At 30.8% G+C, this 138,492-nt stretch overlaps 5 protein-coding genes and 2 pseudogenes across 5 annotated transcripts; 3 read left to right on the top strand and 4 right to left on the bottom strand.

Annotated features, from left to right (window-relative positions):
• Positions 1-11,533: 11,533 nt before the first annotated feature.
• On the top strand, positions 11,534-13,506 carry LOC107167378 (uncharacterized). The gene is made up of 2 exons (XM_015516400.2): positions 11,534-11,899; positions 11,965-13,506. The coding sequence occupies exons 1-2, from the start codon at positions 11,534-11,536 to the stop codon at positions 13,504-13,506; spliced, it is 1,908 nt and encodes a 635-aa protein (XP_015371886.2).
• A 7,006-nt stretch (positions 13,507-20,512) lies between these two features.
• Positions 20,513-22,550, top strand: LOC149062094 (uncharacterized; annotated as a pseudogene).
• Positions 22,551-32,746: 10,196 nt separating this feature from the next.
• Positions 32,747-33,665, bottom strand: LOC149062093 (uncharacterized). Its single transcript, XM_089216879.1, has 2 exons — positions 33,355-33,665; positions 32,747-32,786 (listed from the first exon to the last, which is right to left on the bottom strand). The coding sequence occupies exons 1-2, from the start codon at positions 33,663-33,665 to the stop codon at positions 32,747-32,749; spliced, it is 351 nt and encodes a 116-aa protein (XP_089073005.1).
• A 26,047-nt stretch (positions 33,666-59,712) lies between these two features.
• On the top strand, positions 59,713-106,475 carry LOC107170480 (uncharacterized). The gene is made up of 2 exons (XM_015520609.2): positions 59,713-61,697; positions 103,957-106,475. Exons 1-2 carry the CDS (start codon positions 59,993-59,995, stop codon positions 104,292-104,294), a joined length of 2,043 nt encoding a protein of 680 aa, XP_015376095.2. The 5' UTR covers positions 59,713-59,992; the 3' UTR covers positions 104,295-106,475.
• LOC149062092 (uncharacterized) lies at positions 90,409-99,058 on the bottom strand. The gene is made up of 7 exons (XM_089219387.1): positions 97,441-99,058; positions 92,303-92,484; positions 92,042-92,212; positions 91,495-91,773; positions 91,133-91,380; positions 90,895-91,054; positions 90,409-90,809 (listed from the first exon to the last, which is right to left on the bottom strand). Exons 2-7 carry the CDS (start codon positions 92,478-92,480, stop codon positions 90,673-90,675), a joined length of 1,173 nt encoding a protein of 390 aa, XP_089075513.1. The 5' UTR covers positions 92,481-92,484; positions 97,441-99,058; the 3' UTR covers positions 90,409-90,672.
• Positions 106,476-111,018: 4,543 nt separating the features above from the next.
• Positions 111,019-111,493, bottom strand: LOC107170479 (uncharacterized; annotated as a pseudogene).
• An 8,376-nt stretch (positions 111,494-119,869) lies between these two features.
• On the bottom strand, positions 119,870-121,394 carry LOC107170477 (protein ZBED8-like). Its single transcript, XM_015520608.1, has 2 exons — positions 120,459-121,394; positions 119,870-119,971 (listed from the first exon to the last, which is right to left on the bottom strand). Exons 1-2 carry the CDS (start codon positions 121,392-121,394, stop codon positions 119,870-119,872), a joined length of 1,038 nt encoding a protein of 345 aa, XP_015376094.1.
• Between the last annotated feature and the right edge of the window lie 17,098 nt (positions 121,395-138,492).

Genomic DNA, 138,492 nt, shown 5'->3' with positions numbered 1-138,492 from the left:
ACTGAGGATTTTTAGACATATAAATAGGGATTTTTTAATTTTTTGTCTGGCAACACTGTAGATCGTTCACTTGGCCGGCTACGCTGTTTGTGCGAGGTGAGCCGAAGCGAACTGTGAAGTGCGCACTTGTTCTACTGTCGTTATATTTATAATTTAAATAAATTGTCTTTAAAAGGAATCTGTTCTTGGCTTATTACGTCCAGAAGATAACAAATGCGTCACGGCGTTGACGATAATATAATATATTATTATGCTGAAATATAAACATGGGACGAGCTGGTGACGATTGTCGTGGGTTATATTAATATTATTGTTGTATATTGTGTACAGAGTAGAAAAAAGTGATCTAGTCACTCGATTTCCTCGAAGGCCGCTCTCTAACGCCGTCACCGGCTCATCAATATATGTATAACGGCGACATACAGTAATAATAAATTAATACAGAACACGATACGTTTGTGTAAACTAGAAGGATTTATATGCGGAGAGGTTGCTATAAAACATAAAACAAATGTATTATGATGTGTGTCTGTTTCACTGTTCACGACTATAATCTATTATTATTAAGTTTTCAACATCGATTAAATTGTACTTAGGAACAATACCCTATAGTCTATACTACATATTATATACATTATACATGTATCATTAATCGCGCTGATGGCAGCATTTTCAATAATAATAAATTATATTATTTATTCTAAGATTTTATACAAATCGCGACCCGCGGACATACATATATTTATAATTTATCTTATATTTTCCTGATGATATCCGACGTCTGCTTCACTGTTGTCTGTTATTATATTACAATATAATAATCGTACGAACCACCTCCCGTACATCGATGTACAGGAGTCGTATTGCACGGGTGGGACGGGTATATAGGTATATAATAATATTATCACGTTGTTGTGTAAACCATAAACCATAAACGTCCATGGCATGGACTCTATGCCCTATGGGAATCGACGTACCTACACAACTAACGTTTTTGTTGTCGTGTCGAGAAATGCCATTTTTGATTTTTCCCATGGTCGTAATAATATTATATTCATGTATATTTTTGTTAATAGTGGATTAATTTTTTTGCATCGTCAATCTTTGGTGCGATGAAAATAAATTATATGGCTGTTGTGAAAAAAAACACGTCGAGTAAAATATTTTAATTTTACTTGTGTTAATATTTCTGTTTTCTGTTTTTATTTAAAAAAAAAATGTATTCACTATTAATACAGTTTTACAAGGTACAGTGAAACCTCTAAATACCGGACACTCGATCGCTTAAACGTCGTCCGCTATTTGGAGGTGTCCGTTAAAGGAGGTTTCGCTGTACCTATAATAAGTTAGTTTTATAACATTAACTATACATAACAAAGCAAAGAAATATTCACAAAGAGATACTTAAAATTAATTTTGATTGAATTATTGCATTATTTTGTACAAATCAAAGATCTAAAATTCTAAACTATAATTGTATTCTAAACACTTCACGATGCTTATCTACGTCGTATTAGATGTGAATTTTGTAGAATATTTTTATTGTTTTTATAGTTTATACACCCGTTTCTCATAGACCATGTTCAATAAGTTCATGGATACCTAAACATTATGTAATTATTTATTTCGGTGAAATTAATTGCTAATACTTTTTATTTGTTGGATAGTAGATAGATTTATAGATTGTATAGTACATTGTGTAGTGGTATCTATACTTATTGTTATGACCAAAAAAATTAGAAATTTAATGTTAAGAACAGTGTTTTATTGAAACATAGGATTGACTAAATTAGGTAATATTATAACACCGGCCCAACAGAAACCCATTAAATCCGCGGATAGGTATAGCATGTTATAATGATGTGAATGGATATCGAGCGATAACCACGTGGGAATATAATATTATTGTGTACATTATGATATCGTTATGTTTGGGCTACAGCATCGTCATTATAATATAAAATAACAACTCGACAAACGATCCAAATTAAACATAAATAAATTTCAGAGCTACGTAAATTGCATGAAATAATTTATTCACTGCACGTTATCATCATCGTCGCAAAACGCATGTTTCGGAATATTGGCTCCGGATAATAGGTTTTGTCATCTTTTTTGCACGACGTTCTGTTATCTATTTAAATATATATATATATATATATATATATATATATATATATATATATATATATATTATATATATGTAAATAAAAAAAAATATGATAATTATTGTAAGAAGTCATCAAACTACTATTCCAGAAATATTTCATGTACATACATACTGTGTTTTATATATTTTAAATATTTTATTCAAAAATATACCACCTATATTATTGCTCTGAGTAAAAATTTGAGTGAACGATATTGTACATGTTGTACATTTTTATCTAAATATTGTGGTTGTTGCAAGTTAACGGTGTATACATTTTGAAAAATGTAGTTTTTAGACAATGATGTGTTTTCGTTGTCATATTCACAACGAAAGTTATTTAAAAGATGCGGCAAGGGTCAACAGAGAAGATTCGTAATGCTAGCGAAGGAGATCGCAAATAATGTCGTCGAACACGTTTAAATTAACCATTATATGTACCTATCTACAGCAAATAGAAAAAAAATTATCTCTGTCGTCTGCATTTAGTGATGGTAAGAAATAGCAGTAGCAGCTATTATAGCACTGCTATTTTACCATAGCAATCGCAGACTGCTATCTACACATTATTTACTTTTAGCGTGCAGGCTACACTGACGTCTGACATAATGGCTAAACAAATTATTACAGTAAAATAGCAGCTACTAAGTACTGCTATCACAGAATAACAGAATTCTGTTTGTTATCCTGTTATCAATAATAGAATTAATAAGTGTATATGTATTAATAAGTGTATAAGTGTATTAATAATACCTAACCTAACTTTGTCGATGACGACAATCGTTACAATAATTATAAAATTATAAATAAAATGATAATTGATTTTAAAATTCAAAGTAGCAGTTGTTTATAGATTCATACTTTGTTAATGATAATTTTTAATTTTTAATAATATAATAATTAATAAGTTAAATTAGGTATTTTGGTTAAGAAACATGAACAGCTCTACTTTATTACTGCTTAATCTAGTACGCCGACAAATAATCAATAACCCAGATTTTGAAAACATACGTTCACAAGGCCACTGATGTGCCAAGACAACAGAGTGTTTTCCTAGCTAACTGGCTCAAATATCGGTAATTATGATTATTTTCTTGCCACCATTTCAAAGGATCTGCATTTCTTTGTTGCAGTGAATCTTCCAAATACCGCAGTACTTCTATTATTGCCCTAGATGTATTTGTGCCAACAGGTTTCTTTTGAGTCACTTTAGTATCTACGGTACTCCAAATTGAAAAACTATTTTTAGGTTCGGTTGAATCATTTGGAATTGATTGCTCCTCGGATAACCTCGGTGTTTGTAATTTAAAAAATTGTATGAAATACCTCTTTTGATGAATTAATTTGTATCCAATGATTGGTTTTGATATGAGATTTTAAATTTGTAACAATTGTTTTAAAAGAGTACTTCCTTTTGCAAATATTACACATTGCATAATGTAGTATTTTCAACTACTGTAAAATGTGCCCAAATATTACTTGTTTTTGGTTTCATAATGTATATTTTAATTACAACTCAAAAAAAACTCAATAAACAAAACAAAATCATAAAATCAAACAGCAGTTCAATGCTGTGCAAATTGAAAACAGAATATCTTTTTGGAAATTTATTTGGAAAATATACAATACCTACCAGTTTTGCAACAATTATTTATATTTTTCATTTACTATATAGTATAGTTAGTACTATAGTACTAGAGTAGTAGAGTACTATAATATAATATACCTAGTTACATATTATTTTGAACTCTAATTATGTCATATATTCTCTGGTCTTATCTTAATAGCATCAATAACAATATAATCTTTGATTCAATGTTAGGATGCACCCAAAGGCCACAATAGATACCTACAATATCTTACTGAAACTACATTGTATGTATTTACAATTTTCACATAACTAAATAATATTAATCTAAGTAAATAATAAATATATATTCTCTTCTCTTTGTTAATATAATATTATATTATAATGTAATATTATTTTCCAATCTAAACGCTATTATTAGTCCTCTTATCTCCCTGCTAACCACAGTCCTCAATTCACTTCTAACTAAAGTTGCTTAGTTGTTATTATTTATCATTGTTAACAATAATCACCTCATTATGTTTTTATCTTATCTTTTTTCTCTCTATTATTTTATATATGCTAAAACTATTATTAACATTATATTCATACCAATGTTATCGTTTAAATTGTACACACAAATTCTATTTATCGTTTTAATCTAATTGTCGAACTATAATAGCTTTATTGCTGATGGTTCTAAAATAAAAAAAAAAAAATGTAATATTATGTATAAAACTGTATCTAAATAATGCAATTTAATATGGTAATATAAAACAATAAAATAAAATTGTTCTTGTAATAGCCAAAGTGTAATTTTAATTATAAAAATATATATATTACAAATAGGTAATAGCCGCTAATATGTGATAATAACGAATCAGTAATAGTGTGTATAGAAAAATACAAAATAGCAATAGCAATTGCTATTATAGCTATATAGCAATAGCTATAGCTATTTAAATAAATAGCATTTTACCATCACTATCTGCATTTAAGTACGACACTTTGATTGATTTTTAGTACGATACTTATGTTATGATATGACTGTTAGGGTTATCAATAGGGTCCGGATTTGAAGGCAAATGCCTTTCTTTTATTAATCATAATAGAAAAATAATTTTTATACAAAAATGTGTTTCATTTAATTTCTTAAACGAGAGATTTTTTTTTTTTGCCTTTTTACTTATAAATGCCTTTTTGCTTTTTTTTTTACCTTTTGTACTTATAAATGCCTATTTTGTGTTTAATTTTCAGTTGATTTTATAATTTTATACCCAGCTAGAGTATTATCACTTTAAATGGGTTTTATTATTCGCAATATTTATCGATATCGTCTTATCGAGTATTTGGTATGGCCATAAAATTACCCGTACACCTATTTAAAGATTAAGATATGTTCGTAATGCGTAGATTCAAGATTGTTCGTCAGTCCATCATAATTTAGATAATTATTTAAGTATGAAATACGCCCCGATAACTTCGGTGGACGTAGAAAGATCGTTTTCGATGTACAAAAATATTTTAACCCCTAACCGTAGCCGTTTTTCTGAAGACAGCTTATCAAAATACATTGTAGTCAAATTTTTTTTTAATACCAACTAGTTTATTTTGCAATCAATTAACTGGTATAACTCAAGTAAGTTAATATTTAAAATTGTTTTTAACTAATTTTCAGGACAAACCTGGTTAAAGAAAAAGGTACCAAATTTATTTATACAAAATAGCATAAACTTAATATAGTTTAGCATTCATGCTCATTTTTAATTTGTAATTTTCTCAAAATGTGTGCATTTGAAAGTGTTTAAAAAATGTTCACTATTTTATTTTGTATTATATTTATGAATTGCCTTTTTTTGCCTTTTTTTTACATTTTAAATGCTTTTTTTTATTGATTATATTGCCTTCAAATCCGAACCCTAAATATTGATAACTATTGACAGTCAATAAAACGGCCCCTTAAGAGGACGCGACACCCGCATGTGTTGTCTCCGTCATACAAGTGAGTAGCATAGCAAATTTTACGCTCAGCAGAACACGTTTATCTCCGTTAATTTAAGAGTGAATTGACCTATTATAAAACAAGATTATTACCGAGGACATCTCATAGGATTTTTATTATATTTTAATTTTAAAGCGAGTAATAAGTATTTTAAAATTTAAAATTATTTTTATATCTAAAAATACTCATAATCTCTACCTAAGACCTAGGACCATTTTTTGGATGGTATTATGGACATTTGTCAATAATAAATTAAAAACATTTCTGTTAATTACATTTTAATGTAACTTAAATGTGACTATAATTAACCATTTAAAAACAAAATGTCAAGTTTTGGTTAGTTTGCTATAATGTCATAGGTATGAAAACGCGGAATATGTCCATTCATATGTATGGCAGTTGATCCATTAAGTCTAGGCGACTGCCTCGAATTAGAGAAGAAAAAAATTTCTTGTGAACAATTAAATTGAGTTAAGAGGACGTCGCACTCGCATACGTTTTCTCCATCTTACACGCGTACGATATAGCAAATTGTACGCTCAGAAGAACACATGTAACTCCGTTAGTTTAAAAATTAGAGTGAATTTAGGTACCTCTTATAAAATCTATAGGTAAGATTAGTATCTAGACAACCTTATAAGCTTTTTGTTATATTTTAATTTTAAAGCAAGTAATGGCTATTTCAAGATGTACAAACAATTTACAATGTTAAAATGCTCATAACTCACTTTAAAATAAAAATATAATAAAAAGCCTATGAGGTTGTCTAGATAACAATCTTACCTTTAGATTTTATAAGAGGTAAATTTAAACTAACGGAGCTACACGTGTTCTGCTGAGCGTACAATTTGATATGTTGTACTCGTGTAAGACGGAGACAACATATGCGGGTGAGATGCCATCTTAAGAACTACAACTCACGGATTACATAGGTGCCTACTATTAGGCATAAAAAATGTAAATTTTAATCCGCTTTAAGCTCGAAAATGTTCGTTCGTCGTTCTGGTGTATAACTTTCGATTTAGGAAGTGTTCACTGTTCAGGGTAATTTAAAATGAATTTTATATTCCGATATGAATACTTTTTATTGAACAAACATCCGTCATCGCCGTCTTAAGATTATTTGTTTTTCATATCATCAAATTTAATGGTACAGTCGACTCGATAATTCAAACCTTCGGTAATTTGAAGTAAATACTCGGTTCCTTGAAAATCATGCGGTAATTCGAAAAAAAAAACAATGTATTTAAGTACACTCGGTAATTCGAAATTTTTCGCCCCAGTCAAAAGTCACTAGCTGTTGAGGTTTTTGATGCTTTATTTACAATAGAAAATACTATTGAAAAAATGAAACTAAATTCAATGAAGCAGAAAACCATTGCAGATTTCTTCGAAAAATAATAATCTTTTATAATAATAATAAATAATTAAAAATGTTAAAATTAATAATAAATAACTCTATCATGTATCACCTAATTTACTAAAATAATTAATATGTATGTACCTATGTACAATAATAAAAAACAAAATTTTTTTCTCAACTCTCTATAATTCGAATTTTTTTTTGCCCTCTCGTTATTTCGAACTACTCGACAATTCGAATTCTCGGTAATTTGAAGTTTTTCAACAATCACGTCAATTTCGAATTATCGAGTCGACTGTACTACAATCCACTCAATCTCAAATAAGCAAAACTGATGATGGCTTAATATTCGCTGATTGTGAAACACTTACTGTAAAGTACGTTTTGCACCAACAATAAATGGTCTAAGGAGTGATACTACGTATATATCGCAGGGATGATCGCAGGGGTTGATGACCCCGCATAGGTAGGTAAGCAATCGTTATGAATATACGGTAAAGCAATATCGCAGTCCCGGCGCGTGTGCCTAGCCGTGCCATAGCCGACCGAGTCCCAATGTCGTCTCCCAGCTCAATCGTCGACGACTTGAACCGGACGCGTTGAATTTAATATATACGGCGGCTGCGGATACTTATCTCTGCGCGCGACTTGTATAATACATACGCGTGATCTCGCCCTCTCCTCGTTCTCTCGCATAGACACACACCGTCGGCGCGGTCCACTTTCAACATAAATTTGTGTTTTGTTCGCCGCCACTTGGGTGGTCTCATTTGTGTGTGTGTGTTAGTGTGACGACGAGATCTGCACGGCCGCGGCGCAATGTTACCGTTGAATATTGCAAAATGCGTCGCCGCTAATAATAACATTCGATTGCCGCCGGGGAGTGCATTCGATTTTTTATGATGATTCGGCGTCGTATAGAATATTATCATTGTTATTTATATTACAATTTCATTACAAATATCTCTAAAATTTTATTGTTTATTATGTAGGTACAAAATAATATAATATTATATAATAATAATATAAATATAAATATTACATAGTTTAGGGTGTGGATTTTTATGAATGTTTTTTTCATTGAAAAAAAACAATCTAATTAAGTTAAAATATATAGGTTATTTCCATTGTTAAACATTTCCAATCTCAATGAAACTAATTGTCACTAACTGTTTAAGTTGATTTTAATTTAGCTACCTAGGTCCGAAAATTATATTTCAAATAACAAAAAAATATATCACCAAATAAATGATAATATTTAGAATAAATAATTTCATTAAATAATCACGGAAAAAAAACAGTAGTTGCTACAACCACATAAATGATTAACCCAACCATAATCTCAGGTTAATATAGTGACACAATAAATGTATAGTTTGGAGTACTAAAATGAATTAGTTGAAATAACTATAAAATAATAGTTAAAAATGCAACTATAAAATTATAGTTAAAAATGAATCTATAATAAATAGTAAAACTAACTAGTTATTATAGTTAAAATTACTATTTTTTTTAGAACGAATAGTTAAAACACTGAATTTTTTTATTCAATATATCTAATGAAAAGTGTTTAAACTAACACCTTCCAGAACATCATGCATAATATCTACAGAATAATTTTGGGTTACATGAAAAGAAGGTATTTGGTTCCAAACACAAATTTCTTTGATACCACTTAACAAATTATTATTCATTGTCAGATCTGATTTATATAATTGTCTTCATTTCTAAATTTATTATTATTATGCATAGTTTCATAATTACATTCAATTTTAGAACATTTGCAAAATTTGCATGGATAATTCGCCAAAAATGATTCCGTAAATCCTAAAATTGAATGTAAGCCTAAATTGTCTCCAATTATTAAAGCCAAACTAAAATAAATAAGTTGATTTTTATTATCTATCATTAAATTTATACCTTCATTTTCTAAAGAAGTATTTTCTAAAATTAATTGCATAAACGTCATATTATTTCTAAATTGTTTTCGATCTAATTAATTAAATAATAATGCCAGACAAATATTATTTAATGATGAACTCTGGTGGAAAACATGGGGTGAAAGACATATATATATAAATAGCTCTTGACTTTTTAGACCTTCAAGTGTCCCCAAAGGGTTATTAGTTTCATAGTCATCAAAATACAATGACATTTATATTCTGTTACATTATTAAACGAATGAAATAGTTTAAAATGTTTTGTAAAATCTAAAAATGTATAAAATTGAACTTTACAAATAAAGCATCTCATTTTGTTAACGCTTATATATATTACTTGAATAATGTAGTAATAATAATGATTTAAATATTAAAAAATAAATAAATATGTCACATATTATGTATGAACAATTTATCTACTTAGGTCTTATTGTTCTAGGGTCTTATTGTCTAATTATCTTCTCTTTTTTTGCTTATTGCTTATTTTAAATTATTATCAGATTAGATATAAATTGATAATTTTTATCCAACTTGGTATTAATTTTGAAGAAAAATTGTTGAACGAATTGCCAAATTTGTTCACTTTCAGTTAGATAGTTGAGGTATAGTGAAAAAAACGACTTAAAACAAATGTCTACTGCTTTTAGAGCACTCTCCAATTTAAAAGAATTGTGGTTGATGACAAAATAAAATGACGAAACTTCAAACCTGTTTTGTGTTCCAAGTTCTAGCCCAACAAACACCATGTTGAGTTGTAGGTACTGTAAGTTTCAACAATTTAATTTTTGCACACTTCGCATCATCTATTTCACGTAGTTGTGAAATATCCTGAAAAAAATAATAGGCATTGGATGACTTATAATAAGTTATTTCAATTCATAAAAATACACATTTAATATGTCAATTAATAATTATTTCAACTTTGTTTTTCTTAAATTTATGTAATAGATGAATCCTTGTCTAATTTTAAGTTTTGTTGGACGCTAGTTTTTTGGTTAAATTATCAATTACCCGTTTACAACACTAGTTCACTGGATTAAATAGCTCAAAAAACAGTTTTAAAGTGGCAGTTGTATCATTTTCTTTAATTAATTAATTTACCATCAAATGGGGTACATTGGCCCACTTTTCATAATTTTTTTACATTCAGGTAAATGTTAATGAAATCTTTGTAAAAATTGATACTTTATAAGTTTTTTTAGTAAAATATAGATCAACTATTTAATATTATAAATCACATTGATATTTTTCAAGGCTGGGCAAGTTAATGATTTTTTTTAACTCGATTAAGTTAAATTAAATATATTTTGTTAAATTAAATTAAAAGTTACCTAAGTTAATATATATTTTTAACACATCAATTAAATTTAAAGTTAATTTAAAAAAAGTTCACCGAAAAGGTTTTAAAATAAGTATTTCAATTTCACTAGAAAACATAAAACTTCAGCTTTACACATTGTCAACATCAATTTTAAATGATGACATACCTTCTAGCCATCACTGTACGGAACCGATTACAATTAAATAATACATTGCGTTATATCTCAATCTCGTTGGCATCTAAGTGTTATAATAATAGTGTGATTCACAGAAAAATAAAGCAAGTTTTGTTTGATGATATACAACAATTTAATCATTCATTTTTATCTATTTTGAAAAAAAAATCTTGAAATTATAAGTCTTTACAATTTTGAAATTAATTTATTTGATGATATGTTACTTATGTTTGATTCCCTTGAAAATTCTTTTTCTAATATAAATTTTGAACATTTGCGTTTTAAAGCTTTAGATGAAATGGGTGTTCTTGTTAGAAGTGTAGGAAATAACATAATGGACAAGTGCTTAACATTAAATTGGACATAATACTAGTAAATAGTGTGGTATAAGTGATTCTTACCTTGAATGGTCTTTTGGAAATTTAAAAAATGAAATCCGTAATTTTTCATTGTTGTTTGACCAAAGACTGGTACAATTTGCCAAAGAGCATCTACTACCCGAGGCGTTTTTTTACAACAAAAGTCATATTTTGGTAAATAATGTATAAAATACCAAAATAAAGATAAAATGTCTACAGATATAGGTACAAATAATAAAAAGCTTAAAGATCATAAAAGTCGGGACGTAAGACGTAACCGTGTAATACGAAAATCGAAACTCGACAGACGCATCGTGTCATATTATGTTGTTGTTATTGTGGTCTGGTAAAATTTAAAAATTGCAGATTAACAGTGTATCCACAAACAAAAGAAAACTTAAAAAAAAGAGAAATATCTGTTTCCAGACATCTCTGTTCAATTTTAGACACAACTGGTTGATTTTAAATTAAATAAAAAATATTGGTTGGCCTAATTATAATTTATTACATATAATCAGTATCTAAAGCAAATACCAACAAAATAAATATTAATTATATAATTAATTATATTAAATGTGTAATCATTAATAAATTATTTAAATTTTACAATCTATGTAGAATATATCAGTAATAATTAATTAATTTTAATAAATATAAATGTGGTTAAGTAATTTATTTACTATAACAAAAGACAATGGTCATGAGGACAGTAATAACAAAGATAAAGTTAAAGAAGAATCAATTAATATTTCATCAAAACACGAAAATGAATCAATAATTAATGATTTAAAGGCTAGAGTTGAAAAGGTAAAAAAGATACACACAAAATTACAAGCATTACAAAATAAACAAGACTTAAATTTAAACAATAACACAACAAATACCCTTCAACGAGAAAAAGACAAACAATGCATGTCTACTAAAAAAAATGAAAAAAAATTAGAAATAAATAGTTGTGAAATAGAGGATGTCTTGAGGATTATACCAATTATAGAAAATTATCTACAATCACTTACCAAGAAGGTAATTAATTAATAATTCGATTTGTTTGTAAAATGTTTTTATGATTTTTTTTTTGATTTTTGTAGGTGTCTTGTTTATCTAGCTCACTTGATACGAAACAACTCAATGCCAAAATAGTATCAGAACAAAATGTTATTCCAAACAATTCTAATATAAATAGTGCTTCGAACTCTGTAAACCAATTGAACGGTATGGTAAATAAAACAATGCCAACATATAAAGATACTACATCGAAATTAGTTTCTAAAGAAAATAACAAAATGCATAAACACAAACGAAGTGTTATAAAAAAAAAATATTCTTATCAAAAAGTTAACCTTAGAACAAGTTCTGCTGAAATAATTAATAAAGATGATCAAAAACATCAAGAAAAAAACGAAGGAAATGCACCCAAGTACAGTGTTACATCGATCAACCAGTTCACCAATTTAGATGGACAGTTAGAATCCTTTTTTACAAAAATACAGTCAACTTTAACTCAATATAAAATTAATCAAGTTAAAGAAAAATCAGAAATTATGTTTAATCTATCCAGACTGGAGGATAAAATTAACACAAACTATACGAAAATTGATAAATTAATGTCCAGTATCGAACAATTAAGTAAAATAAACGATCCTGCCAATCACGTTATTTTTAAAAACCATTCAAATCTTGAAATAGAAAATAAACCTGAACTTAAAAAAAGTATTGATGATATTAAATTCTGTGTTGATTACCTTTTAAAACCAAATCCTGTTGATATACTAAAAACTCAACAGTCTGTGACTACCAATACTCCAATCATACAAACAAATATTAATGGCAGGTGTACCTGGGATCGGTGTGTTTGCAAATTAATAGACAATAATAATACAACCAGTTCACAGGTTATAAATTCACGTGATGTTAAAAATCAAATTAAGTACGGTGATATTTTTTTATACGAGTTTTTAAATGCAAAGCTAACTTCAGAAAGAATAAAAAGAGACGAGCATCATCAAATAGCACAGGTAAATAATCTTTCAAATCAAATCGGCGCTAATAAAAATAGTAATTTATCGATTTGTCCAAAACAATCAAACCTTTTTTCAAACAATTATGATGGAAATCAAATAGACAAACAAAAATCTAGCCAATCACCATTATGTTCAAAAGAATCAAATTATCTAAAAAATAATGGTAGACAACCTGGAAAACCAAAAATTAACCATTTAACCGTATGTCCCAAGCAATCTGTCCATAATTTTTCTAATAATGGTGTTGAAAATCACACTACATCAAACCAACTGAATGCAAGTAAATCAGTTCGTGAAAAAAACAAAATTTGTAATTTTCTTATATCTCAGCCAATTCCTGAATGGATAATACTTGACGATAATCTCGTTAAATCAGATAATCTATGCTGTAAGGAAGTTACCAATACGTCACCATCAAATAGCACCTTAAATGTTAGCAAATCTTATAATATTGAGCGAATAATAAACGAAAGCTATGACAAAAATGATATAGTTTATGAGATTACACAGAAACCCGATGTTCGAAAAGAAATGAAAAACGACTGTACTTTCAAAGAACAAATAACACCATGTAATAGACTTAACAATGAACCGTGGAACACGAAATAAACCTGTTAGAATTTACAGTTCTTGGAAAAAAAAAAATGTTGATAACACGAATACTGATAACTGTTGTTCTGATAATTTTTTTTTAAATATTGCCAGTTACCACTTCGTTTTCAGTTTTGTAAATTACCAAATTTTATTTGTGCTTGTGAATTTGTGAGTTATGTTTTCCGTTATTTCTTTACATTCTCATTTTATTAAATATGGAACTAAGCAAAGAACTAAAAAGAAAAAGAAACGTTAATTTTAATAAAAGAGAGGAGGAATTTAAAAAAACCGATTCCGTAATTTGGAAAGATAAAGAGGCATGTTGGGTAAAACTCACTGCAGAGTTCAACAGCTTAGGGCTATTAGTTCCAAGGACTGTTGTCCAGTTGCAGCTCAAGTACAAAAACTTAAAAAAAAGTTGTACGAAAAAAAAGTGCGACAATAAGGGTAAGAACAATTGAGATTTATGTCATGACAATTCACATTTATTTTCATTTTTGTAAATTGTCTTCTCCAATATTCAAGATTGGAAGATCTAATGGTAGAAGGTGGAAAAAACCAGGCTGAATCCCTCGACGATGTTGAACAAAAAGTAAAAGACATTATACAACTGTCTGTTGATTGCCTCCCTTCGGTTTTTGATAGTGATGCAGATTTTGGTGACAACAATGACATGATAGGTAATATTATATTATGTTGTTAGGGTGAGCGTATGTCTGCATTTAAAAAAAAAGAATGCAATATTAAATTAATTATAATTATATAGTTTTGATGATTTTGACTGATATTTCAGACGCTGAAACTTTTGAAGACATTGAAGTTGATTTTTAAGATAACTGCTACATGACTGGTAAGTTTAAATTTTATAATATTACAGTTACAATTTAGAATTGTTTTCTAAAATATAATATGGGTTATATTTTCTTTTAGTTATGCCTGATGACAATGAAAATCTCATTTCTCTCATCCCTGAACAAGGTATGTTTCTAGTTTGAATAATATACACAAGTACAGGGGTTTAACAAGTTGAATTAAATGTGTAAATTAATCTGATATAACTTTTTAAAATCAATAGTAACTAGTTGCTTTTTATAGTAATTAATATTTTATGAAATACTCTACATATTTTGAAGAAATTGGTTTTCTTCTTTCTTCTTGGTAATCTTTTTTATTTTAATAGTTTTGTTCTGTTAACTTAAAGTAGACCCAAAACCTTGCACATAGTCAACTTCAGTTACAACTGATACACCTTTTGATAAACAACCGATATGCTTGACAAATCTACTTGATAAAGGCATGTTTGACTTAAATATTTTTACAATAATACAGTATTATAAAAGTACCTAATATAAATCTTGAAATGTTCTTTCTGTAAGGTGCAAGTACCAGTCGAAAACTGAAGTGGTATGTTATAAATTTAAAACAGCGTATAAGCACTCCACTTAGAAGCAATTGTGAGTTACAATATTATATAAGCAAGTTTAGATTCTAAAAACATACTGTACAAACACACTTTTTTAAGTTTTTAGACAAACGTTCCAAGATCAGGTCTTCAGAGGCAACAAACTTATTACAGCATAGGGATAGACTTGTAGAATTACAAATTAAATGCCTAGAACAGGAATATGAAATGAACGAAGTAAAAAAAAGGAATGCTGCCTTAGAAGAAGAAAAATTGTTGTTAGAAATTAAACTACTGAAAAAAAAAATTAATAACTAACATTAATAATAATTGTTTATTTTTAATTAGCCTAAATGTTTTTATCTAATTATATTAATATTAGATTATAAGAGTATTAGAATAAAAGAGTACTTATTTAAAATTAATGGTTAGCCTAACTTAACCAACCTATCAAATTTTTATTGTTTAAAAAATATTTATTTAATAGAATTTGTAGTATTTAGGATACCTCTGGTATTATACTATTATCTTCACAAAATAACACAATATGTACATTTAACTTAAATATATTCAAAGTACTACAATTATAATTATCAATAGAAAACATCAGATTTTTTTTTAGAAACTGTTGATTTATGATTGCTTTCAATTTCAAAATATAATATACATTTTCTGTTAGTTAATGTTAAAATAATAGTAATAATTTCACACTAAATTGGCAAAATGATCGCTGATCAGAATATCTCTTTCTTGTCTACCTCTCACAACTCCTATAACATTTTGATTTTGATAGTTGTCTTCTGCAATATCCACATTATTATCATAGCCCTCGTGCTGAAATGCGTCATTTGGAATGTCATCGTGCATATTAATACAAATATTATGGATCACAGCACACGCTACAATTAATGCTTGTGTATTAACTAAGCTTGCTGTTATGCCTTTGCTGAGCACAGAAAACCTTTGTTTCAGAACACAAAAACATCTGAAAAATTAAAACAAATAACATTATAAAAAAGTAATTGAGACAATGTGTATTCTCATTTCATCGCCATCATGACAAAAGTGACCAAGTGCAAAACCATGTTTATGGGACCTAATTTTTAGTGTGCACTCCTGGAACCAAAAGCCTGTGTGTACCTATTTACATTTATAATGAATATTATACAAAGAAATATTTACCTTTCAATAGCATTTCTTTTCCTGATTTGGCTTTCATTATATAGGTAACTGCTGGCTTAGTGTAGTAGGGTTCAGCAGAGGTGTCATAAGATAAGGCTTAACTTCATAACCACCGTCTCCTAACAGGTATCCTTTAATGACCCCTGTTTCAAATTGATGTTTTATTGAAGAGTTATCAAAAATAATCTGATCATGACATGACCCCGGCCATCGCGCCACTATGTCCATTATTTTAAGCGATGGATTACAAATACATTGTGTATTGATGGAAAAATATCCTTTCCTGTTTCGGAATGTTTCCGCATTATCTCCACCTGAAACATTCATGATCATGATAAATAATAGTTTAATCATACAGGCATACAGGACACCTCAAATGATAATAGAACCTATTTGTGACAGCCTAATTGTTAATTTTTTTTTGCCTACCGGGAGATTGAATTTTTATGTGAGTACAATCCACTGCTCCCACCACTCTAGGAAATCTACTATGGCTGTAAAATCCACAGACTACGTTCCTCATGTCAACTTCATTTTTTGGAAAATAAACGAATTTTGACCTATGCCTTGCTAAGGCTCTACAAACTTGATGGATGTATCTACAAGCTGAGGATTCACTGACACCAGTGAAGTCCGCGACAGTTAGCAAAAATGAGCCTGTTGCAAGGTACCTAAGCATTATGTATAATTTATATGGTGCTAATATTGCTGTGTTCCTGAAAAAAAATCAGAAAATGTAGCAATAAAGATGATTGTCTTTTTTATAGCAACTGCATACCTTTGAGAAGGTGGAGTTATATCTGCTCCTATCATTCTCAATACAGTGTGAAACATTTCTTATGAAAGGCGAAATCTGTTTATGAAATCATGGTTGTTGTAGACTTCCAAGTAATTAACTCGTTCGTTAAAAATTCGAGGTCGTCGTTGCATTGCAATAACCACTTCGTCGAGCTCGTTATCCTCATCATAGTTAAATAATATTCGGTTTCGATGATCCATATTTCAGTACTTTACAACAGTTTTATTATTTCAATTAAATTGTAAAGTGTAAACAAAATCAGAATTATTTCACGACGATAAGATAAAAAAAAAAAATATAAATGATAACCTAGAGTTAGCTCGTTATTCCCTAGTAATATCTGGAGTTAAAATCCGATAGTTAAGATTTCTACTAACTAGGAGTTACCACCAAACTGGTCGTGAAATCTATTTTTTTTGGTAACTCCGAGTTAATGGTTACTCACACTAGAATCTAGACTAGAATCGGTTGGACATTTGCAACAAAGTTGATCTACGTTTAGCTTTGACCAATATCAAACCAGACATCGTTAAATTAGCAGCTACTCATCAGGCTCAGGGCAGTCATTGATAGGTATAATTTGTATATTTTATAATTTTTTTTTTATAGTTCAGTAAATCTTTTTGTATAGTAAAGTATTAAATTGTTTTGTTAAGTGGTGTAAAATATAACCATAACTATCTAAAAATAAGAGTTTTTACTTTAATAGTTTAATTAATAATGTTATAATATACTGATGAATAAATAAATATACAAATATATATATATTTATAAGAAGAAAATTTGATTTTTCTTGAGGGGGGGGGGGCGTTAGCAATTAGTTATTACGATAAAGGGGGCGCTGAACTAAAAAAGGTTAAGAACCACTGCTCTAGATGGTGAAACCGGATAAGATTATACTATAATATCTCCAGCCATAAAATCCAATTAGTAGTATAGTTTACACTATTAATAATGGTATCGAAATAAAGATAAAATCAAGTCGATAGGTATTCAATACAATACAAAAATAATTTGTGAAATGTGACTGTTTAACTGCATAATCTGTTCTTCAGTCACTCCATGAATTTTGAACGGTTGTGTTGTTACAGTGTTAAAAATGCCGAAAATTAAATGATAAATATTACAATTATATTATAATAATATTTTATTATAATATATAAAATGTTTAGTATTTATATCTAATTGTTAGAAAATATTTTTTGTATTAGTGGTAGTGATGAGGGATACATATTAAATATATGATATATGGACATATTATTAGATACATGTGAATTTTAATTATACTTATTCAAATTAACTTCTGAATGATTCATCAATAAATTGAATAAACTTTTTTGTGAGGTATGAATCACTAGTAGATTAAGAGTTATAGGTATGTAATTAATCAAATATTCAGCATCAAAACCAGAGTAAGAGTTCAGATTATTTCTAACATTACAATTTATTAAAAATTGTCATTAAGGGTTCCACACAATCTATTTGAAGCACGGAGTCAAATTGAAGACTTCAGAAAAATAAAAATAAAAATGTTTATTCATTCATAGGCTATGAATGTTATGTTATTGAGTTTTTCATAATATGTATAACTCAATAATTGAAATATTTTAATGTATCCATTGATATATTGTAATATTATTATTATTCAAACTAATACCCTAAGCTGTTGATTCTGTAACAATATGATGCTATACCCGTTTATTATACATAAATAAATAAACAAAAAAATATGAAAAAAGCTATACATATTTCATGATCACCAAAAACACATTTTGAATAATAAAATCATGATTAAATAAAATATGATGTAGTGATTGCTATATTTTCAACATAATATTAAGTGTAATTAAACAAGTTTCTAAGAAAAGAAAAAAATAAACATTCTATTCTATGATAATTACCATAAAAACTAAAGTACCACATTTTGCTATTTAATAAAAAACATAAGACATTTTAATAAGCAATTTTGGCCTACGATTTTCGATATTTTGAATTTATTTAATATGGTCGCTTTTATTAGATGTAAAATAATATTGTGAAAATTCTAAATATATTAATTAATTTACTTACTCTGACGTTTTCTGAGAATATTATTTCTCGTCTATAATACTTTTTATAATTAATAATCAGCAAGCATTCCTTTTCACCAAACGAGTGGTTAGAAACAGAACTAAACGTAAATTAAACCACAATTTATATTCTAAACAAAACCAAACATTTGAAACTTAGAATTTTTTAATTACATGTCTTCACGTTTTACTTGGGTTATACAGTTTAAGACCACAATAAACTAATTTAATATGTATGTTAATATATTATAAAATACAACGAATTATATATTATAAATTGTGTAATGAAACTACCGCCAAAAACACATAATCCACGGCACTACGATCATTTTACGCTAAAATTTAACAATAGAGCGCGCGTACCGGCAATGCTTTTTGTAAAGTAGTCGATTAATTAATTCCTTGCCAGTAATTACGATGATTTAACTAACCTAAACAATAAATAAAAGGTATTAGACAATATATTATTCATCCTAATGTCGCTTTCCGTCCGGTTAGAAATATTATATTGATAGACAACAAAAAATTAAGTAGTACACCCTTACACATCTACTACGGATGTACTCCTTCGAACATCCATAAAACACCCACCATGATCCATGGTGTCAAAAATGTCCACTAGAGTGAATCACGTCTAGTATAATCCCTATCATCTTATCAGTAATCGTTGATAAAAATCACGATTCATGATAATATATAACAGTTTTGGGTCTGTAGAATATAGATACATGTTCCTTTTTTTACACTCGTCGATTTGAATAAATAAAAATAAAATTGACTATAACTGAAAGTACATTGCATCCAAATTGTCAGCACTATCATAATTTCTGATAATCTACGGCGTCGGACTCGTTTGAGTCACTGATGCGGCATGCCATAGTGAAACGACTGAGACGAAGATGATGTTGTTATGTCTTCATCGATTTGTTCCAACTGTAGTGATCAACGTCGCCTTGTAGGCATCAGTAGTCAAGGATGATGTTGAAAGGTGACTCTTGAGTTAATTTAAACAACGTGGAATTCTTCTTAGTTAGATTATTTGATTATTTATTTTGACAAAACATATATTTATTTATAAACATGAAAGCTGAATTTATTTAACAAGTTAAGTATTCTGAATGACTAGAATAAATTCGGTTTGACTCGAATATTTTCTAAGTTCAGAATATTATTTTATGAGATTTTTTCTAACTCCAATTTAACAAATTAAAGAACAGACTGGCGTGAAGGTGCTCTGGCTAGTCTGGTCAAGTCGCGTCTGAATGCAGGCCGTTTCGGGGTCTCTTATATAGTACTACCCTCTACTCCCCATAGTCTGCTTGCTCTTGTCGCTGTTCTCACGGATGTGGTATAATTATCTAGACTGACGGAAATGTTACTCGCCCACATACAAGCCAAATGTGCATCGCTGCAGACCTCGATAATTTATATTATTATTAATATTATTATTATGTAAAAATATATTTTATGATATTACATTATAACATTGGTTCTTGGAACTTTTGTATTGATGTATAACCCCACACCTTGTGTACCCCTATCAATGATCTTTTATAGCCGTATGACCATATGATTTCGTGTTTCCCTAATGAAATGTTTTCTCTCCTACAATTACAAAGTTCGTCGCACCCTACCCTAGCTTGGTTCGGCTGGTACCTAGTCGATCGTGAACTACACAATGCGGGACGCTAGTCCATAGCACATCTCTAGTTCCCCGATCAATTTAGCTATTTTGTTTTTAGCTATTGCTTGCCGTCTAGCTGAAAAAGTTTTTATAGTTTTTGCGTGGCCCATCATTACCTAACAGTTTAATCCCATCCATAGCATTATGTGAGGTGTTGCTTTTGTTTTGAAAGTGCTCTAATACTTAGTCAATATTGAAACATTGTGAATCATTTCCAATATTTTTTTGCGTTATGAATTAATTTGAGTTATGTAGATAACTCATAGTTGGGAATTTACAACTGATTATCGTAGCGGTAAGCGAAAAATATAGTGTCTACAGCGAAAAATAAAAATATCGCGCTCAATCATGTGGTAACATTTTTGCCGCGGTATTAATTTCGCAATAGTGAGTGCGTTCGTATTAAAACGTATGGACATTAAATTTCGGTGCCACTACCGCCACCGCTACCGCTTCGGTTTGAGCGGACCTTAAACCAACTATTTCTACCGTTGATAAAAATTACGTTTTAGAATTTGGGGAAGATGTGTTATCATGTGATGAATCCGTACTTTTTTGTAAATTGTGTGAAACAAAAGTAAGTGCTGAACGGAGGTAACTACACACCATATTGAAACTGCAAATCATAAACGGACAGTTAATCGAACAAATACCACCAAAACGTCTACATTGCAACTTCAGGTAACGTCATTTTCCAAAAAACATAATTTAATAAAGATTTGTATAAGGCAATGTTATCCGCCAAAATTCCATTATATAAAACCAATAACCCAGATTTTCGTTTATTTTTGGAAACATATGAAGAGAGACATTCCGAATGAATCTACATTACGAAAAAATTACGTGAACGAAGTGTACTCAGATACTTTAAATAAAATAAGAAACAATATAAAGGGAAATAAAATTTGTATCTTAATAGATGAGACCACAGATGTTAATGAAAGATATGTGGCTAACGTTGTGATCGGAACACTCCAAACTGACCATCCAGAAAAAGTGTATTTATTAAAATATACAGAAGTTCTCGATAAAGCAAATTATTCAACAATAACCAAACTATTTGATAAATCAATGTTCCTTCTTTGGCCGGTCGGTATTTGTCATGATGACTTTATCCTGTTTCTTAGTGACGTAGCTCACATATGATAAAAGCAGGGACTACAGTTAAAGCACTCTATTCAAAAATGGTGCAAAAACATGCATTGAGTTGCAGAAGATATACGCGGAAAATTTCCTGAAATAGACAAACTCATCGCTAAAATTAAACAAATATTTTTAAAAGCACCAAGCCCAACTATTCTTTTTTAAAATAAAGTACCAGATACACTATTACCACCACAACCTATTATCGCGCGCTGAGGTACGTGTCTTGAGGTTGCATAATACTACTGTAAATATTTTAATGAAGTGAAAAGTATAGTGCAAGAACTGATAACCTGATGAAGCCGTTTCAATAAAAATATCATAAGAAATTTTTAACCATAATTCAATTTCAGTTGATTTAGTATTTATTCACTCGAATCACGGATTTATGCCGGACGCGATTTTAAAATTAGAAAATCAAGGACTATTGATAGTTAAAGCCATTAGTATGATTAAAAATGTTAAAAATAAATCAGAAAATGTATTTTGTGAAATAGGGATTTCAATCCATAGAAGATTTAAGAAAGTTATTAAAAAGAATACCGGATTTGAAACCATTATTAAAATCAACGATATACTCACTGGACAAGGAAAATCGTTCGATGGTTTACCCGAAGACTTAACAGTAAGCGATTTAGCTTATTTTAAATACGCTCCGCTTACATAAACCGACGTAGAACGAAGTTGTTCGAGGTATAAGAATTTACTAGCTCCAAATCGAAGAGGTTTTATTTCGAAAATTTAAAACAAACACTTATAGTACAGTGCAATGATGTATAATATAATAAATTAATGATGGCATGATTATAATAATATAATGTATAATTTATTATATATATGTTTATATTTTTTTGAATTATTTAGAAATTATAATTATAATTTTTAACAGTACACTTCAAACATTTATAATAAGACGTTGTTATTTTTTAGTGCAATACTGCAATCAATTTTATTTGTGACATCCGTGCTCTATTAATAACACTTGTTCTTGGAAAATTTATAAAAATATCGTAATATTAGATATTAATAACAACCTATGCTGACTAAGCAACCTGTGTTTTATTTATTTTTTTAACATATTCAAGATTTTCTACGGCAACGCGTTTTTAGTTAATAATAGTTATAATACCTTGAACTTAATTTGTTATTTGTGAACTGTCTTTTGTCGAATTACATATTCCAATCATCCGATATGTTGACTAAAAAGGTTACCATTACCATAAAAACCCATGGAAATTTTGAATTGCCGTACCCAAAGCCGAAATCTGTTAGCAGTCCCTCAGTCGAACCGTTGGTGGATAAGGCGTTCGAGAGGACAATGGAAGCAGTCATCGACCAGGTGGCGGTTTTACACGGTGAGTTGTCCAAGCGTGACCCTACTATAACAATAGTTCAGCAAAGCGGCGCACCGATACGAAGCCCCATGCCCTCCTTGCCAATGCCGCCAAGATTCAAGATCAATAACGCTTGGAAGAAGGTACCACCGATGCCCAAGCTGACGGTTTCCACTAGACCGGGAACTGCTCAACTGATGTGGAGTAACAGGATAGGCTCAAAGTCCTATCATCTCTACGAGACTATTGCTGAGTATGAATTGTATGCATGCGAATTAGATAGTGGTGCCGACGAAGCCAAGTGGAAAATTTTGACCTCCATTCCGGCATTTCCGTCGAGACACAACCTGTACGAAATCACTGGTTTAAAAAGAGGAATCGAATATTATTTCGCGGTACGCTCGATGGACGTACATGAGAGACGTGGGCCCTTTGGCTTCGTATATGTTAAACAATGATATGTGCACCAAAAACGAGACATACGTAACTTATGTTGTAACTTTTATTTTGATATTTATCAAGAACGACGACAGTAATTACATATACAAGGTGTCCCGTGAGGATTTACCCATTGCGATATCTCCCGAAATAATGGTGATATCGAAATTCTAGTTTTGTAATAAGACTCACAGGGATAAGAACTACAATTATTTCATATTTTAATGTTTTGATAAAAAAGTTAAAAAATATAATTTTTTATTTAATCATTTAAAAAAAATTTAAGTTATCCATTTTGTTGAGTTTATTTTTCTGAAAATATTGACGTTTCAAAATTTTATTTTCATTAATTTCCTGATTTTTAATATTTTTTTTAGTTTCGAGAAAAATTGCGAATTATTTAACACCGTAATGTTATCAAACATGTGACCCGCCGCTCCGCGAGCATTCCCATACGGCCGGCCGAATACTTTCCGTGAACCTAATAGTTATACGTCATATTAAATCATATTTTATTTCTTCAAAACTAGAAAAAATATGAAAAATCAGGAAATTAATGAAAACAAAATTTTGAAACGTCAATATTTTCAGAAAAATAAACTCTACAAAATGGCTATCTTTATTTTTTTTTTGGAAATAATTAAATAAAAAAAATATATTTTTTAAGATTTTTACCCAAACATTAAAATAAATTTAAAAATGAAATAATTGTAGTTTTTATCTCTGTAAATCTTATTATAAAACCAGCATTTTGATATCTCCATTATTTCGTTAGATATCGCAATGTGTAATTCCTCGCGGGACACTCTGTATATGTTGTGCGATAGCGGTGACTAAAAAGGTTACCATTACCATTAAAATCTATGGAAATTTTGAATTGCCGTACCCAAAGCCGAAATCTGTTAGCAGTCCCTCAGTCGAACCGTTGGTGGATAAGGCGTTCGAGAGGACAATGGAAGCAGTCATCGACCAGGTGGCGGTTTTACACGGTGAGTTGTCCAAGCGTGTCCCTACTATAACAATAGTTCAGCCAAGCGGGGCACCGATACAAAGCCCCATGCCTTCCTTGCCAATGCCGCCAAGATTCAAGATCAATAACGCTTGGAAGAAGGTACCACCGATGCCCAAGCTGACGGTTTCCACTAGACCGGGAACTGCTTAACTGATGTGGAGTAACAGGATAGGCTCAAAGTCCTATCATCTCTACGAGACTATTGCTGAGGATGAATTGTATGTGTGCGAATTAGATAGTGGTGCCGACGAAGCCAAGTGGAATAATCTGACCTTCATTCCTTTGACCTTGAGCTGGAGGCTCGGCAATGATGTTGGCAGCGTATGACCTATGATGTTGTAACCGTATCGCAATGCTTAATGTGTTTCCTTATTTTTAAAATTTTGATATTGTAATGAACTTTTTATTATTTTATAAAAACAACTCATCCGCATTCACGCAATGCTTTTAGGATGAGTTTGCAACCGTACTGATTACTTGTGTAAAATTTTAAATTCTTGTGGTTGCATTAATATTATTATTAAATAATAAAAAGGTCTGTTTTTATTCAATAAATGAATATTTTATAAAATAATAAACTACCTATATTTTTTTTAATTACCTAATTATTAATGTTTGCTGTTTTGTATTGTTTATTTAAATCATTTGTATCATTGTAACATGACTTCAATCAAAATACTTGGATTTAAATTATAAATAATATATGGAGACTTAATCAAGATGGGAAAAATTCAATGGTGCAAGACGAAGACATGTGTGATATTTGTAAACAAGTTCCTGAAGTAAAATGGGAAGTATTATTAAAATTAATCATTAAAAGTTCTAAATTAATCTAAGTACAAATAACGGCCGTCCGGCAGGTAAGTTCGGATTTACAGGGTTAACATTAGCGATCTAGCGTTAAGTCATATGTACTCGTCTTCAGACGGTCGTAGTAAGTCGAGTTTTGTACTTAAAGCTATGCAAGTGGTATGGTTGGATTTGGGAGGACCTAAGCTATTAGATCATTGCATTGAAAAAAATTCTTAGTCTCTAAGACGGCCGTGCGGCAGGTAAGTATGTGATTACGATTCCCCTGCGCCCGCTAAACTTCCCCGCCCAAATACTTCCAAAGTATTAATATCCACTGAAATTTGAAAGCGGCAAACTACTCACCGAATCGTGCTCTATAGGATTAAAGTGTTAAATTCCAACATATCACAAAGTAAACGACCCTTGTATTCCGGGGGTATATAGAAAAAGAGCAGAACCGTATAGTAATATATTAGTATACGCTAGAGCACGATTCGCTGAGTAGTTTGCCGCTTTCAAATTTCAGAGGAAATTAATACCCAGTGCTCAATCCCCCCCCCCACCCCATGTTCAGAATATATGAGTCAAAAAAAATTTTTTTCTCCGTAAATATCGATTTCTCGACACCCTACCTGAGGATCAAAAATGCTCCCTGAGTCATGTTCTATAAGATTAGTTGATAAAAAACGTAGGTCACGAGGGGCTAAAATTTCACTTAATGATTAAATTTATTTTTACATAATTTTTACGTAAATCTGTTTAAAAAATCGATGTAATTCGAATTTTTGGACTTTAGAGTTGAGTACTTATCTGCCGCACGGCCGTCTTAAAGACATAGGATTTTTTTCAATGCAGTATTTGGGCGGGGAAGTATAGCGAGCCCGAGGGTGTCGGAAACGGCCAGATATGCCTCAATTCAAAAGTTCGTGGAAATTCGATGGACGCCAGTATCTAATTCGGTGAAAGCCGCTATCGTCATCGATGCATGTTTCCACGGAGTTTCCATATCCTCATATTTTCACCAATTTATATTAGTCATCGATGCATCCTTTGTGTCACATTCAAAGGTGTATTAACGGATATTTACCTGTGATCCATATTTTTTTTAACGGTCATTTGACTTTCGCTCATCGAACTTTTCGTCATGATTTTTTCAAAGCGCACAAAACTTATTTTATGTATGGCTGTATCGACCAGATATACAGCCGTATATAATCCTTTAAAGAAAATAATAGAAATGGATGAGGACAACGATATTGGGTACGTGCGGTAGTCTCAGCCAAATGATATTAATGTCTTACGACTAACAGGTGAGTATAAAAAGTATATTTTTTATAAGTACTCCCAATACAATTTTACAATAGCTTTTTTTTTACAAGGCAAAATCTGTTTTTGAGCGTTCTTTAATTACTAGACAAACTGTCTCCGCTGAGAATCATGGAACAATCATACAATTTCTTAAAAAATAAAAAATTCATAACTAATTATAAAAAGAAATTGAAAATTTTTTAAAGTTTAAACAATTAAAATCTAAAATGGAATTTGAAAAAATTAAGTGAGTGAAAACATACATAAACACAATAAACACAAAATAAAACAAACTTGTACATTTCAATTCAATTTATTTGCAGGAATTTGAAATATGGCTACAATGAATCTCATAATAACTACCCTTTAATTAATCTGAAAATGTTAGACTATTGGCACTCAACATTAATAAATCCATCATCAGTATTGTGGAAGCTGAGACTAATAGATGAGGATATTAATTTAATAGAGACGATCCATAATCATATTATTGATAAACTTTTTATATTTCCATTTGGTCCTGATGTTGATGTCAATTTGTAAGCCTTAATATTTTACTTCATACAGTACTTTATTTTATAATGTATATTCATCCATTTTAGCCACCGCTATCGCACAACATATACAGAGTGTCCCGCGAGGAATTACACATTGCGATATCTAACGAAATAATGGAGATATCAAAATGCTGGTTTTATAATAAGATTTACAGAGATAAAAACTACAATTATTTCATTTTTAAATTTATTTTAATGTTTGGGTAAAAATCTTAAAAAATATATTTTTTTTATTTAATTATTTCCAAAAAAAAAATAAAGATAGCCATTTTGTAGAGTTTATTTTTCTGAAAATATTGACGTTTCAAAATTTTGTTTTCATTAATTTCCTGATTTTTCATATTTTTTCTAGTTTTGAAGAAATAAAATATGATTTAATATGACGTATAACTATTAGGTTCACGGAAAGTATTCGGCCGGCCGTATGGGAATGCTCGCGGAGCGGCGGGTCACATGTTTGATAACATTACGGTGTTAAATAATTCGCAATTTTTCTCGAAACTAAAAAAAATATTAAAAATCAGGAAATTAATGAAAATAAAATTTTGAAACGTCAATATTTTCAGAAAAATAAACTCAACAAAATGGATAACTTAAATTTTTTTTAAATGATTAAATAAAAAATTATATTTTTTAACTTTTTTATCAAAACATTAAAATATGAAATAATTGTAGTTCTTATCCCTGTGAGTCTTATTACAAAACTAGAATTTCGATATCACCATTATTTCGGGAGATATCGCAATGGGTAAATCCTCACGGGACACCTTGTATATGTAATTACTGTCGTCGTTCTTGATAAATATCAAAATAAAAGTTACAACATAAGTTACGTATGTCTCGTTTTTGGTGCACATATCATTGTTTAACATATACGAAGCCAAAGGGCCCACGTCTCTCATGTACGTCCATCGAGCGTACCGCGAAATAATATTCGATTCCTCTTTTTAAACCAGTGATTTCGTACAGGTTGTGTCTCGACGGAAATGCCGGAATGGAGGTCAAAATTTTCCACTTGGCTTCGTCGGCACCACTATCTAATTCGCATGCATACAATTCATACTCAGCAATAGTCTCGTAGAGATGATAGGACTTTGAGCCTATCCTGTTACTCCACATCAGTTGAGCAGTTCCCGGTCTAGTGGAAACCGTCAGCTTGGGCATCGGTGGTACCTTCTTCCAAGCGTTATTGATCTTGAATCTTGGCGGCATTGGCAAGGAGGGCATGGGGCTTCGTATCGGTGCGCCGCTTTGCTGAACTATTGTTATAGTAGGGTCACGCTTGGACAACTCACCGTGTAAAACCGCCACCTGGTCGATGACTGCTTCCATTGTCCTCTCGAACGCCTTATCCACCAACGGTTCGACTGAGGGACTGCTAACAGATTTCGGCTTTGGGTACGGCAATTCAAAATTTCCATGGGTTTTTATGGTAATGGTAACCTTTTTAGTCAACATATCGGATGATTGGAATATGTAATTCGACAAAAGACAGTTCACAAATAACAAATTAAGTTCAAGGTATTATAACTATTATTAACTAAAAACGCGTTGCCGTAGAAAATCTTGAATATGTTAAAAAAATAAATAAAACACAGGTTGCTTAGTCAGCATAGGTTGTTATTAATATCTAATATTACGATATTTTTATAAATTTTCCAAGAACAAGTGTTATTAATAGAGCACGGATGTCACAAATAAAATTGATTGCAGTATTGCACTAAAAAATAACAACGTCTTATTATAAATGTTTGAAGTGTACTGTTAAAAATTATAATTATAATTTCTAAATAATTCAAAAAAATATAAACATATATATAATAAATTATACATTATATTATTATAATCATGCCATCATTAATTTATTATATTATACATCATTGCACTGTACTATAAGTGTTTGTTTTAAATTTTCGAAATAAAACCTCTTCGATTTGGAGCTAGTAAATTCTTATACCTCGAACAACTTCGTTCTACGTCGGTTTATGTAAGCGGAGCGTATTTAAAATAAGCTAAATCGCTTACTGTTAAGTCTTCGGGTAAACCATCGAACGATTTTCCTTGTCCAGTGAGTATATCGTTGATTTTAATAATGGTTTCAAATCCGGTATTCTTTTTAATAACTTTCTTAAATCTTCTATGGATTGAAATCCCTATTTCACAAAATACATTTTCTGATTTATTTTTAACATTTTTAATCATACTAATGGCTTCAACTATCAATAGTCCTTGATTTTCTAATTTTAAAATCGCGTCCGGCAAAAATCCGTGATTCGAGTGAATAAATACTAAATCAACTGAAATTGAATTATGGTTAAAAATTTCTTATGATATTGGAAGGAACATGTATCTATATTCTACAGACCCAAAACTGTTATATATTATCATGAATCGTGATTTTTATCAACGATTACTGATAAGATGATAGGGATTATACTAGACGTGATTCACTCTGGTGGACATTTTTGACACCATGGATCATGGTGGGTGTTTTATGGATGTTCGAAGGAGTACATCCGTAGTAGATGTGTAAGGGTGTACTACTTAATTTTTTGTTGTCTACCAATATAATATTTCTAACCGGACGGAAAGCGACATTAGGATGAATAATATATTGTCTAATACCTTTTATTTATTGTTTAGGTTAGTTAAATCATCGTAATTACTGGCAAGGAATTAATTAATCGACTACTTTACAAAAAGCATTGCCGGTACGCGCGCTCTATTGTTAAATTTTAGCGTAAAATGATCGTAGTGCCGTGGATTATGTGTTTTTGGCGGTAGTTTCATTACACAATTTATAATATATAATTCGTTGTATTTTATAATATATTAACATACATATTAAATTAGTTTATTGTGGTCTTAAACTGTATAACCCAAGTAAAACACGTGAATACATGTAATTAAAAAATTCTAAGTTTCAAATGTTTGGTTTTGTTTAGAATATAAATTGTGGTTTAATTTACGTTTAGTTCTGTTTCTAACCACTCGTTTGGTGAAAAGGAATGCTTGCTGGTTATTAATTATAAAAAGTATTATAGATGAGAAATAATATTCTCAGAAAACATCAGAGTAAGTAAATTAATTAATATATTTAGAATTTTCACAATATTATTTTACATCTAATAAAAGCGACCATATTAAATAAATTCAAAATATCGAAAATCGTAGGCCAAAATTGCTTATTAAAATGTTTAATAAAAACGAACAAAATGAGACATGATCGGTCTTGTTCGGTCTGGTTCTATTTTTTCTCCGTGCAAAATATGAAAATGTTATGTAATCGTAAAAATTTGTTTATTTATACGAATAGCTTTCAACTGAACACCCGTTATTTTCGTGTCACTCGCAGATTTTTATGATTTTATACTTTAATACTATACTTCATAAATATTTCATAATTATTTTAAAATGGTATGCGATCCAGAGAAATTGATTAATCTTGTTTTTTAAGAAAATCTTTTTACGATTTTACCGATAAAGAGCATAGCAATAGAATCATCCAAGACAGATTATGGAGTGAAATCAGCACAGAAATGGAAACATCGGGTTAGTTAAAAAATAATTTTGAATAATTTTACTTTTTACATGATGAGTACGTAGTGTATTTCTGTATTTATGTATCTGTAATATAAATCGAAATTAAATCAATAGTCAATCTACTTTGAAATCTATCTTTAAAATTACCTATAGTATTATAATATTACAATATTTTTGTTGATTAATTTTAAAATTTAAAGAAATGTTATATTAAAACTTATAAATTGTACATATTTTGCCATGGAACTGAACCAATGTCTAAATTGAAATATTGCTGCAATAGATGCCCTATTAATTGGTCTTGATGTAATTTGGCTTTGGGCAACCGTTTGGGTTGTTTGAAGTTGAAGTTCATCTTGGATTTCAGATGGAGCCCCTTCTTTATCCATTATTATGTTATGTAAAATACAACATGCCTTTGTGATAATAGTACCTTTTTCAGGAAAAACTAACATTTTATTTTCTAGAACATTAAATCGTTTCACAAGAACCACAAATACACATTCTACTATTCTTCTAGCTCTCGATAAACGATAATTAAAAATTATTTTTCCATTTGTTAAATTTCTTCTTGAAAAAGTTCTCATTAAGTTTAATAAGTTTGTTTGCAAAGGATATGCTTCGTCCCCAACAAATATAAAACGGAAACTCATCGTTAATTCGAGTCAATTTTTTTTTATTGTGGAATATTTAATTTATTGTTTTTTAATAATTTTCCAAAATTGGATTCTTTAAAAATACCACTATCACTATTTCGTCCATAATCACCGATATATACTGCTAGAAATTTAGCATTAGCATCAACGACAGCTTGAAGTACAATAGAATAAAATCCCTTATACTTATAATATTCTGAACCGGAATTAGGAGGGCATTGTATTGATATAATATGTTTTCCATCAATCGCGCCAAGGCAATTAGGAAAGTTCCACAGTTCTTCAAAAGCTTTTGCTGCTTTTATCCAATGTTCAGTTCACAGTTGTAGGTGGTGGCATATAAGTAGGACATGAAATATCGCATATGGCACAACATACGTCACTTATAATTTTTCCAATAGTTGAAGCGCCAAGACGAAAATGTTAATGTAAGCGTTTAAAGTGTCCTCCAGAAGCTAAATAGCTGAAAATAATTATTTATTCTATTATACCTATTTATTATACTAATTTTATTTCACATTTTTGGGCATTTTCAGCCATAAATACATATTTTATTTTTTACGTCATATTTAAATTCTGAACGAAGTGATGAATATTTTGATTTTACAGAGATGTTTGTTTTTTATATGTACACGATTACTAATGAAAATAATGCTTCGATTTAAAATTTTAAATACTTTGTTACCTACTTGAAATGTTCATCAAATGTTTATTCAGTTTATTGGCATCATCTGTACATACTACATAGTATAACTAAATTATATTATTTTATCTAACGATGAATAAAAAATCTTAATTGGTTAAAAAGTGAAGTTGATGACAAGAATTTATATTTTAATAAAAATATTAAATGAAAAAAAAATCTTAATACAATAAAAAGTTAGATTTAAAATTGGATATTTAAATTTATATATTATTTTTAAACCAATACATTCATCTGAGCCTATCAGCCTAAAATATCTATACATTAACCGTTTTTTGAGATTTAGATGAGGTCTATAAAAACTTTAAATGCATAAAACAATAATTAATTAATTATAAATTTTCTAGTGGCAGTGTAAAAGTAATTGGGCGTGTCTTCGTAATAGTTTTGCAAGAGCATTACGTGAAGAAAAATCAAAAATATCTGGTTCTGATGCTTCTAGAAAAAAAGTGGTATTTATTCAATGAAATTTCATTTTTGTCAAGTTTCATGTTGCAGCACAATCAAACGTCAAGTAATCTGGAAGCATTAGATTATGAAAATGAGGCAACTGATACTGAGAAAAGTACAGAAAATCCAAATCTCAATGAGAGCGTAAATGAAATTGAAAATGAAGGTACGAATACTACATGTTTAATTGACAGACAAGAACTGACAAGAGTATCTTCTGAACCTGTATTTAAAAAACAAAAAAAAAACTCAAGTCAAAAATTCGACTGCAAAACAAGTGGCAGGGCCTATGATCGATTTTTTACGTTCAAAAACAAATAAGTCAGCTGGAGAAGATGTTGATTTATTATTTTTTTAAAGTCTTTTGCCCGATTTCAAAAAATGAAATGGAAAAAACCAGCGCCAGTTTAAATAGTTTGTGTTAATAACTTTAAATACATACATCGACAGTCAAGAAGATATCGACATCAAGATGATACTACATCAAATGTACCAGTACAGGAATTTCAAACTTACAACTATACTTTCAGTCCACACGGATATTCATCATCAAATAGCTCAACATACTGAATACTTATTTTAAATAATTACTAAATTATTAATACTTATCGTATAAATTTAAAAATAAATAATAAATACATTTTAAGTAAATAAATAAAAGAATAAAATTTTTAAATTAAAAAAAATTATAAATTGTATTGTATAAATTTGTTTTTCACTTCACTTACTTACTAAAGTTTGATTAGTACATATTTCTAGTATATAATTATAGTATTATTATTTGAACTCACTTCAAGGTTACTAACAATTTTTCAGCAGGAGCTATACTTTGACGAAAATTTGTGTCTTGTGATCGTATTGCCTCACTAATTTCATTTAATATGAAGTCAAAAGTAGTTGAACTCATGCGAGTGAATTTTTTAAATTTTAACTCATCTTTACGCAATTCAGCCAAAAAGTTAAAAATTGTATTATTTTCTGTACGTTTTTTATTTATTTCGTGCACCCAAATTTTACGTTTACGATTATTTTTATTTATTTCACTATTTAACAAAAATTGCCACAAAAGCGGTATAACAACATCATCTTCATCAGAACTCATCTTGACGACTGGTGTATAAAACAAAAAACGAATCGGAAATTATTTTGTCTTGCTCGGTTTTGTTTTGTCAGTATGAATGAAATTTGTTCGGAACCGATTGGAACAAAATGTTTCGCCTAGCTCGAAACAGTTTTGCTCTATCTGTGTGCGCCCGGCCTAACGAATGGGCTATCGAGTATCGTGTGTTTCGCCGTGTCCGACTCGTAACCGCAGAGCACGCAAGACGGCCACTCAGGCCTGCCCATCCGGTGGAGATACTATTGGTAACACCTGTGTCTGAGTTATATGGAATGTCAGTGTCATTATGGGCACCGTCCTTGCCAGATACCTGCCCACCTCATGTAAAGCTTGGCGTGTCCACGACGCTTTTGTTGTAGACGTCCATCTTGCCATAAGCTTATCTCTCTTGAATGCCGCTTTCAGCGAAGGTCTCCTTCGCCGGGAGCTACTGCTACGAACGATACTACTGACACGTGCCGACAGTAGCATGACACAGTTGTTCTTGCCGCCACTCGGGACCCAACAGATTGGCAGATATTAGATATGTTTTTTTTTATCTAATATAATAAATTGATGATAATTATATAAAAATGTTTACTATACTTAATTTGTGTTCAATAAAACGTTAAGACACAAAAGTGGCGATGAAGATGAGATCAATTTTGGTGATGGCTTGTTAAATTTTCCTTATATAGAGCCCATTGCCAAGTGACATGTCTTTAGAATCTAACAGAGCCCCAATCTGTATTTTCCAGTAGAAATTTTGTCATGGCATATAATATGGTCCCTTTGTTAGTGGGCACTGCCTCCATTTCCAAAAACGGCCTGATGGACTTCTCTAGGTCAGGGACATTTTTAGACTTTCAAGAAAGAAATATATTTGATTTTGCGGAAGTGTCTGTTCATGAAAAAGTCATAGGAGAATGATATCTGGCGGTCTCTCAACACGAGGACTTGAATAACGAAACCCAAAACATCATTTGTGTCAGGTCCACTAACATTTTTTATAAAGGTTGGACAAATTCTCAAGAAACATTTGGTCAAAACCTTTATCAATTCTTGCATATGACAATAAATCGAATTAATTACATGGTTTGGGAAAAAAGAGAATACCCACACTTCATGAAAATACATCGGTACATGTCATGCGACTACTGATTTCATTTGACAACGATTAAAAAAATTAATAAAATTATAAATTATGAATTGTTATCGTTACCTTTAGAATCTAAAAAGCATGACGAGGTTGCTATTGTAACGTTGAACAATATAGTATAACAATATTTTACTTTTCTAGCCTCAACACGATGGCATAATGATAACGCTTACAGTGTCATACAAATGTATAGAATGATCGCAGCACATTAGACGTATTCATAACGTGACCATACGTCCCTCTTTGTGCGGGACAGTCCAGCTTTCGAGATAAGTGTCCCGCTGTCCCCAAAGAACCTAAAAATGTCTAGTTGTGGTAAGTATTTATGGATCACATATCACAATCATACATTTATACTCAGGGCCGTCCCTAGGCAAGGGCGAGCGGGGCCCACGCCCCGGGCTCCGCGCTTTGGGCTTCTAATTTAGGACCCACGCTCACACACATGAAAAATCCCAAGTTTTCTTTATTAAGTACAACAATTTACATAATATATTACATATTATTTAATTTGAAATTTTATTAATTAAATTAAATCAAAAACGAAAAAATTAAATAATATTAATAAAGTAAGCAAAACTGCAAAATGTAAAAATATCAATTGACTTTGCTGTAAACAATTTGAAAGGCCTGAAACGGTTTAAGTATCGTGAAAATGGATTTAATGAAGCAAAAGAAGAAGCTATTCATATTTGCCAACAAATTGATATAACACCAGAGTTTAAATCTAAATGAAGAAGTTAAAAGAAACGAATGTTTAGTTATGAAAGCTCTCCTGTATTATGCTCAACAAATGAAGAAGAATGTTTTGTCAATGCTTTTTTTTACCAATTTTAGATCAAGGAATTGTATCTATAAATTAACGATTCACCCAAGTAGATCATTTTAACAATTATTTTGGATTTCTGTTTGATATTGGTAATCTATCGACGGCTGATTCAAATATATTGTTAAAAAGTTGCCATGATTAGGTATGTTACAAATAGGGGAAAACCCGGACATTATTGGAGTGGAATTGTATGATGACCTTTGCCTTCTTTCAGAAATAATTGATAAAGGTACCTCACCTTTAAGAGTCTTATAAAAAATCCTTCGCAACAGTGTTGGTGATGTTTATCCTAATGTTGCTATAGCAATAAGGATTGTGCTCACATTACCAGTTACAACAGCAACAGCCGAAAGATCGTTTTCAAAATTAAAGTTGGTAAAAAATTAGGTACCTAAGAACACTAAGTCAAGAGAAAACTAAAAATTTAGCAATAATATCTATAGAACGTGAAATAGTACCTAAATGGATTGGACTTGGATGATGTTATTTGCACATTTGCTGATCTCAAATCAAGAAAAGTTAATTTTTAATTATTGTTATTTCTGTCGTTACCTATAATAAATAATGTTATCGATCTATTATAAAAATATACAGCAATTTAATCATAGATAATAATATAGATATACTTGTGTTTGGTGCTTTGGTGCAAAATAGTTATGTGAGGTACTGGTAAAGGTAATAGGTAAAAATACTTAACATACTGAATAAGGGTGCCCGCAAAAATGTAAATGAGAGTATGAATTTTTTTTTTTGTGCGCCCCGCTAAAAGAGTTTTGCTCCGAGCCTCGCAAATTGTAGGGACGGCCCTGTTTATACTACACCTATACAGTTGACAGTATATCTATACCTACATATTTTATACATAATGTAAAACACTAAAACCCATAGTCCATATATTGTTGGGAGTGAGTCTATTGTTATTAATATATTATTTGCCCTATTCTGTTATCATTTTCATATAAAGAACTAATGTTTTTTTTTCAATGAAAGAAATTATTATTTAACGTAAAATAAATGGTTTTCTTATTAAAAAGTACAGGTGTCCCGCTTTGAAGAAAACAAATTATGGTCACGTTACTTGTCAAATCTTTATGAGTACACATAATAAATGTCAACATAGTAATCGGCTGCAATTCGTTGATGTAACTACTAAATATGTGTACAGAAATTTTTATCTTCATTAAATTTTGAAATGGATCTTCGCTCATAAATTAAGTGGGTAGGTATACCTATATGAAATTTTACCGTGAGAGTTGTAAGTGTATTAACCTATATTATATTTGATCAAATAATTAATAATATAATAACCGCGGGCTGCAACTGTTGGGATGGTATAATACAGTACCTACCAAGTATTGTTTTTTTTTTTTTGTCTGTCTTCTTTGTGAATAGTTACAAACAAAGGATCATTTGGCATAATTTAAAACATGCATATAATTGCGTTATGTATTTAATAAGATATATAACAGAGAAAAAAACCGAATTTTAATTGGGTGTGTACGATTTTTTTTACCGTCTGGAAATTTAAACACACACGGACGCGCGAACCGGTCACATTAATGGTCGACCAATTTGTTTTTTTGGAACGATCCAATAAAAAAAAAAAAATCCGAGGATACTGATTAATCGATATGATTACCGATGCGTAGGCCTCGTCGTCGTCCGGTGTACGACAGTGTTTATATATATATATATACGTACCTAAATAGTAAATACTCAAGATCAGCCATACACATAATAGGCATAGGTATCTGGTATATAGGTATCCGCTGCACCTGTTGTCATTTCTATAATACGGCTGTACCTCTATAGCAGGTTATATAGGTGCACGCAAGATTAGGTAGATTCTTTGATCTTGGCATTTTATTTTTTTTTTTTTTTGTCCACTTGTCCATAATATACATAGCAGTAAGTATTACATACATATACCGCTAAATGATGGGTATTATACTACTATTATCTCTCCCGGTATCTAAGCTTCACGTGTAGCATAATATGCGATGACATTTAATATGAACAACTCACCGCCCACTGTTTCTTACCTATATACGATATATACTATACGCTGTAGTTCATGATTATATTATTATGATGTACTATGGTGAACTTACGTATATTTCAATGGTAAAATGTTTCTAAATAATTATACATTTTCAAGTAATATTATCTGTGTTCTATAAAAAATAAATAATAATATAATATATATGTTTATTTTTAAAAACATTTATGATTAATAATTATGCTGTTTTGTTTTCTCTAAGTCTACAAATAAAATTAACCTTTAATATGGGCACGTATTTAAATCGAGAAAATATCCAAATGGAACTGTAATTTTAAAAGAAATATTTCTTTTAAATATAAATCTATTTAGAAATGATAATTTAAAATAATTACAAAACGAATGACATTTTTACTGAACAATAGTTTTTTGATAAGGAAGTAACTTTCAGTACTTACTTAACAGTTTTGATAATTATTTTTTACTAATAAAATTAGAAGCTTTTAAATATGTATGAAACAACGTTTTTTTTGTAATTATATACTTGAAAATTATAACGCAGTTGAAAAGACCGCGGTGCGATTAACAATGTAGTATTCACTATATTGGTACACTCGGGCTAAATTATTCGATGATCTAATTTAGTTACTATTCCACACCACAAACTACAAATAATATCCATAGTATTGGTGTTGTAGTAGGTAATTACTAAAACAATCTCATACAATTTAGAAAATATAATTGGACGGCGTTCGTGAAAAAGGGTTTAAAAAGTTTTTTTTTAAATTTTACTTAATATAAAATATTTTCATACCTAGGTTGTGTACTTTATAAAACACTATATATACATAATATATACATTATAGAGATGTACACCGTACAATAACCATCGTACTTATAATTTTAATATATACAGATTATACAGAGTATGCACTTGTGTGTGTGTGAGAGAGAGAATTTATTGGTTTAAAGTGCCGGACGGCCGTCTTAGCTCGGTCATGTCATAAATCTTGCATTCAAACACTGATCTCTGCTGCAGTATTTTACATACATATAGAATATATATACCTACATCATATAATACATATTAATTTTACGACTGTAAACATTATCATTAAATGTTTGTGGCGTTAAACGAGGTTACGACGATATTTCTTTACCGGGCGCATTATCGTAAATCTGTAGATCAACTGCGCTCTGAGCCTTAAAAAAATAACAATAATATATAATATACATATACTGACCAATAAAAAAATACATACATAATAATATTGTGAGCCAAATACGATCATTATGTAAAATTCAATATATTTTGTTGTATCTATACCTACCTATACGTTTCATCCGAAATTCGTTGTTGTTCACGGATGTAACGAGTAACGACTAACGAGACAATATTATACGATCACTTAAAATGAAATGTTTCCAAAATATACATCGTTATTATTATTATTAACAATAATGACAACTACAGTGATGAGAATTTTTAAACGCGTTGTTCGACTCTGTACCTATGCAGTGAACAAGAAATGTCATCATAGTTTGAATAAAGTATTGTATGTAGAAATATTTTTATAATAGGTATAGGTACGATATTTTCTACTCATTATGGTTTTTATAATAATATAGAAAAGCGTGCTCAATAGTAGATTTTAAATTTTCATATGATTCACTAAATTCTGATTTTTGGCTTAAAAATGATCAAATACCCTTCGTAAAATACTTAGTAATTTTCTTTAATTTAATTTCTTCTCTATGCAGCTGTGGTTTTGGGTCACGTCATGGATCGCAAAAAATGTATGGTTAGAAAATTGGGTCAAGAGTCAAAAAGTTTAAAGACCACTGTTGTGGTCATTCCATCATCATGGTGATCGTATACAAGAATGGTAATACCTAACACCACTTTCATGTGAAACGGACTCGTCACTTGTTGACAACAACTTGACTGTGCTCACAATCAGGTGGTCATCAACCTTGTACAATAAATGCACTTTTGACAAAATCATCGTCTAGGCCAAGAGTGTCCAACCTTTTGTGAAGACTGGTCTACATAATTTGACTAGAAGTTTTTGTGGGACACATACCTACATTTTTTTAATAATAATAGATTTAAATTTAATGATTAAATTATAATATATTCTGTAATACAACAATACATTTATTTATAATTTTACAATAGTGAATAATAAGCAGAAATATTTTGACAAGTATTAATATTGGACGAAATTTCGCTATTTGATTATTAGTTTATTCTACAAATTATAAAATTGTTATTAAATAAATAATAATATTGTGCACTAACACTGTTCTGACCATCACTGCACGCGCACAACTGTATGTCTATACTCTATACTAGATTACATGTGCTTAGTAATAATTCTATATAGGTATTTTATTTTTATTTGTTAATAAATGACACAAATGAATCGGTATCGGAACCTATAAACATAAAACACTAATAAAGTTTATCTTTAGGCCCAATGCACAAGATAAGATGCCGCAACGGTAAAAACACGGACGTGTGCGTCGGCCTTTACAGTTTATTAGATGTTTTATATTATTTAGTTTTATATTCTTTAAATAAATTCGCTCTCGTAATATTAATATATTATATAAATTAATTAATGGTTTTTAAAATGAAGTGAGGGCCACATCAAAATCTACCGCGGACGACGGGCTGGACACCCCTGGTCTAGGCTGTCGAGCTGTATTTTCGATTGAAGTTATAACGGGAGAGGAGCAGTATTGTCATTTGTCGGCCGAGCGGACTTTTACAATAATAGTAGATACAAATTGCCCTGTGTAGTGTGTACGCGTGCAGGCGACATCGCAATGGCATCGACGGCAAATAAAACCAGCAAAAACTGCAGACAAACTTTGTGGTATCGGCTACTAGAATGTGAGGGTAACAGAAGGGAAAACGTATATTAGGCAGTGCTCGAATTGGGAGGGGGGGGCGCAGGGGGACGGAGCTCCCCTACTATTTTTATTTTTTTTTTTTTACTTAGACGGGGGGACGGTACAAACTAATGTCCGAAATGATTTTTTTTTTTAATATGGATTTTTAATTAATGTCAATTATATAAAACAATTACTATTTTTCATATCAAAATTATTTTTGATATAATAGTTTAATAATTTATTATATCTTTTCTACACGGTTTAAGATATATGGTTTAATATCTACAACCATGCTTTTCTACGGTCCACAAAATAGATATGGTGTACAGACAAGTGCATACAAGTGTGTGATGGTACCATCTAAAATCGTGTTCTGAACATAGGGTAAGAGCTTACTGAATGGTTCCGAACGAAATGTTATCAGTTTCAGTTATTTCTGTTATTGTTATCATTTATGGGTGTTTTGAATTTTTCGATTTTGCATTGTAATCGAATTTGACGTATTTTGACTTTTCGAGTCATTTTGTGTTGAATTGATTATTAAAATCATAATAATTGAAGACATTAAAAATATTATAATATGTTTTCTTTACAAGTTACACATTCACACAGACCAGAACAAGATTATAACAATCAGTATTTTTCATATAACTTAATGTGTAGTTGAAAAGTGGTAGGTATTCGAAATGTACGCAAGGTGGGTGGTGGGAAGTGGGGTGTGGGGGGCGTAGCCCCCCATGGGTCTGCTTTGATTAATTTTGCACTTGGAACGCAGTTTTTAAATCGTTGTATTGAGTTCCTCTACTTAATTTTTCCTAATTCGAGCACTGATATTAGGTACTGTTTCTTATAATTATATTATTGTAATTATTGCTTGTAATAAAAATTGGATAAAAATGTGTGTGCTAACGTGCAAAATTTTGGATGATATAATCGTGCAAAGGATGATTCCTTAATTCCGCGATGTTATAAAGTGTTGTAGATTTGTTTGATGTTCGGATTAGTCGGATTATAGTTTTACACATTATTTTAACTTTTAAGCAAATTAGACTTTTATACCTTCAAAAACTAATTATATAATAATGATATTTAATAAAAAAAAATCATATTTTCAATTTAAGTTGTAACTTAATTTTCATTTATTGAAATTAATTTTCTATAAGAAGAATATAATGTGTTATATATAGATGAATTATATATTATGGTAAATTTTGTACTTCAATTCCTAGTCTTTTACCCTGAACGATACGATTTTACTTGAAACTTAAGTTTTACGTTTTAATATTGCATACTTACATGTTTAGAAATTGTTATTCAAATTACTAAAATACGTTAAGAATTTATAAATAGTATGTGGTGTACAATTCACGAATATACAACAAATAAAATAGATACTTGGTACTTGATATAGAATTGGATTTTTCACCTATTTTTTTAAATTTATATGAATATCTCTTTTAAGTAATTACATGATTACATATTCCTAAAATAGGAAAGTAAATTGTTGTTATACACTAAAATAGTAAAATTAGATATTGATTTGTTCTTTTTATTTAATATACATATACAATAAAAATTGATCATCTTTGTGCTTTGTCTTCTTTTAAAAATTCCAACGCCATTTTATTATTGTTTAACATTAGGCGATGCATTTTAAAAATAAAAATACAAATACAAAAAGCATAGAAACACATTCGCGTATGATGACAGTTGAATTATGAATAATAATTCCGAATAGCTAAGTATTTTGTAGGAGTCAAGACACCTCGTTTGGGGTTGTATTCGACGACTCTTAAGAGAAAACGTATATTTAACTTTAACTTTCTTATTCATTAATGCTTAGACTCGCATGTTTATATACTTATAGTGAGAAGACGCGGTTGTGTTTTATTTATTTAAGAATTTAAAATTTTGTAAGGTGTACGTAAAGCATTTAAAAAATGAGTGTTTTTCATTACATTAACGTTCTCGTTATTTCGGTAAAATAATCTGACGTCATCATGCCCGTAAGTAATAATTAAGTGTGACCTTTTTGCTGTTGTTGTAGTACCTACAATTGTCTTTGTTGCGTTCGCGTGAAAAATTATAAAGGGTGTTGCCACGAATGGGGTGGCCCGCATACCAGTTTATGTATATATTTAGCCGTGCTACAGTGCCTATATATTTATACGCGTGAGTGTGTCTGTGTACTAAATAACGTTAAACAGCAATAAGTTTCACCCTTTTCCGCTGCCGACGGACTTTGGTGCGCAGTCCAAATTGAAAACAACATAACTAATAATAATAACAGAAAATTCGACACGGACCCTGACCGAAGATTATACATATTCGTGATACACGTTCATATATTACACATTTACGCTCCCGCGTTATACGTGCCCAACGGGCATATATGTATAATATTATATAATACGTAGGTACCAATACAATGAGTACCTAAAGTCTTTATTATATTATTGTGTCTTATAGGTAGGTATATGATGGGGACGCGCATTGTGATTTTTTTAACGTTCGGTCACGGCGGCGGAGAATGACCAAATTTAATTTCTGTCTCTTTTCGAAACTATATGCCCACTAAATATATTACCGTGATGCGGGCTTTAGTATTCTACATACCTATGTACTCATTTCCAATCTGTCTCTATGGTGGGCTTAATTGATTCTTTTTTCGTTTTAAAAGGTTCCCTATACAGAATATAAAATGGCGTTCCGTAAGACCGTTCCGGCCAATCGTTGTGGCGGTCGGTTGTTTTTATTATTATTCATATAGGTACGTTAAAACTATTTAGTATTCTATGACGCACTCACACACACACACACACCGGACCCCCAAGTCTTCGGAGGATGTGCTATAAAACCGGTCACCATCGTCGTAATAATATTATAATATTACATCCCATATAATACACACACGCGGCGTGCATATTATAATATCTGTCCGGTTCGGCAGTTTAACGTCTCTGTGTTTGTACGCAGCATCTTACCCCTACGACACACACGTACTCGATTCGTCGTGACGTAAAATGCTTTCGGTACAATAATAATCATAAAGGCATAGGTACCTGTACACTTGTGTGGCTATGTGTACACATTTCACACTCGTGTATATACGCGGTAGTATATGCTTATTATTATTTATGTTTATTTATATTATATATAAGTGTAGGTATAATATATATTTTTTACGCATTAAAATATTTAAAACCTCGACAAGTCCGTGTAGAACGATTCCCGTTGAAACGGCTGTCAATACATTTGAAGTATTATCCGTGTAATAAAACAACTCAGGCGCGTTAAACATCTACACGCATGTGTCCAGATACATTGAATATATGTGTCGGATATGTGTAATTTTCACATAATATGTTTAACGCTTGACTATTAAAATTTATACATACCCGAGAACGTATAATAATAATAATAATAAAAAACAGGTTCATATTTATGTTCCTATATCTATAGGAACCTATACCTACCTAAATATATATTAAATGTGTGCATATACAAATTCATTGAGACGTATAGCTAACTTAAACATATTTATATAATTCATTGCGGTAAATAATATTTATCTGCTTTTCCACGTGTCTTATTCGATATATACATTTATTAATTAACTAGTAGCTACTATACAGCGTTTGCCGTGACAAATTAAATGTCCGTGGAGAATGCCCTGCAATAAACTTGCATACAGATATCTATAATAATTAAATTAAAAAAGCTGATAAATTAAGCAAAGGCGCAAGTAATTGGGGTTCAGGCGCTAAGCCCCACCATTAAAAAAAATTTCAATAGACCCTAACACTCAACCAAAAACGTAGATCGGATTAAAAAAAAATGCGTTTGATCAATAAATTTAATCATCAAAATATCTCAAATTAAGATGATTATGAATACAAAAAACTGTCATTTATAATTAACATATTTTATGTAAGAGTATACGCCTAATTTATTAATATAATGGTTTATTGTTTTTATAATTACCTATAATTAATTTTTATGTGGATTCGGATGCGTTATCAAATACTCTTAATCCTTCTACATTTTCCCCTGCCTTAAACTCCGATTTAAACTTATTTTCTGTAATCTTTAATGTTACTGATGTTTTTAATGAACTTGAAACAATTAATTATAAATTTAACCCTGGCCCACATTTGATTCTAAGTATTTTTTTTAAACTGCAAATTCGTTTTAACTATTCCACTGTAATATTTATTTAACCTATGTTTATCTACAGGTACTTTTCCAACAGTATGGAATACAAGTTTTATGACGCCAATTTTAAAGGGTGGTGTTGTAACTAGAGTAACAAATTACCGTCCACTTTGCTTACTTTTTATTATTCCAAAAATCTTCGAATCATGAATTATATCAAAAAAAAAATAAAATACTCCATTGATACTCTCTCTCTCTATTAGTATGTGAAGACCAACATGTTTTTATTAATGGTAAATAAACTACTACAAATCATTTAATCTTTCAAAAATTCTTATGATATACTGGACGCTTTTGTTTCTAGATCCCAAGTTGATGTTATTTATAAAGACTTTTTAAGGCATTTGATAATGTAAACCATTTTATACTTATTTCTAAATTATATAACATTGTTATTCAAGATCTATTTCTTTCTTGGATTGATTCAAACGTATCAAAAAGGGAACAAATCGTAAAGTATAAAAATTTCAAATCTAATCCATTCAATGTAACTTTAGGTGTACCTCAAGGTTCTCATTTGGCTCCTTTATTGTTCTTATTACTTAATAATGATTTATGTTTCTACACTCAAGTATACTTCTTTTTGCGGATGATTTGAAATTGCTTCGAAATATAAATTCCTTAAACGATACATTATTATTACAATTGCATTTGAATGTTTTCTCAGATTGGTGTTCAATTAATAAACTATACCATTTAATATCGATAAATATAAAAATATGTCTTTCGCTAAAATTCATGATCTACTTATAGTGCCTTATCATAGTTATAAGTCTTCTTTATTACGTGATCATGAAATTAGTGATTTAGGTGTATTTTTTGATTCAACTTCACATTTAATAAACACTTATTACATACAGTAAATTAAACATGAAATCTTCAATGATTTTTGGCTGTATTACTAGAAATTGTAAAGACTTCACTAATCCTGTTGTCATTAAAACTTTTAATACTTCTCTAATCCGATCAAAATTGAAATACAACGCTGTGGTTTGGTCTTCATACTTAAATTATCAAACTAAACGCTTAGATAATATTCAAAACCATTTCCTTAGATTCATGGCCTTCAAATGTAATTTACTCGTGAGCAACATTCTTTTTTCACTATTACATTTTTTTGAAATCGCAAGTTTTTTTAATCTGAGGAAAATATATGATTTTTAATTTTTAATTAAGCTCGTTAATGGTTTCATCTCCTGCTCTGAAATTTTAGGTTCTCTCAATTTTTATGTCCCTCGACGTAGAATTAGATCATCGACTATGTTTTATATTTTTACATATAAAACAAATTATGCTTCATCAGCTTCGCTTATGAATAGAAATATAGGATAATATCAATAGCTAATGACATAAACATTGATTTACTTAACTTTAATTCTATTGAATTTTTTAATATTTATGTATACAGAATCTTTTATACTTAAATATTCTATTTTGTGTTATTTTGTAAAAATTGTTTTTGATTAATTTGTACCTATTTTTTTTCTTCTTGAACTATAATTAAATTAATTTTGTAATTTGATCATATGATCCGTTGAAATAATAATAAATAAATAAATAAAGTAGAACTAAATACATCGATAATATTCTTTTTTATGTTAATTGGGTGAAATATACTAATATTCAAGCATAATATGCTAGGCACGTGTCTATATGAAAGGATGCCTAACCTATTTCCCAACACAAACTTATTCCTGGAAATAATTCGTTTTAAATTTAATCAGTTTATCGTATTGCATAATATTAAAGCAATACATAGCTACTTTTTTCATTATTTTTTTTTCCAAAATAAAAAATTTTCAAAAAACAATAACCCACTTATTTGTTATGTAAATTTGAAATGTACCTAATCCATTTAGAATATAAAAAAAAAATAATTAAATACAATATAGTTGCTACCACACTATAAACACAAACCTTTTTTAGACCACCAAACTTGTTTTCGAAAGAAATGGACAAGTAGGTACCTACAGTTTCAAAATCGCGATATGTAATGATAACTATTAATTTTAAAATAAAGTAAATCAGTAAATAATAATAAGAATTATTATCATATTAATAGTAATGCTCTAATATTTTATAATTAAGTTAATTTTAATTCGCAATAATGAGTATTTAACTACTAATAACTACATGTAGACAGTCATACACTTACACAATATATGTAAATTGTGTTTTATACTTAAGTTATAAAGACTTTAATATGGCATATATCTACTGATATATTAAATTTTTTAAATTGTTCGTAACGACCACCCAATTTCGCATCAAAAATTTCAAAATTATTACCTCACCTGATCATCGATTATTTGATTTAGTTTCCATTTCTATTTAAATGTATCCGCTGGAGTAGTACAGACACTCGTGGAAGCAGTTGTAAAAAAGTGTGTTATTTTACTTTTATGCAACATTTTAATTGCATATGAACTAATATCAAAATAAGTGTTACAATTATATAACTCGAAATTTTTCTGTGATTATATAATAGTAACAACACTAATATCAAATATCACAGATTGATGATGATATAAATTATATCTAATCAATTGTAACAAAAAAAAAAAAAATCTGATTTTGAGAAATACAATAATTATAATTTTATACAAATACATAATATACATTTTTCGATCGCTATGGGGAGGATTGAATCTCCTCTCCTGAGCACGCCCCTGTATAAGAATGTTTTTCCGACTATAAGGGTATACTCCCGACGAAGCGATGTTAAGGTTAATAACTAGCACGGGGGCATAATTAAGGAGGATGAGGAGGATTACCCCCCCCCCCCCACTCAACAAATCTTTTATTTTACTGCTAATATTTTATATTTAGTGTGGTAGGTTACTGTATGAGGCTTACACGTTTTGATAAAAACATATAATTCCCCAAACCAAATTCCTAATTACGCCAATGAACCAACAGCTTGGATATTAATAAACAGAAGCGAGTGTACATTATTATTGTACAAATGTTATAATATTATATACGGCAACTTTTTCGGCCATCACTCCGATCGTGTTTTCGGTTGGAAAAACACCTATTTGTTGAGTCCAGAAGACGTTTTCGGTTGAGTGAATTTTTCAATATACGTAACGAAAACAAACAGCACCGTTCGTTTATTACATTCATCGCCTCGAAAACCGAATATTATAATGAAAAAGCGTAAAGTTATAGTAAGATAATTCTTAATAGTATGTCGGATGTCGGTATAATATTATAATGTAATACCGTCTTATACGGTCGAACGCGAGACTGGTAATGGAAATCATCGCGGCGGCCGTGACGCATATTATAACGCGAGTGGCTGACAAATTAATAACGAATACATTTACATAAATTGGAATGAGTTTAGAAGCTGAAAAGAGGGAGAGGTAGAAAAACAATAATAATAATAATAAACATCATTAAATTATTCCAAGTAATCATCCGTCATTCGTATTCAACATTATTGTGTGTGCTTATATGAATTTATACTTTGTATTGAATTACTCGTGTAGTCATGTATGTTATAATATAATGTATGTGGGAACGAACATCGACGACACCAACAGTGTTATATTCAGATTTACACTTAAACATAATGCATATAAAGTAATCATAATAAATTCATGACTAGACGTCCAGACTCAGAGTTGGCTACACAAAAATATCAATATCACACCTACTTAAATGACAAAATAAGTAAGACATTCCTATTTTTATGCACTACCTGACTAAAAAACTTTGAATTGTATAAAAATTAAATTATTGAAATACTGGCGATCAACACAATTATAAAATATACCATATTGTATATCGTTAAACTCAGTCAATATAATACCTAAATAAAATTATTTAATGAAAGAGATACAAAAAATTAAAAACAATTGTCTTATCATTATGGAAAGGAATTTTACCAGAGTACCTATTTAATTGAATCACCATGTATTTATTAATAAATAATAATAATAGGTATTAATTTTTTTTGAAAAACAAATATCAAATAATCAATACTATTTTTTAGTTTTTTTTAATAAAAACATATTTATTGGATAAATAAATGTAACTATATGAAATTATGATTTTCATTTATTTAAATAAACATAATTATTTTAAATTCCATTAATGTTTATAATTGTTTTGGATAACAATTTTAGTACTTAATTTAACATTTGACATTCAAGCCTGTAGCTAGGAATTTAAAAAGGGGGATGTCATTCAAAATTAATTGAAAAAATTATCACACCAAATTAATAACTTAATGCATATATGTATAATTGTATAATTTATTATACCAGTCACACAAATACATTACAATTGATTTATGAAATAAATAAATAAACTTTATGCGATGAGTTTTAAAGCTAATGCATTTACTATTTTGTTCGTGTTTACAACTACATCACGACGAATATTCATTACCACTAAAATATTTTTAAGACTATAAACCATTCGAGCGATTTTCCACAGTTGAGTTTCTTAAATAAGTTTTTAAGCGTCGTAATGAGAAAAAGGATCTACGAAAAAAACTAGGTACTTAGTGCCGTCGCTGTTAAAGTAATCAATATTAGTAAAAACCGAAGAACAGTAGAGAATATTTCTTTGTTACAAAGCGTTTGAAAGCTTCCGTAGCATTTTTAGGAGTTTTTTCAGCTACTCTGATGTCCTTTTTGGCTCTAACCACAAATTCTATTTTTTTCCACTCCAAGGCAAACGTTCTGAATATTTTATTTATAGCATACTACTTCAGTTATAATAATTGATAAATTCAGTAATGGGATATCTCCTTTATGATAGTCACTATCAAATTGTTTGAGAAAAGATTCATCATTTTCAATTTTGACTCTGTTACTAGAAAAGATATACCATCTCACAAAATAGGTGGCATGTCTTCTCCCACACTGGTGCGCACCTTAAATAACCTTTATGACTATTTACTGTTTACTATTTACATTTTGATATCTCTAGTATAGGTACTAAGAATAACAAAACTTCAATCAAATTTTTCGAATTGGTTTTTTTTTTATTATATTGAACTCTTGTTCACATACAATTATTTAAAATATACTTAATTAAATCAAAATAAGTATTTTAAATTTTACATTTTTTCTGTGACTTAACAGATTTAAATTTTAAAAAATATAATCGAACAAATTTTATTACAATTTTTGCTAGATATGATCAAATTCATTTATGAAAAGTTTAGCCAAAAATCTATTTAAGAGGATATCAGTGCACTATTTGTTTTCTCTTTAAGCAAAATAATTTTTTCTATGTTTTTAAGTAGTCTTAAATAAAATCACCCATTACTTAAAAGATAGAGAATAATATTTTTGAGGGAATGATATAATGATATAATATTTTATTGTTATTTGATTTTGTATTCGACTTTTAAAATAAACAAAAAAAATGATGTTTAAATTACTTTGAGACAATATTTAGACAAATTTATATAATATTATATTTAATTTGCTTCAATTCCTTCAATTTTTACCATCATCACAAGACTAAGCGTACGATTAGTAGAAAAATGTTCTCTGTATAGATAATGTAATAAGTTATAAATTAATAGTTTCTTCAGTCAATTTCTCATTGTTAATTTAACCAATTTATAGGTATAACACTGAAGTCCTCAGACTCAGGAAAAAATGCTAACACCCATTTTTCGGTGTTCCGTGTTTGTCAATTGCGCCGAATTTTGGACACTATACCTACCTGTATAGTAGACACAGTGGCACCAAACCCTATGTTAAGTTCAGCCCATGGGCCATGGCCCGACATATTTTGAAAATTTAGTATAGGGCCACTTCATTCTGACCATTTTCCCTCCACGGTATGCCATTTTTGCCGATATTAAGATGTGGGCCTCTTGAAATATTTTTCCCCCTACTAGATTTATAAGAATTCGGCGCCACTGAGTAGACATCTATTGCCCTGATATAAAAAAGGTATACTTACATCAATTTTACTGGAGTATTTTAACAATCGATGATACAAATCGATTAAGTTAAATTTAAGTTTTATAATTTTAGTTTATATGTAAATACAGTGTCTATGCCTATAAATAAGTAATATACCTACCTAAAATGTATCTTTTAATTTACAATTTTTTAATACTATAATGTGGCATTTCTTGAGTTTAGAGTGTCTTCATTTTGGTATAAATATTTACTTTTCTAAAAAAAGTAATTAAAATTATTAGAAAATGTAAATATAAAAATAGATTTTTATTTAATTACCTTATCAACATTTTATGCTGTGGTACTTGGTAGTTGGTAGCTTATCTGATGTACAAATTCAAATATATCTAAATTTCCATTTACTTATTTGGATATGTTTTCATTAACTATGTTTTTATGTTTTGTGTACTTATGATTTTCAAACTTATTTTCTTTCTCGATGCTATTTTTTTTTATGTACACGGAAAAAACAATGTGGTTATAGATATCATTTAAATAGTTATCTAGACTATTTCTAATGACAAGTATAGAGACTACCATATAATATAATAGTTTATAGTACCAAACACATTTTGATGTCATAATAAGTTGATTTAGCCTAAAATTATGGCTAGAATTCGCCGACTAACATAATTGCACCAACCATACACTTTTGTTGTCCCAACATAAATTTATTATTATAAATCTTATTTTTATATTATTAATCTATTATACATATTACATATATATATATATATATTTTAATATAAATTAATTTGAAAAATATATGCTAATTGCTAATATACTTGGCTAGAAATCTCAAAGTCTTCTAACCAATGAATATTTTCAATAACTTATGAAACAATAGAATATAGGTTATATTACATAAACACTTATTTGTTGTTTTACAAAATATAATTTAATAAAAATGATAACTCCATATACTATCCCATCACGTATTCAATTCATGTCAATATATCGTACCTATAGTTTGAATTTATTTCAGTGTAAACTGCATGGTTGTCGATTGTTTGGCCACCCCTGAATTGTATTTGTAGGGTGGAGTATGCATTATGTATACAGTATACGTTTATAGTAATTGGCAGTGTGCTTGCGTGCTGGCTGCATGATATACAGTTTAATATTATGAGGATGAGCGGAAATTGACTTGGGATAAAAGACGAGGACACTCTATGTAGTTATTACCCTCGAATTTATATAATGATCATGCATTATTATAATTCGGCACGATTCTTGCTGCAGCAGCGTGTATAAATATATATATATATATTTATGTATGCACTTTCCTATATTATATTATTTTACCACCATGGCATTATAAAATTAGTTACAAGTCATGAGCAACTTATGTTGATGATTGACATACTAATATTAAATTATAAACGCACTTTTTATCAACCCACCAACACCATTATAACGATAAAATAATTATAATTAAAAATTTTAGTACCTCTAAGTGATTTGTAAATCATTGCCACTCGCCGATATCGTATAAAATTGCTGAATAAAAATATTTTTATACGATCACTATTCACTTATTACCTATTTAACTAACTATATAGGCACAAATAAATAATATAATAGCTAAAGTTTCCAAACTTAAGGAAAACGATATAGAGATAAAAAAAATCAAAATTTCCCGTTTTATTTTAACAGTCTACTAGCTACTGCATAAGTGGCAGGCATTATTAAATTGATAGACGGTAATTCTTTATAAAAATTTCGATTAAAACTCGAATGGAATGACTCACAATTGTTGGTAGTTTGTCTTAAACTTGAACTGGCTTATTCCCAAAGTATTGAAGGATAATCGCAATTTTCGGCCAGATAGTTGTCAACCAAGTATAGTTTGAATATTTATTAGTTTGGTGATTCGTGGGGTGATCAGCCATAAAGTTGTCTATGAAACATTCAAAAACTTCAGTTGGATCTAAGAAAAATAAACCAAAAGTAAAACCTAACCGTTTCCCTACTTCTGAAGATTGGTCCTGGTAAGCAGTGGATAGCTCTAATTTTTTAATTCGAAGATACCACGTTTGGGTGAGGTGAAACCTAAAACTGATGATTTGAGTTTGTGACCAAATTTCATGTATGGCATTTATTATTGATTTTTTGAAATCTGTAGTTACCCACTGTGCAATATTTTGTTACAAACACATTTCAGAAAAGTTTCAAATCAATATGTAACGTTGCATTATTTGTTACTTTTGCGTTACCATTAACATCAGCGGTACTGCTAATGTCAAAATTTTATAGCGTCACATGGTTGTTTCATAAACGCAAATGTAACGCCCTATCGCCTACCCTAAATCATTGAAGAGTTGGTAAAATTGATGGCATTTAAAGAATACAATATTTATATTATATTGCATACCTACTTATTATAATTGTTTATGACTTTATGAATTTTGAATTTTTAACGTATATATTTTTATTTGTTGCAACAATTTTCAAAATTCATTAGTCATAACATAATAAATTCATGTACAATTCAATTTTAATTTTTAATATTGGGGGAAACTGACTCAACTGACTTCAAATTTTTCGTTTAAAAACCTTAAGTATTTACTATTTGTACTTATTATTAGAAAATTGTTATTTCTCGTTAGGTAACAATTGGCTATTTTTATTTTATTTAATACATAATATTTAACACCTAGACTTACCTGCTATAACATATACTAAACATGCCACATTCTCTGATTTCTTTTACTACGAGTATTATAGAATTTTTCAAATTTAAAGCATAAGAGCTATTAATTTGTGCATATGGCATGTCATACTGATGAAAGCCATAATCTTCCAGGTCTGTGGAACTTCCAGGATTCTATTAGTTTGGATACTTGGTATCTGACTGGAATTCTTTGGAATTATATAAAAAATAAAAATATACAAAATAAAGTATGGTTTAGGTATCAAGTTAAGGTTTGATATTATGAATTTATAATTTTAAATGGTTAAGATAAAAAAAATTAAACTTAATTAAATCATAATTAGGTATAAAAAATAAACCCTAAATTAAAATATAGAAACTGAGAGAAACCATCTGATTATTATATCTTAAACCAACTTAAAAAATTATGCGAGTATATAGCTTTTATAATTTACCATTTGCTGATTGGAGTTGGCAGTAGATAATGTTTTATGTGTATTCTTCTCTACACCCTGCAGCTCCGATATATTATATACTAAAAAAAATATATTTGTTAGTCTTTTTAAACCATCATTACAAATATTTTCACGTTATATACCCAATACCCCATAATATATGTATATATTTTACCTTCTTCTTCAGATTCTTCTGAATCTGAGTTCTTATTAAAATTAGATTTTTGAGCTTGGCTTCATAGCTTTTTATTTTGTAATTCATCGATTTCGGTCGCAGATGAGTCTGAGTTTAAAACAAATTTGTGATGTCATGCTTTCTTGAAATTAGCTATAATTGAGATTTGTAATCATTAAAGTTAGGAAGTTTTAGGTAGGTATAGCGAGTCAAAATAACATTTGGTATTATGTTATTATTATTATTATTATTATTATTATTATTATTATTATTATTATTATTATTATTATTATATATTTTACAACTTGGAGCTGTGTAAATTATATGGATAATAGTTATACTTACTAAATTCTTTACGGTTATTTGCCAACCGAATCTTATAGCTTGGCTAATCAATCTGAGGTTCATTTGCTATATTAATGATGTCACTAGTAACAGTATTCGGTGGTGGTGGCCATTTACAATAAATAATAGTCCGGCCATCATCTGGACTTGATGTCCTAATCAACCAATTTGTTGGTATAACGCTGAATTCATTTGTATCTTAAAAACTCCCTATAATCCATTTTTTGGTTTTTGGAACCTAAATTGTATTAATATATTAGAATAAATAATGCATTTTTTTTATTGGACTTCAAGATAGGTAATTAACTAATTATTTTACTTATTTTAGGACATTAGCATTTAGCAATACATAACTAAATGGGTAAACAATATGTAAATAGGTACCAGTACCTACTATACCTACAGTATACCTACTAACACGTGTTAATAACAGCACACCACCAAGTAATAATTATTAATATCATCCTATTTTGTATTTTATATAAATTAATGTAACTTACCGTTCTACTACCTAGTAGATTGGACATCCATCATGTATTATGTAGGTAATAAAGTTTTTGTACGTAAAAATATTAAATAATAAATACACACTAACGGTAAAATGTGAGCAATTATAAGGAATGTAAATAATTTAATACAAAAATGTTATGTGTGGTGACTGGTGGGTGGATATTAGTGTCTTAGCGAGCCGCGCAGCAGTCGCGTCGGGCGGGCGGGGTATGTTGACAAACAAATATATAAAAATAGCACTATATTTGTCTATTATTAGAAATAATAATTTGAAATATTTGTTATTATAATATAATATTTATAATGATTATTATTGAAAATAAAAATCGTTTTCCATCACATCACTACGCTGTTTCTACTATGTTAAAGATACTTGTTTCAGAGATGTTGAAACATATATTTACGTCAACGTTTCTGGGATGTTTATATACAAACTTAAATTATTGGTAAAACTAAACCTTTTAATATGATGTTTTGGTAACGTTGAAGTGCGATGCTAGCATTGAAACTTATATTAGACATCGCTACAACGTTCTGTAACCTAAAATGCACAGTGGGTATTGCGTTAATCACACCTATTATAGAACATTTGTCTAATCTAAGTAAAAACTATAAAAACACGTGCGTATAGTTCTGTACAAGCACTATTTTTATTTTTTTATTCATTATTTTTACGGATATGCGGGATCCAATTAAAAATGATCTATACAAAATAATAAAGTTTTGAAATCAAACTCAAAGGTGCCAAACATTAATTTTGACGTTATAACAATAACGTTGATGAATAAGACGTCTGAAGTGAAATAATTGAAATGTTGCATTGTTATTCAACCTGGACCCACCTATATTATAATTTCTAGTCTTATATTATTGCCTAAAGTTTAATTATCATTTTACAACTAAAAAAAAATAATAATGATAGATAACAATGAAAAATTATAAATAATTGATTTATCAGATTTTTTTCATCTTTGTTCGCCTACATCGATTATTATGCTTATTAGTCATTGAGTTTTATTTTTTGAATACCATACACGCACATATATAGATATTTTACATGCATTATATTATGGCGTGTACCTATTCAAATAATTTTTTTTTTTTATACTCGTTAAAAATATAATATTCTTGAAAAAACAGTTTCAATTTAAATTTTTATTTCTTTTTCTGCCCATAACCACAAATGCCTCTATATACTCGCACACGCACACACTTACATTATTATAGGTACGCTGTTTAATAATATATTCACTCATAATTAGCCATATTGAAGTACTTGATGAATATGTAATGTTTAATAATTACACTGTCAAAGTCTGCACCGTCGCAGGTCTAATACATATAGGTATATATTATGTTATGTGGCGGGTACGATATGCGATTGAAATGTGAGATATAAAATATTTAATCACGAACGTGTGCGTATACCTATATAATAATTTTTATATAGCATATTATATTTTACTACGTATAGATATACGCATAATAATAATACACACGTGTACTGGGTATACCTACGGTGTGAAAAAATAATGTTATTGCTCGTTAATAAAAAATAAACAAAAAAATATGTTATTTTATTTATGCATTTTTTAAATGATTTTTCGCCCAAGGTGGTTACGTCACGCACATCATGCGTCTCCGAAATGTATTATAATACCGTGCTGCAGGTATTATATTATATACCGGGTATAACAAAGTATTTTAAGTATAACCATCGTGCGGTAATGTCTATTTATGGATTTCGACGAGTTTATTAAAACGAGCCGGTGGTTGTGTTTCTACACGAATATTATTAAAATATAATATTATAATGGCGCGTTGGTACTATTATAATACGACTCGAGCAACAGGGCGAAAAAAAATTACTCAATTAATGTACATATTATACACAATAATGCTAGACCCACATGAATATAATATAGGTAGGTAGGTATACTATTACGTGTTGGATGTAATTATTAAGTGTGTAGTATAATGGGTTATAGTTATGTATTTAGGTATAGTTTCCTTTGTTACGATACAATTCTAAATACTATATTTTAGCCGAATAATATAATATTATAAGAGGACGTTTCACCAGCATGTGTTGTCATCTCCGTCTTATAAGTGCAAAAATTGTTTCGCGTGGGAAAGAACCGAGAAAGATACAGTTATAACTAAGAAACGAAATTTTCATCAGATAAAAAGGAGAATTTTGTCTGTGCAATATCGTTTTTATTTTTTCGATATCAGAACTACAAAAAAAGTTATTCATGCTTAAAAAACGTAAAATTAATGTATTATAAAACAATAAGAATTTTTTTTTTATAAGTGATATCGAAAAAATAAAAACGATATTGCACAGACCAAATTATCCTTTTTATGTGGTGAAAATTTGTTTCTTAGTTATAAATGTACCTTTCTCGGTTCTTTCCCGCGCAAAACAGTTTTTGCAATGTTACGCACTTGTAAGACGGAGACAACACATGCGGGTGAAACGTCCTCTTAAGCAGAGGGTAAAGATTAGATGAGACACTGCAGTATTGTACGTAGTTCTGGTGTACCTATTGCTGTTTGTACATTATTTGACGAGTTATACTAGATTTATATTTTGCTATATTTAATTTTTACTTTATTGATGAACCTAGGTCACAGCCTACTTCAATAAGCCAATAATGTGATAATATTATATTATACCTACATACAGAGGTGGAACAATAGGGGTTTTTACGACCGAGGAAAATGTTAAAATCACAGCCAATCTTAGATAGACCAATACTTAAATACCCATACCTACAATTGATTTCTAATAATAAAAATTAATAATATAATTCAATGTTTATATTAATATATTTATTAATCATTGACGAATATGTTGATACTGCAAGTGCAAGTATGAGAGTACTGGCCGGCGGTCTGTTCTATACAGCAGGTCGCAGGTGTCAAGTACCTATGTCATATTACATTTGAATTCAATGATATAAATCATTGCATACTATAGTAGGATAAAGAGCGATTATGAGTCGGGATGTTTTGTCATCCTAGCATAGATATATTTGTATAATTTTTTTTTTTTTTATTGTAAAGGGATACGTAATAAGGTATAGTAGTAATAGATACCTACCTATATATTATATATATAAGTTACCTTCTGAAATTTTCTAAATCCCAACTTATAGTTTGATGAAAATAGTATCTTGAGTAATAGTAATTAAGAAATTGATATTATTAAATAAACAGTCGTGACTATTAATATCATCAGGATTATGCGAAGTTTTAACTTTAAAGACAGGAATATATAGCACTCTAGCAGTCCAGCCGTAGTTTTATGGTTGGTAAGCGGTGTCCGGAGTGGGAAGTTGGTTGCGAAACCATAACAATAATCATAATTTTCTATAACCATTGCATGTCCCTAGTTTTTTCCACAAATATCTTCTTTATTTTAATAAACATTGTAATTCAGTTTCAATAAAATATCGCTTCTGTGTTATACAATCAATACCTATGTATTATGTTTGATTATGTATGATTATGTATAATTTTATAATTATGAAATTGTTATATTATAGAACATCGCACTGTTGTAAATTGGTGAGATTTGTAATCTATATTTAATGTCGCGCTGATATTAGTGATCTATTGGAATGTGCATTAGAGTCAATTGTCATATTATTGTAGTGCAGTGCTTAAAGATTGCACTTCGTGTTATATTTTATGTACCTATAGCCTATTATAGCATTATATAAATCATCATTAGTATTTTACACACGCGAAAGTAAATATTGTATTATCAAATACGATTCATAATTTATGGTTAAATTTTAACTAGTCGTATTATATATACCTACCTATATTTTAAACCATGCCTGACGTCTGCTTCAGTCTATTATATATTATATTATTGTGACGGGTGCTTAAATTATTTTTATAATATATATACATATATGAATATTATATCAACTTATATAAATGATAATACCTATACGTTATAATATTTGTAGACATATAGTTTTATGCGATCGCATCGCCGTGAGTTTTTATCATCATTATATATTGAACACACCGGTGTGTTAACTACCCATGGATGTACTATGTTATACGTTATAAATAACCGGCGTATATCAGGCATCGTTCGATTGGGTATCGTGCGTTCTCTCCGGAAATATGGTTAATTTATTTTCCTATGCCCAGATCCCTCTAAATTGCACGCACTGTAAATATATATGTATATATGTGTGTGTGTGTGTGTGTGTGTAATAATAATAATAATATGTTTATTTAGATTCTGTCGACGGCGGATCGATTTCTCCGAGTGTATAGTTAATATATCTATACTGAACGTGTATGTGTGTGTGTGTACCTATGTGTACGAGGTAGTTAGGTATGTATACATTTTTTACTGCACACTAGCAGTCATTAATTTACATTTCTCGTTTTGTCTTCTATACATATACATTCGTGACGTTGCGGATCCCTTATATATAATACTACCCACACACGTACCTATACAATACGTGTTTGAGAAAAGGAGACGGCTGTTCGGTGGCGGCGGCGGCGGCGGCGTTGAACGAGAGGTGTTGAGGTGAAGGAGCAGCAGAGAAGAGCATGAAAAGAATAATAATAATAATAATAATAATAATAATAAAAATAACAACAATATACAGCGAGTGCGCGCACGCGAGAGAGATGTATGTGTGGATAGAGGCGGTGGCGGGGCAAGCGAACAGCTCAATCGGCCGGCCAATAGCACTGGGCGGCGGGTCCGGTGGGCGTGGCCACACAGTCTCGCCAGTTGGCCCGTCGGCCCCGCGTAACCATGGCACGGTGGATGGGCGGAGCCCGCGCGGCGGTCGTGGAGGCCCGCGACCGGACGGCACGGTGACGCCGGTAGACTCGTTCCGACGACGACGATTACAACAGATCGATCCGCGGAGACGAGTCGCTCACCGCCTCCGTCGCCGCCGTTTTTCGGTTAATACGCGCGGCCGACCGCGAAACCACCGCCGCCGCGCACACGCGCCAAACAGACGCTATTTACAACGATTATATTATTATTATTATTATTACCACCGTACGCGTTGCCGACGACGTCATAATATTATTGTATTGTATACGCGGCCCCCGCGATTGTCGACTTTTATAATTTCGCGACGGATCCGAGCCTACAGGTCATGGCCCTGGAGACGGAACGTTGCAGCCCAAACAACGCTTCGAGCCCCGGCCCAACGGACAACAACCGGCGGCCCGGTCTAGACGACTGCAGCGATCAGACCAAAGAAATGGTGTCGTCGTCGTCGTTGTCGTCTTCTTCGCCGACGTCGTCTACGTCACCGCAGCAGCCGCAGCCAGACGTCACGATATCCGCATTCCGTCCGGTTCGTGACGGTACGGCCGCAGACGGTGATGACGATCTGACGCCGCCGAAGGCCCTGGCCGAGGAATCGTCACTGTTGGCCTGCAGCAAGCCGCTAAGCATATGTTCACCACTTCAAAACAAGACTGCCATGGCGGTCGATCCACTGTGTAATCGTCACACTTCGCCGCCGCCACTGCAGCAACCCGCGAGGAAAAAACTACTATCATCACACATTCAGAAGGCGCAGCAAGTGACCACCGACGTACCACGATGGGTCCAGCAGCAGCAACAGCAGCAACACGCCGCACACAACGGCGACCACGGATCGTTACAGCCACCGTCCACCGCAGCGGCCGCAGCCGCTGTCGAGTACACGATGGCCATGGCTGCGGCCGCCGCTGCTGCTGCCGGTGGTGGTGGTGGTCACGTGCCACCCGTATTTCCGTTCAATTCTTGGATGTACCGGTTCAACTTCCTGCCGATCGTGCCAGCCGCTGCTGAATATTTTCGGGAAATGCAACACCACAACCTTCACCACCAGGCAGACGGTGGATCGCCCGAAACGAGCGACGACCGATCACCAATCGCGCTCCACTTACAGCCGCAGCACGCCGAATTTGCTAGGCAACTGCAGTTGAACGGTACAGTTGCCACCTCACATCACCACCATAATCCGGTGGTGACATCACCACAAGTGGTGCAGTCTGCAGCACACCAGCCCTTGCAGCCGCCACCGCCGCCACCGCCGCCTCAACCTTCGCAGCAGCCACCGATGATGGCCACCGGTTACGTTTCCCGACCGGCCAGCACTTCTGGTTCGTCTGACGTGTCGTCGTCGTACGGCTGCGGTGGTGGTCTTCCGACGGCCGCCGGCACCGGAACCACGAAGAACTGCAGCAGTTACCGTTCGCCGTCACCCCGCTCGCCCAGCCCGTTCCGATTGGCGTTCTCCGTCGACAACATACTTCGACCGGAATTCGGCAATAAACTCCATCATCAACTACAGCAACACCACGATCACCTACATCACCATCACCACCAGCCTTTGCCGCAGTACAACCGCCACGGCAGACCGTTGTCCGCTTCACCGCCACCACCAACCGCCGCCAAACTGCACTTTAGCACAATGCTGCAGAACAAGCCACACACGCAACAGTCTACACTGTCGCTGCACCGTCCCGCTCCGACCCGGCCCAAAGTAACGGCTGTCGGTCCCAAACGGACCGCGCTCTCTATCACGTCAGACAAGGCCAACAAGCGAAAGCCTGTCCAGCAGCCGTTGCCGGCATGTTCGCCTGTCATTAACAACAACAACAACAACAACAACAATTGCTACGACAGTGACAACAGCAAGTCGGCAATCGGTGTTCCGAATAACCACCACAAACCAGACGACTCGGGGAACGAACAGGAATCGGCGGGATCGGACGCGACCGGAAGCGGTGACCAACAGTCCAACGACAAAGAAATGTGGCCGGCGTGGGTGTACTGCACTCGGTACTCGGACAGACCGTCTTCAGGTGAGTGCAAAAACGGTCTTTTCATTATTATAAATTAATTATCGTTCGTATAAGTTTTCTATTCGGTTTTCCACTCTGTTGTACGTGATGTATGAGGTAATAATCGAGTAATCGCGAGTATAATACATTGTCCACGCAGGGCTGTTCAAAAAGTCGTCTTCGGGTTAGAGCCTTTACGGCTATAATATATCACATAATAATACCAATGTACCTGAGGTCCTGAGATGATGTAAGTTGTATATAGGTACGAAATCTCTTTGTCGGTTGTAGCGATTTTTTTTTGTTTTGTTTATATTCGCCGTCTGTGTTTGCCTATAATCTCTGGCAGCCCGCAGATTACCGCCGTCGTTCTCAATAATTATGTAAATCATATTTTATGTAGGTATATTATTATGATATTATGTTATTTGTGCATGTGCGATTTATTCAACTCGATTTAATCGAGCGAACAAACCACACATCATAATATGATTATTATTTTATTATAATATTGTAGTATTATAATAATCACATTCTCACGCAGAACATATTAATGTGTTACATATATGTATATACCTACAAACGTCGCTAAACGTCGTACAGTAATCGTTTATGTTTACATATTCTATATGCGCGCACACACACACATAATATATATATATATATGTATAGTCATTAGCGTTAAATAATATATAAATTAACATACGAGAAATTAAGTCATTCGTCGCGTACGAGCGCAATGGGAAGAAAAAAAATAATTCGCGAGATTTTTCGATACCATTCTACGTACATACCTACTATACACGCATATTATACTACACAAGTTTATAGCAGATAATTTATGTTGATAAATACAGAAAAAATCAAAAAAAAAACCGTCTCTGTTCTCCGCGACCGTCGTAAATATTATACACGCTGATACGATCATATGATATATCATATTATATGTATTGTCGCACACGTTGAATACGATTAATGATTATGTGCGTATAATAATAATGTGCACAAGTAATAACAAATAATATTAAATACATATATAAGGTATATACATGTGTGTGTCTATACCTAATATATGATACTCGTAGGTGTGTTATTGTGTACACACGCGAATATAATGATATAATTATATACATTAATTCGTAAAATATATTTCGCATTCGTGCCAATTTTCGTAATGATATATTCGTTGCACTTGTCGTCGTTAAATGATTGACGACTACTTAACCATGTTAACACGACCTATACACCGTACGTGTGTACGCCGTTTCATTGTCTTTGGTCCGATTGTTCGCCTATTACAATATTGTTATGTATTATTATAAATCGGCCGTTTAACGGTATATGCGCACGCGCGAAACGTGCAGTGTTGCACAATGGTAGGCGAAAAGTAAAAGTCATAATATGCCTACTTATAAAGTTAGAATATCAGATACAAACATACCTATTTATAATATGCATGTCTACTGAACGTATTTAAAAAATTACGACCCCTCGAAGCAGTGGTGCTATGACATTGCACATGACAACTCGCGATATTATTTCGAAACGGCGTCCCGGCGTCCCGTGTGTTCTCTATACATACTTATAATAGAAACCGACAGCAATATATAAAAATTAAAATATTTACGAGTTTTTTCGTTTCTTTTTGACTTTTGTCAAACGTCATTATTGTTCTATATAGGCACTCTTCAATAATAGATTTTGCCCCGAGTTCATAGCAAGAGTATATTAGAATGACTATTAATCATTAGGTATTCTCATTACGTAGCATTTTATCTAATAAATAGTAAAACTAATGATAACTTCGAGTTATTTTCGGGATTAAAAAAATCGATTTTGACGTGGGCCCTAACTTAATATCGTCAAATCTCGGGCGTTTCGTGACCCATATAATGTGTGTCGCATTTTGGGCGTCTACGTGTCGGTATGACTTGTCGTTGATTTTCACACATTCCCGACGTTCGAGCATAATAAGCAATTCTTTTTACTGTAAACCTGCCGGCAATCAATATACCTCAATAGGAATTTTTTCATAATCAGGGTAAGTTATATGTGCGGAAAACTGGAAAACAATAAATAGTATTTATATAGGTATACTTACACTGAGTTCTTTAACGAAAAATAATTTAAATAATGGCATTGTATTGTATTATTATTAGTGGCTAAAATCAAGCGACATAATAGTCCATCACAAGTTTTGTTCGCAACTAGATTCAAATTTCTCGGGAAATCGACTGACAAGCTCAGGTCTATCACAGTATTAAGTAAACAGGAAGCGAACCAATCTAATAATCGATTATATTATTATATACGCATGCATCATCTAAAACATTATATCGACACCGCATATACATAAGCACATTTACATTTATAATATACGTACATTATAAGCTTAATTTTAGTTGGCTTCGACTTATCTTCAGTCGTTTGGCTTTCATATAAAATGTTTTCCTAATATAATATGTTTTGTTTAACGAATACGTCGATGCTAACACCGTGGATTACCGCATGGTTTGTTGTGATTGGCAAATGAGTATACCAGAATGTGTTGATGGATACACATAATAATATGTTAGGCATATACCTAATGTGTGCGGTTCGGGTACATTTCGAATAACGTGCAGATTACAATGATATACGCGCGTTTGGCCCTGCACAATATTCACAATGTTTATGTACTTGTACCTTTTTAATATATATAATATATATTTTTATACACGCAATAATCCACGGATGTGATAATTGATAAATAATATTTAATTTTGGTGTCGCATGACTTGAGTCATTATATGCGTATAGAGAGAATTCGTAAACGCGCCCTGCCACGAAATTTTATTTCTTCGTGACAAATTGTTTTTGAAACGGTTTGTCGCCAGAAAAAAAATAGATATTTATGATTATTCCTGCTGACGTGAGTATTCGAGTAGGAAAACTATTTATTAAATGGTGGTGATCAATAATGATGATAAAAAAAAAAAATTACAATAATTTAGAAGTATATAGACATTTCATTAAATCACTATACATACCGTGGTTATGGTGACCGTTGCGCACAATGTTAATAAATTAAAATGTTTCAATAGAGAATCGTGTATATAGATTGCCTATCCTAGCCCCTTACCCAATAGCCATTGGTACAAAATATTAAATATACCTACTAATATTCTAAGGCATTAAACTCGATTCGCCTGCATCGTAATCACCGTGTGATGACGCGGCAGTACATCATTTTTGTAATAAAAACTACAGCAGTGTGACCTACCAAATTGTTTTTCAACGTTATCGATTTGTTCAGTGTGTTGTCAATAAATTTATGGGTGTATACATGCTCGACGACACGTTTATATTTTTTTTTCAACAATCGTGGCGCAATATTTATTAAGCGATACGACTACACAATTAATCATCAACTTAGTACTGCGAACAAAATCTATTTGGTGTAATTAATTTTTAAAGTCATTCGAGGTCGAGATTATAATCGACCACCAACGAACTTGTATAATGAAGAACAGCGAGTGCCCTGATTTTGTTTAAAACAAAAATATTATCATTTTATAAATTAGCCCTTCTCCGCGTTTTGTATGATATATGTGTCCACTTAACTTTTGTATCAAAATAAAACTATTAAACAGTATTTAAAATAATGCACTAAAAAGTATTTAAGGCACTTACTAATTTTGTTTTTTCCGATGAAATTTGTTATATTATAACAGTTTTATACATACCTGCGTCTATAACCATATTACAGGTAAACGTTTATAAACATCACAAATGATGTAACGTTGGCTTATTAAATATTTTGGATTCCATTAAATAAGAATACATTTTGTATAAAAAATAATTACTATTAAAACAATAATATCTACTTATAAGCAAGGAAAAAATCATAAGAAAAAAATAGTTAAAAGAAATGTGTTTTTATTGTAAACGTTTTTGTAGATATAAATTAATCAAATTTATAGCTGACGTAGTTGTTTCTCCTTAGACCGATAAAAAAAATAAATAATGCATATGATGTTAGGACAATAACGTTTGATTTTACACGATATAATAATGCCTAATAATACGCAAATACGTATATACGATCGTTTATATAACATTTATGTGCTGTCGGATTGTGGTTTTGTATTATGCACGCTGTATATAATATGTTTATGTGTGCATAAAAACGACGGGGGTGGTTTATGCTCTCCGACTGCCGTTATATACATGCGACAATTCCCCAAACGTATTCACACTCTCGCACAAACACACAATATATGTTTATAAATAATATGCGAGTGTGTGCGTGTATACAAAACCACCCTAATCACGTAATAGTCTCTCGTGTGTGTGAGTGTTTTTTTTTTTTGACATTATCTCCGTCACAGCTTCTCACCACACCCCCTCGTTTCGGTTGGGTAGGGGTGGGCTTGTCGGCGGCAGTGTCACACAACGTCGTGTTTAACACATGTACGCACATCGCCGACAGTATATATAATGACATGATATAATATCGCGATAAATAAATGATTGTAATAATAACACAAACGACGTATAATATTGTTCCCGGGCGGCGAGGGACCACATCGGCGGCGACAAAAGACGATTTTATTACAAACTATATATATATTATTATATTTCACGACAATGGCGGATCTTTTTTTTATTTATCTTTTATTTTCCGTTTAGCATTCGCTTGTATGTTATAGTACACACGGGCCTTATGTCACCGAAACCGCAGCGGGGGCCGCGTGTACAAATTTCGAATCGAAGGCAGCGTATACACATACAGTATTTTTTTTTTATACTATTGTTGAAAAATAATGATATTTTCGATTTACTCCCTACTCCACCCCCCCCCCCACCCTCGCCAAGAATAGACTTTAAAATCCTCGTTGATCCACGGATTTATATAATTGGTGGATTAAGGCACTCGAAATCGATCAGGATTTTATGATCCTCGCGGTCAGTAACAGAGCTAAACCTCGTCCTTAGTATGTGTAACTGCAGATATATACCTATTGTATGAATACTACTGCATGCAATCCACCGAACACTTTTGGCATTGTGACATTTGGTCGAGATAATTTTATAGGAATGTAAATATATAGATTCACCTTTTCTACACAGACATATAAAAGATATACCTATATATTGTATATATTAAAATAATTATTCATGTATTTACTTATAAACATTGACGGTCACATTAAACAAATAATCCTTTGGGAAAAAACTTGCAATTTATATGCACATGTATAAGGTATTTTATACTTAAGAAAATTAAAGTATAATTTTTATGGTTGAAGTGATGTCAATAATTCTTTTTGCATTTTACGAATCACCACCAATCCTATATAGGTACGCATGTGGCATATTAGTATATTACATTTATTTATAAGCACAGATTAAATTCGCAATAACAATTTGGCGTGTCTTTTCACATCGGTTTTCGCAGGTCTCGTACGATTGTATTATTCGAGTTACGCCCGTTTATTATTTATATCTACTTATCCTGTTTACTCACTGTATAAACAGATCGGTTATATAGTCCACTTTATATAAGATCGTCGCAGAATCTACAACATTTTCACGTGCCACCGAGACAATATCACATTTATTGCAGTTGTTGAAAAAAAGTCAAAATAATTGTTTCTATACACATTGAGTCAATATAGGTGGATAAAATATAGTAGGTATATAGATATATACAATCATTCTTTTACTTGATAATACCTATATATATGACTTATTATCCACGGACCTTTTGGTTTTCGATCATCGATATTTTTATATATATTTTACTAGATATTACGTATGTAGTTATTGCACAACTGACTATTAATTAAATAATACAATACATTTCAGTGGTTATATTATTTTAAAAAATGTCCTTAGGTTATAGATGCAATTCGATAATTTTTTTTGAAATAGACATATCTCGATAACAGCAAATAAGAAAGAATGTATATAGGTACATATCTTTATTGTATAGTTTGTATGTTTAGTACGATTTTGTACTCTTTCATATTTTATAGTTAACATTTTAGATACTAGAGAATTTTTCAATAAGTTTAATATAAATAAAACAATTAGTACAATTTAGTAAAGGGTATACCTATATAATATATAAGTTTGAAATCCATTTCTTTTCTTTTTTAGTCTATTAAACAGTTAAATAAATATAATTTAAAATTAAAGCAGGTAAACCAATTTATCACGTATTTCATAGATAATTCTGTCGGTATAGGCAGGTCTGAATTTTTACTTATTCACAATAACCTTATTAAAGATGAACTGTATGATAAACACTTAACGTTTTGTTAAGAAGAGTCTCTTTAAAATTTAAAATATTTGTTTATATTTAGGTATTGTTTATTACTTACTTAACAATTAAGGAAGTAGAATATAAAAACACACATTTATATGAAGGTCCTGATAATAATATGTCAATAGACTAAATATGCATTACGGAATTTCTACATACATCGGAGAATTCTTTAAAAAGTACCTACTTTGGCGTTCTACAAGTATTTTTTACTCATCCATATACACAATACAAATACTTAGTAGCCTAGGAAATGTAATATATATACCTATATATATGACGGTGACTTTACTTATCACATATACTTCATACCTATATGCAAATTTAGTGATTTCGCAATTCACTGATTGTATATATTCTATTTTTGTACGCATCGCGAATTTTAAAAATCTATGTAGCTATTCAAAACGCGCGGGACCTGTTTTTCTCGGGTAACAATTTTTTTTTTGGATATCCGCTGGTCCCGAACTCGTTATTGCATTTGTCCATGATGTAGTTATACCCGGGGTATAATGAACCTGCTCAAGCACGTTTCAGAATTTGCGGCTTAAAACTCCATTAAAAAAAAATTATATTCTCATTGTGCCTGCAGTCATATAATATACGAGCAATTTAAAATTTCGCAAAATATGAATTCAAAAACGATTGTTGTCAATTCAATTAATGTTAAACATAAACATTTTGTTAAATTCATATTGTAGGTAAATAGTAAATACATATTATATCAAAAAATAACAACATAAATATTTATAAGTGTCGATTTTTTTCATTACATAAATATCCACGCGTTCTACTAATTATTGTTAAAAAAAAAAGATAACTGATAAAATTTGTTTTTATGATAAATTATTGGTTAATGTGTTTTCTTTAAAAATGTACCTCCATCGGCTCCATCGCATTATAGACAGTTATCATAATATTATTGTGATATAAAAGTCAAACTCCCACTGGAAATAAAAATTAAAAAGTCGAAAAAATTCAACATATATAGTGCAAATATGGTGATGTGAATCATTATCAAAAGCTTAGTTGCTGCAGCTTCTCAAAATAATCATGCGTTGTCATGTTATTGTATTACGTATAAGAGAATACAATAAAATTTGGTCGAGACCATTTTGATGTTAAACAGGCTATATACCTAACCGTAATATATTAATTTTTCAAAAGGTCATCCCTCGTTTGTGATAAAATTAATCAACACTTTAAGGTTTAACCAATATTATACCTTAAAGTAAATGATATAGTTTAACGCGTAAAAAATTCATCGAAATTGATACTGCAGTAATTAAATTGTTAGCGAGATTCCGTAGTCGGAGACGATCGATTTTGTTGTATTAAGTATTAAGCCCACATTACATATAGAACTTTGCATAATCGGTCTTATAATTTAATCTAGATGAGTTCCTGTCTCTTTAAATTCTTGGCATTTTTGCCACATACGTGTAATGTGTAACCATATAAATTATTCCTGACCCCGTTTTGTGATTTGACATAAAACCGCAACGAGATGGTATTTATGTCGTACCTATAAGTACAGGAAAACGATTTTCAAAACATTTTCAGCCTTTTTTCTGTCGGCAGGTCGTATTTCGTCGTCGTCGCTGGCATTTTTAAATATCTCATACTCACGTGGTTTCGAATTCATAGGATTAATAATAATAACATTATAAGTATCGTATAAAATTACCTATCATTTTTAGCCATCCTGTCTAGCCTTTTTCGTTTTTAATTTGAATCTAAGAAAACAATGCATTCTTCAAAATCAAATTTTTAATTTTCTACATCGTACATTCAAAAATCTTAGAATATCTTTTTAAAATATCTATAAATTAGTTTTTAATATATATATTTTTTATCTATATAATACCAAATAGATAATCATACCTATACCTATATCGACATTTTGTAGGATAACGGTGGGAGGGCTCAGTGTTGGTGGTTATTGAGATGTGAATTTTTCAGGTGTCAAAAGACAAAATAAAACGAAATCTGTATTTTTTAGTTTTCTACATATTTTTTTAGTTGTACCAACTCAATAATTAGGAAGGTATTGAAAAATTTACACAAATAATACACCTTCGGCGTTGGTAGACATTCTGTGGTCGTGGAGATATTGTTTCCGGCATGATGGTGGAAATTATATGCTCCACGCACAATATTATAGCGCTCGCCGCAGCGTTATAGTGTGTCACATGATGATAGAGATCTTGGAAATTAACATTGCGATTTGAACCGATTAATTTCAATTTTCAATTTTTATTCGTATTATATTCGAGTAAATATAAATTATACACATGGTTACGGTTTAGGTACAACCTCATTTACTATAATATTAATATGGTTATTGAATTTAGTATGATGTTGTACCTATATTAGGTATTGGTTCGTATTTTAGTACTCCATCATATCTTAGTTTCGTTTCGATACATTGCACGAGCAGCTGAGTCCAAAAACTCAAGCAGACAATTTCGTTTATATAATGTTAAACGAATTATACACATACACGAATGTTAGAAAAATTAAAGCTGAACTTAAAATGTTAAAAACAATAATCGAACAAGTTTATTTGTGAGCATTTCAGACTTCGAAATCCGCGATTTCATCGATACGCAGACGGCATACCTTTATGCCGCAGCACAAAACTTGTCTCGTGTGCATGTAGGTACGTGATTTAATTTCCTCGGAGCGAATAATCTCGATCATCATTCCGACACCCATTTTGCGGGGTTCACCGTGTCAAGACCTATAGGTATATACCATCCGTACGCAACCGAACGGCGTCGGCGTATAACGAAATAATAGAATAAATATATACGCATTTATTTGCGCGCGCGCACGTGGGTGGGTGAGACGAGCGCGATGATCGATAAAACGCGAACGATCTGTGGCGGCACCGCTGCCGTTTCACCGCCCAATTATTACCGTGAGCGCCTCACAGTGTTTGCGATTGTTTTATTCGCCTCGCGCGCACAACCCGACCATGGCCACGGGGTTCATGTTATATTTTATTAATACAGATAAACAGTGTGCACCGTATAAGAAAGATTATGTAGGTATAAAACAGCTAAATATTCGAAGAGTTTGAAATACAAATCGTTAAACGATAACACATTTAACAGTGGTAATACACACACACACACACACACACACACACATGTAGGTGACAAGTCATTTTGAACTTGACTAAATATTGTTGGTCAATGCATCCGCTAGAATGTCACGTCGTTTTTATTCACGAGTTTATATTGTTTTATACTCTGCAGGCAAGCAACAAAACAATACAATTAGATTTAGCTACATGTAATTTGAAAATTAAATAATAATATGCATTAGAATTCAATTCATTCCAATTTAGTAGGCAAATTTCAAATTTGAACCGACGTTCGGTTCTATTTTTTTTTTGTGATGTCGCAGTAGTAACTGATTACATAAAATCATTACTATTATTATTATATATTTTTTTTTAGATTTTGAGTGGTGTTGTATTTATCTTACAATGATGTGTTTTTTTTTATTATTATTTATTTTTGTATATAAAGATACTTTTTCTAGTAGAAAAAATGTTCTGATTATCAATTGTTCTTAATTTTATTCGTTTGTCTTGTGACCTGAGAAAATTAAATTAATTTTAGTGACAGGAATAAATTTAAACTTTTTTTAATTATTCCATACATTTGTTATTGAATTTCGAAATTAAACTCTGAATAACCATAGCCAAATCATAAATTATATTCAGGCATCTTATATTTTGAGTCTGATATCTAAAAGAAATACATTTTTTAATCGGCTGTAAGTTTATCAAAGCGATAGTCCCTCTGTTGGCCTTATCGATATAAAAGTTCCATTCTGATATCCCTGCAAGTTACGACTCCCTTTTCAATTACATTTTCTGTCATGAACCATTTATGACTCCACGATCAACCCCTGCACGTGCCTTGCAAATCCCTGCTTATGTCCCTCTCATCATTTTTACATAAACGATGTGTGTAAACATTTTATTTGGTTTTGTTTTACTGCACTTGTTGTGTTATACATTAACCATTTAATCATCTACGCTTATAGTCTTGCAGTAAATTATTCATAACTCTCATTGTACATTATTAGGTTCATATTATTCACACGAGACATAATTACACAATAAATAGATAATAATATCACGACGAAAGTGTGGGAAACCGTTAGGGTCTGTTGGGTGGTTTTATTTTGTTTACACACTAGCGGTGTCTTATTAGCTGCTGCATTATATTTTTGATCTTAATATAATAAATATTAAATATGTAAATATAAAATGTTATAAATACATAGTACACACATAAATAAGTACTGCAATGTAGAATATATTCAAGCGCCATATAATAAATTATGATGGGCCGTATAGTTAGGCCACCATAGGATTAGAGAATTATACGTTAATTACATTTGGTCATTCTCATTATATAGAATCGTTTTTAATGGTTTTAAAATATCACTTATGTACCTACCTAATGAAATAAGCTCCAAACATATCAAGCACACTCTGGATTTATTTTTTATAAACTTTTTTTCAATCATAAATTAAATATTACGATAGTTGATAGTAGGTAGGTATATACTTATTATAGGTCGTAGGTAAGCATATATATGATTTTATCATTTATTTTACTTAATATAATATACAATAATATATAGGTAGATACTTATAATATAAGTACGGGCAGTGCTGTAAGTACTTCAGATTTAAATTTCAGTGTCAAGAAATTTAACTCGTAGATTATAAAAATTGCAAATATAATGACGACTACTATAATATTATAAATTAATAAAATTTTTTCCTACCTGACTACCTATATTGTTATAATATTATTGTCTCTGAAACTCGTATCAGATAGAATGCATTTAATAACGTTAATAATTATTTATCCACGAGTAGGTACCTTAATAAGTATGTGTACACGCTGATCTGATGATATACAACCGGCTATTTACAGTGCGTATATATATAACTATATAAATATAATATGGGAATAAGAACCGGGAAATCTTCGAAGAGATCTTATTTTAATGTCAGTTTATAAAATAATTATAATACTCTATGGGTATATTGGTGTATGTGTGTGTGCATATTATGTTTATATTTATACCTACATTATCGTAATATACATCGTTGTAGTACTCGTCGTCGTCGTCTGTATGCATATATGTATATAGGTTTATTATAAAATAATGTATATAATTGTAGATAGGTAGGTAGAATTATATAATATAGTAGTATGCGTATATACATCTAGGTATCTATCTGTAATAATAATAATGGCAGTCGACTCTAAAAAGCGATCACGAGAAACAAAAGAAAATAATAATAAATTGAAAAAAAGTCTCGCATAATAATGTATTATTTATATTTTATGTACCAAGTAGGTACGCGTTTTATAAAGGGAGAATATTACAGTCTATATATTAATATATTATGTTGGTATACCGATATAACTTTATACGGGAATGGATATATGAGTAATATTAAACATGTATTATGTACATAAACATATTATATTATGAGCTCGTGTAATTTTTTATTTCAGTTCTTCTATAATGGCCTAATGGCGGTTTTTGCATTTCTATAGACCTATACAACCTCAGTCATTTAATAAACGGGCACTACCCCGCGGAGTTGGTATATATTATACCTACACGTTTTATGCGCAAGTACCTATAAACGCATGTACCTGCAGACTTATAAGTGAATAGGTATACTGTTTGTCGGCATATAGGTTAGGTACTGCAAGTAGCGATCGCGTTTGCTTGTTTCTTATTAGGTATAATATGTAACAAGCTGCTAAAAAGATATAAATATATAATACGAACATGTTCGGTGGGGCCCATTATTCTGTTGGAATGAATAAAAACAAAAACATAGGTACTTATTAATACAAAAATAAAGTGAAACAATGTTTTGTTTTAAACAAACAGAAATTTAATTATCTTGTGATAAAAATGGATCAAACGAAGCTATTCAGTTTTTTTTTTTGCTCAGAATTTACGCAGTGTAAATAGATTTCGGTGAATCTCCATTGCCAAACTCGAATCTCGACTTCACTTGTGACATAAACATCGGATGTTTATGAAGTTCTAGCGCCGCAAATATCGCTTTAACAAATAAAACCCTATCGTACTTTTTCCATCAGTACACTCGTAAAATAACTTATGTTGCAAATTAAAAAATGACATTTCGGAGTTGGTGATTTATAAATTGAAATGCATCGGAACATTCGGAACACCCTGACACGTGCAGTAGAATATACGATATTGTAATACAATCGTGATATCGGCTTTACGCAGGTCGATCATTAAAATACGTTATTGTCAATCCAGCTGGTGGAGCACATTGACCGTCCTACTAAGTTCAATGTGTGAGTACTAATAGTAGAAAATAACCAAAGTATCATATTAAATGTGCATTAACAAAATTACTTTTTGTTGTTTCGTGTAGTAGGTAGGTACCTACGACGTTTTTCCTCCAAAAAAACGAACGAGCACGCGATTATTTCGTTTTGAATCGATCGCGGTGTATAGGTACAACAACAGCGGTATAAACCTATAACGGCCGGGCCTGTCTAATAGGGAATATTATAACGAACGACGCGACCGCGGTATATACCTGCAATACATAATATTAAACGTGATGGCCGAAGAATTTTCGTGACGCGAAACGCTCCCTCTAAACGTATATAATATAACCATGTACACATACAATACGGGCGTGTGTATTATAATTTACAACACATATTATACACAGTTCATCGTCGTTATAAATTATCATATTATGTAGTTATTATATACGAGACGCGTCCTATACGAGTATATGACATTATGATGCCAATTTATAATACGCCCACCCGGTGCGTGTGTCTGCATACATACACCCCGCTTGCAATGGTTACTATTACAATGTGACTATCGTATACCTATGTAATAATTTAAGTAAAATTAAACATTTAAAATTGGCGACTAAATTCACCATAAGAAAAATATGACCTAAAAACGCTTTATTATTAAGTGACTCTCAAAATATAATATATATATAGAACCTGATCCATGCAATATAAAAATATTAAAACAACATTTGGCTTAATGCGTTATATCTGCAGTTATAGAACAGAGGAATCGTACACATATAATATTATATTCCTAGTCAAATCCAACATTATCGCCAATAGTTCCATTCTATAGTTGAATGTCAAAATTACAAAATGTAAGATTTGTTTGATGCTGTAAAAATTACCTAAAAGTATATTTTATCATCTGTCCCCTATCCTAGGTACAATATAAATTACGTTCAACAACGATTTTTATCATAATATACGATTGTACCTAATAATTATTTCGATACTGAAACTGCAGTTCCTGAATTTCCCCCAAATCGAATTCCGAAAATATTAATTTCTGAAAGAAAAAACCGTTTGACGTGGACCATAAATATAATATTATATCAACGAGTATACATTATATACAAAGGCGGACTACAGAAGTTTACCGAACGATGTACTTTGCATAATAATGTGTAATACGACATAATATATCGTTGTATGTGCAGACGACCGCAAAGGCTGCTTTTGGCGAATAAACTTTGTGCGTGCGCCGTAGATAAGCCTTTCCCGCATCCCCTTTTTTCCCGCCTACATGACCCTTTCACACCGCCACGCACATTATTATAACGGCCGATGCTTTTGCATCCCGCCCGTTTTTATAATATAATACAATGATATATGTGAGGTGTCCATTTAATGCATCCCACCCACATTCTCGGTAAATTGTTTCAATTTTCGACAACTAATCAACTCAGTCCGATGTTATCGTAATTTTGCAGCATACAAGCACAAATATTTTATTTTAATTCAAAAAAAGTTGACACTTTTATTTGGCGTATTTAATGGTCCAAAATAGTTTTATCTGTTTAAAAAACTGTAACTGTATTTCCCGGCTTTTTTATTTTCCTGTTCGCTTTAACTATATAACACTTTATAATTACATCATAATGTATAATATATTTATTTTGTACTAACTTTGGAGTCGTGATTTTTACAAGAAACGGGTCTGAGCTATAGTTTCGATACACTACCGGTTGACATGCCAATTAATAATTATCACTGAGTTAATTCCATGTATGTAAATATATTATCGTATACTGCAGGTGACATTCTTCCATGTATACTATCTTAATCTGTTCAATCACGTATTTTTTATTCAAGCAAGCAATACTTTCGCCTTCCATCACAAGTTCCTGTACAACGATTGCAAACTTTACCTTTATACGAGCTTAATTACTAAAATAATATTAATAATTTTTTGTATAGTTAAACATCGTGGTATGATTTTGATATAATTTTATATCAGTGGATGGTAATTGGTACAATACAATTGAACCGGACTCCTGCAGATCGATGGGTACGAAATCCAATCGGGTCATAAATAGTTCGTTTTAAACATAGATCATTGATCAATCATAATATAATCTTACGAAATCTTTACTTGTATGGTTGCAAATAGTTGAATGTGATATTGTTTAGTAATTAAATTGTTGAAATAAAACGATCAAAATTTTTTTATACCACTTGAAACTTTTTCAAAACATTATTATCTATTTCGAAATTAGCTTAGCATGACGACATTAATTGGTTCACACTGTATAATAATAGTATTATGATGACGTGCACGCCCGTCTTATTGTTAATAACGTACGCACGCACCCCGGGTCTTTGTCGATTTACATTTTAAAACATTTACATAAGCTGTATTATAGGACAACATGGTATAGGTACATACTAAAACCGTTTTAGACTTATAAACTTCAAAACTTGTGTGTACGACGTGTTCAGATAATTATATTTGGGAAGAAATATTTTCATACTGATACAGTATAATTATAATATAAAATGCAATACGTACAGTACAATTGTGGAAAAGCTCTGATTTAATCAAGATTTATGTCAATTTATTTTTAATTTATAAACAAAACTCGATCGAATCCTAATATATTTGATTTCAAACTTGTATGAATAAATATAACTTTTTTAGTTCAGCCGTTCGTTTATAATATTGTTTTTATTAGACTTTCTGGTATAGTTTGTTTTTATGTTTTCGGGAACAATCTATGCTCGATACTATTTCCGAAATTATATCTGTTGGGTTGAAATCTTAAACTCGATTTACAACATATTTTCGGACTTAAAACATAATCATACCACAAATGAACAATCGCATCTATAAAAGTCTGCAGACTGTTTATAACACCCTACCACGATATAATAAATAATAATAAATTATATGGCCTTCGGATTGGCTATGCCTGACTCAAATGTCTATAGTTTATTCAGTACACAAACAATGTAGACGTATTATTCGCGGTGAGCACACTCACTCGTTGCACCGAACGTTCGTATGCAGTTATCACAATCGCGTTCTTTAGATTTTATTTTACTTGTTGTGTGTAATAGAAAAAATAGTTAACATTATTATAGTATTTATATTGCATCAAAATAATCATAGTAGCTATAGTATGTACGGTATCATCGATGATCGAAAGGTCATTAGAGTGGAAGAAAAATAAAAGCTTGGTTTTATACTTTTGTCCTACCATTTATCATCATATACCATTCAACTACAACAATCATTTACTAAAACCTTTTATTTACAAGAAACAAAACATGTTTAATGTTACGAAATAATATAGCCTATATGAAACCAATTATCTTATTTTTTTTTTATTTAATCGGACACGAGGCCCTTAAGTAAAAAGGCCTATAGGGTTTGGAAGCTGACTTGTCGCCCAAGAACGTCCCTGTGCACATACCTACTTATTTTCGACTCTATATAGGTACGTGTTACGTGTACTGTGAAACAATTTCACACACCACGCGAATCACTTAATAATATTATTATTTTTACAATTTCTATTACACCTCACGTCTAACGTATAGGTTACCCACACGAAAACGATCACCGTCAAGGTCGTTGTATACCGCGGTCTACGATATTATGCAGTTATGCGTGTCGTTATCGGTGTCTGCCTGCCTAACAACATAGCAATAATAATAATATCTTAATTATACGAAATATGCACGTGCGTGCGCCGTTCTCCATTGACACTGTAATATTATAATATTATCGCGTACATAACACGCGTAGGTACACCGTCGTACCATGACGTGGCATGAATTTAGTTATTTAGTCGGATATCAGGGGCACTCGGACGAAATAAAAGCGTGAAAATAAAATTGGGTTGCGCCACGCGCACGTTCGTGCACAATGTATGTGTGTTGTGGGTTCGCGATTTATATTTATTTTTCTCAGCTAAGCCGGCGTATTTTTGTTTGCAGTAATGTATTTTCGGTACTGTTTGAAATGGACACAATATTTCTGTGCAAGTCTTGGTGTTTGCGCGATTGTCAGCGACAATTCACGATTTTCTTAACTATACCGACGGGGCACTATGTAAATATTATAATATCGATGCAATTCTGATATAACGCATTTTGACACTGCACACCTAGATATACACAAGTAAAACGACGAGCTTGGTGTTACTTGATTTTTTAATTACCTACTTGGCTACTTTCTATTGGAAAAAAATAGTACAAAAAATTATTATTGTCACATAGTTTTACTACAAATAAAACGAGTCCCATTTCGGTACAAAATTTAATTCGATTAATTAAAATACAACGTTATTTAATTTAGGATACATATTATAATATAATTGCATGTGAATTCAAATGTGATCAAATTTATCGTTTTACCTCACAAACTAGTCTTTTTTTTAAGAAGTCGGTTATCTTTATGCAACTCAACTAAAAAAAAAAACTTTGTAATGAATAATAACTATAATAATATATTGTTCTTATCATATATTAAAAACAAAAATTGGTTAGATTCAATATTCAAAATGATTCAGTAGTTATAATGTTCATATATTACGATTACAGTCTATATACGCATGGATGCCTAGCGATATTTGTATAGGTACAACGGTGTGTCGCCGCGAGGTCTCACGTGTTAATATTCTATAATTTTTTTTTTTATTATACAGAGCACGATATAGACGATATATCCTACCTAGATTGACGGTCGATCGCAATGAAAACGTCGTATAGATATTTTCTGGCCGCCATATTATTTTGTACACGCGTACACACAAAGTGTATGATGGTTACATTGCACGGTCGTCGCTTTATAAAATATTACACGTTTTACGATGCAGCAGATGCGAATATTGTTTTGTGCATCACACTGCGGTGGTCCCCCTCATAATAACATTCGCCGCGACGACAGAAGACGTGTACAATATAATAATAATATCGCAACAGTCGGAAACCACTACTATGCAGCGGGGTGGGGTTGCGGTAACAAAGTAACTGCTGCCGTGTACGCAATATTATCGGCTGCACAATTTTTTCATAGAATGGCGCCCTCCATTGTTGATTGGCAATTTAAATTGTTTTTTTTTCACCCGGTCGAAATCCTATCCCCGAACACGGAATATGTATGGACGCGGTCCCGCACGAAGCGTTCGTTTAGGTGTCGGTACAACGTGTCTCTTTAAACAGACGACAACGACGACGATTATCTATACGACACACGGAAACCCGCAGAGGTTGATGACGTTATATTATTAGGTTCTGTTATACCACGGCTGGTACTTACCTACGTTGTGTGTGACCGACGAGCACCGTGGTCGTATTCCCGGGACCGGTGCGTTTCGGAACCCTCGGGGCTATCTGAGCAGACGTGGGCCACGCCCCGTCGAGCCGGAGCAACGTCCAGGCCAGCTCTTTCCCCCTCCCCCCCTCGTGCTTCATGTGCTCGGTACGTGGTACACACCAGCGCGACCATACACGGTAATGATGATAATAATATTATTTTTACTATTGTGCGACGTACCCATAATTTATAACGTGTATTGGTATATTATAAAATATAATTCCATTCCGTCGTGTAAACAACCGCCGCGCACGAGTATTATATCATTATAGATGTAAGTACAAACACGTTATAGATGATCATCGTCGTATATGTATTATACATTGTACAGACGCTATGCCGATGTACGCAACGCTGCAAGACGCACAATTATAATGTAATAATTTATATAAATATAGACACTTACGCTGGATTGAAGAGGCTGACAATAAGTCGTCTAAGACTACTAGAAATGGAAAATTAAGTTTAACGTTCATCTAAACCAACTTCATAATAACAGTCGATTGAAAGTTAATATAGTATATAGGTATTAATATTTGAAAAAATATATTTATTATTTCTTCCGTTTGGCTTCTTATTTGAAAAATTGGACTATAATATTTGATTTATTTCAGTGTTATTTGACCTATCTCTCTCTCGCGATATTTGATATTGCTGCGATATAGTACTGCTTCAGATTCGAATTTCACTGTTGACTGATTGAATTTTTTAGAAAATTTTTAATAAGCTTGAGTTTTTTGTAAATACAACCCTCGTTGTTTGTAGATTAAAACGACACATGATTTTCTTCGAACACGAGGGAATATTGCTGATCATCATTTTTGATACTACTCAAACTAAATATATCTTATTTCATAAGTCAACGCGAAGTTATTTTCCACATACATATAATAGTATACAGGGCGATTTTTTTATCATGAACCACTCATTATTTCAAAAAGTATCAATGTTTTTGAAAATATTTTTTTACAAAGTTTCATGTTGTTAAAAAAACAACGTTTTTATAAAAAAATTATATTTTTTAATATTTTTTATCCTTATAATTTTTTAACTTTTTTACTTTTTTGAATGGCAACCTAGAGTTTTAATTTCATATTCCAAAGCAGAATATTTTTCTAAGTATTTTGATACGTAAAAGTCGAATTTTGGACGAGTAGTTTATGAGTTATAAGTATTTAAAGTTTAGATTGGCGGAGTGGAGTGGTACGGGGTTACCCCGCAAAATGTTTGTCCACTACTCCGCTTGTCAAAACTTTAAATACTTATAACTCATGAACTACTCGTCCAAAATTCGATTTTTACGTATCAAAATACTTAGAAAAATATTCTGCTTTGGAATATGAAATTAAAACTGTAGGTTGCCATTCAAAAAAGTAAAAAACTTAAAAAATTATAAGGATAAAAAATATTAAAAAATATAATTTTTTCATAAAATCGTTGTTTTTTTAACAATATGAAACTTTGTAAAAAAATATTTTAAAAAACATTGATACTTTTTGAAATAATGAGTGGTTCATGATTAAAAAATCACCCTGTATATTATGACGCGTATGTCGTATGCAGAAATACGAAACGAAAACTATCCATCCCCTACATGTTTTACACCTTGTAATTAATATTACTCTCAAAGGGATCAAGTATATCCTTAAATAATTGATGTAGGGTCATTGATGTTGGAACTTCAGCATACAAAACTTGAATAGGGTGCGTTTAGTGAATCACCCAGTTGTAATATCTATGTATAATATACACCATGCAATATTCTGAAATATATACCTTAATAATATTATTTTATTTCATTTAATTACCACGGCTGGAATGTATTAGAGTGGTAACGTAGGTTTCTGGTATATAACAGGTACCTAACGTTATATACCCGGCATAATAATATAGACGAGAACAGTGCTGCAGCTAACGTTGTGTAATGCATATACGACAAGACTTGACGATGTGTCGCACAAAACACACATTCCACGACTGTTTCACTGTTTCATGTGTATGACCATATATATATATATATATATATATATACATACATTGTATACCTATTATATATAGGTATAGTTATAGATTCCGTAGTTGCGCTCGTTCGGATCTCGTACAGGGCGATCACACAGGTCCATATATATATATACACACATATTGTAACTATAATATAATGATAAACGTGTTACGAGAACGGTTCAGATGGGATCTATATAGGTACATAATATTATATATATAGTACTCGCATATAAATACGGAGTAACGTTTCGGAATTCCGATCACCCTGTATCATGCTCAGCCATATACGCACAAAGTTGTCTCGTGTATGTATGTTTGAATTTTTAATCGGCGTCTGACACACGTCTCAGCGTGTGTGAATCGTGCGTGTGTGTCTTATCGATAGTCGGTTTTTCGTTGCATCGTGTCATGTTGTTATTATTTATTTTCTATTACGATGTAGCCCATACGACCGTGTACAAACCGGCAAAACGTACATTATTATACATTATATTTTATATTATTATATAAAGGTAGGTACTTACCTACACCTGGATATTGACGCATAAATAGACCTACACGTTGAACGACATATTGTACTCATATACATAGCAAATGCATTTGTGTGTGTGTGTGTGTGTGTGTCGTTTTATTGATTTTATCGCCCGAATAAAGAAGGTGGTACGCAGGTATTACGCTAATACACGGTCATACACGTAGCAACTACAGCAATACAGCAGACTTTAGTCCCCTAATTCACAATGACAAACCTATATTGTGTGTGTTTTTGTGTGTGTGTGTATGTGTGTGTGCATGATGTATCTATATACACACAAATAATATCATTTCTCACGTTAGACACTAAAAAGGGTTCGATAGTTAGCTCTTATAGCAGTATAGATACTTGCTTCCGAATAATTGTCGTATAGTATAATGTTATTTTTCCATTGATATTTTACAAATTATTATTATGAACCTACCTAATATATAGCACCTTCGGTTATACTAGAAATCAATATATATATAGTACAATTATAGTTGGCACATTGTACAAGGCCCGTATTGAATCGTAAAATCTGTATTGAGATTGAAGTTTGGAAAACTTTTATAGAAATCTTAAAAGTTAAAACAGTTTTAAATAGTAGTATAGTACATCATATTACGCTGAGGGAAAATTGTCATTAATATTGTTGCAACAAACCACAGGTCGTGTTTGCGAGAGGTTGAAAACATAAAAAACGCGTCTACTTCGACGACCACTAAACAGTGCACTATAGCAGACCGTTTCCCTAGAAATAGTGAGTCGCGCCATCGCACGTTTTAGAATTGTGAACCACCCTTTTTATATAATTCACCCCGACCCAAACCACGCACGCGCATTACGAGCAGCGATCCGATGACTTGCTGCATATTTTCCGAGTTTATTATCACTATATTTATGTATTTTATACTACACACGCACAAAATATTGCCTGCTACGGAAAAGCTTACAATTTTTGTTTAAAAAAAATTATATACAATACAATACCTACAATAAATTAGATGTTCTAAAACCAAATTGGTCAATGGTCTTCTAAGAAAAATTCCGCTTCAATACCACGTATCTCATATTCGTTTTGATATGAAAATCCCTGGAATAAAACTATAATATGTATGAAAAGCATTTATATATTAATGTTCTAAATAATATTATACATTTATACAGTATATAGGTACTAACTGAACAACCCGACATCAGACGTCGACAAAAATGAAAATCGTGAAATTATTAATTATATGCTTCACCGAAAAACTAGTAGATACGCGTGGTTCGCCGCAGCTGAATCGAGATATTAATTATTATTATGACGTAGACACCAAGGTGTTCATCGTATTTTCGGTCTTCATACAATACGTGTCAAAACTATAGTCGAATTACCTGCGGGCAATTGTACAACTATAGAAACTTGATAATGATAATTAAATTCTATCTACTCAGCTAGTATATGAAGAATTAATAATCTATTTTGTAATACGCCGATCGTTTTCTCGTTTCTTAGTTGGAAGCAATTATTGCGATTTTCAACATACTTTATATAATATGCATCGATTTGAGTGTTTTCTTCAAATAAAAAAGTTAGATGCATATTATAGTCATTTTAATTGCATGTTTTAAGAATTTTTTAGTATAATACGCATCACAGAACTATTTTTATTACATTCGATCTTTTTAAACATTAAGATTATAATGTTGACATGTGTTATTATTATTTTGTTCGTATAGTCCATCAAGCAAGTTTAACAACGTCCGCCCCCCGCTACATTTATGATATTGTAGGCAAACATCTATATGACGAGCACATTAACTACACATTTGTTTCGCTCACTAAATATTTAAAAAAAATAAAACAACCCTCTATAACCCAACCATCTCCCATCTTGATCAGTGGCCCGATGCGTGTGGGGGAGTTAACGTGTGTGTGTATGTGTGCGTGCGTGTACAAAGAATTTAATCGATACAATATATTAATGAATATGTCGGAGCAACGATGAAAAGCGTGATAAATTAATATCCTTGCGTCACGGGATTTTAATTAAAACTATATCGCTTCGGTCGATCGCCGTCCAGGTATATTATAGGGGTAATAACTGCAGTATATGATATATATATATATATACTGCGTCATCAACGGATGGTTTTATTCTCGTCGCGTTTTACTGTTTCGACGTCGTCCTAGACCTACCCACCCACAAAACCAGGAGTAGGGTGATAAAATACGATGGCGCAGGGGTGTTTAAAAATATCGCCCCACTATATCTATTTTTTTTTTTTCATTTGAGGTTCTTCACTTATTATAAAATTATTTCGTTAACGGCAATTTTAACGTCTGTCGTGTTTGTAGGTAAACGCATATATAATTCTTAAATATATTAAGGGCTTCGTGGGCATACGATGTATGTTTATCTCTGAATATTCAGAAAATCAAACGATAAGAATAATCCATCTCTTTTCGTTGTCGTCCGGGTAAAATGTATCCACGCATTTCTTATTGTCTTCTATAGGTTGACTTATTTATTTACATTTACTTAGGTATTGATTTGATTGTCGAATAAAAACAAACACTTTCACCACCGTCGAAAATCCCGACATTATCATATGAACGTGTATACAAGATTTTCATAGTTGAGTTGGCCTGAAATCACTACCTATACGATGGACTTACACGGCGAGCTGCGATGAAGGCCGTATAATCGGACATCTTACGAGTCGTCGCGTCGGTTGTGTCCGGTAATAGTCGGTATAGATATTATATTACACTGGTACGATAGTGTTTTTCCGTCGTGCACACACACCCGCAGACGCGCTTTTATTATTACTTTTTCCGTATCATTACGTAAACGCGTATATAATAGCCGCCATGGTTGTACCCGTAGTACAATATAATAATATTATGAAAGTATATAGGACGGAGCCCGATCGTCCTTTTTTCTTCAGTTTATTATTTATTTTTTATTTTTTGATTATAATCGGTTTGGACGGAACGGACTAGTATTTTTTTTTTCATTTTTCATCGGTCCTCGTCCCACTACACCGCTCGCCATGACAGCGACGCGCGTTTAATGGTCTAAAAACGTGTAAGCACAACGGAAAACCAGAACCGCGCGCGCGTCTGTCCGTATACCGTCACCTCGGGAACGTATTTACGCCGTCACCGGTCAACGATATATTACTACCGTTGCTGTATATTACATATATCAATACATTTTAGTGTGTATAACATGGTAATAATATCGTCATAACATTTTGTATATTATAATACCTATTACATAGTACCCATTATTATATCATACCATCATCATATCGTCGTTGGGACATTAAAAAACAACGTTGTAGGTAGGTAGTAGGTACGCGTTGAACAATACAAATACAATTTACCTGTGTGGTTTGACAGTCCCGCACGGCGCTCTGAAATGAAAAAATACATTTTTAATGAAGATATTTAGATTCACAGATGTATTAAAAATGTTAATACCCCCCTCCCTTTAACCACTCCACACAGGTAAATATGTTTGTCTGGCAACTGGATACAAAAAGTTTGCTGTATCTTACAAACACAAAACATAAATACAAATCTTTGTTGTCATAAAATAGTTGTTTAATTTAAGAATTGTATTGCTTTTATCATATTCAGAAATTATCAAATATACAGTTAGACAATATACAGCCTGCAGTCTGAGATAATTAATGATATAATCACAATTATATTAATTATAAGCCACAAAAAAAAAATGAAAACGAAGTTTAGAAACGATATTAAAATAATTTACTTAGACTATTATAATACCTATACTCACTGATATTAGGAAAAAAATCCGAATATACGGAAAAAATTATTTGAAAAATATATTTGTAAATATAATATATACCAGATACCTACTTTCCATAAATATTATTATAAAATTATAGTTAGTTTCGTAGTTTGGGAAAATATTAAACAAATTATCATTATTTAGGTATTATACAACATTTTCTGTAAACCTAAAGTATTGTATTTTCGACATTAGTAATAAAACATTTTATTATTCATAAATAAAATTCAATTATTTTACAAGCAGTCTGGATAGTCACTTGACAGTTGTTCAAAATCAATGTATAATATTTTTGGATCCGATAAAAAATTACGCTCGTATAAAATACTTAACATTTTTTTGTTCTTATTTGAAGTATACCCATAAACAATACACAGCTGTCATGAATACATCTCTTTTTTGGCTAAGAACATATTCTGTATTTATCATTTGATATATTTATACTAACAAAATGAATAAATGAATAGGACCAATACAATTTAAAATAACGCAGTTTAGGCAATATGAATCTAGTAAAATTAATACATATATAATTATGTTAATTTTATATTTATAAAAAAAATATATAACCACCTAAATATAAAGAGGTAAACAGCGGATAGACCAATACTTTTTTTCGTTTCCTCCCTCGCATATCTCTCGGCGAAGTATACACATAGTTAGGAAAAAAATAATTATTTCTATTTCAAGAGTGCTCTTGTTAATTATTTGATGCATGTGTATAATTTTTTTTTGTTATTGTTAATTTTTACTATTACTTCCGATGCATTTAAAAAGCCATCTACTATGATAATATACGTGACGATGGATGTTGTCTCGATTTTTAACACACATGCACTACTTGTCGGTACGGGAAGTTGAACGAAAAAATATTGTATATATGTACACAAGACGACGCGCGACGTCGTCGTGCTTCTTTTGGATTTCGACGGGAAACGTTGAAAAGGCAAACAGATGACGATAGACACCGACGAAAAATCGCGTTAACACATCGTGGCATAAACGCCCCGGAAAACCTCCACTTCGGCCACCGTCGACACGTCGTCGTTGTGTTATTTATGTATACCCGTGTTTTCATTTGTCAAACATCGTGATTTACCCGTTTACATAATAGCGAACACATCAGTCGGATTCGCACCACACACACGCGCATTATGCGCGTGTACGATATTTTATTATTTTTCATCACTCGAGTGATAGGTAAGGTACCATATGAGTTGTAAAATGATCGCATTAGTCTGTATCACTGATGTGTGTGTGTGAGTGTTTATAACGTACACGACCACTTCCGGACGATCACACGCTAATGGCATCTGCCTTTCAGACGTCCGGAAACGTTATTCGTTATTAATGAAACGCGCATATTATTATTATTGTACGATAGAACGTTCGTATATACATATACACTTCCGAAACTGTGGTTCTATGTGGTTTGTGCGTTCGCAAACGTCATTCGAGCCTTCGAGGCGGTCTTACATGCGTCTCAAAAGCGTACCGTACCGGAAACGCATTAGCACGACGACTGTATAGTTCTGTATATTGTAACGTTATATTCTCCGAAGTTCGGTCTAATCGATATCATCACACCTCACACGCCTATATGAATGTTTGATTTTTGAGATGCCTTGGAAATAATATTTGTTTGTATATACATCACTGCAGTAGCACATCACCTCACACTTAACCTACATTATGGCTACACACATCTTACTGTATAATAGGAGAATAAAGTGAAAAATAAAACTTTTTCCAGCAAATTTAATCGCAAACATCATTTTAACACAAAGCTCAGTACTAATGCGGTAACTGTTTATAAAAGACACGGTTATTTTTATTGGAGTTAATTATCTTCATTGCGAAATAAAGGAAATATATGTTCTATTCCTGAACTTATAGCCTGCACTGAAATGCTTGGAACACCGGATGTTAGAGATGCATATTCTATATAAAATTTAATACTTTTTATGTATACTTACACTACCTTTAAAGTATTTTAAATTTTTTCAACATTTGAGTTACAAAAAAAAATTGTTTATAAGAATCAATTACTATAGAAATAGTATAATTAACATAATTCAATAAGTTAATTTTTAAACTTGAGCATTTTCTTTCTTATACCTATTCAAACTGTACATCTATCGTGTGACCGCTAAAAATAAAGAACTAAACTGATGGACTATATAGGTACCTACTGATGATGTTATACATACTTTGAGAGCATTTTTCTATAGGTTATAAGGCTTATAAGTTAGTTTATTGAGAACGTTAGGCGCTTATTTTTTGTTCTTCTGTTCAATGGTAGGTATACCCAGACATTTTTCAAAAAAGGAGTCCAATTATTTTAACAAATAAAAAGTAATATTTTGATTCATAAACTAATTAACTGTTAAAAGAAATGAATATAACACTGTAATTTTTACAATTGAAAATAACCATATTATACAATCAGTGGTTTGCACTTAAATTCTGTCAATCAATGGGGGGGGGGGGGTGTCCAGACGCGACTCGACCCCTCCTGAAATACGCTTTTGTATATAATGTTGGTATATATAACCCATGTGTAGTTAAAAAGTTCAATCAGACGTAATTGCTCCACTAATTAATGTCGCCTAGACGACGTTGAATTTGAGATGATGGTGATTATAATAACGTGTACGAGTTGAACCTAAAATGTGATTTCTGGCTATCATCGTAAGTATAAGCGCACACATAGTGATGAAATATTTTTGAGATGAAAAGAACGGGAGAAAAAACTAAAAAGATCACGGTACGAGGTGCTGCGGGTACTTACACACACACACACACACAAATACGTATATATATAATATATTACGTACCTATATATGTACGTTATATTTTTTTCACGATGGTTCCTAAATAATAATCGACGTAGCAACAGGCTCGTAGTATTATGGGTTGCCGAGGGGGTTCGTCCGACGGCTCCGCCCACTCGGCGGCGCAGCTCAGGTGAAACATAGGTATATAATAATAATAATATTATCATCTACGTAGACCTACATAATATTGTTATAACGATGTAGATACGTGTAACACAATATGTATTATAAAGTATCATCATCCCAGTAGAAACGACTTTGGCGGCGGTTCGTATAATAAATATAATATGTTATCGTTGGTTGTCGTCGTAATTACGTTAGTAAGGTATATATAAGTATATTTTGTTATTATACGTGTCTTACGATTGCCGACCCGAATCAAAAAATTCCCGGCCACCGGTGGTTAGGTCAGGACGTCAGGTATATATATATATAACATTATAGGTACTCAGAGCCGGATTCCGCCATTCCTATATATAGGCAGTGCAGTATAATGCACGTACAAATACAATGAGGTTATCCTTATGGGGACATCGTGAACCGTAGTTGCGGGGAGTGGTGTGCTGGGAGGGCTTCCGGCTTGGCGCCCCAAAATGTATTTGTCGAATGAAGAATAACCCACACAGCAAAATTATATTTTTACAATTTTTTAACAATATTCATTCTTAAATTTAAACATTTGATGTATATTCGAGGAATATTTTTGATTATTGTCACAATATTATTAGATCACTATTTGGCAGAGGATCAAATGTTTTCACAATGATCTCTTAAAATATATATAAAATATTTTATGTGTTTCTTGTGAGAATATTGTTTATAATTGTTGCAAGAACATTACATGTTAGTAATTTTCAGAATATTGTTCATAATTGTTGCAAGAACATTACATGTTAGTAATTTTCAGAATATTGTATTTAAATGTTTTTAATATGTTATTGGTGGTGATTGTAAAAATATTCAGTTTAATGTTGTAATAACATTATATGGAGGTATATGATAATATTTTCCTTCTATATTGTAAAAACAATCAACTCCAATATTGTGAAGATGTTATAATATTATAATATTTAAAATTTTTACACGTCTTACAATTTTCTATATAATTTTTTAGTACAAAACAGGAATTAGATTTCAAAAAATTGTGTTATAGTTCTAATAAAATGTATATTAAAATCCAATTAAATACTGAGTGTAAATACATAATTTGCAAATACTATATAATATATACTAATATTATATGTATCTATAGTTATTTATAATAGTTTATTACAATGTTTTCTTCAACATAGATAAAAAAGTATAAAATTATATTAGGTATACGTATGGCTTTCCTAGCTATATAATAATAAATGTATATAATATTAAAAATAGAAATGTGGCTTTCTTAGCTATATAATCAGTTAATAACAAATTGTTTAAAAAAAATATATATAAGCTAGTATATTAGGTATACGTATGGCTTTCCTAGCTATAAGAACAAATTGTTTAAAAAAAATATATATAAGTATAAAATTATATTAGGTATAGGTATATATGGCTTTCCTAGCTATATAATAATAAATGTATATAATATTAAAAATAGAAATGTGGCTTTCTTAGCTATATAATCAGTTAATAATAAATTGTTTAAAAAAAATATATAAGTATATTAGGTATACGTATGGCTTTCCTAGCTATATAATAATCAGCTCATAAAAAAACATTTAAAAAAACAAAATATATTTAGTTGAAATTATAATTTAATTTACTTAAATGCAAAATTATTTGTTAAGTCACATTATTATCCACTTTTGTCCGTTGTATTCTTTTCATTTCTTTTTTTTATGCGTTCTGATGCTTGAGCCATCCACAATTTTATAGGTTTTTCAATATCTTTAAAAGGTATATCATGATATTTTTTCATTTTATGAACTGCCTCTAAATAACAAACAATACATATAAAAATATTTAAAGTAAATAAATAAAATATGTAGTCTTAAATAATTTTTTTTTAAATATTTACCAAATATTATAGAACAGCTTTGTAGATTAGATAATTTTAATTTTCCCTTATGACCAATGTATGAATAATTGGAGAGAAATTTGTCTGTGAAAATCTTTTGCATTATTCTACGCACAGTTTCTGATATGGTATCTCCCATAAGACGTGTTAATGCTAGTACCTTTAACATTTAAATTAATATAAATATTTCTGGAACTAATAAATGTCAATAAACTTAAAAAAATCATTCAATATTTACCATTTGAGTTCTGAATGGTTTATCGTTAGTCAATCGTTCTTCTATAACATCTAAAGACTCGTTGTTGTCAATACTAATTATTTCCATATCACTTATTACATTATGAAGGTTTAATGAAGATATAGATGGATTTTCAATTTTATCATGAATTTTCTCTATTAAAGTAACCATAGAATCTAATCGTTTTTGAACTACCTCAATTTCATATTTCATGCAAGTTAAGCTTCTGGTTACAATTTTTTTAAAAGCTGGAAAGTAAATAAACATTTATAAGTATAAAGAAAATGCCTATGCATTAATACTTTTGGTAGTATTAGGTTTTTAGTTATTTTACTGTAACAAAAACATATATATTATAATACCTTGATCACTTTCATTTTCACAGTTATTATTATTTGGAGTGAAGCCATAAGATAGGCGCCTAGGCGTTTCAGAAATTGTGTCACGAGTAACTTTTAATTTCTTGTTACTAACAAACTCCTGTACTTCATCAATATCTGAATTTGATCTTGAAATATTTTTTTTACTAGTGTTAGATTCAACAGAGTTTGATGGACTATTATTGGCAAATAGTTCATCAGTTTGGGATAATGATGCATCTGGATAGCATGAATTGCCTGGATTTTCTTCATCTTCAGATTCTGAAATGCATACATTTTACGTTTTAGTGACTTTATATTGAATACGAGAATATATAAAATTACAATAATAGGAATACTACATTTTTTAATAACACATAATATCACTGTAATTAATACATTAAAATGCTATAATTAAATTAGATATATAATATATTCATCATTGAATGAATTAACTGATTTTAACTTAAAAAACCGGTTTTATGAAATTTAATATTATTAAAGGAACCTATGATAATATATTATATTATTAAATAGCTATTATAGTTACCATCAGAAGAAACCGTTGGAAGTTTAGGAGCAATGAATTCCTTAGATGAACCAGCACTTGACCGTTGAATACTTTTGTTTCGATTTTTTTTATTTTCTTCAAACACATAAATTTCATTTGAAGAAACCTCGGAATTATCTTTAGCAAATGAACGGGCATCAATAAGACTGCCTAAAAAAAGTTCAAATCATAATCATATAGTTAATAAAATTATTTAAATCAACAAATTTCAATAAAATAAATAAGTATTTTATTTCATACTTATGTTATTTTTAATAATTGTTGCTTTTAAGTATTGAAAATCCACTTCGTTTGGTTTTAGGCGTCGCTCTATACATTTTCTCGGTGATTTTTTGGGCCATGCGCATACTCCTCTCTCAAACCAAAATTGAGGTACAGCTGCTATGCTGTTGTCTTCGAAGCAAACAACAGTCCACATTTTACTAAAACAACCATTCTAAAATTAATTTTGAAAATACAATCAAATAATTTATTCATACATAGTGTATAGCAACATATATTAAAAACGTCCTATTATTTACCATTTATGGTTTTAAATGTTTTCTTTAAGTTACAATTACAGCCAACATTAGCAACAACAGTTCAATACTGTATACCAGCTATACCTAATTGAAGCCAATAGCTAATAGCTTGTATTAATTTCTTACATATATAATTATTTACTTATTATGTACTTAAGTATCTTACATTTTTTCAAATACAGGTAATTCTAAAATCTTAAAATCTAAAAATTAAGAATCAAATGAATAAACAATTTATTTGATTGAATATAAAACTATAAAACTATGAAACTATAAAACATATTAAAATAAAAATATTTTGTCAAATTTAAGAGTGAACATTTTTTACAAACTTAATTTTTGCTAAACAAAAATAATATTTATCTTAATAATGGTATGGCTATAAGTTCATTTTCTATTTCAAAAACAACCATTTTAGTTTTAATATCCGCTATTTTCCATAATTTATTATTTTCACTTAAATTTTTAATTTTGTATATATTAAGTTTTGAAGAACATATAGGCTTTAAAAAAAAATCTATTTTATTTTCAAATTTCTGACCAACTATGGTGTCAGTTTTTGAACTAATTTTAGTAATACGAACAATATCTTCACTATTTGAAAGGAAAAAACAATCGGGTTCATTAACTCTAAATGTGAATTGCGAGGGTTCAGTAACTTCAATATTTTCATTATTGCAACGCTCTTCGTATCGTCTAACAATTTGCTGCAATGGTGTTTCATGCTTCCGAAGCATTCCTTTTAATTCCTTCATATAGTTTTCAAAGGTGAAGGCGCTACAATTATCAAGTGGTCCATGCAGATGATAGTCATCAACTAAGTGAAGTAAACCATGGATATTATGGGATATAAAGTGACATCCATATATTTGTTGAAATCGCTCTACAAAGTACTCCAAAAGTTTTTGGGCATAACATAAATATTTAGAACTTTGTTCGGAAATCAAAAGAATTCTTAAAGCTACACTAAATACCATGAAATGTTGATAGCAGTCATCAGGGAGAATATTTTTTAATACTATAGGACCAGTATACAGAAGAAACTGACGAAATTCTGTTGCCTTATATCGTTTAAATTCTTCAATTGCTCTTGGCTTTCGTGCAAAATCATTTGTTATACATTTTTTTATCTTATTAAGTGAAGATGTTATGTTTTTTATTTTCCAGCTTGGTAAACGAACATTAGTTGGCCCTGTATTTAACCAGAGACTTATTAATTTTTTTGTGACCCCTAAACAAACTAAATGCATATAGTCAAGAGGAAATAAATGTACAATATCAGTATCTGGTATTAATGCAACACATGATATGGTAGATGATATGTGGTGCTCTTCATACTTCATTTGTACATAGTCTTGATGTAATCTTTTCATACTTCCATTTTTGTCGTAAGGAAAACAAACACGGTTGTTTATGTAATCACCTTCTTGTACACAGCGTGTACAAGAAAAAAAACCAGAATGACCCTTTACACGTAGTACAAACGATTTCGCTGGTGCATCACAGCACATTAGTTCAATTTTAACTTTTTTTACTTCATTGTTAATAACGATCCCATTTATTGATAAATCTATGATTTCTGTAATGAAGTCTAAAAGGAAATCGTTACTGTCTTGTGGTTTTTCATTTCCATAGTATATTCCTACTGGAAAAATATATTTTCGGTAAGGAATAATATATCCCAAAATTGGCCATAACTGACCTGAACTACTCTTTGATATTGGAAGCCCATCTATACCAATAGCAATCTTTATTTGTTCATTAGTAGACAAAATCGATGAATATCTTTGGATACCTTTTTTTATGCCAAAGTGGTAGTATATTCCTGGTTTTACTTCTCTTATATTTAAAACCTTTGTAGATGTTGATTTTAATAATGTTCGACAATCTTTTGGTAGGTATGTAAGTTGTGCTTTATATTTTAAGACACTCAAAAGCCTGTTTACTGTGCTTTGAGGAACATTACAATCAACAGCCCACTCACCAAGAGATTTTTTGATGTCATCTTTATTAACATTTAAAACTGCATTGCTATAATTCATTTCATTAGGAATAATATAATTTATTGAACTATTTGAAGGCAAATCCTTATAAAACAATGCACCGTCTTCTCTTGGATCTTCTGGAGGGACCTTTTTTGAGGAATACAAATTATTGGAAGCAAAATTATCAATTTCACTTTCATTGAAAGTAATAATTTCTTGGGTCGTTTCTTGAATTGGAGAAATATTAAATTGAGGTTCTAAACTATTTGACAAATTTACATCAAGTAAATTTTCTAATATTTCCATCTCTTGTTGTATTTTTCTCCGCTTTGTTCGATAACTGCTAGCTGCTTTCATTTTATGTACCTAGTTAAATATTTGAAAGCCTATAATATATTATACTATATAATATATAATTATACTAGGTATATAATATATAATTATACTATATAATATATAATTACTATTCATACATAATATATTTAATTTTGTAATTTAAGAAATATAAATTATGTTACTGGTAGTATGAATATTCAAGTATAATGTTTTATAATGCCAAAGAAATGGAATACTTTATGATCAATAGAGATGAAACAAAAATATATATGAAAAAGAGAGAGATAAGTACATATATAATTAAAATATAATAAACTATAGTCTTATTAAACAAATAAAATAAATATAATACAAATTTAATAATTATATATAAATAACCTAGGAATAGATAATACAATTTTAATACAAGATTCAAATTCTTATTAATATTTTTAATAACACAAAATGTTTTTTTTATACCTGTGTATAATAATATACCTATAGGCAGAATAACAATTAATTAAGAATACATCGATTTTACCTTAATTAATTGTTATTCTGCTTTATTTTCATTTTCCCTATCAATTTATTGTCGTATGGATTGTGTTTTTTACATTTGCCCCAATAATTCTACTATATATTACTATACATTTTAGGGAAAATGTAAAAACTCACATAAGAACAGTTTGAAGAAATAATTAATATATACTGATGATTCATTTACTTTTCCCCATTCTTTTATTTTCTAAATTGTAATGGGCATATGTAAATTTAAAATTGTAAACTGGATAATGTTTTTATACTAAATATAACCCCAAAATATGGTTGCTTAAAACTTTTACATATAATTACATTGCAAGATATGTGTAGAACACATTATATATGTGTGAGTGTTAATGTAAGTAAACATTGTCAAAACCGTTTACATTTACCCCAGTTTATCTAAAAGAATTATGACATCATTTATACAAACAAGATTAAAATATTTCACTAATTAGAAAAACTGTTAATTATTTAGCATTTATGCCTGTAATTAGTGTATGTATTTATTTGGTGAATATATATAATAATGTAAAGAACTAATGGTGAAACACAACGGGACTTTTGGGTTTAAAAATTTCAACTTAAACTACCTATATAAGTAACCATGACCGTTTATGTTATAACATAAAACATTATGCATAGTACCTACCTATACCTACCTACCTATATATTATAGTTGGTAATATTCGTATTATTTGGTAACTTGATATTTTTAATTTTGTATTCAATTATTTTATTAAAAAAAATCATAAATTAGTAAATTTGTTTATATACAATAGGTAAGAAATAAATGTATTTATTTGTACTGCCTACTATAATGAGCAGGGCTAGGATTTGTATGCAATAAAAAATGGTAAAGTATGCATTTTATTTATCGAAATATGCAAAAATATGCATTTCAATTTTTATAAGATAAACACAAAAATATAGTTACAAAAAAAATATTTATTTGTTGAAATACATCAGAGATTGTCTGTTTGTCTTAATATAATATAATTGAGAAAAAAAAAAATTTAGAAATAAGATTTATAATTCATATTCACTACGTGTGTTACATGCTACGACCATAATTTTTTTTAAATTTTCAAAAATGAATGTCAAACTTTTCAATTATTTATCTCATACCTATTGTACCATAGGATTGTATTTATATTTTATAAAAATAAAATTTATGTTTGACAAAAAAACCAAGTTTTATGAAATATATACTATAAGACATGCATTTTTCGCATTCTTAAAATCAAAATATGCAATAATATTCATTTTATTCAATATACCTATTATGCAATGATATGATTTTCATCCAAAATATGCAAAAACATGCAAAATAAAAATACCACCATTTATCTCATCATGAGGTGATTCATGGACATTACTGACAAAATCAATAATCAGAAGGCGCAAAAAAAACATGCTGTTGCATATAAATCCTAGCCCTGATAATGAGTAAAATAGTAAAGTACAAGTAGGTACAATTTTATGAGTAAAAATAATCACATTTTGACAGTTGATTTTTTTGTACATAATTATACACCTTTGTATATATATTTTTGTACATATTTTTTATTATATGAGTATATAGATCTAAATATAAAACAACTCGAGTTGTTACCTAATCAACGAAGAAGTCCACACAGTGGTGGGAAGTTTATTAGCAGGTTTGGACCACCGTTCTAGGGGTGTGTCATGTGGTAGGAAAAATCCAAATTCAACGAGCCACGGAACAATATTAATTAGCCAATTCAAGACTTTTAATTTTGACAGTGAAAAAAACACCATGTCAGTGTATAGAGTTTACAAGCATTTGGATTTGGGCCATGAGTTTTCATATTAATTTAAAAACTGCAGTTCAAATTACCGATAGAATATTATAGTATAATAGACCACTTCCTATATATTTTTAATTTTGGCCGGATAAAGTGTGGGAAATGAATATATTAATTTTATTATTAAGACGTGTAATTTAAAATATAGTACCTTAAGTGTTACGTATGTAAATGATAATATGACTTACGTGTTTTAATTTGACGGAGCTTCAATATTAATAATATATAAAATATATTATTGAATCTTCAACTTCCAGCTTGACGGCAGTCGATAGACAACTTCGATTAATCGGTTAGGAGTTTATGATAAAACGTGGCTAAATAACATGGCATAAATAATAAAGCGGTATGAAATAAATCGTAAATCGTACCTATGTTACAGTCAACGAAAAATTAAAATAAGTAATATTACGACAATAAGAGTATTACGGCTGTTACAAACAAGTTTAGTCATGGGCGGGAGTGAGATAGTTATAGATCTTTCCGACAATCGCATACTCTTGCCTCTCGCTCTACGACGGCTACGAGTGGCTGGGTCGGCGGCGGCGGCGGCAGCGGCCGTCAAATCGTAAAAGATTGGAAAAACCATGATACTTATTATTATTATAGTACAGAAAAATAAAAACAAAACGTCTCGGTCATCCACTGTATGCGGGGGGGGGGGGAGTGTGGTCGATCATGATAACGTCTAGCGTCAACCGTCTATGAACGTCGCTATTCGCAGCTTTAATACTTCTGTGACTATTATACAACGACTATTTACTACCTATACAAATATACAATAGCTAGGTGTTAAAAAAATTTGGAAACGCTTGAATTAGGTGCTGTTTGCATACTTTACATACCAGAAACCTACATAGTACATAACATAATATTATAAACACCACATTGTAGGTACCTAATTCAGTATACCAGTATTCTTTACCTATGTATAGGTACTGCAGTTATGGTGTGTTCTTAAAATCTAATAAATAAAAGCAGTTAGGTTAAAAGTTAAAATCGTTTAAAATATACAAATATTATGTTAAGGAGGTACCTATGTAATATATACTTATATATACATCATAGTTTTTTTTTACTTTACACAAAATTTAAATCATTGATTTATAAAATTCAATATAATATAATATAGCTACTATATTATGTTATTATAGGCATATAGATTCTTACCACTCAGAAAAACAATATATCAAATAAATAATAATTATGAATTATGTAGCCACATAATTATATTTAAACCTAAACTATACATTATTATTATTTATTATGCCTATATAGGTACACTATATATTATGTTTATTTTATATGTGTACAAATGTAGGTACAATATATGTAAATTCAATTGAAGGCCCCGGTGCAAAAACCAGATATACGTCCATTTTTCATAATGTTCAAGAAACACAAAAAACTATCTATAAAATTGGGAAATGAACCAAAAATTAAAAACGTGGTGCTAGTCTTTTTGTAAGATTAAGATACATGACTTAAACAAGTTCTATTACCAAATTTTTCCACCACTGTAGCCTGCAGTAACTTTTGAGTTTTGGCCTTAGGGTTAAAAAATACGCCTCGTCGACACGCTACTTTTCTGCATTTATATAATAATATAATAGATTTTATAAATAAAGCATAAATACCATGCTCACAGAGAAATATATAATTTTAGAATTAATACTGCCAAATACAAAATAAAATTCAATAGCGGTAACTACTTTATAATATGTTTACCTATAGGTATAGGTATAGGTATTATACTAGGTATAATACTAATATTATGATGTCTCTCTTGTCTGATCAAATTGAATAATATTCGCAACTCGCTCATTATTAGTTGAAATAATAAATTATATAATTTATAGGTATATATATATATTAGATAATATATAATGGGTACACAATTATAATATGATTACAATTATATACACTATTAATATAAGTTTTAATGAATAAAATAACGTGCATATAAAAAAATCGTAAAACATTAAAATACGTAGTACCTTTATACAGTATATAATATTATATATAATACATATAATTATATACCTAAAGGTATAGTATATTATATTAATATTATATACTATACCTTTAGGTATAAATATACAGTATCTCTATATATAGGTTATTATATTTTATTATATATACAGGTTATTCATTTTATCTTATCGTACGAATTGGACAGTCTCAATAATGTATCGTACATGTTTATGATTTATCGATTGGGTAAAAGTAGAACATAGGTATATAATATATATTATATATACCTATATGTTCTATAAATGAACCTATAGGTTCATAGGTATTAGGTACGTTTTTTTAAAAATTTCTGCTAGGTCACGCGTGCGATATCACTACCAACAATTTTAAGCATTTTTAAAAACATCGAATGGAATAATATTTTAAAATATTTAGTGTATAATATTTTCAAAATACGTTCATCGTATTTGAGGAAAAAATATTTGTAAATCACATATTTTCAAAAGATTGAATGAAATACTATTTTAAAATATTTGGTGTATAACGTTTTCAAAATACGTTCATCGTATTTGGGTAAAAATATTTGTAAATCAAACAATTTTAAAACATTCGATGGAATACTGTTTTAAAATATTTGGTGTATAACGTTTTCAAAATACGTTTATCATATTGGGGTAAAAATATTTTTAAATCACATATTTTCAAAAGATTCAATGGAATACTATTTTAAAATATTTGGTGTATAACGTTTTCAAAATACGTTCATCGTATTTGGGTAAAAATATTAGTAAATTAAACATTATCAAAACATTCGATGGAACACTGTTTTAAAATATTTGGTATATAACGTTTTCAAAATACGTTCATCATATTTGGGTAAAAATATTTGTCGATCAAATATTTACAAAACATTGAATGGAACACTGTTTTAAAATATTTGGTGTATAATGTTTTCAAAATACGTTCATCATATTTGGGTGAAAATATTTGTAAATCACATATTTTCAAAAGATTGAATGAAATACTATTTTAAAATATTTGGTGTATAACGTTTTCAAAATACGTTCATCATATTTGGATGAAAATATTTGTGGATCAAATATTTACAAAATATTTGCACAATATTTTGAAACAAATATTGGCAGTAAAACCTTTTTCAAATATTGTGAAAATTTATATATTTTAAAATTGCTGTGTGGGAAGCGTATATTGCGTTTGATTACCTTGTTATGGTTCCAGGTGTCATATTTTTTGATTTACAAAAATGCAATTTTGACATACAAAGGTAATACCTCCAAGTGCTTATGTCGGCATAATCCGATAATTCTAATTTTTTTCGTGTTCGCCGGCGGATGTTATTAGTAGTCTACCAAATGTTTTTTTTTAAGTGACCTACCATAGATTTATTTTATGTTTGAATTTCGATTAAAACGAAAACGTTGCAATTACGAATTTAATGCTTTTTGTCTATGGTTTTATTTCATCGTAGCATTCGACATTGTTGGGATTATAATATAATATGACATCCGCCGAGTTGCACTTAATAAAATAATGTTTATATACGCGAGTTTTTAAGGATTGTTTTGTTGGCTATGGGGCTAATGAGTTGGTAGATCATCATCTCCAAGTATTGTTGTTAGGTTAGGTTAGGTTAGTATTGTTGTAACCGTTGAACTGTAAACAGTAATATCAATATATCAAAAAGCTGAGCAAGTGAGTACCGCTCTGATGCGTACAATCTATATTTGAATTCAATATGATATGATTATGCAAAAATATGCAAAAAAAAAAGATCCTGAGTAGATAAGCTTGTCTTTTTACCAAGTATACATATTTCATGATACGTTTTTTGATATTGCTAAATAAATAATAAATTATTCTAGTAGTATTACATTAGTCGATGCTGATATGTAATTGCAACTTCTAGCGCAATTTGCATGGACATTAAATACAGTAAACATCTATTTCTAATCGTCACTATTGGCTCGAGATAACCAAGTTTGTTTTTTCCAATCAGTCGGTGCTGTTCAGTTTTCTGAAGTCTGCCGAGAACTTTCACGAATAGTAGGTTCACGCGAAATGTTGGTAAAATTTAAAGTTTGAAAACGTTTTGTTATACTAACAGCTCTATATGACTATATATAATAATATATTAACAGTAGCATTCAAGTTGACGTTTCAGCCAAGTCCATATACTTAATAGCTAGCTGTTGCGTGGAGACACCCTCATTACAGTCCGTGCATATAATAATGTACCCACCTACATTAGGCTTTCTAAATTTGTTATTATGTAAGTGCTAAGTATAAATACGTCTGACGTTTTGCGGTGAGGCGCGAAAACTCCTTTATTGCTATAGACGGGAAGTCGTACATGTATTTTACGTAAATATCTGTTGTTGTTGAAGAGGCAAATGGTTGAGTCAAACCCCAATATTCTCGAACCCAAATTAACACAAATATATGAACAGGATTGTACAATTTCATGAAATGTAATTTTGAATTTGTATATAAATTAGACGTTTCCCGTATTTAACTGATTTGTTGCCAAGTGTCAATTTCTTTTAAAAACATTATTTTGTTTTATTATTTATTTATTTATAGTAACGCCCGCGAGCACAGAAAGTACAATAGGTACAAATAAGCATGTATTATGTTCGGCTGAATATAATATAATATATTATATATATATATATATATACCAATATACCTATAAATTAATTAAAAAACAACTAACTAGTAATAGTAAACATTTTTTTCAACTTACTACTATTGGCAAAGAAAAAATTATAATCAGACAGATTGATACTTAGTACTTACTTTCATTTAATTTGTATTTAAAAAAAATGAATAATTTTTACAAATCATTTTAAACTGCTGATTTTCTAAAATTCCCAGACTTGACGCTTAGGCACTCGAGAAGTCAGGCCGCAGCAAGAATTACTTTTAAGAGTTAAAATTGTATAAGCCCATCAGAAATCAGGAATTTAGAAGGTATTTTTTACTAGGAGGTTGGGCGTGGCTAATAAAATTACCAACTATTATTTTTAATTTAACTATTTTAATTAACAATCTCGTCGATACCCCCGTGGTGTCATTAGCACTGTTGTTATTATGTCTATAAGCAACTTTTATTGTATTAATACAATATTATTATATTATTAACAATATAATATGAATTTATTACCACCGGTGTCTTGCGAACGTTTGCCAAACAAGCTTGATTTCTTTTTTATTTGCTATCGTGCGGCGATCACAGCAATTCACAATATCATTTAATACTCGAGTGAGTATATTATTATGCTGTACCTACACTCATACAAACATACACCAGTCGGACCTAACGCGGATAATATTATGATGGTAATAATTGACGTGAGAACTCTGCACGTTGTACACATCGCTATAGGCGGGCAGGTATATCATATTATATGCGGTTCAGGTGATGTAGGTATGATATTATATTAAATAATATTATTATTATCATTATTGCAGTGCTTACACTGCAGTGCAGAGATCGACGGTTTTCCATACTATTTATAATAAAATATTATACACACCCGCACACATACGACAAAATTTAATATGCTATTCATTTATTATCACGGTATCGATGTGTGCATCGCGCGTATAAAACATAATATTAAAATAATAATAATAATACATTCGCCGCATAATCGTCTGTCGTCGTCGTGTTTGGCGCAGGGCCAAAAGCCTGCGCAACCGGCCGTCGAACAATCGTGGATGAGGGATAACGCGTTATGCGATAATTAATATAACGCGCGTGTTTGTGCTGTACGTTTGTACGACATGATATAAATCATTACCTATAAATATCCTCAGCACAACACCGAGCATTGAATACCGAAACGACTGTGTACAGGTCGGGCATTCGGGAGATAATTCCGTCGATGAGCGACAATATTATTTAATGGTCACGATTTTGATAATTGAAATCGAAGTTTGTCGATGTTCAAATCTTTTCCTGCGACCTAAAGTGGCACAAGTACCGCTAAATATCAGCTAAAAATTAAATATGTATCAATGAATATTAGCGGATAAAACGCATAAAATGATATTAATAATTTAATATGTAGTTATAGCAATACATAATAGATGATTATTATATGCAATTTCTAGAAAAATATTTTTGTTTAGGATACTTACACCTAAAAAGGAAAAAATCGATGGGGTATGAAATCCTATAAATTGAATTTGAGGCCAAATAAGTATTATACTTATATCGATAGTGTCCAACTACCTATCTGTATATAACAAAACATAACCATAATACTCATAAAAAAACGATCTTAATTTATAATATATGATGGACCGCATAACTAACACATAATATTAAATACATTATATCCAACTCGTGTCTTTATTATCTATGGGTTCAACATCACATATACGTATGCGTATTTTGATTTAATATTGTAGCTCCTTAGCTTCATCAACTCATCCTTTGATGGACTGTTAATCATAGTTTTCCGAACACTTGTATAAATATTTATAATCACGTGAATAAAAACATAATTTATAATTTATGACGGTATACATTCTTAACCGTTTTTGAAACAATTGGCACCGATTATGACCGACGTGTTGGGTAACACCTAAAAGTACCTAGGTACCTGCATACACCTATGTACAATATGTGTGCACTTACGTACCTATACAGTTCGTGCTCGTCTTTTCATACAATAATCGAATGTTTTTCGGACTATTTGCAGGACCCCGTTCGCGGAGGATGAAGCGGAAGGACAAGTGCCCGGAGGAGAAGCGTCCCAGGACCGCGTTCAGCGGCGAGCAGCTGTCCCGGCTGAAGAAGGAGTTCAACGAGAACCGGTACCTGACGGAGCGCAGACGACAGGAACTGGCCAACGAGCTCGGCCTGAACGAAGCCCAGATAAAGATATGGTTCCAGAACAAGCGGGCCAAGATCAAGAAGTCTAGCGGCTCCAAGAACCCGCTGGCCTTGCAGCTGATGGCACAGGGGCTGTACAACCACACCACGGTCGCCATGTCGGACGAAGAGATGGACGACCACATGACGGTTGCGTCCACGTAATGTCAGTCGGGTTCCATTATCGTCGCCGATTTTCGATTACCCGTCCCGTCGGCTGTACACTGCAAATTCAGTTGTTTCCCGTTGAAATCGTTTCTCTCTCAAACATCTTTTCACGCGGGTTAACCAGAGCTCCCTCTGTCGGTACTGCGCAAGCTGTATACAAATACGACCAACATAATCGTCCTCCATCTACTCTTCCTCATTCCTTACCATCAACCCGCCAACAGGTGGACTCTGCGATAAGTGTATCGCACTATCTGGTTTTTCTTCCGTTTCTTCCACTTCCGACCTAGTGTCTCTTTCGTTTCATCTTCCGATAATCTCACGTCTCCTCTCCCGCGACCAACCTCTGCGCATGTATTTTTTTTTTATTACTTACGTGCGATATCATATTATAGGTATAATAAATATATAGTTGACGAGTTTTTTTTAATCTTGTTAAGACTTTGTTTTTCGTTTCTATATGCACATACAATGTATAGTTAGATAACGTGTTAAAATTATATTAGATTTTAATAAAATGTACGACTCCGTTTCGTAGTACGAGTGTAAATAATACATAATATTATATAGATTATAGGTATACCTCTTAAATAGCAGTCTTACCGTAGGTCTTTATTATTAGTGCAAATTTGTACGAACGACACAGATCTATCTACTGTTATACATCAGCTGTAACGTTGCTATTATAGTTGTATCGTCGTCGCGTCAATGTACTCGCTACATTTTTTTTTCTCTGTACGTTGAACAATTATTGTGTTTCGTTTGCTGTGTTACCTTAAGCGCACGTTTGTGCATTACGTGTGTACGCAAAAACATAGATTCTATGCTGCCGGCGTTTTCGATCGCTAAAAGCATAAAATTCCATTCCATTTTCTACATTAGTCTCAAAATACTGTAGACACAGCCGAATATGTTGTCGGGCAATGACCATGATTCGATAGAGAGTGTTATGGCGTATTTTGATCAAATACCTATCACTCCTTTTTGCCACTTTCTTCGAGAATATATATTATATAAAAAAAAAAGAAATCATTCATTTTTGTAAATACATATCGTTGATAACTTAATAGATACTTGATTACACGATAATCGTGGAGCAACGATAATTAGTATCGGTAATTTTAAATTTAAAAAAAAAAACAACATTTAATTTATTTTTTATGCAATCCAAAATTTCCATCCCCTTAAACGAAGAACCACCGAGGGTCTATCCGTGACACCACTATCGAATATTTATGTATACGGACAATGTGGATATCAGTTTATGGATCCAATCGTTATTATAATTTCATTATAGACACGATTAAATTGTGCAGTCATAATTATTGTGGCATATTTACGAACTTGCGCTTGCCAGTAAATGTATTCGTTTATTTGTTCAAACGAACAAATAAATTCCTATTACCCGTTTGACGAAAAAACATTGTTGTCCTAAACTAGAGTCAGTTCAAAGTGTGCACATCGCGTAGAATAGACATTGTACTCAATGTAGGAATAGGATCAATGAGTTCGAAACGATGAACTGATTATTGAACTGATTGTATACGGCGCGAAAGTAGACGGTGTAAATTATGTTTAGTATTAAAATATATGTGTTTCACGATCATAGGTGTAATAGATATAGGATATACGTCTTAAGCCGGCGCGTCTTGTAATACGGTTCTATATAGCATGTAAAACATTTTAGAAATAACGTAGACTGAAATATTTAGATTTTTTTTAAGAATTTTATGATTAAATATTTTTTATTTTTTATTGTATTTCTAGTCATTAATTACTATTTATATATTATTATATTATAAATTATATAATTATACGCTAAATGTATACTCATGTTTTATTATATTGTCTGTATACAGTGTGCACACACATATAATATATATATATACCATAAATGTAATCGACTTCTATATTATATGTATTTGTGTTTATGTGTACCTAAACGGTGTTCCGTACTCCGTAGGATCAAATTATGTTACATTTACCTACATAATTTTTTTTATAAATATAATTATATTATAGGTATGTTATAATAATTATATAGGTACACGTGTAATTATAATTACCTACTTTGTCTTTTTGATTCTTTCGTATATTATAGGTATATTATATTATATATCCACTGTAAAAATACAATGACGATAAAAATAACAATAAAACAATTAATATAATCATAAATTTAAATATTTAATTTTTTCCATTTGCCTACCTATAATATGCTTTAACCTAGCATAATATCACAGAACTTAATATGGCGGCGTTCCTATTCAAGATCATAGGTATACCTAAATGGATAGGTGCTTGACTTAACGATGATAATAAAATACAATTTTACATCATAATCAGTAAATTGTATCAAAAAAAAGAAAAAATTTGTTATTATATTGTAACGGATTAGAGTCTTACAGATTTGATTTCTTATTTGTCATTTATGTTGTACTCGGCGAATTTTCTTAGGTAAACAAAACACAGGAACGTAGAGTATGGAGCATTATATATATATATATATCATTGACAAATCAGTCGAGTCTGAATCGCTATGTAGAGACTTTCGGACAATAGTCATCTCTACATTGATTAACTCCAATTGTTTATCATTGTTGTACATTGCTTTGTTCCTCATCCCTACCCTCTGTAACTTTTTTATTTCCAATTACTGCTTCTATAGTTTGAGATACACCCACGGTATCCAATTTCAAAGGTAAAATCAAAGATTTTAAATAATATCTTGTATCGTAATACATTTTATACTAGTATCATGATATATTTTATGCCAGTATCTTCTATCTTTTTTTTCAAAAGATACAAGATACTATTATTGTAAAAATTTGTACTGAATAATATCAATACATTTTGACTTTAATATTTTTATAAAAAATTGTTCTGGTGCAATCGAGCCGAAATTAATGACACGAAAAAATGTAACACAATCTTATAGCTTCTAAGATAAATTGAAAAACATAAAATTAAATTAAGGTGCCCGTATGGCCATATACGGTATATGTATCTACAGTTATACAAATGGGCGATTGTAAACTCTCCCGGGTCTACTCCAGTACTTCCTGACGGGAACGTGTCAACTCTCCCGGGTTTATTCCTGTCAGTGGTGGCTATCCTCGAAAATATATGTGTAGCTGAAAATATTTCTGAGGACCCAGCCACTTGTCCTACCTCAAATATTTATTAGAAAATATAAATTACCAATATTCAATAAATGGGTACCGGTTCACATATTTTTCCAATTTTTGGGTGTTATTAAAATATAAGTGCGTATTAAAAAAAAACATATAACTCACTATTTTGTAAATTAGCTACAAAATTATTTATACTTATAACCTATGACTATTTAAATTAAAACATAAACAACCAAATCAAAAACTATGCATTGGGAAATACTATACGTCTATACAATATTGTATATATGTAAAAAATAATAATATATTATAGTACCAAAACGTCACAAAATTAGTTTAAAATTGAGATAAAATAGATAATTTCAAGGAAAAATTACCTGCATTAGATGTACATAGACTTATTGTCACTATACTTATAAGTTATAGTATGATAAATAATTAACCAAGTACCCAACATCTAGTATCACCCGCCCACCAAATTTTGTATGTGTTACTCAAGCAACACATGCACCATAGGATTGCCGCACTGATTCCTGTACTACCTAACGGAAATATGTGAACTTTCCCGGATCTAGTAAAAATCATAAAATAAATTTAATGTACATATAAGTCGCGTTTAGAAATAGTCAATCATATATAACAACAATAATAATAATAACAATATAAATTAATGCCTTAAGCTGCTATATGAGCAATAATATTATAGTCAAAATACAATAAAAAATAAAATTTCAAAAAATCTTATATACATTTAAGTTTCTTTTAAAAATAGTCAATAATAATAATAATAGTAATGATATAAGTTACAAACACAAAATATACTTAAAAATGTTAAAATTATTGTTTCTGATATTAAGAACATACAGATTTAAAAACAAGTTGGGAATCTATTTATTTTTTCTAAAAAAAATGTTTTAACATTTAAAACAACTCGGGAGAGTTTACATACTTCCTACAGGTAACTAACATTAACCAGGGCGAGTTTACACATTTACTTTAGGTAAACATCACACTTAGAAATCTGAATAATAATAATAATAATGTTAATAATTATTAATAATGAGACAACCATAATGTGTAAGGATATGAAATTTGGGTTTTAATGTACTGTTAGAAAAATGTAAATATAATCTGTTATGTTCTGAAACTAAAGCATCTATTAGATGTACACATTCTGGCTAAAGTACTCTAGCACAACATAGATCAATAATTTTTCGAAGGTGTATATATAAAATCCAAATTTTGGTTTTTAATGGAACTAGTTCTCCTACAATGAGCCTAAAATACCTAACAAAACACAAAATTTCAGATGCTGACATAATTATAGAACCATTTTTTAAATGATTGAGACTAAAAGGAGGTGGAGAATTTTTTTGGTCATTTACACCATATTCAAATGATATTACCCGAAAGTTTAGATCTTCAAGTGAAAATTGTTTATTAAATAACTAATAATAGTGGCCATATCATATCTTGCTACACCTTCTGAAACATCATACATAAAGTCACATACACTATTGACTGTTACATGGTAGTTTGGGATGGAATTAAACACAGAGTTCTCAACTATACCAGTTTCTGAAACATCGGATTTAACTTTTAAGAATATCCAAATTATAATTATCTATATCCCTAATTGAATCTTTTGTCTCTGTAAGTATATGTTGAAGTTTTTTTTATGTGACTGGCATAAACGGCAATCATAGTTAGCAGAAAAACTTTCTACAAATCCTAACATTGAATTAAGACCCAAGTTATCTCCCAAAATTAACCCGAGATCAAAATAAATTGTTATATTTGTAGAATTAACAACTATTGATATACCATTTTCTTGTAAGTCAATAAGATCCCTTATAAGAGAAGAAAACATTTTCGTATGATCAAATTTGTTCACTCCTCTATCGGAAGAATGAAAGATAAATGCTGGGAAAATATTTTCTAAAGATGATAAGTATTCAGGTGAAAGTGCACTGTATAATAAATACATCCCATTTTATGAATACCGGAATGGGACCCTAAAGGATTACCCATTTCAGCATCATCAATAAAATGTTTCGTTATATTTTTCCATGTACTACCATTTAAAAATGATGTTAAATTTGAATTGTTTGAAGATGAAAGAGTAAATTGATAAGCAGCATCAAATACATCAGACAATTCAAAAAATTGTTTAAGATTTTCTTTCATACAAAATAAATGTGCTTGGGTCTGAACCATAACTTGTCGTTCAATTCCAGAAATTACTTTTTTCTCACCAACAAAACTTATAACTACTTTTTAGGCTTAAAAAATAAATGATTTGTTTCTATAACTTGTAAACGTTGATACTCAGTATTTAATTTAGAAAATGGATTTTCTAACACATTGAACATTTTTTTAATTTTTTTTTTAATTTTATCTAATTGATGATTATCACATTTGTATAAATGTGGTATTACTTCAGCTTTTAAAATAGATAAAATTCCAGATGAAAACAATTCGGTGGCACCAACAACTATTTCTTGACTTAGTGATTCAGTTATGTTAGGTTTAGTAAGCAAATATAATCTCTTACAATTTCTTTAAAATGTCTACTACTGTCACCTATTTCCGCATTATCAAAATTACTATTATTAATTTCATTTAAATTCACAATTTCTTCTGATATAGGAACAATTTCATCAGAATCATGTATAGGTGAGTCAACTACCAATTAATTAATTGTGAATTCAGGTATTATATTAGAATTGACTCTATTTAAATGCTGCCTAAAATGTTCTGAACCTTGGAAGTCCCTATTACAGTCTTGCTGTTTATACTTATGTATGTATAGATTGAGCTCCCAGATGGTGATACATTTTTAAATGCAACATTAGTTGATCGATAGAAGAAAATAATAGAGTTCTCTCCTTTTCTACATCGGAACGCGGACTGTCATGTAGTAAAAAGAAAAGGCAGTTGTTTGCGTCGCTGCCGACAAGTTCAGTTCTTTTGTTCGCAATTGAACTTTATAGTCAATGTTATTATAAATCCTCCCGTGGAGTGCGTAACACATGGTTGGATTCGCGGTGGTACTTTATATTCATGAATATGCATCCGGATGCATCCGTTAAGGCGTCAACCTATACGCGTAGAAAGGGCCTAGTGAAAAGACCAGTTGCAGATCCCAGATTTCAGTTTGAAACTCGGGAGGTTATACAGATGGAGTAGTTTTCTGTATGTCCGGGCGATTCACACTTCGTCAGATCGTTAATGTCTTTATTTCCTATACATCATTTTTTATTATTATATACAGTTTGTGTTCACACACCACGTTAAATCTCAAGTTTAGTACATACATTTTTTTTTTTTTAATTTTACAATTATATACATTATACACAATCTATACAAATTAATGCACAATAAGCATACTAGTACATTAATTAACAGAAAAGTAAAATATGCAAATTTTTGCCCAAAAATATATTTATTTAAATTTATTACGGTATAAAACAATATATTGACAACTAAACAATGTTACAATATAGGTAAATTACAAAAACTAAAATTTTGTACTATAAGCAATTAAAAATAAATACATATTATAAATTAAAAACATGATTATTCTTCTAATTAATTTCTAAATGATTTAAAATACATAGTTTTCTATTTTTTTTTTTTTTGTTTTTCTGATATTAAATATCTATTTAAAAAATTAATAGCAGCATGAATCCTAAACCTTATAAAATAATTAATTAAATATTCTTTATTAAACAGTGGAGATGGATGTCGAAGTACAACATTAGTCATGCTTAGCTTTAACTTAATACCTACTTCATTTTCAATAGATATTTGCGGAAACCTATTTATAAAAATGTTTTCTAACTCATCTATATAATTGTAGAATTCATGTTGTGGCATCATTAAATTTCCATACATAGATTTTCCTGAATTTTAATATGCTTTGAAATAATAAAGTAAGAAAGACTCAACCAATTTTTTTTGTGATTTTTTTAAATGAATACAAACTTCGCAACTATGTTTTTCGATACATTTTTTCATTAAAAACCCACAAACATATGTAAAAGCATTTTTCTCAGGCATCGATAAATTTCTATAATCTGGGGTATCTATTGTAAGTGTATTTTTTTTAAAATTTAAATGTATTTTATCTTGAAATATTATTTTTATAGTTTCGTCATTAAAGGTATCAGTCTTTATTTTAGATAACATTTCATCAAAGTCTTCTATACAATTTGCATTGTCCGAGTGAGTAAAATATTTAAGACAAAAATTTTGTTTAAATGACCAGATGAATTGTATGGGAGTTGGATTAATATTATTTCCATTATGTTGGGTGCGAAACGTGCCAAATAAATTTTCCAACCTATCTTGGTTAATTCGATTTGTATACAAAACATAATTCTCATCAGTATTAGTAACTTTTAGTGACTCCCACAAATGAAATAAACCAGAGATTGAAATTAACCAACCTCTAGTAAATTTCATTTGGTTTGTCACTTCAACATTTGTTTTTTTATTAAATACTTGTAGTGTTTTAAAAAACTTTTCCATAAATTGTAAATGGGAAATTTGGGTATCAGTATTTTTAAAAGGTCTATTCAAATTTTTAATTTATTTTTATTTTATTTATTTTAATTTTTAATTTATTTTAGGAGCAGTGCGAAGATTATTTTTACTATCTTTATTATAAAATGAAACCAAATGTTTTTTTTCAATAAATTCATTATTGAACTTAAAATTATGTTGATAAAACATATTTCTGGTGGCTTTTAAGAGATGTGGTGGATCAAATATATACACTATTTTGTTGTTGTCAACTTCAAAATATGGCCTTTCGGGACTAACTTGAAGTTTACTTGATAGGCCTATGAAATTGGAACCCATATCACTAGCAAATGCTTTAACATTAATTTTAATATTTTCAAGTTTTAAAATACTGGTTAAAATTATGTCCTACAAATCAAAACCTGTACAACTGTTTGAAACAAAATAATAAGCAATTGGTTGCTTCCAATTAAAATTTACGCCTTGAATCATTAATACAAGTACAAATTTTGCTGGATCATACTTTGCGATTGTTTGTTTCATTAAATCCTATTATTTCATCCTTACTTATTTTATAAAATAAATTACTTTTTATGGACATTTCATCCGCACACAACACGCATTCTAATGATTCAGGTAAAAAATGTTGTATTTTAAATTGTAAAAAATTAAACAATAAATCATTAAGACCAGGAGTTATTTCATAATTTGTTGTTATACGTCTTAGTGTACACGGATTAGGCAGAGCAAGAGTTGATTGCAAAAACCTATAAACCCTTGGCCCCAAAAAATAAATGGTAAGAGCTAATTGTTTAAATTCATTACAATACCTATACCCAACTGCTTTTGTATTTCTACGATTAACATGTGTATTAATAATTAAAAATAAACTAGGAGGTAAAAACTTCTTACATAACGTTAACATTTGTTCAACAGTATTTACTTGTACTAATTGTTGGGTCATGGCATTAATTTGTTTTTCATATCTTTAATTTCTTTGTTTTTGGACTGAAGTTCGTTTTGTAGTTTCAGTTTTCTTGGAGTTTTGTTAGTAAGATAAAGTGGAGTTTGGCAAGATGAATCACTAGTAGATACTTGCAGCTTACTAGAAACGGAAGAGCAACTAGACACATCACTGACATTTATACATACATTATCCGGGACATTATCACTGTAAGATAATGAATGTGATTGACTGGAACATGAAGCCATTGCAACCTGAGTCTCAAATTCTTGCATTTCCTTTTCTTCTCCAATTTCCTTATCCTTTTTTTCTTCTTCCAATTTCTTTTCTTTTTATCTCTCATACAATATTTCAGCTATAAATTATATTTTAATTTTAATATTAAAGTAGTTCATTCATTTGCATGGCATTAGTAGATGCATTGAAAAAAATCATAACATTTGCTAATAGTAAAATACATTTAATTTAATTAAATTAAATTAAAATAATTTTACAATTGCAGTTGAAACTAAACTAAAAAAAAAACTAACTTTAACTAACTAAACAAAAAAAAAAACTAACTAACTAACTTTACAAGAAGAAAAAAAATAATGTATAATAATTAAATTAATGTAAATAAACTTAAGTCAAAATCTGCAATTCACAATCAATTGCATCAATTATTTTCTTGAGAAGAATTTTGGTAGCTGAACTATCCATATGCATCTTTCAGCCATGTGCCACAGAAAAAGCAAAAGCAAATTAGAATAGTTTTAATGGAGTATTAGAAATGTTAATTTTAGTAAACAAAATCTTACCACTAAATATTGTTGGCACGGCATTCATTGTAAGACGGTGCTTACTACTTGGATTTAAAAACATATTGTCTTCAAAATGAACCCCACACACTCTGTAATTTTTGTATAAAATAGCAGGATCTTTTTTTAACAAATTTACAGTATGACAATTTTACATCCATTGTTTATACCTATAATAAATTAGTAACGCATCAAATTATAATGCATACACATGAAAATTATAAAACAAATTTAATCACTCACCTCAGAACACCAAGAGCCAAACACGTGAAAATCAAAAGTCAGGGCATGACAAAGTATGAGTCAGAGAACAGAGTTCATAACAAAATGTTTACAAACATTGTTCCGGTATCACTATCAGGTAAGCCACTATTATGTGATAAGTTTCAAATATTTTTAGTCCGTTGAAATGGTCACGTTGATTCTGGAAACGACCTTATCAGGTCATTTTTTGTTTACATCTAAGTGCACAATCTGTTTTAATATAATCTGTGATTCAACATTTAAATGATTTAAAAAATAGGCAGTGGTTATTTTCAAGTCCTAGGCGAAAGTATTTGTTTTCACATCCTCCCTGTGATTGGTTGAATTATTGATAAAAAAATATTGATAAAGTATTGAAACCCGCGTAATTTTGAATTATTGATTTTATTAATTGATAGAACTAGAACAAAATAAAAATAAACTAGTTATAAATTATACAATACCCAAAGGCTATTTTAAACTTTATACCTATCAATTGTATTTTATTACCTATCCCTTGATAAAATGCTGTTATGCTTATTGGTTACCTACTAATCTTCAATCCGAATTTTTCTAGGTTTTCAATTTTCATATTGTGCAAATGTAAATTTGATTAGTTTAAAAAAAATATATAAATGTGCGTAATATACTTACTTATACAAGGAAAAAATTGAATGTTAGTCTCAAATACAAGCATTTAAAATTGACAGTGAGTTTTCTTCGCTAGTTGAATTAGAAAACTCATTAAGTTATTATGAGTCAAAACATATACAAAATATGTTAATGGTGACCCTTAGACCAGAAAGAGACCTCGTGGCTACTGAATATTTTAGTGAAACTCCAAGTTTTATCAATAATTTATCAACTGAAGAAAAATAGATGTCTGTTATAGACCAATCACAGGGCAGGACGTGAAAATAAATACTTTCACGTCGGATGTGAAAATTACCACTGCATTTTAAATTTATGCCGTGTGCCAAGCATGGCATATGTTGTCAATTTGAATTTAAATTGACTGCATTTGTTATATTAGCCACATTATCACTAACGGAAATTTTTATATTTTCGGATATTTTCCACTCGTCGAAATATTCATTCATAAATTCATATGAATTAATTGCAGTATGAGCTTGTTCGAGATAATAGCACCCTAATCACGGACTACTACACTGGACTGGAATCGTCATGGGAGGCGGGTGACGGGGTAACGGGACGCTTAGTGTCCGCGAGAGAGGTGTAGAGAGAGGAATAAGTACGTGAACTAATCTAGCGCTACCTGGTTTACCACAGGCTTACTATACTTTCAAACGAATATATAATATAGGATGATACGACCACAGATTAAATAAATAATGATACGACAAACGTATTAAACTATAACTTATATATAACTAATTAATAACTGCATTATTATTTATTATTTATTTTTAATATTATAAAATAATAGTTTCATACACGTCATTGAATACATTTAATATATTTTTTTATTTTTCTGAACGATATTTACAATATTTGTCACCATTAATTACTGTTAGGTATTATAAAGTTTTGCATTTTCTCCATTTGATTGAATAACGAGGGTATAGCCCCCTTCTTCAATGAAAACACTTTTTTCTGTCCAAATTCCTTTAAAATTAATAAGTTTTAATACCAAATTCCTTTATTATAATATGACATACTTATTCATTTTAACTTTTACTTCAATCACGTCTGATGGTATTGGATATGTAGTACAAATATCTTCAGGTAAAAAATGTTCTAAACAAACATACTTCAGGTCTTTTACCTGATTACTTATTGAACTACACCGTTTCCCAAGATGATTTATTATCATTTGTGACACTGAAAAGTGTCACTTTAATATCGCGATTCTGGCTGTTACACCCAGCAACTGAACACTTACGCATTTTAAAGCTTAATTATTAATAAGGCAACATTTTTAAAAAATTAGGGTAATTTGTCAGTATAATTTGTTTATGGTGATGACTGATAAATTATCTTTATCTTTAGAATTCGAAATGTTCGGATGTAACATAATATACGATGTGTAATAATATGTTAGTCAGTGATTTTCATAATATAATATAATATATATTATGTATAAATGTAGGTCTATTTGGCGGGAATTCAATATTTGGTTAGTGGTTTATCATTGAAGTATAGATGGCGCCAGATTAGCTCATGTACTATTTCCCCTTACTACACCTCTCTTGCGGACACTAAGCGGCCCGACGGTAAACGTCTCGTTTCCAGTCCAGTGTAGTAGTCCGTGACCCTATATAATAAATACGACTTTAAAACATATTCTATAGTATCCATATAATGAACTGTTAAATCGACGAAATTATCGTTGTTCAAAGATGTCCAGCCATGTGTAGTAAATGCGATGTATTTCGCATTATTTAAATTAGTTTGTATTTTATATTTGGTTTTTTCTAGTAACTGAAGTATGATGGACTTGGAAACGGTTTTTTTAGAAGGAATTGAGTAGTTGAAATTTAGAATTTTTGATCAACTTTCACACAAGACACTTGGTGGCTGACCACAAGAATTGCGCTACTGTTTACAAAAGTGTTGTTTGGTTTTCGGCCACATTAAAGTTCAATTTTTTTACCAAACTTCAAAATATTATGGTTTATCTTGAGTCTTGATCAAATTCCGGTTGTTTTTTCTAAATATAGAGATCTTTTACTATGTTGCAGTTCTTTTTTTCCTGAAAAGCCAAACTCACCTTATTCTTCCAATATTCAATGATGGATTCTTCCGGAGTTGAACAGTGAGTATTGGAGTAAATAGAATCTGAATAATGTTCTGTGTTTTCATTGGCAATAGATGCTTTCGTAATATCTTCTTCGGTTTCTAAAGATATTAAACTTTTGTCAACATCACTGTGAGAATTCAAGGTTAAAATATTCATGTGTAAATGTCCTCTAATTGTTTTCAATTGTATTATTATTTATTACTATCAGAAATTTCGAAAGGAGTTACTGTAGTTTTATTTTAAAAAGTATCATTTACTAAACTTTCGGTAATTTTTACATCCCCTCGTATCACTCTTAAGGTCGATTTCCACTGGTCAGGGTTGGAAAAATATTATTTTGCAAAATTCTTCTTCTGGGTTCCCGGACGGGTTTGCTCCCGATTAGACATGCCCTGACACGTGTGAACGATGAACCGTGCCGGCACGTACCGTGTCGGGTTTTATCCATCCTTCTGCTTTATCAAAAAGGTGTCGAAAATCAGTAGTTAGTATCGATATTTTGTTTTTTACTATCATAGCACCCTCCTTAAAGGCCTCAAATGAATCCAAGGATATTTTTATCAATACCATCATTTAGTTCGGAATGCATATGAACTTTATATCACAACGGCTATTTACGGAATTCGTATGACCTCTCTTTTAAGTCCAAATTCCAATTGTTATTCTTCTCATTTAAAAATGAATTGTTAACATAAATAATATGCATTTTAATACCGTATCGAATAGGTAGAACTTAAAAAAAAAATAATAAAAATATTATTTTAACAATATAACGTCCCCCCCGTTCTAATGAAAATAGGTAATACATAGGTACAAAAATGAAATTAAGTTATAAATAATAATTATTAATAATTAATAATATAAATAGTACTCCGTATCTCTGCGTCCTCCCGAGCACTGGTTACAAAGTAGTAATTACGTGTTTAACCAAAATCGAACAACTCCTGACTGGTTTGAATTACAGACGTAGACGAGTGACATGAACGAGCCTCATAATAGTTATTATACCATGCACTTTTCTATCGGTATTATTATTATTTTTTCATATTTTATTTAAATATTTGTCAATTTTTATATGAAAAGTATAATTTTTTGTGTTGCATTATTATGGATTCCGGAAAGGTTATAGAAGTAGTACGAAACGAACTCATCCTAGTATTTATGATTTAAGTGATCCTTAATATAGTGATGCTACCCATAAGGATAAACTACGGAAAGTCATAGGTGACGAACTGAATCAACCAGGTAAATATCTATACTATTATTATTTAATTTTATTATACGCTTGTGGAAATAACTCAAATAAATAACGAAAAAAATTTTTTTTTAACTAACAACATTTTTAATAATAATAATAATTAATAATAGATAAAAATTCACATTTTTAATTAAGATAAATAAAAAATAAAAAAAATAAAAAGTGATCTAAAGTTAGATTAAAAGTATTAATTATTATTAGTAAAAATAAGTGACAAATTTGAAATTAGAATTTGCAATGAAAAATATTTTGAAGAGTTAAAAATTTTAACATTTCTCTAACTTGAAATGCTTGCTGACTTGCATTTCCGCCTTGAATTGTTAAGTTTTGAAGAGTTGACGGATCTTCGAGATTGGTACTTTCTCCTAGATTATATGTCTGTTTGCCATCATGTATTTTAATAAAGTTGTGTAAAATACAAGTCATCAGCATACAGTTATCTGCATTTTCTGGTTTGGTTTGGATTCTCTTCATTTATTTTTATTTTGAAATCCTTGACTTTTAAACCATCTTTAATATGGGTTAGGCCTCCATGAATTTTGAAACTTTTTTATTAAATTTAATTTTCTGTGGTTTAGGCCAGCTTAATGGAAATTTGTTTTTCACTTAAATTTACGCAACATGAAAATACTATGTAAATAATTGTATAAGTTTATTTGTAACTTTTTTAAATAAAATATTGTAATCATCATTAGTGCAGGATGATTGTTATTAAATTTAACAAAACAAAAAAAATCTAAATAATTTTTAATAATGTGTAACAATTTTAGTTTAAAATATTTTAATTTCAGCTTGAAAATTTGGTATTTATACATTTTTAACATTTTAATTACATAGTAAAGTCTTCAGTACTTATGGAATAATATTAAAAAAAAATGTGATTGTTACTGTACTTAACTTTAAATAAAAATTAAAAAAATAACATAATAATCACATACTCATTAGGTAGGTAATACAGTTTTCAGAATACTTGACAAAATAAAATAAAAATAACTTTTTGCAGTATAACTTACTATAGTTCAGTTTGAAATTCATCTTCCTCACTTTCATCAAAATCAATTGGTAACCCATCAATAGGTTATTACCGTCAGATTGTAGACTATTGTAAAATTGATGATTAATTGGTGGTACATAGGGAAGCAGATCCATTAAATCTTTTTTTTAAAACTGTTATTTTGTGGCCTGTTGGATATAATATATCTAAATCTTTTATGGATTCTCCAAGTTTTGATCTTCTTTTGTTTATGTTTGCAAAATTAAATTCAACTTCTGGAGTGTTTGAATATTTGTAATTTATCTGAAAAGGTTATTCTTTTTTACAATTCAGCCACTGAATCTTGAGCAATTCAACTTTATCACCATACTCATTTTTCTTTCTATTTACAAATAATTTGTTTTTCCAGTGATTTGGTAGAAAAAAAATTGTCTTTGGTCGTATTTATAATATGAAAGGGATTTTTATTTCTGGAATTTTTTATTACACTATGCCAATCATTTGGTACAAATATGTTTTGGTGATGCTTTTTTTGTTTTTAAATCAAACCAAAATCTTGATCGCACTGTTGAAACGAATGGCTACTCACTAAAAATTTGTGATCAATTTCATTTACACAATATTTGTCATTAGCCACAATAAAATTACCTTTGACTGGTAACGTCCTTTAAATGTGTACAATTTTAGAAATTCAACAACAATTTCGAATCTTATATGAAGGATTTAACAAATGAACAAAATGTCTGAAACCTTCGTCTTCGACTATCTTAAAAGGTTGAAAATCTTTTGTTATCTTTTTTATAAGGGCATCTTCAATTTTCTTTTGTGTGTCAAATTAGGTTCATATTCAAAAATGTTAGTTTGCTTTCTTTTACGAATATTAACAAATGGATTTTAAATAAGTGTGGTTTGAGTTGTATTTAGTATATTTAAAGAAGATGTTGGAAATTGATCACTAGAAGTTTGACTCGAATCGTCAACGATTTCTTCTTTCGACTACAAAAAAAGAAATTTTATTTTATTAAATTTACGGTATAAACCCTTTGAACATTTAAACACATTATGCATACGTAGTTACATTTTAATTGTACAATTTATGATGTATAAAAAAAATACATATATATATATATATATATATAAACAACAACTGATGCGTAAAGTGTTTTCAAGGTGGTGATCTGTTAATCTTGAACGGTATCGGTTTTTTAAAAACGTCATTTTTGAAAACGAAGTTTCACATACATAAGTGGAGCCAAACATAGTAGCTAATTTTATGGCAAGGGATTTACAGTTCATGTATTTATCCAAGACATGCTTTATCCAAAAATCTTCAGTGGACGAAGTTTTATACATTTGCAATGAGATATCTTCTTGCAAATCAATAATTTCCATTTGAATTGAAGATTTTGGAAGTTTGAATAATTTTGTAGCAACGTCAATCCATTCTCCAGTCGGAGAATATAATATAATATAATATATTTACATTTAAATATCCAAGAATGTCTTTTAAAAACGCCACAGATAGCATATTGCTCTCATTTGTTAAGAATTTATGATACTGCTTTGATTTTACTGAATCAGAGTTTGCCAAGAACGTGATTACTTCTTCTTTTATACTCCAAAAACGTTCGATCACTTTGCCTTTACTTAACCAACGGACATTGTTATGTTGAAGTAAATCCGAATACACTGAATCACATTCAAATAAAAAATCTTTAAACTGCCTGTGCTGAAGAGCAGATCGGGACCTCAAAAAATTAATCAACTTGATCATTATGTCCATTACTTCCTTCAGTGTTGTACTAAGTTTGCCACACAGGGATATTTGATGAATTATACATTGATATGAAAGTATTTCAGCATTCTTATCCTTGATTCTCTTAACAAATCCCTTTTCTTTACCAATCATTGCCGGTGCGCCATCAGTTGAAATAGACACAATTTTATCATAACTAATATTTGATTTAGTCATGAAGTCGTCAAAAGTTTTAAACAAATCTTCTCCACGAGTTTTGCATTTCAATGGCAATAATGCTAGCAACTCGTCTCTAAATACTCTACTTTCAACGTCTAAAAAGCGCACAAAAATTGACATCTGCTCAGAATCAACAATATCACATGACTCATCAATTGCAATAGCGTAGCAAGGAGCCGTCTGTAAAATGTGAATTAAATTATTTTTGTTGTCATCGGCCAATAGTTCTGTTCTTCTTGTATTGCTTCTTGCTGATAGAGGAATATTTTGAATAGCATTAATTATGTCCTCTTTTTCTTCAAAAAATGCAGTGGCTACTTCCAACATACACTCTTTTACAATTTCTGAGTCTGTAAATGGTGTTTGGTGTTTATTTAACGTCCAGCAAACACGCAATGCTGCTTCTACTGACTTTTCTTGCCCAGTCATACTTTGTACTAACATAGTCGTACTATTTTTATAAGACAAGAGATACGCTTGGAGCTTATTTTTACGCGCTGCACTGTTAGGAGGAAATTTTTTTCAAAATCTTTATGAATTGTATCTTAATGACGCTTCAAATTAGCACATTTAACGACAGCAACTGTACTGTTACATATAAGACAAACTGGAACGGCTCCAGCTCTTACTGGAAGTGTAAAACAATATTGTTCGGTCCACTCAGCCAGAAACTTTCTGATTTCATTGTCAACTTTACGTTTTTTGGAAAACATACTCGATTACACACGAATAATATTTATAAATTAATAAGTTTTAACACTACAGACGCGACGGACTACGAATACGAATAATTATAATAATTTCTCGACGAACGACGAACGACAAACGCAACGCGTAAATTGAACTAAATAATATTTGTGTTTCAAGAAGTAGGTTCAATGTATGGTGTTCTGTTATCGTAACTATTATTATAAACAGCGGTATACGATGAACGCTATCGTAATTTCCTAATAAATCATAAAAATAGATCGCCTCTGAATATTGTATTTTACAGATAATTTTTTGGTGGTCCAGTTATTTAACATTCTAATTTTATTTATATCATCATTGGTGAAATTAATCTGTAAGATAACAATCTGGTGTTAACTCTTTAAATATTATTTTTTTTTTTTTAGATAAGTATGTGCATCCTTTATGGCCTTACGTTAGGTTAGGTTAGGTTACACGCTGTTCTTACAATTTGTCTATTTATTTCATTTTAATTTGATGGTTTGTGATCGCGTTGAATGGAAACTAGCGCACTCGTTACTAATCCATTAATCGTCGTGTATCTTTGTTGAACAAAGACGTTTAATACAGCACCAGCGAATTAAGCCAGTTGTAATATTTTCCGAACCAAAATTATACTTGTATTTCTTGAAAGCAATAATTTTTTTCCTGTTTTACATTCCGAAAACACCACGGACATTTAAAGTTTTAAACAATTTAAATAGATTTAACTCGAATATACTCTACTAACTTGTCTAATTTACGGCACGAGCGAACGACTGCGGTATATAATTTTATCTCGAATTGTATCCGTACCTTATTCAGCTCAATTATATCGATTAAAATTTATCTGATTTATCGCCAAGATTACGGTGTATAATTTAATCTGGCACTTTAAACTGTAATGCATTTTGTTGGTTTTTTTTACTAGTGGACAGTGGTGACCAAAATATTTTTTCGTTTACTATGATTAATATTTCTTTGGGCGAAAACCAAATCACTCTTTTTGTGTGTTTGGTTAAAAAAGGCCATTTGAGCGAAAACCAAAAGGTCGATTTTGGGCGAAATCTGATCCGCCTCAATAAAGCACCTTATAAAATGAAAATCATTAGTAAAGAGTTTAAGAAGGTCCTCGTCAATCTTTTTTTGAACATCGACTGTCATTTTTTTTTGGCACAAATCAGGTGATTGCAGTGTGTTTCCTTTTATACGAGTAATAGGTTGATCAGGATTATTAATATCTGTCTGTGGTGTTATAGATAGCGATGTAGAAGTTGAAGGTATACTTTGAGGAATCGGAGCTGAGGATGGATCATCAATTAGCTGGTCATTTCCAACTGTGTATAGAAATTTATTTACTGTAAATTATTGATTAAAACTTAAAAAACCATTTTATTCAAATAGTATTATATATGTAGTGTTTTTATTTTAATTTGCTTGCAATTATTATTAATGTACACCTGATAAATGATAAAAATCAAGCATAAAAATTACTAATTTCTTTTTTTATATAATTTTCTTACCAATTTAAAACCGGCTTAATTATTAGACATACATTTCTTTATAATATTTATCATTAAATACATTTAATTTTATTGGGTTAAGTGATTATTATACATTATTAGGCAAAAAATTTAGTTTTTACTATGTTATTATATTTTATATTGTGAAAGTATAGTCCCTTTATTCCAAAACAGATATACGATATTAATTATTAATCAAATATCCAATTTTTGAATCAATTTAATTGGTATAACATTCCAATTGTTTTTGGTTTTTAAGAAAGAAAAATATATTAAATAATAATAATATTAAGGTAATTATGCCTCCCATTAATTTGTGAAATTTTAAATATTTAGTTGTTTTGCAGTCATGTGATTTTAAGAAAATTGCAATAGCTGCTATATTTATACAAACAATTAGCGGTTTACCATTACTATTATTTAGCATCGGTAGTTTCCAATGTTTGCACGTTAAACCACTCGCTGCGCTAGTTTCGCCGATGCGTCTATTACGGAACGTTCCGTTTCCCCCGTTTACTACGATCGATGCTCCGCTAGTCGTCAGACGTGCCGCCACCGTTACTCGTTTGACAATCACTTCTAGTGTTGCGTGGTTTTGTGAAACTTTACATAATATTGTACAGTATTTTCCTTTAACTATGTCTGAATTTACACAATGTACGTAGCAAAACCTTAATCAAGGTATCTTGATCCTCGCCTAGGTGATTTCAAGCCTGGCAGCTCCTACCGTGGGGGCTATATCGTCTGTATACATAACTGCAGTGGCAGATGAATCTAATGCTATTACATCGATGCCAGTCAAGGTGACCGTCCATAAGGTCTGCCCAATTGTGACCTCTGCGGGCATCCACGCTCGATGTCGTTCTGCCAGATTTACTTAAAATATAAAGACACCACTGACCGCCTCCGTTTCTACGTCACCAACTGTAACGATTTACAGATTACTGACTCAACATTTATGTCGCGCTCGCCGATTTAGAATCCGAATCACTCTCAAAAATATCAGGACCGCAATCTAACTCAGAAACTGTGAATCCCACGTCATCCTCGTATTCAATTCCGTTCTCGTCAGTCAACCCATACATGTTGGGGTACCTCTGAATTATGTAGTGATTTGAGAAGCGCCTATGTAAGTCATCGTGTGTGCCAGTTAAATCACGAAAGATCTCGGAAACAGATGAACCACCGTCAATGGCTCTACAGAAAACCGGATAAAACCTATCAGGATAAATTTTAACGGCTAGGTAAACTAATTCAATAGATAACAACTCTGCAGCCTTCATAAAGCAAGAAGTTACGAACACTTTTATCTCTTCAGCTGGGGTGTTTTCGCGATAATACGTTGTGTTTACATAGTTAATCTGTTGACTAATAAAATTAACGGGGTCCACCAATTTAAGTTCACCGTATTCGTCATATTACTAGGGTTGCGCAGTCACACCGTGGATCATGTCATGATTAAAACTATGTAACTTGAATAATTCATCCAGAGCGAGTACGATTTTAGGTATGTAAATGTTAGTAATGGGTAGACATTTCTCCATTAATATTCCGAATCTAAAATTTCCATCACCTACTAACCTAATAAAGCCATGCATGTTGGCTAACCACACCATACCCATCTTGTAAGCAATTAATTATATTAAAACCAGGATTGATGATGTTAACTTTCTTAATAAACATTGGACCACTCGAAGTCATTACTTCAGCTATGGAATCATTATCAGATACTGCAGATAATTGTAAATTGTCCAAATCTATAGTTAAGTTCTCGGATACTATACGTACTCAAACTCATTATATCCGAATAATATTTGATGACTCTGACCACATGTCGCATTCTATACACATTCGTCAACGGTATATCAATAACATGAGCTTCAGGATTAAGATTTATCCTAAGAGGTCGATTACATTTATATAAACAAAAGAAACCCACTCTAGGCTCAGATCTATTACACAGAATGGCAGCCATTTTACTTCAAATCTAGTCTACAAACAATTGTGGGTTCTAGGTGAAGTAGACGTGGAACCTATAGAAATAAAACTAAATACTCCAGTAAATTTACGAAATTTCAAATTGAGCCTTTCTGAGATAAAAGAAATTGAAAAACAAACTAAAGAGTTATTAGAGGCAGGCATAATTGAACATTCATTAAGTCCCTATTCTTCTCAAATTTTCTCAGTGCCAATAGGCCAACCACAAGGTACACAAAATTAAATAGCCACTGAATATAGAATGGTCTTTGATTATAGACGGTGTTAATGAAAAAACTCACAAAGAAGCATTTTCTTTACCAATTATACAAAATATTTACGATTCACTTGCAGGCAACAAATATTTTTCTTGTTTTGATGCGATGTCTGGCGTTCATCAATTATAGTTAAGTGAAAATTCTAAAGAAAATACCAGCTTTTCCACATCAACAGGTCATTACCAGTTTACTCGATTTGGTCATTTGGTTTAGCTAATGCACCTCAAAAATTTCAAAAGGTAATGAATAAAATAATGGCAGGGCTAACCTATAGAATTAATTGTTGCTATTTAGACGATTGTGTGTGTTTTGGTAAAACTTTCGAAGAAAATCTCGGTTCACTTTAAAAAACATTTGACCGACTATTAAAATATAAACTAAACTTGTAAATTTCGAAATGTAAATTGGGCTATACTGAAATAAAATTATTAGGTAATATTATTAATGGACAAGGTATAAAGCCGACGGAAGAAGGACTTTCAGCTATTAGAAACTTTCCCTCTCCAACCACGATAAAACAACTGTGAAGTTTTTTAGGTTTAGCAAATTGTTTTCGTAGATTTATTCCAAATTTTAGTAAATTAGCACACTCACTTACAGGATTAACTAAAGGCAAATTAAAATCAAAAAAAAATCAATAATTCCATGGTCAGAAACACATGAAAACACGTTTAAAAATCTAAAATTTAAGCTTACAAATAAGCCAGTTTTATCTCATTTTAATGACCACGTGGAAATAATATTAGTAACCGACAGTTCAAAAAAGGTTTGGGCGTAAGTTTACAACAAATAAATAAAAATAATGAAATACATCCTGTTTCATATGCTTTAAAAAAAAATTAAATGCGGCTCAAAACAATTATTCTGCATTAGAATTAGAAATGGCAGCATTACATTTCGGTTGCACACATTTTAGACAATATCTTCAATGGTAGGACCTTTACAGTCTGCACTGATAATAAAAATCTAATACAATTACAAAAAATTAAATCAGAATCGACAATTTTGAACAGATTAAGAACTAAATTAATCGGTTATGACTTCAAAATAATTTATAAAAAATGCATTTTTAATCAAGCTGCAGACTTTTTGTCTCGATATCCAATAGAAAATAATATTACCGCCACAACTTTAAATGTACATCACATAAATAATGTTGAACCCGTAAATTTTAAAGTACTTCAGATACTACAAAGTACACATTGTTTGTATTTTTATACAAACAATTAGCGGTTTACCATTACTATTATTTAGCCACGGTAGTTTCCAATGTTTGCACGTTAAACCACTCGCTGCGCTAGTTTCGCCGATGCGTCTATTACGGAACGTTCCGTTTCCCCCGTTTACTACGATCGATGCTCCGCTAGTCGTCGGACGTGCCGCCACCGTTACTCGTTTGACAATCACTTCTAGTGTTGCGTGGTTTTGTGAAACTTTACATAATATTGTACAGTATTTTCCTTTAACTATGTCTGAATTTACACAATGTACGTAGCAAAACCTTAACGCAAAAAAAAAATTAACAACGATCTCATTGTGCTTAACTTGCGAACAAACGGACACGATGTGTGATGATTATAAATAATTATTGATTGGTGTCGAAATGTTTGTACGAAAATAATATTGTTATATGATCAGTACAAAAATACTGTATTTATTTGTATTAATTATATCTGAAAATATATTGAGTATAACGTTGAAGCTATGTCAACATGACTCTGTAAAAAATGAGTATTATAAAATTATATGAATTGTTTGAATAACATTTTTAATTGAAATCATTTCCGGTAACTCGTGCGTGTGTTTGATGTGTGGTTTTTGTATGAGATCATTTAAAATATGTTTAAACAAATTTTCTCTATGCAAATACCACACATGACACATAACCATACAATAATTGTGGTGATTTGTCTTATACGAACCACAATTTATTTATTTATTTTTTTTTTTTTTTGATGTTTGACGAACCCTTTTCAATGCGGTTAAAAGTTATTATATTTAAATAACAAATTAAAAATAAAATTATAAAGTCAAAAAGTGAATAAAACCGGTGGGAAAAACTTGTAGAATATTTTGAAAGAAAAACGTTACATTATGAATAAACGTGTATTGATTGACTTGAACAATCACCTGTCGCAGCAGCGATTCTAATCTGGATGCGATAATGTTTTGAAAGAAAATGTATACATGTTATTAATGTATGAGTCAGTGAATTGAAATTGATAAGAAAGAAATACCTTAAAATGTTGTTAATCTTTGAGTACGTAAATTGCGTTGAGCAATGTAGATAACACGCACAGCTGTGACTTAAATATGTTATCACGGAATATAATAACCGTGTTGAGGCTTATGAAATAATGAACTCGGTACATAAAATAATGAATACCGGTTAGCCGTGGTGCGTAAAAAATTATACTAGATAAGTTAGAAAACACTATTTGTGTTAAAGCAAGTAAAGTTTGTAATTCCTGTTGGTAATCCTGGACTGCTATGTAGTATAGAGCTGCCAGAGGGCCATACATTTTGGGCCCGTACCGGTCCAAAAAATACTGTGAAAATAAAGTCCTGATCCGGCCCTAAAATAATTCCAACCTCTAAAATAGCCCGGTCCGGTCCATACATTTTATCCTCAAGCCCGGCCCTGCCCGACATATTTTTATAACGCCAGTGCGTTGCATTAAAAAAAATGCCCAGTCCAGTGTTGGGTTTTTGTATGTAAGGCTGGTTTAAAAATGTAAAATTTCCACGTGAAATATTTTAATAATAACAATGATAACCAGCGTTGATGTATTACATTTACGATTTATCTGTAAATTGATGAAAACTAACTAGATCTAACAGAAAATACTTTTAATTTCTTACTGAAAATTAAGTCAAACAAGGTAGATCTCAAGATGATCAAAAACATTAAATAAATTATAATATCACATTAAATAAGACTTACTATTTTGCACACTGCACAGTGTAGATTTAAATATATTTTAAAATAATTTTTTTTTTTAAATGTAGTGTTCAAGCTATCAAGGTATCTTGATCCTCGCCTAGGTGATTTCAAGCCTGGCAGCTCCTACCGTGGGGGCTATATCGTCTGTATACATAACTGCAGGGGCAGATGAATCTAATGCTATTACATCGATGCCAGTCAAGGTGACCGTCCATAAGGTTTGCCCAATTGTGACCTCTGCGGGCATCCACGCTCGATGTCGTTCTGCCAGGTTTACAATTTGATTCACTGTTATAACTATACTAAGCGGGTAACATTGTGTTAGTGTCACCAAGTTGGTATACAATTGTTTGATCTTAAAAAATAATATATTATGTATTGATATTTGTTATATTAGTTAATTATTTATACTTTAACACTTAGGAATTGATTCCTAAGAAACAGTCCAATTTTTAGAATCATCTTGTTCGAGAAATTGACATTACTGTACTTGATGGGGTCGATATAAAATCTTACAAAATAATCGCCGACATCAACCATCAGAAGTTCTTCTGTTGACTTATATCTGTAGAACAAAGTTCAGTTTATTAAATAATATAATTTTATTCAAACTGTTAATAATAATAACACTCACGTCAGTTAATTGATATTAAAATTCCTGTATGTTGCTCTATCGATTTTGAAGAGGAATTTTTGTAATTCATATTTGATTGTATTTTTAAATACAAATTACCCATGCTTCATTCAGATTTTTAAGAAACCTTTCTTTAAATGGACGGTGTTTGGGAAAAAGGGTTCAAGTCCAAAATCATAGTTTTTCAATGAACGAAAAAAACTTAATAAATGGTACCCAATCCGAAAATATTAAGGTCTTATATTGAAGATAATTATTTTAAGTTATAATTATTGCAATTTTAAATTTGTTTTAAGTAAAAAAGGAATTTCTTATTGTTTACATGGACTTATGCCCAATGGCACTTAAATTCTGAAAATTTGCATGTGACTTGTGCCTTTATTCACTAAAAATATTATCTTGTTATATTATAATTTCTAATATAATATTATTGTTAATGAACAAGGAACAAAACAAATGTATTCTTTTTTATATAATTATTATAATTTAATACATTATTAATAAATTCAACAACAGATTTAAACTTTTCTTAAGTTTGTAACATAATTAGATGACTACATCAAACTTTGAAATTTAAATAACATAGTATATTTTAAATAACATACTTGGTACTAAATATTATATAATAGATAAAATTGCACTTATAAAGATGAAAATAAAATTATAGTAAATGGTATAAATGGTATTTTATATAACTACAATATACCTAACATATAAATTATTTTTTTATATAAGAACCATTGTTTAAATACTTAGGTACTATAAAATTTTATGTTATTCATAACAATTTCATTGATGTGCCAGTGGACATAAAATATCAGTATATAATATAATGAATAATATTTATTATTATAATAAAATTAGGTAGTTTGATTACTACATATTTTGTATAATATCTACTTACCAGTGGCTAATTGGATCACAGTAACACGAAACGAAACGCAAAAAAAATAAAGTTAGTGTGACTTGTGCCCTTATGCACAAGCAATAATATGTTATAAAAATAACTTAGTCCGTTTATCACATATCAATGAAAACACGTTATCGGACCTGGGCCGTTTCTCACCAAGATCTATAAAGAATCTTCTTTATAGATCTTGGTTTCTCACTACACAAATTATTTCCGTAATGACTTGAATCAAAACGCACAAGACAATTTCATTGATAACAAAACATGATGGGTTCATTACAGTTTGACCAATCGATGCGGCACAAAATTTCCTACAAAATCGACTATTTACATCAAAATTACCAAAAATGGACTTGAACCCTTTCTTCTCCCAAACACCGTCCAAATGTATGTTATAATTTAATTGTGTACATATTTGATATTGTTTTAGTACATCATTCAGCAAACCAATTGCAACATCATCATGACTATAATACATCAATATGAGAGAGAAATAGTGAATACCTAGTGCGCTGAGATCCTCTAAAGAAAAACAATGAGACTTACTAATTGACATCAATCATGGTGCTGAACGGAAATATTATGCGTTTTTTAATCCAATTGTGGACCATTTGGTCTTCTACCACACTATCTTCATCCATCTTCATTAGTATCATCAGTTTAAATGTTTAAGTTTCTAAATTTAAATGTTTTAAGGACCATATCCTTTATTTGCAAATCAATACAAGGGTAGTCTTTTTCCCCTCCATCGAAGTCATATTTCAAAGCCCTGCAAATAAATTAATTTGAAATGTACATAGTTACTTAATGTTGTTTTTTTTTTTTTTGTTATAATAAATCGTACACACCTTATATTGTCATACTCTATTTTTTTTTTTTAAAGTTTTGCTTTCAATAATTTTTTTGTTTCTGCTATTTGCAGTGATTTCTTAGTTCTTTTTATATTTTTATTGTTTTCCATGTACTTTTGAATTATTGAATTTAGATTTATTAAATATGTTTGTTTATAATTGTTATTTGTAATTAGGTATATCGAACATTTTTGTGTAAATATTTTTTTTTTTTGTGGGTGTGTATGCTTCTGAGAGGATGTTTTTTATAGTTGAATTACAGTGTACAATATGTTCTTTTATTTTTAGATTGATAATTCCATTTTGTTTAATCGTGATCTGCGGCATTCTAATGTCCACTGTTTTGTGACCAATGCTGTATAAATGGAATAACACATTAATTGTACAATTTATGATGTATAACAAAAATGTAATAGCTAGACAGTAAATTATAATAGGAAAGTCTTACTAGATGATGTCCAGTAAAATTTACTTATATAAAGACACCACTGACAGCCTCCGTTTCTACGTTACCGATCATCACCTTTACGGCTGTAATCATCTGACTCGATACGTCGGCGAGCGAGCTCGATAACCCGAAAGCTAGGTCGACGATTACTGCGCCTACTTGGTCGTCACTAAGTGCCAGTAGTTCTCGAAACCGTAGATACTGCCACTGCACGTTACTGGTTCCTGGATCAGCACCACATCTGTGGTTGTCTTCACATTGAAGTCTTAGCTGCAAGCTCAGGACCCTTTGCCTATTAACGTTGTGCTGCACGACGCGGATAGACTTGATCATTTCTGGCTGAAGTCTGTCCTGCGAAGCAAGCCTTGCACCGCATGGGTCCTGATTCCACAGGCTGAACTGGACGCCTAGTGTTCGCCCTTGCAATTGCTGCACTTGGCCAAATCCATGGTAACATATTCGTGGCTGTCGTACGCGCCCGCACACTGCTTACAAGTAGAGCCTTCCTGGCTGCACCATGACGATGTGTAACTGTACTTCTGGCACTTGAAGCACTGTAGTACGTCCTGGTATACCCGGACTCTGCACCGCATCAGACCCAAGAAAATAGATTTATTTTCAATTTTATTCAGTACGTCGGCTGGAGTCTCAACCACTCCATGAGTGATGCTTCCGTCCCTGGGTCCAAGTTTGTGCTTGACCTCCATAACTCCACAACATTCTGAGTAAACACAAGCTTTGTGTGTTGATCCATTATAGCACTGACCAGCTGCGCTCTGAAGATATCACTGTCTGTGTCGTAGACAATGACCCGCCAAGCGTGGTCCTGCCGATCTGATGTTAGGACTCAGCTTAACACCTCGAACGAACATTTATCGTCTGGCAAAACTATGAATGTCTGTTCTTGTATGATTGTTCTCGCCCTTGGATTTGAATTTTTCAGCTCTAGGTTTCACTATGGAGCTTTTCAATCTTATCGTATTTGCTGGTGAGAGATTGTAAACGTCTCCAGGAGGCCTCAGTTCGTACACGCTGAACTGGGTAATCCGCTGAAGACTATGTTTTCGAGGCAAAGCTCGCCCGTAAGATCTCTGATTTTTTTACACAATTTGTTATGCCCATTTCGGCTGCTATGGTGAGCTTTTTTGCTCTTTTGACCTGGACCATATGGACCCAATGTGGTCGTTGACTATCATTAGCAGGAGTTGCTGTCTGCCGGCATGCGTGCTGCTTTCTCTGCAGCCAAAGTCTGTCCCTGGCTTGACGGTGACGCTCGTTTCGTTTTAGTCGGGCCTGACTTGTTATAAGACGAGTCGATCTGATCTAAAATCATCACTACTTGGAGAGCTACCTCTATTTGAAGAGTTGTCGCCGATATTTTTGCTTGGATTGGGGTTGCCTCCGCCCTTTCCGTTTGGTGCAAACTGATGTCGACCGACGGGACATCCTCCACCCCCACAAGTCGCACACGGAGTCCAATACTCCAGGTAGGAGGCTCCATGTTTACTTTCAATTCTATTTGGTGTGTTCATTTTTAATTTGGTTATTAGGGGGTTGAACCTGGTACTCCTCACCTTCTGGACGGCCTAGCTCACCAGTTGCAGTGTAAATGCCTGCGAATTGGTACAATCCGAGGTCGGCCTGCCCCGGATGAGTGTTTGAAGTCCTCTTAGCGACTGGGTTGCCACGACAAGCTGGACATTCGACGACCTCGGCTAATATGGAACAGTTGTCTCACTATTATACCAACTAGTTCCCCTTTATCGATATGGCGGTATCATATCATAGAGTAAAATAAGGCACCTGGGCAATTGGGTCCATTGAAATAACAGCAAAATTTATCTCATGAAATAAACGGTTAAATCGGGGCCTAACGAAAATGCAATCATACCATCTTAAAAATATAAAAATTTGTACATTATTTTCAGTAATCCAGCTGTAGTTTTTTTTTTGCATAATAATCATTTTTGAAACAGCATTGGTCATGGAAAAATGAGATACCTGATATTGTTATATCCAATTAATAAACCATTAATAAGATTTCAAAAAAATGAACTCTTTAGTATTTTTAAAGTTATTTGGAGTAGATGTCTTAAAGATATCTAAACAATTTGAATCCTTTTTTCGATCTGTTGCTGAAGTTAACGTCACTCAAACAAGGTATTTTAATAAGACAAAATGATGTGAGTGAGATGTGATAGATATTATCATATTAGGTAAACGATAAACAAAACATTGTAACACATCATGCACATTAGGCGACCAAAACAAATTAAATTTTAACTTTTTTTCCGCACAACTTTTTTAATACTTTTATACTTCAACTGGAGTTGTCCTACAGTGCGAGGAACTAATAGCGGTTGGCTATTAAATTCCAAGACCAGTTTTTTCCAGCAATCTTCTTTTTCTTTCCACGTAATGGCGTCTGTTTTCTTATTTTCCAGAACATCTTTGTTGGCAGTTACTAACTCCACAAGGAGTTCTTCTTCCCTTTTACTGAAATTGACGTTTCTCGCCCTCTTCTTAACTTTATTAACTAAACTACAAAACACAATAAACAAATACATTTGAAAAACAAACAGTAATCTATTAACTTTATCAGGCTTATTAATGTTATCAGTGAAAAATAATTGTTAGCATTTACAGGCCTTCGGAAATGAGCAATTTATGGGCCAATCGTAAGCTAACCTCAGGTTAACTAACTCTCATACATAAACCCGTGGTGATACCAAAAAAATGGTAACTCTAGGTTACTTGGTAACTCGGAGTTAACTAATCTAAACTTTAACTCCTCTACTTGGTGAAACCTGGTATAGGGTATAAGGGTATAAGGGTATTAAATTTCAAATTTTTAGACCAATTAATAAGTATAATATAGAATGTGTTTATATTTTGTGCATAGTTGGTACTTTGATATTAGATATTTGTCTAGTACTACGTCCATGTTCAGTTTTAAAAGTAAGGTTATTTTTAATTACATAAGGTACTGATGCCTTGTCAAATAATTTTTTTACTGGTGCAATCATGTCATTGTACAAGTATAAGTATTTTGTGTGGCTTGTTGACATTTTCCTATAAACACATCATGAGTTGCTTATTAGAGTATAATTATACCCATTTCTGCCTTTATGGGCATCTGAAAACACGATAAAATGAACCCGAATAAGTAAATACTTATTGCAACTTGTAAGCTGCACTAAAAATTTAAATACAATTTATTTGTTAAAATAATTGGTACCTACTGAAAAATTCTTATTTTTTGTTAAAAATGTGTTAATTATTTATTACACAGCCATCATGCCAACGCCACCGCCTCTACGGTCGTCACCACCACCACGGCGTTGTAGCTTACGTTGGTACCGAGCAGGATGTGGTTTTCTTGGCCGGATTAACTTCATATATTCGATGAGCTGAAACAATTTTATTGATAAATTTATTTAATTTGTTAGATACGAATATGGATTGGATAAGGCCTGGCCGGGTTGGAGTTGAAGAAATTAATTACTGCCTGGACCAGGGTAAGTTTTGAGAAAATAAAATCCAGTAGGTAGACCCCTCTGCCGTCGGTCGCAGGCTCCTGTATCAGGCAGACATCTATTTCGTTCCTGACTAATAGTCTCTCAATTTCATGCATGACAGCTTTACTCCTGGCTGCATTTATTTGATAAATTTTAATTAGCGTCTCCGGTGGCACTTGACCGACCGTGTTTTCAAGTCTACTGGCGTCAGATCCGGCGCTAACATCTGAGCCAGCCGTTCCTTCCTTATCAAAGTCACCCTCGATTTGAGCTGGCTCCTCCGCGAGGACAGCTAGAGTGGTTTCCGCATCTGCCAACCCTATATTCAGGGGCAGTGGGATATTTAGGAATGCCTTCCATGAATTTTCTCTGAAAATAGAATAGAAATTATGTTAAATTGAAATTAGTATCGTCTGTTGTACATTCGAAACTTTTGCGTTAGGATGCCAAATGTATTTTCCAACACTCATCGTCCTCTACAATGTCTATAGTTGTATGTTCTTCTAGAATTGTCATGTAGCTGTTTGCCTGGATAAGGTCTCATTACATACTCTTTCAGCGGGAACGCCTCGTCCCCCAAGATTACGTAGGGAACAACATTTGTTGTTGCCATAATTTCATTTGTTCTTGGTGAACAATATTTTTCCATTCTATTTAGAATTACAGAAATGTCTTTATCTTTTTCTTTTTCAGACACCAAAGTATTGTATACTTTTAATGCCTCTGTACCCATCAAGTTTAATAAACGTGCCACTTGGATCTCCTTAGACTTACCATCTGTTTCTGTGGCAGTCATATATATTTCTACTTGCTGTTTGAAAAATCTGAAATTCTGCGTCATATTCCCAGTCATTTTAAGTGGTGCTGGTTTGTTGAACTCCATTTTCGTTGAATGATAATTTATTTATTTTAAATTTATGTACGTAGTTTTCGTTTACGACTGCGCTATGTTTATATATGTTGTTTATTTTATAACATATTGAATTAAAAAAGAGAACATTGTTAATTACACATTCACACATGGTTTTAATATGTTTTAATATAAATTTGAAGATACAGTTTTTGATATTTTTTAATAAGGTTATATGGTTATCACTGGTAATCATTTACAGTGATACCACACTGGATAGCAGTGGAAGCTGGAAGGCAAATGAAAACTGGTGTTATGAGAAAAACTGAAAACGTATCCTAAGACTTATCATAAACTCGGTGGAGCCCGAATCGGCCCGTGATGTTGAATCCTCCGGGAAATTTTTAGAAATTTTTCCCGAAGGAACAAATCATTGACCTAGGTTAGGTTAGTAATTTATGACTATTATAATAAAATTATGAAAATAATTCTTGCCAGCACTTTCTATATTATCATCACAATCATAAAAATCCCGACAACCCTGTTCCTTCCATATGCAGCAACATCAACAGCAATAAAGTAATAATATAACTAATTTAATATATAAGTAAATAAAAACAATTATTTTATTTCAATAAAAATAAAAAAAATAGTTGCTTTCTATGGCTTTCCAAGCATCGTTAACTATATATTTATGTTTCTTTGATCTCTATTTTATTTATAAATATGTCTTAAATGTAGCTACGGACTGAAAATATTGGTTATTTACCTTTGCCACATCTATAAGTATTTTGACTTTTTAATGAATGACATACTAATAATTTCTAATGTTTCACACTTAAAACAAATCATTTTAAGACCAAGTGATACCTTTTTTGTTAACAAACTAATATTGTGGAAATATTGGTTGCGATATGGGTGTTAGAATAGTACTATGATTGATGCTTTATAAAACATAGGTTTTTGAAAATGACTGAATAACGTATTGAATAATTTTGTGGTTTTTTCTTAATATCCTTTGTTTCTATTAAATCTTACTTAAATAGAAATAGTACATGATTTTCTCCCGGGAGCGCTAGTTTCTATTAGTGTTATAGTATAACTGTACTAAATTAAAAGTACTTTTTATTGTCTGCATTTTATACCACTCGCGGCGCTAGTGGCGTCGATGCGTCTATTATGGAACGTTTCATTTCCCCCGTTTACTTCGATGCTCCGCTAGTCGCCCGACGGGCCGTCATCGTAATTCATTTTACAATTGGCTTTAGTGATGAGTGGTTTTGTGATATGTTCTACTTTTTTTTTCAGTTTTTTCTTTTAACATTTTCTAGTTTTAACACAATATTTTTGTCGTAAAACCTTAACGCTAAAAAAAAATGAACTATTTTTCTCATTGTACATGATTATCACTTCAATTGCGAACAAACTGACACGATATGTGTATTGATTATAAATAATTATTGATTGATGTCGAAATCGTTTGTACGAACATAATAATCTAGTTTTATGAATACAATAACGCAATATTTATTTGTATTAATAACATTTATGGAGTATAATGTTGTTGCAGTAATATGTCAACATGGTCGTGTAAAAATTAAATATAATATGGTTATATTATTGTATAAATAACTATTTTTAATTGAAAACATATTTTGGCTAATCCAGGCATGGGGTTAATTTGTGGTTTTTCACGAATTAAAATATGTCTAATCAAATTTTATCTATGCAAACTACACACGACATGCAATTAATGTGGTGTGTCTTACTAACTACAATATGTTTTGATGTTTGGCAAACCAACTTCAATGTGGATAGTGTAATGTAAATATTCTTAAATAAGGTTTTTACACTAAGAGCTTTTTGCTCTCCGAAAATCTACTATGATTTTCTAAGCTTAATTATGATCATTGAATAACCAAGAGATTGTGTCGATTGAAATCAAGCGGTTAATTTTTTAACCTCATTTGGAGAGTTTTTGGACTTTTACATTTTGTAAACGCATTAGCATAAGTCCTGAGGAATTTATTGTCAGTGTTTCAAGAGTATATATTATACACAAAAGTATTTAAATCAACTACCTACTGTTATTGATTTATTATACTTCTAACAGTTAAAAAACATATAAAGGTTCCCATGCTTTTGTTGTGTATTGAATATTTTATATTAATTGGGCATTAATACATTACAAGCCTAAGCATCAATTACAAATTACATGTTTTTTAAATACTCGAGGTATGTTAAATATATTCAGGTTTTTTTGCATTCATCAAACTATAAATAAATACATTTTAATTAATCATTTGCTATCGCTGTTTTGTTTGTTTGAACATACACAGTACACTAACAACTATCACATCAGCTCTCTACCTTTTATTAAATTTCCATGTTGATTTATAATTTCTTAAACAAAAGTGCATGATTTTAATGTTAAGAATGTAAATATTAATAACACCTAAATTGAAATCACTCATTCGCATACATTCTTTTGTATTCATTTCTTTTATTTACTATTCTTCTAACATTTATAAAAATAAGAAACAATATTATAATACATGCTATAAAAGAGTTGATTTTCATTGATTTGAAAAACAATGAAATAAATTAAACAAAACGTGTCCATTCGATACCTTACTCTGTCGGGGATTCGATGCGTTTTTTAGTTCAAAAACATGCATATTATATACAAAATTGGATTAGTTACATCCAATTTGCGATTTGAAATTTTATAAAAAGTTGTTAACGGAAGAAATCTGTGGATTGAAATCGAAATAATAATTGTTCTCTGTTATGTATGCGGAACAGAATGTTGCATGGAAACAGACTCAGTCGAAGCAATTTTTTGCAATTTATGTCATCTAGGAGCCATAGGAATTGAAAAGCAAGCCAAAAATAGGTGCA

The sequence above is a fragment of the Diuraphis noxia genome, unplaced genomic scaffold (assembly GCF_037042655.1).
Source record: "Diuraphis noxia isolate RWA-SAM2 unplaced genomic scaffold, SU_Dnox_SAM2 contig0001, whole genome shotgun sequence".
NCBI classification, from domain to species: domain Eukaryota; kingdom Metazoa; phylum Arthropoda; class Insecta; order Hemiptera; family Aphididae; genus Diuraphis; species Diuraphis noxia.
Note: the sequence above shows the minus strand (reverse complement) of the source record. Positions and strands in the feature narration are given on the sequence as shown.

Excerpts from the sequence above, each read along its gene's own strand:
- LOC107167378 (XM_015516400.2), top strand. The coding sequence starts at position 11,534 with ATGTGGTTAAGTAATTTATTTACTATAACAAAAGACAATGGTCATGAG. Across the intron at positions 11,900-11,964 it reads TACAATCACTTACCAAGAAG|GTGTCTTGTTTATCTAGCTC; the intron begins GTAATTAATTAA and ends TGATTTTTGTAG.
- LOC149062093 (XM_089216879.1), bottom strand. The coding sequence starts at position 33,665 with ATGAGTTCTGATGAAGATGATGTTGTTATACCGCTTTTGTGGCAATTT. Across the intron at positions 32,787-33,354 it reads AAATTGTTAGTAACCTTGAA|GTTCAGAAGATACTCTTGTC; the intron begins GTGAGTTCAAAT and ends TTTTAAATACAG.
- LOC107170480 (XM_015520609.2), top strand. The coding sequence starts at position 59,993 with ATGGCCCTGGAGACGGAACGTTGCAGCCCAAACAACGCTTCGAGCCCC. Across the intron at positions 61,698-103,956 it reads CTCGGACAGACCGTCTTCAG|GACCCCGTTCGCGGAGGATG; the intron begins GTGAGTGCAAAA and ends GACTATTTGCAG.
- LOC149062092 (XM_089219387.1), bottom strand. The coding sequence starts at position 92,480 with ATGTGGACTGTTGTTTGCTTCGAAGACAACAGCATAGCAGCTGTACCT. Across the intron at positions 91,774-92,041 it reads TCCAACGGTTTCTTCTGATG|AATCTGAAGATGAAGAAAAT; the intron begins GTAACTATAATA and ends TATGCATTTCAG. Across the intron at positions 90,810-90,894 it reads AAGCTGTTCTATAATATTTG|AGGCAGTTCATAAAATGAAA; the intron begins GTAAATATTTAA and ends TTTGTTATTTAG.
- LOC107170477 (XM_015520608.1), bottom strand. The coding sequence starts at position 121,394 with ATGTTAGTACAAAGTATGACTGGGCAAGAAAAGTCAGTAGAAGCAGCA. Across the intron at positions 119,972-120,458 it reads ACATTCTTGGATATTTAAAT|TCGAAAGAAGAAATCGTTGA; the intron begins GTAAATATATTA and ends CTTTTTTTGTAG.